Consider the following 139,912-nt stretch of genomic DNA (forward strand, 5'->3'; position numbering starts at 1 on the left):
TTGCATGTAAACCCGGAATTGTATTATTTATAAACGCGCATGTATGCTTTATGGAAAAAGCCGTCAGCCCGGTCTTGTCGCCTTTATTGTGCGTGCTCTCACAAACACTGTCAGATAAACATATGTTCTTCCCAGTTTTCTTCTGCAGAAGTGTGCATCAGATGTATCACTCCAAGGCCTTAATTCTCTCTTAATTTTCCTCTCGTATTGGGCAAACACATTCATCAGACTCCACATATGTGTACAGCATCCACAGACAATGACTGTTGGATGTAAACACTCCACATGTGCACACGCACACAGAAACACCATGTCACACGCGCACAAACCCACACACACATGCGCGAGCACCCTGCGCCACTGGGCAGGGACTAGCCTGAAAGATTGAAAGCAATTAAAACTATCATCTGCAGTGGCTCTGGGCAGGCCTGTGGCTGCGAGGGGGGAGCTGCCACTGTGCATCAGCCTCTCAGTCTCAGCAACGCACAGCGACATGAGAGGAAGAGTCGCAGCCCTCTTCCAAACACACTGCCACAGCTCCTCTGGTAACATACGTGCATGCATGCTCACACGGGGCTTTGTCAAACTGCCACAAAGACCTGATCGAGCTGCTGATCTTCCGCCTGCTCCCTACTCTTGCTGTCCTCTTCTGAAGCCATCCTATATAACGCAGTCAAGTTGGATATCCGAGAGGGATACCTCCACGTTTAGTGGCTGGACCGAGTTGTTTTGTAACACTCTGACATTTTGAGGATTTAGTGCAGGTACACTGTAATGGCCTGGCCTGAAGCAGGAGGAATCGACGTGTCTCTAGAGGTGAAGTCACACACAGTGGAGAGACGAAAAAGTTTAAGCGATATGAAACGATGGTGCAACGTGCCTTTGGTACCCAGATAAATGCTTGGGTTTTTTTTTTTCATGTGCATACCAGCAGGAAAAGTCAGCAGAGCCTTGGGTACACGAGTTAGAAAACAGAGGAAATATCTATTGTTGCAGTAAGTACTCTTGTGCTTTGGGATTGTTGCATACAGGCGCGCACACACCTGCGCACACCTGAACACGGGGCTCATCAGTCTGATCTCATTAAGTGGGAGTACTGTAACTCCCAGCTGTTTAGGTCAAACTTGGAGCGGTTTACCTGCGTTCACACAGGAGCGGTGGCTGTCTGGTTCAGTCTGGACTGACCCTTAACAAGTCTCCTCAGGACAACCAAACCGCCATTATCAACTACCGCTACTGCTTCTCTCCCTCTTCTTCTCTCTCTCCATCCTTTCCCTCCGATCGGCTCGCAACCTGTCACTCTCACTTAGCGTCGACATTAGCACCGGTGCTTTCCTCATCCTTCACCCCTCCCCGCCACCATCTCCCCTTGGTGCGTTTGAATACATATCTCCGATACTCAGCCCCTACTTAATTTGACAGGCCCCTGTTTTGTCAGTCTGACAGGCCCATAGCAAGACACTAATAGGCCACAGAGACCACCAGCAAAGGCACCAGCCAGGGCGGCCCCTGCGGTGCCAGTCCCCATCACCCTCTATGTCTCTCGGGGCGATCCAGGCAGGAGGGAGGAAGGGGACGAGGGGGTCATGGCTGGGATGGTCAAGCAGCGGTGCTGTCACACAAGTCCACAGCAGACTGGTCTAGGCACGAGTACTGACACCCATCACTGCTCCTCTGTAGCCCCCACCACCGTGCACACACATAAGAGGGTAAAAAGAGCAGCCAATGGGGGTATCCAGGGATCTAATGATTGCACCTGCCACTCACAGCCATGGCTGCAGTCGTCACAGAGATGGTTGCTCTGCTTGTTTTAGTGATGGACCCACTGAGGAGCAGCTGCGACAGAGATGTTTGTGTGTGTTTCCCTTTAGGCCACCTGTCTGACTGATTGTAACCCGCTGAACTCTGATCACAGTTAATTGGTGGCCAGTAGTGCTGAGAGGTAGTACCCTAAATTTGAGACCGTGGCTATTGTTTGTCTTTTGTTCTCTTCCCATACAGGTGCCACTGAAGGTATGACTTGATACTGACCTAATTCTCTTTAGTCGTCAGATATGCACGAGGCTTTCTGCTCCCATTAGGCTCAAAATGGATTTTTTTTTAGCCAAACTAATCTCGAAGAGGAATTATGAGAATTCCACAGAGATTTTTGGCCTGTTTTTGTATCAGTCTGCTCTGTTTATGTAACAGCTACGTATACAGCCATACGTTTGTATACAGCAGATATGTTTCCACAAAAAAGAGGAAGAATTTCTTGATGATACTATCACTTGGTAATTCCCTGACTTTTCTCCAGTGAAAATTTTAGATGAACTCAATAATTAATGCCTTTTGGTTTGATAGTGACAGCTTCAAATGTTCACACCTAGTTTTATGGCTCAGTACTTGTTTTGTCCATAGACCGTATACAAAAGATGGACATGTTACCCACAATGCCCTCCGCGACATTGTTTTGTTAAGTCCCATTTTGCCGTCTCAGATTCTTAAAGCCAGAAATGATATGGACGAGAAGGTTGAGCGCTAAGTAATCAGCTAATTATCACCTCGATTGTTAAAGTGGAAACATGAACACTTTTTGACAGTCTATCAGTTCAGCCAACCAGCCGAGCATATTAATTACCAAGTAATATCAACAGAGAAATCCAGTTCTGTGAGCCTACAATTCAAACTGACCATGCCAATTTTAAACTCTTTTGGAGCCAGTGGCATTCAACATTAAAATAACTGCAGTGTTTTGCTTTTCCATGTTGGCTTCATATTTCATCCCTGAAGCTGATGCTTTGTTTAGCCCTCATTAGTAAATATCTCCATGCTAACTCTAAGACATGGATCATTTTCATCGTTGTGCTCGTTTAACATTAGTATGTGAGTGTTGTTATAGTAAATGTGACATCTAAGCACCTACAATTATAGTAAAAAAGAAGTTACAGTGGCTTACCAGGACATAATCAAAATAATTTAGTTCTTAGTAGGTCTCAAAATGAGGTAAGTACAAATACCTCAATCAAATCAACAACAACGTATGACATATCACAGCATGTCACTATTTATCTAACCAAAATTAAGCCAAAATGCAGAAGCAGTGTGTGAAAAAACTAAGTACATCCTTACTGCTTTCATAGGAATTAAAAGAGGAAGTATTAAGAAGGTGTGAGCATCTCTATAAAGGCAGAAGGTTTAGCAGTTTGCAGGTCTGGAGCATTCAGGCGAGGAGGTAAGACATCAGTAATGATCTTACAGAAGTAATCGCTACTGCTCATCAATCTGGGAAGAGTTATTTCACATTTACGCGTTCAAGACAGTTGCCAGTCTTACCAAGAGTGGACATCCCAGCAAATTCTCCCCAAGGTCAGACCTTGCAACGCTCAGATAAACTGCAAAAAAACCCAAAAAACAAAAAACAAAACAAGAGCTACAGGCCTCAGTTAGCAGTGTGGCTCATTTGGAACGAATGCCAGGAAACCATTACAACACAGAAAGGGTGTAGCGTCTATTTCGCACATCTGTATGGACCTCTGTATTCATCTACTTATGAGCGAATGAATTCTTGTAGTATGGCATGTTGATAATATAATCTTTACATATATAACAGAATGATATGGTTGATCATGTGATTTCAGAATCACTTGTGTAGTGTTTAATATTTTAAAGGTTTGTCATTGGTGTCAACATTTTTAAAAAATAAATAAAATGATTTCTTCAGTCACTTCAGTCAGATCTCTTTGAATTCTCCTTGTCCTTGATTTTATCTGGTAACATCCTGTGATAGAGAGAGATCCAGAGGATGTCATGGCTGGGATGAGAGCCAGAGTCATGGGGTCGGTTGGGGGGGGACTCCTGGGGTCTTTCGTTTAGTGAATTATTAAGGTTTACTAATACTTCATAAATCCCCTCTTTGTCCTGTCCATTACCGGCCTGTCACATCCTCTCGCCGCTGCTAGACTGACTCACTTGCTTCATCTAAATGACAGAAGTTAAACTGTGTTCCAGAGGAGATGGGGGTGAGGGTGGTGATGGGGGGGGGGGGGGGGGGGGGGGGGGGGCGGGGGTTGGAGCTGGGGAAGCAAGGAGGGGGCAACAGCACTCTGCAAGGAAGCCCCAGGGCTGGATGGCTTGGTGAGGGTGCGCGTGGGCTCGGATTGTGTGCTTGTGTGTGCTGCTGCTTGTATATTTGGTGTTGCTTTGTGCGTCTCTCCTCTTAAAATATGGGTAAATGTGTGAAAGTGGACCTAAGGACAGCCGAGCGACTGGGTGGATCAATAGAACGAGTCGGTGTGTATCACTTCACAGGACCACGCATCTACACCACCAGTTCATTCCCTCCCCTCCTCCATCTCTTCCTCCTCCTCCTCCTCCTCCTCCTCCTCCCAAAACAGCAAACCTTGCCTCAGTGCGTGCCTGGCGGACTCTCTCCGCAGTCTCGACAGCCGAGCTGGTCGTTGCCCCGAGCACTGAGGAGCTGTCGCCTCTCGTTAGTGTCGCTGTGCCGACCCAGAGTCCTGCCTGCCTGCTCCTTGATTAGAGAGTGAGGTGGATGGAGTGAGTTTGTGTGTGTGTGTGTGTATTCAGTGCTACTCGACCCCCTCCTTCCTACCCACAGAGCTGCTTTTAAAGATCAGTGATTTTGGTCAATTGGCCTGGCAACTCCAATCCCACGTAAGGTCAGTGATGACTCAATGGACCAGTCAGTGAAGCAGGCTGTCATGTCACTAACAGTGTATCCATATTTGTGTGTGTGTGTGTGTGTGTGTGTGTGTGTGTGTGTGTGTGTGTGTGTGTGCGTATACACATGTGTATTTGTGTGTTTACAAGGGTTGTCAAGGCCCTCGACAAAATCAATGGCCAAAAAGAAAAATGGAAATCTATAACGCCGTGATCACAGTGCTGAAAATCCCTCAGGGTTCTTCTAACACAAAATCACACACTTGAAATCCTGCATTAGACCTGTGGGATCAGAGATTATGTGTAACTTCACGTAGAAAGATCACAGCGCTGTGACCAACATTAAACTGTACTCGTTTTTTGCTGCTTTTATTTCTGGTCACTTTTTTCTCCCATCTGTCATCTTTCCCACTCCTGTACACTCGTCTGTTTGAATGTTTTATGACCCTGTAAAGCACTCTGAGCTACATTTGAATGAAATTTTGCTATACGTATATCTCAATAGACATGTTGACCCGAGAGCCTCAAATCTCTTTTTAAAGCAAACTCTCCAAAAATAAAAATAAATAATGAACCTCAACTATTACAGGTATCAACATGAATCAATAGAAAATGAGGAAAGAGAAGTAAAGTTCGGACAAACTCATCCTTTAACCTCACTGAACTAACTGTGATGGATGGTGGCTGACCTTGTGAAAAACTTTGGACTGCCAACTGTCTGCCTGTCTGCTGCTGGATACCCAGGTCAGTGAGTCCCCAGACCCTGAGGGGGCCATAAATACTGTGTGTGATTTCACTTCCTGTATGCCCTGTCCTGGGCACAGCTGTCCATCTCTGGACAATTTCTCTGCCCAAAGGGGCAGCCGACTGGCTCAGTGGACCTTGTATACACATGCTGCCCGTCTGTTTGGGGCTTTCAGAGTCAGACAACTTTGGTTGATTTTGAATTATACATGCTGATTTAGCCTGTGAAGATTTATTGAATGGAGAGAGTAATGATACACTTCTTAAATCAGCAGATTTTTTTTAACTGGAAGTTTAAAAAAGGGGTAATGTAGTATAGCGTCACATGTACAGAGGTTACATTACATTACATTGGTTATATTTATTTGTACATATATTCCAGTGCAGAGAGGATAAGTGCAAATTACTTTAATTAATACGTTAAAGGCGGTGGAGACGAGAACTCGTAGGCATTCACGTGCTGCACCTTCAGACTCAAGATAAAGAAGAACTGTATCAAAGATTTAAAGAGAAAACGTGACCAGTATCTGTATAAAACCTCCCCCTTTCCGTCTTACCTCAACTCTCATATCCTGAACTCAAGTCTAGGACACAAAAAGAACACGAAATGCTTTCTTTTCCCTCATATTGTCATTGTTACCTTTTGTCAACAGATGCCTCTCCAGACAGCTGACAACAGCTGGTTATGAGCTAATGTTATGCTAGCTAATGTTAGGCTCAAGTGTCCTAAAGATCACTTTCCTGATAACTTTTTCGATAAACATTGAATGAGAGTTTATTTACTGATTTTCCAAATCCAACAATGTTAGATCCACTTTAAAGAAAGTTTCACTCACTCTGGCTAACAACAGCTAACAGAGGCTAACAGAAGCTAGCAGCAGCTAACAGCAAAACTTACTGACAGAAACGTTCAGAATATCCTCAACAAGTCACCTCAGTATCACGGTCATCAGAAAGAACTGCGCTTCACTGACTCATCGACATGTATCCTAATCTTTTCACAGAGTTTTACAGCCTCTTCCAGAGTAAACAGATGTGGATGCTTCTCACCTAGCATCGACAGCTGAGATAAACAACAGGGTGGATCTGGTCTAAAGTCACGGAAGGAAATGGCTGCACAGAAACTAACACCATGGTACCTGAGTTTGACAAAAAACCATACATCATATAGCAGGAATACCATTGCCTCTACGTCAGCCATTCTTGTGTTGTGTTTGTGCCGCATACAAATGATGTGCGGGCTGAGATTGGTACTAGTCGGAAAGAGCTAATACTGTCATGATTATTATATTGAACTCAAACTACTGTAAGTGTTGCTCGACTGAATTTTGCAGAACCAACCTTTGGATGATTTTGCACAATTTCAAATGAAGTTCATGCCAATGTTTAGTTTGAATCTGCAGTAATAAACATGCACTTAAGGTGTGAGAAAGATAAGTTAGTTAAAAGTCAGTGTTACTGTTATAACTCAAAATAAACTCAAAACTCAGAACCTCCACCCTTTCCTCAGCACCTTCTTGTTAAATAAAGGGGGTGCTAATTCATTTATCGGCAACAGATGTAAACCCTGAGATGCAGACGTGTGCTGACTACATTAGTGCTTTTATTTTTATACCAAACTCACTCGCATTTTACTTAGGCAAGCATTTAAAAATGAAAAGAAAATAAGAGACTTCATGTATAAAACACTTCATAAAAACACGAGAAGAGTCTATCGTCCATGCACCGTGCATCGCAACTCTGACACCATTGGATGTGAGAGGACTGAGCCTGGAAGCTGCAGTGAGACTATGCAGGAACCAAAGCCAGTGAGAGGGAAACAAGACTTCCCTCTAGCTATGGCTTCCTGACTTGTTTATTTGCTAACTGGGTGGGTGGGGGTTTGGGGGAGAGGGTGAACATATGGTTTGCTAAAACATGGACTTGTAGTCGGGAGGCCAAGGCACCCTAAGGGATGGAGCTGACGGGCTTTGGTCCCTGTCTCCCTCAATTTCTCCCGCTTGGACAGCCAGAGCTGAACAGCCGTCCTCCAGGAGTCAGCAGCACTCTCTCTCTCTCTGCTGCCGCTGCTGCTCACACCCCTACACCCACCCTCAGTCAAACCCAGTCAAAGATGGTGAAGTGGGGGAAGTGAGGGGCCACTGGCTTTGGGGCCCTGGTTGCAGCTGAGAAACTGCCTGACACCATCCTCTTGTCCCTGGTCCCCGAGTGTGGTGCTGATCTGAGGCCTGTTGCTGAGGGACTACAAGTGCTGGTCCTTGCATGAGGACATGCTGGTGGTTTTGGGGTCCTCAGCATATATAATGATGTTCACTGTGCATCAGGTAACGGACGCCCTGGGAATTTGTCTGAAGTCGAAGGAGAGCGAGTCGACTGAGCGTGCTCAGGAGCTTCGGTTTTGGGAGTCTACGGTTGTCAGTGACCTACCAGCTACTGCAGCTTCTTATACAGATCACTGCACTGATATAGACAGTCACACACACTCATACACACACCCTCGAGGTCTATGTGTTTACGGACACACTCACTTGCCGGGATAAAGGCGCTAATATACACACATGGTCTCACACACCCTGCATTGATGATCGAGCATATGCACACACATACACTCCCTGTGGGTCAGTGACTTAATATGCACATTCTTGCACACACTCGAACCCACTGCTGTTTGATAGACACGCACGCACACTCGCGCACACACCCCCGGAGGTCGGCGCAGTGATGGACAGCAGTCCTGATGTGCTCTGACAGAATCGGCTGCTTCCTTTCATTTCCACTTGCTTTTCCCCCGTCAGGTGACACCCACAGGTGCCTTGGCGAGCGAGACCCGGCCTCCTGCGGGCGTGTTCGGTGGGGTGGGGGGGACGACAGAGACGACGAGTGAGGATTGAGGCACCAGCTGCTTCCCGGCGGTGTGAACTCCACCTCTCGTCACACTCAGAGATATATGAATGATAAACAGAGAATATCAGGCGTCAGCTGCATCTCGTTCCAAATGAATGCCCCCCAACACGCCCGTCGCGCTCGCTGATTCTGAGATGTCTCCGTCTGACGTTAAGGCTCAGAGAAGGGCACAGATATCTGCAGAGGAAAAAATCCAGAGAGTCATGACTGAACCTTGACATCTGCACTTTTCAGATATTAACTCAGCTCACATTCAAGGCTCCGTTTGTAATTTGGAAAGTGGCCAGCGTTCGTCTAGCGCCCCTGTGTATAATCAAGCTGAAAATGTCTCATTGTGTGCTCCCAGCACCGATCCCTGACCTACTGTGGGGGCGATTCACCTCTGAAAAGGACACTTGTCTGTCATGTTGTCAACACTTTGGATCTGGACTGTGGTTAATAAACAGCAGCCATCTAAAGGAGAATTAAATAAATAAAAAAAAAAAGATACTGCAATACTTCTATCAGCAATCGCATCATCATTAAACACAAGGCTCTGGTGTTAGCCATACATGCCCACACACAGATGATGTGATATCCTTTGGATCATAAGCTGTCTTCCCATTATTCTGGTTCAAGTTCGTCATCCAAAACATTGTTTTCAGAGCTGTGCAGGCTCTTTTAGATGTTTTCTGCCCTTCTTGTTCTTCAGTAGTTTCCAATGTTTTGCAACCGCCTCTCCATCGATGAAAGCATCTGATGATACAGCTACCACCCAGTAAATGTTTTTGACTTGGTTAGATGTTGTAACCATGCAAACATATCTGTAGTCATCCACTGTGGAAACTGCTTTTGAGCCTATGAAAATTGGGGACTCTATAACTTAATGGCTGAAATTGCTAAATAGTTATTGTAATGCTTTTGTTAAATCACTGGATTAAAGCTGAAAAAGGTCATAGCTCTGATCACATCTTCACTGTTTGACTTTAAATCCGCTGGGATTGTGTAGAGACAAATGGAGCTTTGCCTCGCAGTTATCAGCCCTGTTGTTTTGTTCATGTACTTTTTATTTATAGGTTGCTAAGAAACACTCGTCTTATTAGGCACACTACATTTGAGCCACATGCTCAGGTAGGCGCGTTTTAGTTTTAGATTGACCTTGAAATATTTTAAGGGTTTAATTCATTTGTTACATTTCTCGAAATCTGTCAAAAGCATGTTTAGACTAAAAACTGATATTGCTATATATATGGCAAATAGTAAATAGAGTTCACATACTCAATTTTAAAGCCGGCACACTGAATTTCTCTGAAAAGTCAGGAACGAATCAAGCGTAACATTCGACCACTAATATTTTCAGCTTTTTTGTAAAACAGTAAATTTGAAATTTCATGCTTAGAGACATTAGTTTTATTTTAGCATTACAAATATGATTTGGATTAAACAGAGCGAGCTTAACATTAATTATTAACAATTACAAAAACATAGAAAATTACAAATACTGTTAATTTACAGCAGTTGTGGCACAAACCTTGCATGGATGGTGGTCTAATAAATTTGTTAAGTGTTGTATATGGAATAATAATTTTGTCTAATTTTTCTTCAGACTGTAGAGATCATTTTAATTTGAGGTTTTTAATGAAAAAGTCCTCCTATGATTGGTGATATAACCAGCTGAATGGGTGTGGTCTTTCTCAGTTTGCCAGGTTTCTGGTTTGGTGATGGTGCACATCATCCCACAGTCAGGCTGCAATTCAAATATCCCGATATTTACAACTTCTCCAACTTCTCCCTTTGATAGCTTAAGCTCAGTTTTAAAGAAGTATATTATTGCAACAATGATGTAAGATCATTATTAGCATGTTAAAGAATACTGTTAAAATCATAATGAGGATTTTAAAATCAAAACATCCAGGATAAAGTAAGGCACCAAAGGCAGGGGGTTGTTTTGTCACTGTGGCTGTGTGTCAGTGCAGCTGGAAGTGGCTCTTGGAGCCTTTGAAAATGAGGGGAAAGAGGGGAGGGGTGGTGAATAATTGATAGTGGCTGAGAGCGATATGAGTTTAGTTAATGTGCCCAGCAGCGCAGGCTAAGAGAGGAGCTGTTAGCGATTTCACCTCAGGCCTAAAAACCCAGGCAGTGGAAAAAGCTTCAGCTTTATCCTGGGTAAGCGGTCGCTTTTTCATCTTTCCATCTTTATATATTTCTTTTTAGAGCACACAGTCCATCATGTGGGACAGCGGGCGTATGTGCGTTCTGTGTGTTTCTCTTAATTTGCATGGGTCTAAGTGTGCGTACGTTTGGAGGCATCTGCACAGCTGGATCTGGCTGGTAGCGGTGTTGTTGCAGCCCTCTGGTTCCTTTCTCTGAGTGGTAATAGAGTGCTGCTGTCAGCCTCCCCAGATGCTGCTCCATAAGGACCCTCAACTCGCCAGGAGACTTTCGTGTTCACACTGCGAGTATCGGCTTCTGCACGTTTCTATTTTCTCTGAAGATAAAACGCTGCAGTTTACAGTCAGACTTGAAGGAAGTTTGTAAATGAGCTGTACATATGTCAACTTTTCTGGTAATTTAGGAGCATGTGCAGCAAGTTTAATTAAAAAAAACAGAGTCTAGAATATAAATACTTACACTTAAGAAAACAAAAAGCAAGAACAAAACGACTAAAAGAATTAATTTCAGACGTTACAGCCTCTGAATCATTTGCAATCTTCAGACTAACAATCAAATGCAGTGCCATACTCAGTACTATATTTCTGAGCAGCACAAGACAAGGCCATGAGCCATTTTAAATTCATATCAAACTGTGGCTCAGTAAGTTCAAAATGCAGCACAATAATTTATTATTGGAAGTCTAATACTTGGAAATAACAGACGACAGAGTGCGGTGACAAAATGTTCCCATTGATTGGTGATTCTGCTGCTGCAAGTTTAGATTGCTAACTGAGTTATCCACAGCTTTACGTGAGAACATTTATACTTGTAACATCTCTTCAGATGAGTGATACTTCTCTGTGAACTGTTAACCTGCAGCCAATCTAACACTTTGAAACATGATCTTCTGGGAAAACATGCAAACTCAACCCTGGCGCACTTACTGTGGTGCCAAACAGGATAACAGTGTCTTTGTTTTTGATATTTGGTCTAATGTTAACTGCAGTTTTGTCACTGTAGTCCAAAAAAAGTTGTTTTTTCCATCTGTGATGATTTATATTTAGCTGTGTGGTTCTGTCATGGGGCCTTCACTCTCTTCCACAAGCATGCATGGACATCACAAGAGAACAGAGCAGCAGTGACGACACAGACACTACACTCCCAAAAGTGCTCATCTGTCTGCTTTTACATACATATAAACTTGAGTGATATCTGATTCTTAATCCATTAGGTTTAATATGATGTCCAAAAACTGCTTCAACTCTTCTAGGAAGGATTTTCACAAGTTTAGGAGTGTTTATGACTCTACTGCACAAGTATTGATGAATTTATTAACAATAGAGTATTACAATCGCCTCGATTTAATTATTCTTACTCTTATATCACACTAGTAAAACACTGAAAGTTTAGACCCTTTGGTAAATAAAAAAATCCCCTTTTCTGTCCTGTTACCTTTATTCTGAGTAATTTTGCATGCAACATTTATTATACACTCATGCAAAGGTGAAGCATTTAAACCTCTTTTAAAAAAAGAAAGTCAGTGAGATGCTAATAAGACACTGAGTGAAATGAAGAGGAAGGAGACAATTCTCGTTCTGCACATTTGAACTTAACAGGAGAAACTGACACTTTGTCCGAAGTGTTCCTGCAGTTGGAGTGAAATGCTTCCTTACTCTCTGGGAAAAAACAAGAAAAAACCCTGACATCTGCTCCCACGTGGCCACACTAAGAAGTGAGGGATCTTTGTTTCTCCTGCTTCTCTTCCTTCTCTAGTTCCTCCTCGTGTCACAGTGCACTCCTGTCGTTCCTCCTGATTTACCAGACATCCTCTTTCCCCTGCTGTCACATTTGGTACAGATGGTTAGGCTCTATGGAGTGGCCTGTCAGTCTCCATTTGGCCGTCTCTGTGTGACAGCAGGCCCGATGGCTCGTGAAGGGCCCCCGACTTTCCCGGCACACGGACACTGACATTTCTCAAAGGGGCTTGCGTGCATGCTTCCCACCCAGCCCGAAGAGAGAAATGAAGAACCTGAAGTCGACCCAAAGCCCGCCACAGGCTACGAGAGTCAGGGATGGATGGAGGAGGGAGAATGAAAAAGGGGTGAAGAGAGGAGACTGAGAAACTGGGATTAGATTTAGGAGAGGAGTGAGAATGTCCGCGTTTACATGCACAGACATGAATTCGAAGCTGTAAAAGCTCTTGAAAAGGTTTGAGCCGGCAGTATTTTTGCATATCCAAAAACCTGTTGATAACCAGCTCCTGTAGAAGTGGAGACTTTTGAGGTGAGAATGCAAACTGGTGGACAAACCTGACCCAAAACAGGCAAATCTAAATGTACTGTATACATGCCCAGAGGCTGCTCTGAAAACCCAAATCATGTCAGCATATCTCTCACCTGGAAAATACTGCAAACATCCTACTCTGGAATACATAAAAGGAGTACACTGTGTACACGGCTTTTATTAAACTGGGAATATGTGCACGCAAGCGTCATGTCTAAGTCACTGTTTGTGGATGAGATGCTGTAGCTCACACCACCCGTTCCCCGACACGCTGCACTGATCATCCTCAGCACAGGTTCCTTAAAAGAAGCTGGTGATGGAGGTAAAGACGGGTGATGCGGAAACAGCCACTAACCACTCCACAATACACACCTTTACCTCCACTGTGGACTTTAATGCTTAGTATACACAAGATAAGATGAAAAGAAGGAATATTTTCTGGTAACTTTTGATTATTAAAAATTAAAGGCTTATAATTAAAACCACAGATATTAGAATCAAGGAAGCTTAAACAATGTTTAAGTAAAAAGCCTAAAAATAGTTCATTCATAAGAGCTTTTTCTCATAATCCAACATAATAAAATACTGAATATCCAGAGTCAGCCTTAGAAGTCAGTCTTCTTAGTATTACGTATCAGTTATGGAGGATTTAACCCCCTCTGTCCTCTGTTATGTTGTAACAAGAAGCCATCACTAACCTAACCTTTGCCAGCATTGTGTAAATTGTTATATTGCATTCTGACTGCAAGGTGGAGACCACACTTGACAATCCAGAGAGGTGGAGAGGGGGGAAGCAAACAGGGTAGAGAGGGGGGGGGGAAGCTGCTGTATTGTAGCGCCTCGGGGTAATGCTCCCAGTCAATATATATCTCCACACTCGCTCCTGCGCTCCCATTTGAGCGGGACGCGCTGCCCTGCCGCTGCAGAGGAGTGACAGACAGCCACACCGGGACCTCACTTTAGGTATGAATGAATACGTTTCCTCCTTTCCTTTAAGAAGCAAGGTTTGTTTGTGAAGGCTGAGCGATATTTTAGAGGGAAGTTAAGCAGAGGCCTGTTTAAATGCTGCTTTTGTTTGCAGGGCAGAAATGTTTGATGCTGTTTTATGTCCTGCTGCATGCCTTTGTTTTTTTTAATTTTGAAAAAAAGTGAGCTTTGATGTCATTATTTATAGATTTAATTAAACTACATTACTATTTTGATTTAAAATGAGAATCTTTTATATATATGTATGTATTTTAATATTACTGGATAGATACATTTCTGTGGTGTTATAATGAATTATTGTCAGCTTATTTTAATTCATCATTTTAATTTCTATTAAATTTGGTTAAAAAAATTAAATGCAAATATATCAATATTACTTGATTTGTAAATTTACAGAAATTCATGTTTTTTTAAATCATAGAAGAAAGTCAACATAAAAATTTTCTTGTCTTCTTTTTTTTTTTTTTGAACTTTTTCTCAGAGGGAGTGACAGCTCACCCGGGCTATCATCTTAGGTAAAGTATTAAACTTAATGAATTTATTAAACACGAGAGCTTAAAAATAATTTCCCCTGCAGTCTTTGCGTGCATCGACTTCCTGTGCATTAAAAAAATAACCAAGTCCCTTTCTGCTGTCAGCGGTGTGGTTGCTGTAGCATGTAACTTGTCAAAGCTTTTAGTGTGGTGAGCCTCCTTAATTGCAACAATAGATGTTCAAGCTGTTAAGCTTGTTTGATCATAGTCCCTAAAAGCTTAAAACAAGACCACAGGGTTCAGATATGGGCAGCGGGGGGGCCAAAGAGCGCAGTCAGTGAGAGGAGAGCGGATAGCGGTGACCAGAAGAGGGGGGAAAAAAAAAAAATCTACTGTAAAAATGATTTTTATTGATTGGCTCGCAGCAGCAGCTGTTAGACTCCATTATGAGCCCAAAGCTCAGGTCAGACCCCCGGGGCGGACAAGTGAGCCAGTCAAATGGTCATCCACTAACGGGCCAGTTCTGGGGGTCCAGTTGGGAAAGTGGTGAGCAGCAGCCATCCTTTGTTAGCCTTCGTCTCATGGTCTCACAGATGATGATCCACGCCGTCACCTGTGTTTGCTTGGCTCTCCTTTGTTTCTAGTCTTGGAAGAGATCCGTGCATTAAAGAAAAAAGAGTTTGTGAAGTTTCTTTTTTCCTCAGCATGGACCCTGAACTTTACGTAGACTTTCATCTTTGAGAGTCCCGAGGAAAAAACGGCAAAATAAAAGCCCCCAAAGCAGAGTGTTTTAAACTGAGCACTAGCCTGCTTGCATCTTCTTTTTCACTGCAGGCTTCACCCAATGGCTTCGCTCGCAGTACAAAGAGATCACAAAGTTTCTGCAATTTCACAGATGGGGAAAAAATGTTTTTGAATTTATCTGAAAGGATTGGAATGAAGTGGTGTTAATTAAACTAAATTTTGAACTAATGAAATAACAAAAGATGAAGAGGAGCAAAAAAAGAGAGAGTGGAATAAGGGAAAAAAAAATTCTAAAGGGACTATTTGTTCTTAAATCCAAAAGACAAGCCTGCTTAACACATGCAGAAGAAAATTAAAAATAAAATTAATCAATAAATCTGCCTGTTTATTCATAAAACAAAGCATAATGTTTAAAAGTAGTGTAAAAGCTCAGTAATAATATTTAAAGGTGCTCAGGTTTAAAGGTTTTGTTGGCTTCTTTTGTAAGACATGTCTAACTGTAAATAAATATATGTATATTTTGATATTTTCCAATCAGAAGGAAATTCAATTCAATTAAATGCTACCTATTATAATCCCTGCTAATATTGCCTAACAAGTATGACCCCAGTCTAAATGTAGAGCTGGTAAGTCGAGGCAGTGGAACCTATGCACCGTGTCCTGACCCAGATCCCAGTCCTGGCACTAATGACGCCCTATAGGCATGATGCCAGGCTCTCATTAGGAATCGGGCCTCAAACCCCCAACTTCTCTCCTTCGCGTACCAGCACTGTGCAATCCCAGGCATGGCCGTGCGGTGCCTGTAGCCGGCCTTCGAGGGCCTGGCCCCAGAACTCAAGCAGGGCTGTGAATGCTGTGAGACCCCACTGCACAGGTGCAGAGTCCCCCGTGACAGCCCTCTTTGCCCCCAGCCCTGGGCCCTGCTAGTGCCTGGTACTGCACTGGAACTAATGAGTAGTGGCAGGTACAGTGAGAACAGAGCAGCGTGGGCCTCCCTGCAGTTAGGTTAGTGGCAACCCTCGGCTTGGGCAGAAAACAAATGTTCTCTCATAATACACATATGTGCATAATGGCATAAATCACCCTTCAGTGCACGCAGAACTTTACCTCTCATAGTTTGTTTTCTTACAGAAATGAAAACCGCATCCCTCCTTCTGACTCGCAGAGAACAAAACATCATATATACAGTCTGTGCTTTCATTCACGATCCACTCTCTTGTTTATTTCACAGGTACAGCTGCAATTTGACCAAGATGATGCTCTTCTTCATCGCCACCTACTCGCAAAATTAAGGAAAACCTCACAACAAATGAAATGTACTCTGAAGAAATATCTCAAAGTCTAGCTTGAATTGTCAAAATTTAAATCACACGCTCTTTAGAAATATCAAGACTCAACCATGTCCAAGGATGACACCTGCAAAGTCACGTCAGCCAGCAAACACAAGGAGCGCAAGCCGAAGAAGCCTCACTACATCCCCCGACCGTGGGGCAAACCCTACAACTACAAGTGCTTCCAGTGCCCCTTCACCTGCATGGAGAAGTCTCACCTGTACAACCATATGAAGTACAGCCTGTGCAAGAACTCTCTGTCCCTGCTTATAGAGTCAGATTGGCCGTATAAAAAGGGCAACATCCTGCACCCAGAGCAGCTCCGGCCCTTTCAGCAGGCCCATGGCCTGCACGCTCCCGGAAAGGATGAGCTAGAGCAGGTGATTCGCACTGAGGAAAGGCAGGGTCAGAGGAGGTCTGCAGAGGAGGATGGCGAGGGCAGAGACAGCCAGGGACCAGAAGATGAAGAGGGACGAGGAGAGGGGGTAGAGATCGCTGGGCTGATCAAAGAAAGCTCCGGTGATAGCGACAGAGGTGAAGCAGCAGAAAGCACTAGGAAGAAAACAAAACAGCCAGATTCAGAGCTCGATGACATGCTCTCTCTCGAAGATCAGTTTTTACGAGCCCGCTCTGTGGAGGTAGAGGCCCAACTGAGACATTATAAGCTATCAAAGACATGCCTAACAGCTCCCGGGTTACTGTCGGAGCAGTGGCGGCTGCTGGCATCCAGCCACACTAAAGCCAAAGCTGAAGGTCCTCAGCCTCGAGTAAATAATTCAATCCCCTGTTACCCCCCACCACCAAACCTGGTGGATTACCAGGACCCCACTGGGCTTAACCTTTCAGTGCTTGGGGTAGGTTATCCTATCAGCCCTGGCCTTTTCTCCTACATGAACTCAGCTATTCCCACCGCAGCCTCCGGTGTCACAGCCCAGACCCACGCACAGCTCGCCCAGCTCCCCTTCCTGGCCTCGGCCGCTCAGCTGATACACCCAGCTTCCAGCGCACACGCAGATCGAACTCTCATCCCCCCTCGACTATACTACCCCTTCCTGTGCGAGCACACATTCGGACAGGCATCCAGTCAGACCGACACCAGCAAGCCTCTCAAGACATCAACAAACACTCTAGAAGCAAGTCCTCTGTCCAGTTTCCAGCCCAAAGTCAATCTGTGGAAAGTGCCTGCTGTGAGGCCGGGATCTACCATCACTCCCGCTGGCTGGGTGTCACCTCAGAGAGACTCCCCTGATCAGGGCTACAGGCTGGGGGATAAACTGCAGGCTGCAGCCAAGGAAGGCAGAGCAAGCTGGGGTCTGAAGAGGGCAGGAGCTCCTTTAAGAAACCAAGAGGCCCCTGCGGAGAAGAAGCCAAACTTGGGCTTGACTTTAGACCTTCTGAAAAATATTCAAACTGCATCGACTCTTAATGTGGGGACAGACAAACTTCTCTTCTCTTCGGACAGGTAAACAGCTCAGAACTGTTTTTGTAATAAAATTGGTAGTAGTTGTGGTGTAGACCTCTTAGGAGTATTTATTTAACTCTTTTCTTTCACTCTTTCTTAGTTTGCAGGATGCTCATGTTCAAGGTCGGCCCACTGAGCTGTGGTACAACGATCCTCTCACCAGCCCCACCAGCGAAACATCTTCTCTCTCAACCTGTGGAAGACCCAACAGCCAGGACTCAGCTGCCGCCAGGACAATCGGGGCGTCTGAGTCAGTCGCTGCTCTGCTCGGTGACCTCTCCAAGGCGCTGCAGGAGTACCACGAGGCCGAGCGCAAAATCTCCCACCTAGAGAAGGAAGACCTTCCTGCCCAGAGACATCTCTGGGAGCACCTTAACAAAATCCGCAGCGAGCTTTCTCACATTCACCAGGCTTTGGAGCGAACAGCTCGGCAGAGCGATGGGCCTCTCGACCTGTCAGTAAAGAGGGACTCGACGGAGTCGATTGGCGATCAGAGCAGGAGGGAAGATGGGGGTCTTAAGGAAAACGCAACTGAGACAGAGGAGGAGGACGAGGAGCTCATAGAGAGAAGAGAGGACGAGGAGGACGAGAGCGCGAGGAAGGTGATAAGGGCTTCACTTGAGAGTCGTAAACAGTCGCTGGACATGCTGATCAAGATGAGTCAGGCGTCAGTGGTGAACACAGAGGTCCTGTCTCCTGGTGGCCTTGGCCTGAGGCCCAGTCCTGCTGAGGCTCTGTGGGCAAGCAGAACCACCAAGTGTGAGGCCGACTCCAGCGTCCTGCTCTGCCCCGACGGCCGATCAGTAGTGTTCACCGACATCTCCTCCTCTGCCAAACCCCCAAAGAGACCCCCATCCATACAGCGACTCGAAACCCACTGTCCTCCAAGCCCTTTAACAGCTACCGACAACTGAAACTCTGCTTGTTCCTCTGGCTGTAATATAACAGAACCCATCCAGCGGTTCACGTGTAGTTTTGTTTTTGGTTACTGGCATGCCTCAGACTTTCATCAGCTGGAAAAAAAAAGTCGCTGTGTTTCTCAGTTGTTCACAGAAACATTTTGCACCGTATAAAGTAAACAGAGAATGACTGAAAAATCTGGAGGATTTTTTTTCTGATACACTAAAGGACGTTTAGACATTTTAAAAATGTTACATCAGCATTTTTTTTTTTTTTTTTTTTTTTTTTAACAGGCGAATTTAAACAATTGTGCACATTAATGATCATGACAAGAGATAATCCTCTGAGCTGATTTGTAAATATTGTACTGAAAATAAATGTAATTAATGTAAAATGTTTTAAAGGCTAATGTTTTTATATGGATGATGTCGTGTTGGGCTGAAAATAAAATGGATTACACACACAAACACATCCATTCTTTTCAAAAACAGAGCAAAATAGGGGTTAAGACACATAAAATAATGAAAAATGGGAAGATTTTAATCAATATTTGCAAAGAAAAGGTACTAATTTGAACATTTTGCTGCACGGTGAGCAATCACAAAGCCAAATGCTATCATTGTAGTCTTTATCGATAGAAAGAAAAACAGGGGAGAAAAAAAAAGACAAATAGATCCAAAGAGGCACCGTGACCTGAATTTGCCTACGTTGTCCTAAAGGTGAAGCAGCTCCTAAAGCCAAAGCCCATCGGCTGGGTTACCTGTGCGACTACTAAGGTTGGCTGCGGGGCCGACCTCCACATAAACTAAACTTGAGACCTGTCTCCCCCGAGGACTGACGCAGAGAGCAGGGCTGCCCCACGTCTTTTAGCCCCGTCACCACCATCACACTCCAGACGCAGCAGCAAAGGTCAGCTGCCACGACCAGAAGAGCCACCGCTGGATGTTCGACCTCAAGAGGTCAGGCCAAAAATGACTGTCCGCTCATTTTAACAGCAAATTCAACATTTAGTCCCTGCAATATCACACGTTTTTTTCCTGCTAAAGAAAGAACAATAAGCTTTGAATTTATGTTTTCGTTTTCTGCAACAGACAGCCGACCCGCCCGGCCTTCACCCTATGGCAGCTGGGAAAGGTGGCTGAAGTGGATAAGCAGAAGGCGATGGGTGCATGGAAACTGTATGATTTGTCATTGCACTAACTAACAAGATGAAAAACAACAGTCCTCTTCTTCTATCTATTTTAGGTCTTATTCTTATAATTAGAATAGAATAGTTTTTTATTGTTGTTATACATATAAAGAAATTTAGACTAGATTTATATCTCTCCTATGAACATCAGAAAAAAAACAAATAGTTAAAGAAATCCCCATAAATACATAATAATAATAATAATGATAATAATAATAATAATAATAATAATGAATAGATTATTAAACCAGAGGCAATGATTATATAGGGTCGAATGAAGGTGCTGAAAGTCTTTATCAGTGCAAGGTAGTTTGTATTACTAAGAGTAGTAGAAGGAGAAAATGAAAGAATAATATAAATCTTTGATTTGTAGATTTTCTCCTTGGCTGGAAAAAAAATCCCTTTAATTTACAGAAAATTTCTGCAAAAGCATCCAGAAAAAAATCCACCCCTGTGAAATTAAATAATCTGGATGCTTCTTAGAAAAACATGCGTCTGTAGCCTGTTTGGGTGTTTTTTCTTTCTTGTTTCGGGAACAGTAAGAGCCAAGATGATAGCGCCCTCAAGTGGACAAAGCCAGATGAGCATCCCTGGGGTTAGTGCTGACAATACAAAGGAAAACAACACGAATGAATGAAAAGGCAGAAACTCACCGGGGTGATCTTTTGCACGACGTGGGTTATATTTCCTCAGACATCAGCCACAAGATAAAAGTGCGTTACCATCATCACAGATCAGCCACTGACTACATCACTGACTAGTTTGTACGTGACAACAAGAATGCAAAGAAAAGCTCTCTCATAGTGATGAACATCCGTTCGTGTTTAGCTGTTGGAGCCAATAAAGCTTGCTGCACCTTCAGATTTCTCAGGCCTGACCTCACTGCAGTCTTGAAGCAGCTGTGATGTCAAGATGCTGTGAGCTGTTGTGCTTCTGCTCAGCACCTCAGCCTGCTGTACTCTTGGCTTTAAATGCCCAGACAGAAGTCCTGTGGTGGCCAAACCGTGACTCTGTTAACCTCTGTGATCTTGTTAGCATCCTCCCTGACAACAAACTACAATCAACTTGTAGAAGAACAAGATCAGAGATCCCAGGTGAATCGCTTAGGCTGAAACACCTGGAGCAGAGCTAGAACCAGTTAGTTTCTCTAAAAGGTGGAGAATTCAGAGACCTGGACATCCTGGATGTTCTAAACCAACAACATCTCACACATCCACTACGATGCAAGTGCTCACCTATGAACCCTCCTTCTGATCCTTCCTGTGGTTCAGAAACTTGATTTGTCTCTCAACATGCTCAAGTCATTCAGCTGTGAAGAGGTTGGAGGTTCTTCAACTCTTAGGTATCTCAATCTCTTAGTAAATAACATCCAGAAGTTCTCCTGGGGCTTTTTTCTTTGTTTATGAAGAAATCTCTGTAAAATAATAAGTATATGTATGTGTAGCTCATGCAATGTTGCATTTCTTTGTTTTTGTAGCATCTCTTGCACTTTAAGTTTTGTCTGAATCTAATTTGAAACCGGTTAACTTGAAAAGGATCCAAGTTATCTGAACCCAACTCCAGGTTCGTGGAACGTAATCCCTGGAAGTGGTTATTATTCCGGATGCAAATCTTGGAGATGTGGCTCAGTTGTCACTGGGTAAGGGGAACACACTCAGGCTAAATCCCACCAGTACTATGTTTGAGGGTTCTCAAAACCCTGAATCGAAATAATCTCACCGCTCATCAGGACATAGTCAAAGGCCTGCATAACCTCCCGGTTTTATTTAGCTTTGATAAGAACAAAATCCACAACACTGACCATAAGTGGTTCATCCCTCTGAAGAGACTGGTGCCAGTTTATTTTTCAAGTTGCAGATGAGTCAAAAGCATTCAGTGCCCTCACCCAGCTCCACCCACAGCTCAGCCTGCTGAACCAAGCAACCAAGAGGTCTCTCAGTAAACTGTTGAAGATAACAGAGCTCAGCCTCCGATTAAACATCCTCGACTTTATTGAACAAGGCTCCTTCCAGGACCTAGAAAATCTAAGGTAGTCAATATTCTCTGCTTTTCTGTTCACCTTTGCTCACTACTCATTCAACAAATAAATCAGTTTACCCACTACATACCTAGACTGAAGTGGGTCTGAGTTTAGACATCTGACCAGCTTTGTTCTGTACAGCAGCCGCCTCCAGGCACTGGTAGCACAGAACATCCTGACTGTTGTGATACTGACTCTGGGCATTTAGGGATGTAGACATGGTCAAGAAAACCTCGTGAGCATCAGAGTGGGAAAAAGAAGTGATTTAAGTGACTCTGAATGTGGCATGGCTGTTGGTGGCAGACAGGCTGAGGTTCCCAACAAACATCTCTTCAGAGACTGAAAACGAGAAACTATCAGTGAGCTCTGAGTAAAAATACCTTCTTGATGCCAAATATCAGAATGGTAATACTGAAGACTGGAAAGCAATATTTTCTCAGGAAATGTGGGACTCCTTAGAACCAACTGAGCATCATTTAAGCAACACAGCTTACCCGAGTACCGTTACTGACCATGTCCATCCCTTTATGACCACAGTGTACCTATCTGAGTAACGCACTATGGCACAAAGCTCAGTGTTCTGTACTCAAAAGGCCTCCAGTCAGCAGATGTCAATCTAATAGAGCACCTTTGGGATATCACCATGGAAACTGTGTGAAGCCTTCATGTTAATATGGACCAAAATCTCAGAGGAACATTTCCAGCACATTGTTGAATCTACAAAAGAATTAAAGGCAGCTCTGAAGGCAATCAGTGAGTCCAACCTGGTACTGGAAAGGTGGACTTATTCAAGTGTCCAGTGAGTAGGTCCTTCCACCACAGACTCTGTTTTGAAGGAAGGAAGGTTCAGGGCTGAAGCAATCAGCATCATGGGCTCATCTGGTTAGAATAAGAAAAAGCAGCCATCTGATTCAGAATTATTCACAGGGTTCTCCTTTTATTCTCAACTCAAATCAATAAGGCAAAGAAGGAAGGAAAGAAAGACACACATGGACTGCTCTCTCTAAAAAGGACAAAGTATGATTTAAGTAACTCAAAATGATACATGAACTCAGGAGACTCAAAGAGAAACTCACTTCAGCTGCCGCCCCATGTGGAAGTGAAGAAAGAGTGAGGGGTAGGTGAGTGCAGTCCTTATATACTGTGTGACATATAATGTGTGACAGGTGAGTGCAATTAAGGCCAAGCACCACACCCAATCAAAGGTGAGGAAAAGAAACAAGGTGCATCTGGTGAAGTGAATGTGCTAGAAGGTGAGCCTTTACAACAGACTCACACCTTACAGCTAAATAATAAATTAACGAAGAATTGTGTAAGGAATGGGTGCACAAACTGCTGAATCCCAAGTCTGTAAAAAGAAAAATACAAGCCACAGATTTTTTAAACACTTCATTTATTTGACGTTATACATTCAAATTAAAATAAAAAATATTCATATATATTTCTTATAGAGCTAGAGAGCAAGGTACAAGTTTAAAACAAAACACAGAAGTCTTCCGTGTGGCATATATTTATATACACAAGGCGTGGTTTGAATACTATACAGTGTGTATCCATAGCTGCACAGGTTTCATGGATGTCTATATTCTTCACTCAGTTTGAGGCACGACTAGATTTCAGTAAGAGGTCAGGGACTGGGCCAAGTGCTTCAAGACTGCCGCTTACAGTAAAACATCTCAATCTCAGCATCTCAACAGTAGGACTTGCAAAGCAAAGCTTATAATTGTCTAGAGCGCCACACTAAAGCAAAGAGTAGGAAAAGGAGGCAACGTGATCATGCAAATCCAAAAAACAGGTTCAGGTTTAAGGAGATGATAATTCTCACACTGAAGCAAACACAAAGTCAGAATTTAAGATATTTGAAATAAATTCCTGTATCGCTAACAAATCACGGCTGGTCACCTAATGCGACGCGAGTCAGCATGTTTGGTTGCACTGCAATAAATCGACTGGAAGTCACTACACCGATTCTGAGACGAATAAAAACAAGCCTCCTCAAGTAGTCAAAAGGTAAGTGCAATCTCACCCCCCCCACTTCCACACACAGACACACCGTTTTATAAAACACTCATACATCATACCAAGGTAAGCATCACATTGTTTTCCAATATCAATCAAATAGTACAGCAGATGCCCCAACAATAATAGCAAACCATAGTCTACATGTGTCCAGTAGTTATGTACAGGAGAACTGGTGCAACATTAAGCACGTTAAAAATTATTAGATATAGACACTATTACAATAATAAAATACAGCAGATACTTAATTCAATATTGGGATATATTTATATTTATATATTATTCATATTATGTATTGCTGTCAGTTTTGGCATTTTGGAGGATCAACAGAAAAGCTGTAATCGAATCTCTCTCACAGCGCGTTTGACACGACTCCAACTTGGCCTGATCGTAAGTGTATGTACTTTAAGAATTAAAATAAGAGACAAGATCGAGCTAAAACATGAAAGAGGCTTAGAACAGATAGATTAAAGTCCTTGATCTCAGATGCCACCCCAACATCTTCAGCCCATGATGGCACGGCAAGCGTAAAAAAAAAAAAGAACAATAGAGAAGAAAAAAAAAAAAAAAGCAAAAAACTTTTCAGGTTAAATCTTTCTGGAATCTTTTGCCTCAAAAAGCTTCATGCGCTCCTGCACGGTGAGTCCCTCTTTCAGGCTCTGTTAAAGACAAACAAAGTCATTTACTGTTATGAGGCAATAATGCGCATGTGGGCAGAAAAGAGCGAACACACAAACACACACAGACGCAAAGGAAAAAAAACCCACAAAGTCAGAAACAACAAAACAGTCACAGCTTCTAATCCCAGATGTGTTCTGCTCGACACACTTTAATTTAAAAGGTTAAAACACACGACGTACAGGAAAAATATAAATGGATATGGTCATGCCACATAAATGCAGTACAGAGAAAAAGTCTTGAGCCGGCCCTTATTTATTTATATTCTGCTTGGAAAAATGATATCACCACCTTTACTCTGCAACACAGCTCAAACTTTTAGCCAAGCTTTCCTCTGTTTTCTTTAACTAGTCTTCAGGTAAAGTTCTCAGTTAACAATGGCTTCATGAAAGCAAAGTTCTTATGAACCTTCAAATATATCTCATCTGTGTCAGGTCTCGGCTGGATTTTGTCCTTTTTTTGTTCTCTATCCATTTCAATCACATTTAAGGACTCGCTGCACACCAAGCTGAGACAGTTTCTCTTATTGACGTAAGAATATTTGTTATGCCTGTCCAACTATGTTATCTTGGCATTTGTTGGGCTTTTAACTAAAGAAATAGCAAAAACACATTTTTTTCAAGTTATGTGTAAACCAAACTGGTTAAATCCTTGAGTTAGGTGCCTTCTTTTGTACTTTAATGATTCAAGTCAGTGTTGAGTGGCTTAAAAACAGGAAAACACTCATCTGAAAATAGTCAGGAACTGGGGACAAGGACCCAGAAAGCCTGAAAAATTATTGGTCAAGACCACAATATAATTAAACAACTGAACATCTGGCTCCTCGGAAGCAAAATGAAGACATGAGGAGGTGACTCAAGACTTTTGCACAGTACCGTAAGAGTATGCACAACACCAAAACAGAGGATTCAAACAGCCACAAACAAAAAACTGTTAATGTAAAAAACATTTTTAAATAAAGAAAAACGACACAGAACAAAAACAAAAGACAGTTGGGAGTCCTCACAGTGAGAACCCAGCACAGCTCAGTACTTCATTGATGTGAAAGCGCTACAGTTTCTTTTCATCTTTTAACCGTTTCTGCAGTCGCAGGAGGAGAGGACTCTAACTAAAAATCTTTTGATGAGTAACACCCTCACACCTCTGATATTCAGCTGAAATATCATATTTCGATTGCTCACGGTGGAGCCAAAAGAAAGAGTTTGGGGTCAGAGGGGAGATGAAATCATGCATAGTTAGGTAGGTAGGCATGGAGGGCATGCTGTTTGTCTATCACATTATACCTACAGCATATGTTGGGGCGGGGGTTGGGAGGGGATCACCCCACAATGGGAGTGTCAGCTATCCCATGAGACCTGCTCGGTGACAGACTGACGGATAAAACAGACAGATGAAACACTTGAAGCACTTCCAGTAAAACATGACCTCTGACCGACTCTGAACACGTTTCTACCACAGAAGCAACAAACGACACGGCAAACACTCACCTTTGACCTTAAACCTCGTGAATGCCTGGAGCTCGCCGACTGTTCTTTTTTCATGAAATCTGGGTTACTTTTGGACTTCATGATATCTAAAAACACAATAAAGACCCTATTATTAACAGTGGTGATGCTTCTTCAAAAAATATATAACCGACAGCATCTGTTCGCATTTAAGTGGTAATCTTAAAAATTTTTCCCTAACTTTACCAAGAGGAAGACGCATCTTTCTCAGGAAGGATAAAGATAGCAAAACAATGTTAAAAACATTTCGAGGATTGAAGGCATTTTTTCCCAGTTCAAACCAACAGCAATCCAAAAAGAGACAATCCCCGGGTGGCACTAAAGGTGGCTGGTTGGATAGTTGTAACATATTTATAATAAACACAGCTTTGCTCAGCCTTTGGTTGTTGCCATGTTAGTAGACTTCACGGATATCTGGATATAAATGGGAACTAAAAAGAACAAAGATTAAAGTCAAATTGAGCATTTTCTACTCACCATATCCAGATGTAACTGTTCCATCGACAGTCCTCTCACCTAAAGCTTCTGTGGCAATGAGCAACTTCTCCTTCAGTTTGCTGATGTCGCAGTCTGCTTTTGCTTTTACAATGCTGAGTTCTGTGTAGATGTCCTTATATTTGTCTGTGGCATATTTCTTGTCCTGGTAAAATGATTGGGGATGAATATACGGCCTCAGATTTTTAAATCACTCTCAGGGAGATGTGCTTACCCTTAAAGCAGACTGTAGCTCGTCTTTCAGAGAGTGGATTTCTTGTTTGAGATACTGGATCTCCGACTCCTTTATTCGTAACAATACCTACAAGACAGGGAGAGGCACTTAGGGTGTAGAGCAACATGAGTTGAGCGTCTGTGTGTGTTCGTTTAAACATACCTCCAGTTCATACACATCTTTGCCCTGGGAAAGTGATGAGTGAGCGGTTTCCCCACTAAAACAGGAGCGCATCCGAGAGATCTCTACAGTCAGCCGGTTATTTAATTCCTGTTAGAAAAATAGAGACGTATTCAAACCTGTGGACAAAAACAGGTTTGTATTCACAGTACGTGTGCAGGATTGCGGAGTCTGACCTGGTTGTGTGCATTTAGTTCCTGGTTCTCTCTCTGACACTGCCTGAGGGCCTGCCTCTCGGCCTCCAGCGCCTGAGCCAGGTGAGCGTTCTCTAGACATTTCTGAGAGTACTGCTCTGACAGCACCTCCAGTTCTCTCTGGATGGACTGCAGCTCCTCCCTACACAGTCAGATAATCAGTGTCAACATGCATTTGTGTTTTTCACAGCGCAGAAGCTTCTTTCATCATATAATAAAACTGTTTTTCCCCCAAAAGCAACTGCAAGACATCAGTACAGTTTTTAGGCCCCAGTCAAGATTAAATGTTGACACCCAACTGATATAGTAAATACACTGGATGCAAAGTTTAGGTTTCCCCTTGTAAAACATACTCGTATTGTAAGCGTAGTTCATCAATGTCAGAGTTCAGTCCGCTTATTTGGGAGCGCTGGGTTTTTTCCAGTTCCTCCTTGTGCGCATTCTTCATAGCTTCAATAGCTACATTAAAAAACAGAGCACATATATCAAGTCACTGTATGACAGTCATCAAAGCACAGCAGCTACGAGCGATGAGACCCTTTCTTTACCAGCAATCGTGGCAGCCGTCTCCTCAGCCAATAGCCTCTCTCGCTCTTCCATGAGCTTGGAAATCTCCCTCTGATGCTGCCTCTGGAGGTCTTCGATCACCTTCTGGTGTGTCTCCTCCATTGCGGCAAAGCCACGCTCACATGTGGCCTAGTGGAAGAAAAAGTCAACAATCTGTCGTTGCGAAAAGAATTATGCATTCACTGCAGCTACATTTTTATTTTTGACTACAGATTTAGTAAATTATCTATAACTCACTCGACTACATGCAAAAATCAGTGATAGAGGCCATGCAAGACTTTTAGAAGTAGAAATTGTCTATGTTAGTAACAGAGCGAGTAAAGCAGAGATTCTAGGCCAGCCAAGCTGCAGTTTATACTGATAGACTCTTACTCTGATAGGCTACTTTATTGTGAAAGTGGGAAATGGTGTGATTACTGATGCCCAAATGAGTATTTAAAGTAAACTGAAATACAATTTGTGTCAGAAAGGACTCAAGACAACCTGCTATTGGTTGCTTTGCTTCTTTGTTTGAAACAAAAAAGGATGTCCCCAGCTGATCAGCAGGATTTGAAGAATACCGAAAGATCAGAACCTTCCTGAGACAACAAACCCATAGTTTATATCTATATGTCTGTATAGATTGAGATAGATATAAAACATTTTAGAAACATAATTCTAAAATTTTATCAATTTAACAGTCTTGTATAGGCTATTAGTCTAATTAACAGACTAGTTCTATTAGTCTATTAATTAGCAACACTTTCATTAGCAGAGACTGTATATAAAAGATGGACGACCTACTGATGTCATTCATCGAGCAAGCTTTTGAAGCTCCGACTCAGATGGCCAACAAGATTTTTAACTTACATAAAAAATACAATAAGGTCCTGTTGTATTCAATATGCTGAGGCCATTAACTCATTACGAATGTGTTTCCTGAGGACTTCTATATGTAAACCAAAGTCGTCGCCTCCTGCTGTTCATTGGAAATATTGCACATTTAAGACACTTCATCAGTTTTAAAACCTAAAGCAGCAGCGTCAAACATAAGGCCCAAAGGCCAGAATTGGCCCAGCAATCTGCCTCACTGGATGGCTTTGGAAAATATGAAAGAGTACATAAATTTTGGACTTTTAGCTGCATATTCATAAGTGTCACAGCTCATCAGTGATAAAAGCCTGCCTTTGGCCATTCATACCATACCAAAGTAATTAAGTAATAGCCAAAGAATTAAATGACAGAAAAAATTCTCCCTCCTCCATCTACTATAGACATATGTTTGTTTTTTGTTGTATTTTTTATTTTTTACACTGAAGCAACTATTTTATAAAGACACAATTTTCCGTACCATTAAAAACTTTCTGCTTTACAATTACAGGGGAGTCTGGGTAATGAGCTACCAGAACTTTGTGTCATTTTACACATTTATTTCTTACAACTTCAGCCCAAAGAGTTGTGCTGAAAGATTTCTTTCTTTTAACACAGCAGCTTTTCTATATGATGTAAAAGAACAGACAAATTGTGGAAAATATGCTTATTTTACTTATATAAAGATATCTCAGGGATATTAAATGTGTAGTTAAACTTCTTTACACTGACATAAAGGGAAGTTTCATTGGTCCAGTTCGTTAGAGATCTAAGGGGTTTGGCCTAGAGCCTATTTCCATGCTTTATATACAGTCTACAGTTACCACGGTGGTTATGATTTATCACCTAGGAGTTCAGGACATCCTTTAAAGCTCCAGTTACAATCATGCTACAGCCCACAGATGATGTAACTGTTCAATTTAAACATGTTTCACTCGTCTCAAATCACACCATTTCCCAATTCCTAATCCTCAGTTACTCGAATCACCAGTTACTGAGGATTAGAAATCAAAGAATCAAAGTTAATTCTTCTTTGGCTATAATAACTACTGATCTCTCTCCCTTAAAAAGGGTTTATTCACTAAAATGGTAAAATGAAAGAGCAAAAACCTTGAGGCTTTCAAAGTCTCTCTGGTATTTCTCTCTCAGGCTGGCCACATCTCCTTCAAGGTGTTTGTTCTCCAGTTCGTCCCTCATATTATTCATCTGAGTCTCCAGTTCTTGAATGCGGTCTTTCAGAACCACCATGGAGTCGACCTCTGATATGTGCTGTACATCGTCTCCTTTTCCCTGCTCTTCCTCTTCCATTGGCGTAGCGGCCTCCTCATAAGGAGGTGGCTGTGTGACCTCAGGGTTTTGATCGTAAGATCGGTGATCTTTGAGACTCTGAATGTTCTCCACATACTCTGAACGTAACTTTTCGATGTTGTCCTTGTGGATATGCTGGAGCTCGCAAACCCTCATTTCAAACTGCTCCTCGAGCTTCCTCACATGACTCTCGTGCCTCTCCTCCATTGTGTCCATGTCTGCTAGCAGAACCTCTAACTTTTGTTGACTGTCAGCTGCTGCTTCCATGAGGGCCAGCTCTGTTGAGGCACAGCCTTGTTCTGCTCGGCTCAGCTCCCTTTGATGCTTCTGCTTCAGGTCTTCCGTCTCTTTCTGAAACTCTTTCTCTAAGAAGACCACTTGCTGCTGCTGCTGCGAGAGCTGATTCACACGTTTGCTAATCTCACTCTTAAGTGTCTGATTTTCCTTCTGGAGAGATTCCACCATTTGCTTGAAGTTCCGGCACTCCTCTTGTAAAGACTCTTCATATTTTTCTTGGATTGCTGTGACACTGCGTGCATGCTGCTGCACGAGATCATCCATAGTTTGACTGGTCTGTTTACAATAGCCTAAATCTTGTTCATGCATGGCCCGTAACCTACATGCCACATATGCCACTTGAGCCTGGGTGAGGGCTTCACGCATACAAAGAGAGGTACTTGTGAAAATATGTGAAGTTTGGTGTCCTAGAAGAGATCGGATCATTTTAGACAGTCCAGGATTGCTTTCGCCACTTTCTAGTTCTTGGGCATACTTGTGGAGGATCGCTGCTTGTCTTTGAAGTTCATTAGCCAGGCTTTCATGAGCATTTTGCAGTGATTCAACAGAGTCAATGCCACAGGAGGGCATTTCACCAGCCAAGTGTCTGTCTACGATTTCCTCAGCCAAGTCTCTAGCTCCTTCTATTTCGATCTGCTCCATGTACGGAGCAAGCTCGGGAGGGTGAATGTCCGCCAGCTTTTGTTTGTTGAATCCAAAGTTGTTTTTGACTTCTTTTATGACAGTTTTCAAATCAGGCCTTTTAGAGGCTTCAATAATTGCTTTCAAAGCCATTTCCCTTTCATAGAGGTTTTTATGAGCTACAGCTAGCTCCCTTTTAAGTATTTTGAATTTCTCCTCATAGCAAAGCTTAAGATTTTGAATTGAGTAGGCCAATTCTGCTTTAATGAAGTTGTTGAAGGCAACTTTGGCATCAACATCTACATCATCTAATACACCACCCTCTTTGGATTTAGCAACATCCGTCTCTGCTTTCTCAAGTTCTTTCCAGAACCCACTTTCTAAAATCAGCTTCCTGGTCAAGACATCGGCATAAACTACAGCCAAGCAATCTTTGTCACTCCTTTTAATGTGCTCAATGTCCTCCCAGATCTCAGTAAGAGCCTGCAGGAGGTCAGACTTTGACGTTTGTATTAACAAAGCCATCTTGTTCAAAACCATCGCCTCAAAGGACAAAGTTTTGGCAAAAAGGTGCATTGCCTCTTTATCTACAGTCTCTGGGGTTTGATTTGGATGGAAAGCTGGTGATTGCTCTTCCAACATCTTTTGTCCCCGTTGAAGGTACAGCGATGCATTGAACAAATCCTTCTCTATCTCACACAATGAGTGCAGCTGTGTATCTGTTTCATGTGAGCCACTGAGAATAGCCCTAACTTTTTCTCGACCATTTTCCACACATACAAGGGCATTGGTACAATGCTTAATGCCAGCACTACTCTGTATACCACTTGCATCACTAGTCTCTTTCTCTGGGCAAGAATCCTTTTCGCCGATCTTTAAATCTATATCGGACAAGTCCTCTGCTTGGGTGGATCGTTGCCTATCCAGATTTTGTGTTAGGTTTCTTAGCTTATCTTCTGTGGCGAGCAGTTTTGTTTCAAGAGCATGTATGATAGAGATAAACTTCTCTGGGTCATTAGCATGTGGGGCTGTGAAGTCAGGAGTAGCTGTTCCTTCAGTTAACTCAATGTCTTCAGCTACATCCTGATTCATTTTTTGACTAGTGTCCAGGACCTCGAAATTGACATATTTTTGACACTGAATACTCGAAAAACGTATCCTTGGTCTCTTAGCTTGAGACTCCTTATCGTCTGGGGAGCTCTCTGTTGTGGATGTATTGTCTAAAGAAAGCTCTGCGTTTGATAACGAGGAGGGTGATGTTCTTTCCTCCTCACTCTGTTCTGGGATTTGCTGCCTTTCCATGTGTAGATTAGCATACCCCAGCTGTAGGGCATTGAGGTGCTGCTCCAGCTCTGCAATGCGGTCCTCTGCAACCACAAGCTTGGCTTGCAGATCCTTCTCAGCATTACAAGGCTCAACTTTGTCCAAGAGGCTTTGAGTCATTTGACAGAGAAGCTCCTCCTTGGCTTGCAGCTTCAGCTCAGTTTCCTCTAAGCTGTTGCCAAGTGCAGTCATTTTAATAAGTGCTTCTTTTAGGTCCTCCTCCTTGCGTTCCATCAGTCTCTCGTACATCTCCTTAGTCTGCCGGACCTCCTCCTCTTTTTCTCTAAGGAACTGGCTCATTTTCTGAAACTCTTGGGTAGCCCTCTCATATGAATGCTCCAAGGTGTAGTAATCTGCTTCTTCTGTTTCCAGGCGAGAGCGAAGCTTGTTCACTTCACGGTCTGCTTCAGCAATCTGGTTGATGAGTTCCTGACAACGACACGTAAGATGTCCTTTTTCTTCTTCCAGTCTACGGACACTTTCCTTCAGTGACTCAACCATGTCAGCCTTTTGAGCCAGCTCTTCTTGCAACTTCAGCATTTCCTGCTTGCATTCTGTACCTCCTGAGGCCCGCCTACCCCTTAACAAGGCCTCTACCTGCTGCTCAGCCTCGAACAGCCTGTCCTCTACTTTCTTGTGTGCAGTTTCAGCTTCAGCTAATCTTTTGCACAGATTCTGTCTCTCTCTTTCATGACTCTCTTGCATGCTATGCTGTTCCTGCTTAAGGCGCTCGTCTTTCAGCGCCTGACCCTCTTCTGTAGCAGTTAGTCGAGCAGTCACTTCTTGCAGCTTCTCCTGCAACCTCTGTATCTCCCTCACGTGGTCTCGCTGCAGTGCCTGCTGGCGCTCCAGCTGCCTGAGGGCCTGGTTTCTCTCCAGGAGGTTAGCTTCTACTTCACGGAGTCTGTCTTCACTGTCCTTCAGCTGGGCTCGTAGGGTAGCCTCACTATGACTGTATTCTTCTTCGTGTTCTTTTGAGCGCTCCTGCTCTAGCCTGAGCTCATTCCGCATCCGGGCCACAGCCTGTTCACTTGCTAAAATTTCCGCCATTGCAGATGCAAGTTTAGACTGCAAAGCCTGAATATCGGACTCGTGGCGCTCTACGGCATCCTGGGCTTCGGTGTAGCTTCTCTTCAATGTCCGGATCTGTTGCTGTGCAAGGTCCTGCTTGCGCTTCTGGGACTCCAGTTCACCCTGTAAATCTTGATTAAGCCTGTGCAAGTGTTGCCATGGCACTCTGTGCGGTGAAGACGTAGGAGGTGTTGCGCTCTTGAAAAGATTGATGAGATAGTTTCATTAATATCATCACGTTACTTTCCCCTCTACTAAATACAGAGAGCCACATCTCGGGGATAACCAGGAAGAAAATAACTTCTCTTTTTTTTAGGAAAGTAAATTTTCCCTCAAGCTTCTACTGTGCTTTTTCAGAGGTGACTTGAAAACAGAAAGGTTTAGATGAAGTCACCTTCAAACACCCCCCCCCCCCCCCCAAAAAAAAAACAATTAACCAAAAAATGGGTGATCAATATGGTGATTTAAAAGAATACAACATGACCAAACATAATGTGATTTCATGGTATGACCTAAAAGTGTTTAATGTAAAAAAAAAAAAAAAGAAAGAAAGAAAAAAAGAAAAGAGGCATTAATCACACACTTATTCAGAAACACAAAGCATGCAGAAATCAAGCTGCGAAAGGACACATGCAGAGGGAAAAAGCACAGCGTGAGGCTTATTGATCCTCTTTCTTACCTTGAGCACATCAGATCAAATCAGTTACTTTCCCATGAGATGTGAAACTCCATCAAAAAACAGTTAGTGAAAATCTCATGCTAAGAAAACCACAACCACGCATAGCAATATCAGAGAATAAGCACCCACACACCTGTTAGTACAGTACATACTTTCACTTTGTAATTCTTAACACCGCTCTACCACAACATTTCTTTAAGTTAATTCATGTTGTGGTATCAATTTAAAAGAAAAATAAGGTTGCGGGATATATAAAGAGTGCAGCTACCTGCAGTACATAGCCCTCCCTGGCACTTTGCTCTCTCACTAGCGCATTTTCTAGTTGCTCCTTTAAGAGGTTGTTCTGCTTCTGCAGTTGGTCCAGCTCCTTCTGCTTCTGTCCCAACTGTCAAGAGAGGCAAAGAGGTAATGAACAAATAGCACAGGGTGTTGTTATAAAATAAATATAACCAAAAAATATATATAACTGAAAACATTTGGACAGTTCAGCATTTTTTACCTTTTTAGGTTGACAATTCTTTTTAATAAAAGTATTATAATACTTTTTTAATGGAATAAAGGAGATCATATACAGTATAGCATTTCTCATCACCAGGTGGCTTACCAAGTGCAACACGTAAAACAACATGCAAGGCTGGAATGAATTCCTTCAATTAGCCTGATCACACCAAACAAATTTGCTTAAAAATGAATGATAAAAAACACACAGTAGGAACAGCTTAACAAATGGATGGAGGCAGGAAAAAACTTCTTGTTTTGATGTAGCTGCTCATTTCTGTGACAGCAAACCATAAAATGTTGCACAACAGCAACTGCAGCATGATCCATTTCAAGGCATGACATGCAGAGACTCAGCAAATAACCAAATCCACTCCTAAAAAGTAATTCCTACCCCATGAACAAACAGGCAAGTAGCCAAATATTTAAATATTATTTCCTCTGATTAATCATCTTTGATGGTCTACGAGTGCAAAGATCTCAGAAAAGATAGAAAAATATTAAAAAAGTCATTTCTGAAGCCTTCTAAAACTGTGGATACATTTCAAGTGTAGGGTAAGATAGTACTATATAGTACTGATGTCAAATTAAAGCTGAGACTTTAATGTTGTGTCCAGTATGAAACTTCCTATTGAATCTGAAAATGAAAAAAATCTCAAGAACTAGACATGCCTAATTGTCCAAAAACAAACTATTTAATTTTATTTATATGGCATCAAATCACAACTGTCACCTCAAAGCACTTTAAATTGACCCTGCAATAATACAGAGAAAACCCCAACAATGAGACGACCCCGACATGAGCAAGCAGCTGTTGACAGTGTGAAGGAAAAAACAGGTTCAGGGTGAGGAGAAATCTTAATGATATAACCCACGCTGGTTACGCTCACCTCTTTGTCTAGCAGAGCAGCAAGCTCATGCGCTGGCAGTCTCTCAGAGTTTCCTAAGGCAGTGGTGATCGGTACTTGCTTCTCTTCCCTTAATGGTGTTGTCTCCACTTGATGCCATCGCTGCTCAATCTCATCCTGAACATCTGAGCTTCTGCTGTCTTTGTCTTCACTGGCTGGACTAATGGCAGCAGGGTGATCCACTTCCATCTTTCCTTGCTCTTGGATTCCAGGTGTTGGTTGCTGTACTGGTGATGTAGCATTTAGCGTTGAAATCACCGTTACAGTAACAGTATTTGGTGTGCGAGCTGTACTGCTAGTTCCCCCATTAACGTTCTCCTTTTCTGCTTCTTCTGTAATTGAAGGTGGGTGAGCAGCTGATGCAGATGAGGTTTGGAGGGAGGAAGAAGAGACTGGAGATGACGCCAAGGAGGAGGGAGAAGAGGAGGCAGAACAGTAGGAGGAGGTTGTGGAGAACGATGAGCTGAGGTCAACTGTGTCTGCTTGTTCTTTTACGGGCTTTTCCTTCCGTTCCATTTTGAACTCAGTCCAGTCGAAAGTTTTTGAGCGGCCCTCTCGTCTGCGCTCACGAACTCTGCTTTTGCGTGGCTCAGAGGCAGGGGCAGAGGCATTGTTACCAGATGGCTGCCTCTGCCCATCAGACTTAGGGATTTCTGGATTATGGCTTGGATCAGGGTCCAACATCACCTGAGATTTTATCTTCTCATCAGGGAGTGATCTGAACAAACCAAAGCACAAAAAAACAAAACATATATAAAGTCAATTCAAAGATAACTGGATGAACTTCTGCATTCGAATTTGCTCAAGCTGCTGTTACATAAAGCTTTGCTGGACGAAACAACAACATAAGATTTCAGGTTTTCTAGCTTCGATTAACTGTGCATTCCAGGGTTTCTGCAGGGCCCAATGAGGTAAACCGTGACATTTAACTACCCGATTCACAAACAAACCACCAAAAATATAAAAACATATTTAAAAATTTGATCTAAATCCAAGTCTGAGGGCGTCTTCCCACCTATGGTTCTTTTACTGTGATCTGAATTTGTAAACGTGTAGCTTTTCCACATGAAACACTGGGTTTGTTTTCACGCAGAAAAAAAAATCTAAGTGAACTCTAAGCAAACCAAAATGTGTCACTACAAACGTCGTGAGAATGTTCAGTCTGCTCACTGGCCAAATGTATCTGGGGCAGGAACAACAAAACTAAATACACAAAAGAGGTCCTGTGTCAGAAAACTGAGAATTTACGTTAGCCCGTACAGACCTTCGCACATCTACAGTACCTTCCTGCATTAGCATACGTTGGTACGGGACATTGTTTTGTTAGCTCAACCTTGTAACGTACACCTTGTAGTTGGCTTGGATCGGGGTGGGAACACGTTCACACCATAAATGAACTGATCTGGAGTTTGTTTGGAATCGTACCGAGACCACCTCCTCCAACTGGGTCTTTTTGCAGTTGTTTTGGTCCGCACCCGAGACTACTGTATTCACACCTGAGTTCAATTTAAATGGACACAGCAGGTGTTAAAACACCCTAAACCCAATTACATTGACTGACCCCATTTCTGCTGTAGGTTTCTTCCTGTTAAAAGTGAGTTTTTCCTTCCCACTGTTGCCAAGTGCTTACTCATAGGGGTTTGTCTAGTTGTGGGGTTTTCTCTGTATTATTGTAGTGTCTTTACCCTAAAATATAAAGCACCTTGAGGCAACTGTTGTTGTGTTTTGGTGCTATATAACCACAACTGAAATGAGTCGTGGACTAAAAGCCACAACAATCCAGTTTCTGTTAAACTAACCTCAATTGTAAATTCATTGTGTCATAAATAATTTTAACAGGAAAAAACTAAACCAGAAAGTCAGCGATGTGGTAGCACCAAAGTTTATTGACTACAGTTTGTAAAATGACAAATATAATCCTGACTTTGAGCAAAGTTTGGGTAAATCTCAGCAGGTGATCATGTGCGTGATTTAGACTAAAATCTGACCAATATTTTAAAAGTAGCAGCTATTCTTGTGAATTCTGGATAGAGGGATAACTGACACCTTGTCATGGCATAAGCCAATCAGTCCATCGGCTAGATAAGTGAATAAAATAAAGAGTAACAGAAGAGGGAATGCAGTAAATACTGAGTCTGTTGGTTTGCAACATTTACTGACATCTGATTAGCAAAAATGAAAGCAGAAATGCTAACTAACAATAGTCTGGTTTTCTTTGTGAAAAATTATTAGGTCTTGTTAGTGACAAAGGAAGTTGCTTTAACTTTAAAGACCAGCAGATACCCCATTTTAAACAATAAAATGCATGTCAAAGCATTAAACACCAAAAACATTTATAAAGACACACAGTGGGGCTAAAAGCAACTTGATCTGATGTAAGCCTGATGACGGGTTCCTGCCTTTAGCTCTTTAACAGTGGCTTAATATGAATATGTGCAGTAAACTGCTCACTAATGTGCACTGCTTTAAAGGGCAGGGTGACCTGATGGAACAATCCTTTTTAACCGTGTTGTGTGGCGTCCTCAAGGAGGGAAAGAGCTCAAGAACATATAACATGTCATATGTGCAACTTCAGCATTTGATATGTGAAAGATAATCTCCAGCTTTGCTATGAAAAGTACAAAAATAAATGCTTACGTAGTTACAGAGCTCTTGTTTTGAGGTGGACATTTATACTCAGCCCAAAGCTTAGTTATTTTGAGCTTTTGGTGTTGTTGTGGCACCATTTCCAACAGTTAGTGGACCATCACATTACAGGCATGACTGACACTGGCCTGTGGTGTTGGGCAGATTATTCAAGTATGTAGATGTGATTGCAGTGTGGGTCTCTACAGTAGCACAACTAACTGGGAGACATTACTCAATAATCACATGACACATGGTTGGATGACAAAAACGGTGGGGCTGACATTGCTGAGCAAGAACATCAACATTGGGGGGGTGGGGGAGATATTTTACACACAAGCACTCCAACCTGGGCTTCAGAACCGATAGTTTCAGAGGGATGTTTTTCCTGGAAAGCAGGTTGAAAATACAGGTTGAAGAGGAAGAAAAAGAAGGAAACAGAAGGTGAGGAGGAAATAGGAATTCAGATAAATAAAACAAAAAAAGCAGCTGTTATATCTGCCAGTGGTGAGGGTTAATCCTCAGTGGGTATTACCGGGTGACATCGGGGGCGATAGTGGGTCGCACGTTCTTCATGATCGCCTGAATCCAGTTACGACGGATTCCAGAGGTCATCGCTGACAGGGTGCACGCTCCTTCTTTACACTGAAAACAGAGGCAGAGCATTTAACTGACTCACTCAGAAGCCACACATTTCAAAGAATTATGCTCTAAAAGTACTTTTAATAAAAGTTAACTGCTGTTAACCACTTTTTATTTCATTACTCATTTTTTCAATTTAACAGATGCTTATGTCCACTTCAAAAGTGTCAGAGAAACACTTTTGACAGGAGTAGATTCTCAGCCTCACTTCTGTTTTTCTTGACAGGAAAGTTACTTCAAACAAAACTAACACCTCATGCTGTCAAACTACGACATTGTCCTGGCTTTAGTCATTTAGCCATAGCTTTTAACACCATCTGCACTGATAAAACAAGTAACAGAGGTGCTTTGTGCTGAATGTGCAACACATTCGACTTAACGTATAGTTAGAACTCTACAGTAATGACAGCTGCCCCTTTTTGCCACAAATGCAAAAGCTGTTCTCTGGCTGTTGTTTTGTAATAAATGTGAGTTCATTGTGAGTTACTTTTATGAACTATGGAAACTGGTGGCTGGGGATGTTGGGAGAGGGTGGAGGCAAAGACAAACCTGCTACACTAAATGCAATGCGCATTTTTTCTGAAGTAGCAAAGACAAAACTGCAGATGAACTGAAGGTAGGATACACATAGGACATACAATCCACATAATGAAAACATATTTTAATTGATCATAAAAATGTAACTAATTACTCGTTATATTAAATCTTATACCAAACAAGACATCCATTTAGGTGCTACCTAGATCTAAACCTCTATAATTACACGCTGTGATGAGACTTGCCTCCTTCATCTAACAACAGAAACAGCAGCACTCTATAAGCACTAACCCCATTTACAGAGACCTCTAGTGGAAGCTAAGGAACGTCTACAAAACATTATGAATAAAACTCCTGATGATGTGAAGTAGTGAGATTTGAAATCAAAAACACTACTGACCATAGCTCCATCTACCTTAACCTGCGGTGCACACAACACCAGATCAATGATGTTTTCAGCCAAAGAATGCACAATCCTCTTGAGCAATCTATTTCCGACTTCCTCCAGAAACTTACTGTGGAAGCTACTTCAAGCAAATGCAAACAAAAGAAATGACCTTGTAGCTGCTGTTCAGATACAGCTTTAGAGCGGCGAGCTTAAATCATGTAGCAGGAACAAAAGCCCCACTGGCACCACTCTACCCCAACCAACTATACACCTCCACTAAGCATTTCGCCAACAACAACAAGCACTACAAATGTTTAACGCCCAAAAGATTATATGAATAAAGCACTGCACCATTTAAAGGAGGGTCCACGCTACTGCACATAGACTCGTATTTGAGTCAGTGCTAATGAGACATTATTCACAAGGACGGGGCTTTTAATTGTGCAGATGGAAGCCACATTGGTTCAAGAACACCGGCAGGGCTGGCAACGCCTGTGGCAGATTTAGTCCGCTATGATGTCAGCCTTTCACAGAGAGATGACAAGGCAAGTGACATCCTTCATGACAAACAAAGAATTGTTTCAGGAAGAGAAATGACAAAACCTGATACCCAAAAGTTGCACCGCATGGTGTCTAAAGCTGTTTATAGACTGGCAGGAGACACCGGATCTAAACCGCGTGGACAATAAGCTTCTTCTTTACTGATGATTAATGACGTGGGATAAACACTGACACGAAGATTCGACACTCACCAGGATTTGGAAACCGTAATTCCTTTGAACGGGAAACTCTTTGACATCGTAGCACGTAGAAAGGTCAATCTCACCGTCCATTTCTGAAGCCTGAAGGGGAAGAAAACAAAAACAAAAACCCAACGATAAGTACAAATATGTCATTTTTCATCAAGTTTAAAACTATTTTTTTTTATTAAGTGAATAACAAGCCTTACCTCCTCAGCTATTGAATCCTTATAGTACCTCAAAGTCTGATCTGTCAGGACAAACCAGTGCTTCTTCCACTGAAATGCCAAAAAACCCCATTAACAATGTACATGTACAAGTTATTTATTCAATATTGCAGAGAAGCAGATAATACTGAAAGCAAATTACCACTCCATCTTCATATAGCTTTGTCATCCATCCTTTTTTAAAGTTCAGCAGATCGGGCTGCAATTAAGACAGATCAGAAATGGATCATTAAGTAATGAATATCATTTAATCAATGAAAAGAAATTAAAAAATGAATAAACATGACGACACCTTTAACTGGATATCACATGGCAATAACAATATAATTATGTTTATTTACATTCATATCCACACCTCAGCTCAAAAAAGAATAAGCGGCTCCAGCTACAGAGACTGACTGGCGGGAGCAAGACTTTCCCGTGAAACACAAACTCAAGGCTGTTTATAGACCCTAAAGTAAGTCGTTCCTCCAAAACCTGGCCACCGCTAACTCAACAATACCTTGTTTTTGTTGAGCTTCATCAGGTGTGGTGTCACAGTCTGGCACAGAGTCATTATGATGGCTAACTGCCTTCAGTTCATATGTTGACAATCTCTTTCTCTCCCTCTGTCTCAGGGACACACACGCAACTGCTTCTGTGGAGGCTATTTATAATCGCCAGTAGCAGTGGCGGCAGTGCTGTGTACGTGAGTGTGTGTTTGAGTGAGTGGAGGGGGGTGGGTTTGGGCAGCTGCAGCTTGGCTAGAAAGACAAGTCACACACCGAGTGGATCACCCCTGCTACCCTCCCTGAAGTGACCGCAGATCAGACTGGTAGGAGTCAGAGCTCAAGATGATACCACTGCAAGCTTAAGTAACTTGAACGCTTTAATTTTGTAGCTGAAAACTGAAGAGATCAAGTCTAACAACTGCACGTGTGGCAATTTGTGCAACTTGTGTGCAAAGATATAAAGAAAACAAAAAAAGTCAAGCTTGATGCTCTGCTGAACAGAGACACCTTTAGGAGTGGGAAAATATTTTCTCTGACAAATCTCCTAAAAATATACATTTCTATATTTTTTTTTTTCACATATCATGCTTTACAGTTTGGCAGCACTCTCAACACTCACAGTCATCGAGGACTCAGTTGCTCTGCGGTCCAATGATTTGGCCCTTCTTAAGTTGGCCAAAGTGGAACTGGATACATCAGGAACTGAACGGTCCTTTGCTGAATCTAGTGACATCTCCTACAAATAAAAAATGTATAAAAAATTACAAGAAGTTCATTTTAATTCTAGAGTATGTACACTTGCCCTGAAAGAATAAATGCAATGCAACTTAAGAAAACACCAACAAACAGAAAAAACACAGCAAAAGCACACAAATCCATCCGTGATTCCCAAAGTGTGGGCTGGGGCTCCAGATGAGCCATGACGATACTGCAGATGAGCTGCTGTAGTTACAGAAATTCAGTTTGAAATTACTCAGTTTGAAATTGTAACATATATATAGTTACAACTATATACAACTGCAAAGCTCTCCAGCGAGTAGTGCGGTGCTCTGAACGGATAATTGGAGGTGAGCTTCCCTCCCTCCAAGACATCTACAGGAAGCGCTGCCTGAGGAAAACGGGGAGGATCATCAAGGACTCCAGTCACCCCAGCCATAAACTATTCAGACTGCTTCCATCAGGAAGGAGGTTCTGCAGCATCCGGTCCCGAACCAGCAGACTGAGAGACAGCTTTTTCCATCAGGCCATCAGACTGCTGAACACGTCATAGACACCTCAGCTTCACTACTGGAACTTCAACATTATGCACTCCACACTGTATATAAATGCCACTTGTTTTGCACATATTCAACTCTGTATATTTTTATATATTTTATTTATTTATTTTTACTATTTAATTTGTAAAAATGTGTACACACACACACACACACACACACACACGTAGGATAATATTTAGTATACACATCCAGGAATGCATACACTATTATATATTGTACATATATTTATTAGTTTCAGATTAGCCATTCTTGTATTTTGCTCGTTTGTGTTGTTGTGTTTTGCATATCTCTGTTGCTTGTGGGGCTCGCACACAAGAATTTCACTCGCATGTGCTGTGCCAGTGTGCCTGCACATGTGATGTGACAATAAAAGTGATTTGATTTGTTACATATTTATTTAGTTATATGCACAAGTGACAAAGCTGGTAATAGGAGGTGGTTAGTTTGTGATATTACTCATTTATCAGACCTAAATTTACTGCTCTTACTGTGGTTTGTGTCCCAGTGCCAGGTGGGTCATACATTAGCCTTTGCATATGACTGGGTAACATTAGCAATTTGGGTTATGTTTTTTTTTAATAAAGGTTTTGACGAAATGCATCACTTTTTCTCAAGATTAAGGATTGGGTCAGCTGGAAGGTTAGCTTGTCACTTCCGCAGCTATTCTGTCACGCTATTGTCTCCCAAAACACTTCTGTTATGTTTTTTTTTTAGGGTGTGTGTGTGTGTGTGTGTGTATATGTGTGTGTGTGTGTGTGTGTGTGTGTGTGTGTGTGTGTGTGTGTGTGTGAGAGAGAGCTTTTGTGGTCTTTTTTTATCATTTCTTTTGTTTTGGGTTTTTGGGGGGCTTTTCCAGTGTTTTTCTACTTGCTGGTGTTTTCTAAAGCTGGAGTGTGTTTGACCTCTCAGGGCCGCCGTAAGTATTGCATGACCTTTCTGGTTTGATTTACTCAGGATTAATCAGAGGAGAGCGTACATGTTTATTAGCCAAATAACGTCTCTCGCTGCGTCCCTGTCTCTGGATCAGCACGGAGTTAGCAGAAGGATCAGAGCCGTTTGTCTCCATGCGCTCAACATGCTGACCATCCTCGAACCGCTCAATGATTTGAGATCGCCTAGGAGACACAAAAATCACATTCAAAAATTCAAGTTTGAAAAAAAGAAAAAACAGCAAAAACAATTTTTTGCTTTTTTTTTTTAAACAATACAGAAAAAAATAATGGTATGGCACATCATGGTCGTGTCACAGAGAGCATAAAAAAGACACCAAACATGAACAAATCAAAGTCAAAATCCATGAGTTAAAGGAAAGAAGAGGCTTTGGTTTACAGTAAGCACAAATAAATCATCATTTTAGAAACACACAAAGTCTTCTCCACAGAAAATACAACATAAATATATGCAAAATAACAAATACTACCAAATAGAACCACCCAGAGGCATTTCTAGGAAAAAATAAAAAATAAAAAATGGTGTTATATAATTACCGGTAGATCAAATTTAGGAGAGATGGAAAATGAATGGAATGGAGGATTAAACAAATTGCAAAGAGAAGCAGCAACAGTCAGCATTACCTTAAGGAACTGCACTTGTTAATGTATATGTATTTGAAAAATAAGTAGTGATTGAAGTTGGAGAAAACAAAACCGTATCTATAACCCAACCTGTCAGTATGTTGTATGCATGGTATGTACAGGAAATTAAGTATTTATTATGCATGTGTGTGCTCCGAGGCAGTGCAGGGATGAAATGATAGAAAGCAGGAGTCAGCGGTGACCAGCAGGGAACAGCATTGGGGCAGGGTGGAAGGGTTGGTTGAGCATTAGCTCTGAGAAGCTCTGTTCAGAAGCCCCTGGAAAAGATTGAAACAACAAAAACTAGCAAGGTAGCCGAGAGCAAAAGAGGTAGAGAGCAGTACAAAACCAAAACATCACATGCATTTAAATCCCTGTAATCATTAATGGCAAACCACTGATAAGCTAGGGTAGGCAGCAACAGCAACAGATGCTTGGAGAGAGCAGCCACAGGGTGGTGCTATAATACTGTGTGGGGTATCCTCAGCAATGGATGAACTTCACATAAACACTGAGCATGCTCTATTCTAGCTAACAATCGGTGTCTCATTAATGACTATTAATCATGTTGCCATCATTACTACAAGTTCATCTGCCTTATTTGTTATGGTGTTTGTTCAGCACTGATTGGGTCTATCACGAGGAAGAGCGGGAAACTTAAAACGGCTCTGAACTGTCATCCTCACCTGCGCTCCTCCCCAAACAGCCGAGCCACCTCCTCTCTCCCGGGGCTCCGTGTCCGCGCCCTCAGGTCTTGGCGCTTCTTCTCTGAGCGGAAAGCTTCTCGGTAGCTCAGTCTGCGGGCCCGGGGCACATCTGCCAGTGCTGCGTACTCCCTGCCGGAACAGCCGACTCGGCCGCCCCCGCCACCATTGTGCCCCTCCCAAGTGGATGTAGCTCCACTGGGATCAGAGTCCAGAGAGCTCTGAGAAGAGCTGATGGTGGAGTAGCTTGGGGAGACAAGTGAACCTGGAGAGGGGAGAGGGTCTTGGGAGGATTGATGAGGGGAAGTCTGGGGTTCTGATTCAGAGTTGTACCTGGAACTGGGAGCTCCTAAAGAGGAGGAAGATGCTGAAGAGGAGAGGGGCAGATGCTGGGGTGGCTGTGAGTGATGTGCAGACTGTGGAGAAGGCTCCGACTTGGTCTTCTCCAGGGAGAAGTACCCACTCTCAACTCGTACCTTACGTCCACTGCTCACAGTGCCACCATCTGGGGGAGAAAAAAAAGCCCAGCTCACTGCAGACTTTATGAGACCAAAAAAAAAAAAACAAAAAAAAAAAAACACCCCATTCCTGTCATTTTACTGCTGGGAAAGTTGGGGTTTTTTCCCCAGCTGCACTGCAAATTCAGTTTGTTTATAGAAGAACGTGATTAAAAGCACAAACGTTTATGCTCAATCGTGTCATATTCAATTTAGATTATTTTTCTATCCTTGTAAATACAGTTGCTGTGAGTTTCATAGAGTTTTGTTAAAGTTCTCACCATCTTGAGTAGTGATACTGGAGTCTGGCTGACTGTGGCCCAGCTGGCTGAGACAGGAGGCACTGCGGCTGCAGGGGATGGTGGCCCTGCTCCAGCGGGGCTCTTCCTGCCACAGAGTGGCGCGGCTCATTGGCACCCGCTCGGCGCTGGCAATACTGCTGGGCAGGCATGGGATGCTGCCCCTGCTGCTGCTGCTGGTCACTGTTACCTTAGCTGGGCCGGGCTCCTGTGTAATGGTTGGGGTTGGAAGGAGTGGGTGGGGAGAGGAAAGGATATATTGGCAGGTAAGGTCACAGAAAGACTACAGGACAAAGGAATATGAGGAGGAAAGAGATTAAAGAACATTTATGATGTAAATGTAATGAGAAATCAAATATTGGAATATGTATGTTACTCAAATCCTGATTATTGTACTCCATGTTCTGATCACATTAGTAAGCATTTGTAGAGATAAATCATTGTCCTCTTTAAGATGTTTTGCTTTGTTTTTTTATATGAATCAAACATTAAGGCAATAAAAAAAAAGTTTTATTTCTAGTAAATTACTGGAAGAGTGAAGCTGGAACAGTAAAAGGGAGAAAGGGACTGACAGCTAGACAAACACACGTACTTATGAGGAATAGCGAGAGCAAACTAAAACACCCCACGAGGACAGTGTGCAGAGGTGGATGATGTCGGAACAGATTTCCTTGGCTAAAAGTGCCGAGAACGTCTTGATTTGATTAACAAATGCAAACAAAATTAAAGCTGTTCAAAGATCTGATTTCACCAAATCAGTGATCAGAAGATGCACAAAATCACTGAGATAACAAGAAAGAGGAAGATTTTTAAAGAAAGCGACCCTCAAACAGCCCACTTTCATCCAGCCTATTCAAATCACCACAATCATGCTGATGCTGTGCAAAGAATTGCTCTTTAGGCATCGCAAAGGTAGGCTAAAAGCATGTCCGTTTCATTCCCCCTTCACCTGGAGTGATTGAAAATATGCTGAAATTAATTTAGAGGGACAGAGCGACGCGAGTTTTAAAATTTAGGGGTTTTTTGAAGATGAAGCAGGATAAGAAGTTTGGCCAAGCTGAACTCACTGGGTGCCCATTCATGTCCTCAGTGGAAAAACACTGTCTTGGAGTTACTCCACCCTGCCAATCACAGAATACCCTTGATGTTAATGCTTACTATTTAGTGCTCATTATGATCAATACATAACATTTTCATGGACCGCTCTTTTTATTGCGACTTCTATTTAAAGTCAAAAAACAAAAACAAAACAAAAAAATTAATACAAAACAAAACATGACTACGAGATGTCAAGGGCTTTACTGGAGAAGAACTAAAAATGCAGACAACTTTCAGTTACAATGACACACACGCGTCACATGACATCATTTTTTTGTACTCAATGTACTTGTCTTAAAGGGCGCTACCCACAAGACAAATACGACTGTGCACAGGTATGTCTCCAGTAAAGTATGCACAAGTGGGAGGGGAGCTTTCAGGTGGAAGTATGGAGCTGACACAGTGCGGTGTGGAAAATTCAAGCCTCGACATAACGCTGGGTATTTATCCACTCGAATAACCTAAGAGATACTGATAGGACCTGCCAGCAAACAAGCAGCGAAAGCATGACCATGCTCACATATTACCGAGCCTAATTATGCGGTGGCCTTGACCACTACAGCGGTATTTAAAAGTGAAGCCCACAGGCACACATCAGATATGTTTGGACCCAATGAAATATGACTGCAGATGTTTGTGCTATCTTAAAGGGTTATCACAGCTATTTAAAAACCATAAACATGCGCATTGTGCTTGTAAAATGACCATGAAGCAAACTGCTCCTTGTTAATGGTAAACTGCCAAAAATAAATAAATAAAAGACTGAATCAATAACCATAAGGTCAATGATGTAGAAGCTGATTAGCCCACCAAAATTACTGTACAAAACATCCCCTGTATTGTTACTGAATTAAAATCTAATTAAAACGACAAACATGACCTTGAGCAATAAGACCTTGGATTCAGACCAATTAAATTCTCACCAACATTGTAAGAGGAGTAGAGTCTTGTGAATGGATGGTGAGAGCTCATCAGTCCTTTGGCTGGATGAACTAACCAGATCAGTCACATAGGCTACGTTCACACTGCAGGCGAAAGCGCATCAAATCCGATTCTTCTGACCCTATGCGACCCATATCCGATCATGGTATGACAGTGTGAACGGCACAAATCCGATATTTTCAAATCTGATCTGGGTCACTTTCGTATGTGGTACTGAATGCGATACATATCCGATGTTTTAGAAAGCGACTGCTGTTTGAACGGTCATGTCGCATTAAATCCATCTTTTACGTCACTGACACAAGACAGACGCCAATTATCAGCGCCAGAGAAGCGCCCGAGAAGACATTGTGAACGCTTCCTGGCCATCCAGTGTAGATGTCAGTGAAACTGTTGGGAAGACAACGTTGGAGAAACGTGAACATTTTATTTGTACTGTATAATCTGCAGATTCTGACAGAAATCTGCAACTATCCTTTGAAGCACCACTCCTCTAAAACAGCAATAAAAGGTAATTATTAGGTTATTTACATTATTATGTAAATAGCAAAATAACTTAAAGCAAAAATTGGGAAACGTAAAGTCTGAAGTCTTTATATTAAGGGCCATCAGTCAAACAATACTGTTTGTTCTGGGTCTAAACAGAGCGCGTTGTGTGTGACGTCTTCTTTTGCGCATGCGGGCCGCTTTGAGCGTTCACACTAGAGCACGTTTTCTGTCGCATTTTATCTGTAGTGTGAATAAGCAGACAAAAAAAAAAAAAAAAAAAATCGGAATTGAGCATTAAGACCTGCAGTGTGAACGTAGCCTTAGTAGCTCATCGGCTCCATCAGAATTCACAGTTTATTGTAATGTGTGAAGTACAGAAAGAGAGCGGTAAGTTTGTTTTGCTGTACTACAGTTCACAACAGTCATACGTAAAGACAAATTAATTTTGTTTCGCTAAAAAGTGACCAATAGTCGAGGAGGAGTGATTCCTGGAAACTGTGGAAACTGGACGGATGGACAGATGCATACCTCCCCACCACATTAGCTCATTGGTTGGTTACATACCATTAAACACACCAGAACTATTATAAATTGCTGTAAGAGTGACTGGCTTTAAAATATTACATGAATTGACTTTTCTTGCCTTTTCTTCTTTATTTACCTTTGCATTAATCCCCCAATTTACTTTCTTATTTAATTATATTTATTGGTTTTATTCATTTTCCCACATATATTTAATACAAATATAAAACAAGAAGTTCTTCATGATTCACAATAGAATACAACTGCTGGTCAGGATATGGCATGACAACTGAGGGTCTGCTTTAGGCGACAGTAACGGTTCATTTTTAAAAATTTGAATTCTGCCATTCTCCATATTTCTTATTCTTCCTTGAATGTTTTATAGGCTGATATGCATTTCACCAATGAGTCACTAGAACTGCTGTAGCCCAATTATTTGTCACATTGGCACAATATAAATTTGATCACATTCGCCAGTGAAGTGTTTACAATGTAGATTTAGAGCTGTAGGCCTGACTCCATGCCTCCCTATAGTGTTTAACTCTATAGGTACCATAATATTAAATAACCAATTAATTGTGGATTTTACCAACAAAATGAACAAGTAAAGAACAAAAATGAATAGCAATCCAAGAATAACCTTTCAGAGGAAATTATATGTGAACAGAAGAGGAGCTTCAGGTTTGGTTACCTACACGAACAGTTACTGTACGCAGCAAAGAAAAGAAACAAGACCAATGAAAACAGACGTAACTGGTGGTCACAGCGAGACACAGTCAAGGTCATGTCTGTGTCGCCGCTCTCTCTGTAAATGAGCCAGTCTGCATAAGCCGAGCAAGGTCACAGTCTGATTCGGGGCGCCGTCATTAGAGGAACCAGACAATGAAGTTCAGTTTGTACGTTTGTTTGTATGCACCACAAACTTGGCCAGGCCTCACACAGGAGGGGGGCGGGGGGCACAAACTGGTATGCCATGGTGGGTGGTCTGTGCAATTTTATTATATCATACTCTTATATTTCATCTTCACTCTGGACCATTATTCTTTTATTCCTACCTGCCAGGGAATACAAAACTTGCTCTGACGCAAAAACTGCTTTTTGCTCCCATGGTGGTTCTGAAAGGCGTTGCAAGACAGGCTTGAAAGACACATTAGTGACCTTGACCCTTTTTAGACCGTTAAATGTACTCTGCAAAGATTGTTTAATAGGCAGGACTACTGGAGTTCAAAACCCAAAGTGCACCTTTTCCGGCTCACAGACTTAAACATGCATCTTGTTAAGAGTTCAGGAGCTCAGTGTGAAATGACAAAACCTTTATTGGGTTGCCACAAATATTTAAGGATTTAAATCCTCGATAAGTCCTGAATGGGAATGCTTTGATAAGCACCAAATGCTTAATCACCACACGGACTGAAAAAGCCTGACAGGTGTGATGGCAGCTGCTGGACATGACAATGAAACTGAGCGCACCAGCAAATTCATGTGCAACAGGATCAAAGTTGCTGCTGAATGTTGTTACAGCACACATGCAGTTGTCAACATTTCCCTTCACTGTTTGTTCAGGAATATTTTGATAGCTGACTAATGTTTGCTGCCTGCCAACCTTGTGATACTGTTCCATATCTATGCAATTATGCACTGCTGGAAGCATAAAGCAGGTATTAATTGTGGAAAACAATACCACATGCGATTTACAACACCCAAGAAACAATATGTAACACGATGTGTGCTTCACTGATAGCTGGAGTTAAATTAGACAAGTGTGAGGCGTGTTGTCTATCGAAACTGACATATCATGTGACACAGGAATGTAAATATAGGCGGTTTAAACTGTTGAGCATGTCACTGGCAGAAAAACTACATCTGTCTCCCTCTTAAAGGGGGGAAAAAAGCTGTTGTAGTTGGAGAGGAATGAGAGGCATCCATTCTGCATATTTCCATGGCAGAGGTCATCCTTAAATATATGCTCTCTTTGTTGTTGACAAGGAATGAAGCAATTGCCACATGTGGATAATTTATAATGTTCATAATATCTAAAACATAAGGGTCAAGCTGCAGCTCTATGTCGACACAGACAAACCTCCTGAATACAGCCTGTGATCCCGTCATCATTTAATCCTATTACTGCACATATTTGGGTAAAACTGTGTCATAATCATTGCGCTACAGTCAAAAACCACCTCTGAGCTTTAATTAATCAGCTCATTTGTGAGTTCATATTTCCCCCCAGACATCTAAGAGAAAACCCATTCATGAATGTGGGGTTGACTGGGGCTGTGGACAGCCACATGAACTCAAGCACATAAATCCTGTTGTCAGAGCTGTCATAAGCACAGAAACATAAAGATGCTTCATTGTGAGTTATTAAACATAGTTCTCCCTCATACAAAACACGTTGAAAGAATACAACATAAATGTTCTTTGACATTTATACATGCAAGTCCCAAGCTTTTGATTTGTTTTAAACCACCAATATTAAACTGAAAAAAGAAAACTATACACTTCATGACATATAATATAACAATTTAAATTTGGCTGTTGTTCACTGGGCAAAGAAAGAATAAGTTCATTACCTGGTGAGTGGGTGGATCGACTTTGCGTTTTTTCTTCTGGTTCTGTTTGTTTGTCCTGGGGTACACAGTCAGAGCCTCCTGCCACCTGCAAATAATGAAACAGTGTAAGTGCTCTTCTAGTCTTAAATTCTGACTGCATAAACTCTGCATGCTTAATGGATTCATATACAAAGGGACAAAGTTTTCTGCAGCAAAGAATAAACTACGAAGCATGCCCCGACGAAGCGATACGTTAATAACACATTTACAACACTAAAGGCTAAAGCAGCAAAGTCAGCACAGTTTCATTTCTTAAAAGGTAGCCTATTCCAGCTCCATATTTGTAGTCTTGGACTCTAGTAAAGTAGCTTTTACAAATTCACAGTTCAAAGTACATCTCATTGAATTCTAATATGCATCATACTGAGCGTTTGTTTAGCCTCCTATTTCATCCTCTGCCTGAAACAAGCAGCTTCCCTTTAAGGCCTCCCTCTCTTTGGAACTTCTTTGTTCAGTTTGGCTGCCTCTCACAAACAGAAGGTTTACACAGCAGGTGAGTGGGGCGTCTGAGCTCATAGCCTGAGCTGTGTCCGAGATGACCACATTAGCAAGATCTACTCTGACAGTAAATACAGGTAAAACTAGAAAGAAACCCTGGCTGTGTCAAAGCATTTAGGAGTATCTGAAATCTGAGCTTTTGGGGTGGCACATACATATGCTTACTTCATTTTGTGATTCTGTGTCCATGTTTAATCTGAGAATCCACCAAAAACTAAGAGCATATTTATGACAGAAAATAAGAAAATGGTAGAGAACAAAAATCATAGAACATAACAGATCTTAATTTCTGTTTGCATATTCATTCTTTTGAAGTTATGCTTTAGTTAAAAAGATGGGGATAATGCATTTTGTTGGATATGGTAAACCACGGTGCTTTAACACCAGAAATATTTATACAGGTAACAGCGAATCTAGATCCTTACATCATCTGAATGAAGTGCTGACACGGACAGGGTTAGCAAATCTAGTGATCAACATTTTTAGGACAGAACACCAACACATGGCACTATGTTCAAACTCTAATAAAAGTCAAAAGACATCTTAGAGGAGAATAACATAGTGAAAAATAAATTCCACTGTCAGGAAATGACAAACTTGAAAAGCTAATATGGTTCTGTGATGGCCTAGAACAAACACATGCATGCCAGATGATGATAGGAGAGTGGGAGGTGAATAGCGACAGAGCAGGTAGCATGATGAGGAGTGGGTGCTGTGAGTCACAGTTCCCTAAGAATAGCTATAATGTGCATCAGCCGGCCAGGGAGAGCGCAGTGCAGAAACACGCTTTAAACTGCAGGCTCAAATGAAGCCTGAAGTATGAAGATTACATTTTAGTACTGTAATCTAGGTCCTGCTGTAGAAGACTTTGTTAAGACAGGGAGAGGGTTAGAAAAGCAGGCAGAGCCAACAGTTCAAGAATGTGCACTGTCACTGCAGCGTAAATTACAACTATCTGAAGAGCACAGCACAAAGGAGACAGCAGGGGGCAGAGCAGTTTGGCTGCCACAGCAGCTACACACAGCCATACCACTTTATTTCTGTCACCACTGTCCATGCAACCCAGAAGACAGAGCAACACAAACCACACTGCCCACCTGAAGTCATTTCTTTCTATATATGTATCCAAATAATGGCAGGATGTGCATTTGCGAATCCTAATATAGTAGATGATTATGAGTACTATGATAGCAGGTTTTTACGTCTTACCCATTGATGATTTCTTTACACTCGGCCCGTATGAAGTACTCCTTCTCAGGGGTCAGGATGCACAGCGAGTTCTTCTGACCTGTCCTGGACTCGCCGTCGATGACGTCAGAACACTGGTTCATATTGATTGTACCCTGGGGAAGCGTGCTGGGCTGAAGAGGCACAGGGAGAAAGTGGTAAGTGGGAAAGTTAACAGACGTGCTTGCAAATCCCTCCACATGGTCTGCCTTCTCACACAATCCGCCCCAGCATGAAATTTCATGCCAAGCTTGGCATGCCGCACACTGATATAACAGTCTGTGCAAACGCAAATGTTCTTGTCACGGCTCACTTTCAGTATTTTGTGATTTGAGATATGCGTCGAAGCATTTAAACTGCGTTAATTCCATAATTGCCTTACATATGCAGCACTGCTCTAGGAAAAACATGATTTTACAAGAGGAAAAACTGCAGTTCTTTGCAGCTTTGATGTTATCAGCATGAAACTGTTATGAAGTCAATAATCAAGCCTGTATTACATTTTTAGTGAAGGTGCAATTTTATTTGTAGGATAAGTTAAATAAGCACATGTACCCAAAAATAAGATAAAAATGAATGACAAATTTCTCAAATGAACTCAACTGACTGCACTAAAACCGCATGAATGGCCCTGTGAAAGAAGTGCCTGTTACAGTACAAGTTCATAGGTTCATTACGTGGTTCGCTGTCTGATGCCTCGCCGCGATCTGCAAACACAGCTATGCAGACTGACACGGATGCCATCTGTCAGCAATAAATACCATGACCACAGGACTTTCTGAATAATACCACTTTGTGTACAATGACTTAGGGTTTCAATGGAAGTTTGTGTAAGTACACAACAGCTTTTTAAATGCACCACGGCTTATTTACAATGAATACAGACTAAGATCATATAATCTAGTTATACCAGTCAATGGCACTGCATTACTCATCTACAGTGTTGTAAAAATCATGGCTTTCTAAGAGCACCAAGGAGTAAAAAGACTTGTGCAGTTGCTTTCTTATGAAGACAGTAAAGAAGGCAAACAAACAACTGCACAAAAGCAACCAGAAATATTACAAAGCTCTGACACCTGACTTTAATTCAGTCTGACCTCCAAATGACTTCCACGAGCCCTGAAAAAAAAAAAAAAAAAAAAAAAAAAAGCTAGAATAATCCTATCCTATGTTGACTGAGGGATTTAAATTTGTTCAATCAAGTAAGTGAGCACTGCGTATCTAATCTGTTCTACTAGCTTAGGACAAAAATATCTACAATTTTCTTTTCTGGAAAAAACTGAGATCACGATTATTAAATCGTTTTGCTCGCTGGCTTTAGAAATATCATACATTTATTGAGCTTAAATGGTCTTGGTGGAGCCCCATGAACTTTAATTTCAAGTCAACTGAACAACAAATGCAAAAGTTCTCTCTTCTTTTTTTTTTAAATAAGGGATTAAAAAGGACAGACAAAGCATACTAATGTAAAGGGATTTATAATACAATAAAACAAACAGCATTCTAGCAAAACAAAATACAGCAAACTGACAAAGTTTACACTAAAATTCTATCAACTGCTCTAGCTTCACTAAAACAACCCCACATGCAGGGATCCGCAAGCTTTAACGTAGCAGACCAAAGATGATAAATTACAGCCCTCAGCAAATCTGCACTCATTACGAGAGAGCTGGAAAGGGAGAGAAAATTAAAAGGCCACGTAGTGATCCAATAGATCTGAATCAAGGACCCAAATAGTGCAGCTTAACTGTAACCTATCAGTAAGAGAGCAATTGAGGCCCATTTATGGCCTCTAATGTGGACAGAGAAATCCACAGTTGTGGTAACGCCACCCTGAGGGAAGATGAGAGGCCCCGTTTACTTTGTTGCTATTAATTGTCACTTTTTTACCACTTTCTATTTTGTAAGAGTCAAAATTTTGGCACTGAAAAATAGGAGCAGGAGGACAGTAGGTTAGTCTAACAAGACTAACATCTATGCGGTGTATGCATGCAATAAAAATGGCGATTGGACATTATTTTGGTTCAACAACTTTAAAATGGCCTGTAACCGAAGGGCTTTTGACAGTAGAGAGGCCAGGGCAACAGCCGGACTTGACACAGAGCCATGTAAACAACCCTTGGGACAGCTGGGCAAGGACTGAGTCCTGGTCCATAGTGGCTAGCCAGAGAGGTTGGAGTCAGCTTGACCTGAAAGCCCTGGTCTCACCCTCACAGAGACGTTGAAGATTTAAAAGACAGAGAGGAGGACCAGTAGAGGGTGAGAGGAGGGAGATTAAGGTCTTGAGCTAGTGGTCAAGCAGAACAGCAGTGCAGCAGGAAAAAAAATAAAATAAAAAGGGCTTTTGTGGACTTTGACTTTGGACTGCTCGGCCATCTGTCTGTGTAAACAAATCTAGAGTACACCACACATGTGGGCTTGTCCTTGAGCTGGAGTCAGAAGAGGATAAACGGCAAAAAATGTCTGATTCTGGGAACAGTTGTACAAGCAGCTTAAGGCCCTGGTTTAATAAGCACTGCATTGGATTCTCATGAACACAGAAAATAAATCAGACTGACAGCAGCTTCGATTAGGAACCTATTTTCATAGAGCAGCTCACCTCTGAGAGGGATTTCAGTGCTTTGACTGTAGTAGGAGGCAGCACAGTAGGAGTACAGTAAATGTTTGCTGGAGCTGTGTGGCGACCAGCACGGGGTTCCTCTCACACATGTGCCCCCTCCCAGCTCCAGCACTGTGTCAGCTGAGCACCATACACTCCCCCACTTTGGTCCAGCCATAGTGCCTCTAGCCCCTAGCCCCAGGCCCCTGAACCCACACCTCTGTCACCTAACCTAGACCCATTCCACTCTCCCAGGGCCACCGCTCTTCACAATGAATCCTTTGTGAATCAGCACTAGTTCACATAATGTAGGATTGTCAGTCGCAACAGTCCACAGAGCAACTCCTCCCGTTAACCCTCAATAAGGAAATGACCGGGAGACAAGAGGCCCAAACAAATGTCCTTTTGTGGTCACAGCATGAAAATTATGAAGCCAGCATAAACTTATTCTTGTCTCTGAGGTTTCTTAGACAATAGTGGAAATACTCCATGGGAGTCGTTGAACAGAGTCCCAAAGGGAGGCTGGACAAATCAGGGAGAGATCCAATTTCTCCAGTCTAGCATGTGAATACTGAATCAGCAGCTGCAGGTAAAAATTTTAAGCTGTCATAACAATCTTTACATGAAAACTATGCAGTCGCATCATTTATAAACACTGTAAACTGTGGGATTAGATACATGCAAGGCTACTGTACTGGAAAATGTATGATTCATTTAATTCAGTTAATTTCCCAATTTTAGGATTTTGTTTTACTCACAGGCAATTCAGGTTTGGCTCAATTTTTAAAATTAACAGGTTATGAAAATAGACTCCCTTCTTAAACTGCTCATGTCATGCAAAAGCAAGAGACAGAAGCATTTTTTTTACTTTGGATACTTCAGGTAGTACATTTTCATGTAGTATAATATGTGCATGTGTTAGGTTGGATACTAGAATTTCAAACTCGATACAGATACCCAGGAAAATACCATTGAAGATACCATGGGGGCAAAAAATTACAACTATAATATCAGACAATACTATTTCAAGATTTCGGATGTAGCACAAAAAAAAAAAAAAAGAGGCAAAGAAATACCTACAAAGTGTAACTGTAGGGCGATATACACTTTACATATATGTTTTCAGCTGCTCCCTAATATCCCAAGGGGTGACCACAGCCGGATGACTTTACACAGGATGTAATTCCTTATGCAACCTTCCTATTTATGCAGGCTTTGGACTAGCACTAGCTCACAAGATAGCACATAAGCTTGGGAGCCCCTGAGGCTGGGTTTGTGCCTATTGGATAATCACTAATAGTTAAAAGGCTAACATGTTTGTTGGCCAGGTTATCAAAGCGGTTTAGCACTTTCACAGAATGGTCTACTGAAATCTTGAAATTCCTCAAAATATTCTGTTCAGTTTTCTTATTGTTCAAACACTGCTCGTGTGTTCAGCTGCTAGTGGCTGGAGGGGTTGTGTGAAGACAGCTCTGTTCATATCAGTAGTGATGATAATTAATATTCAACACAACAGTAATGTTGAGTACTGATTAGTATCCAAGGAACAATTTGTTCTGATAACCTAACATTTAAGCTTATTTATGCAGGATGTGAACTTCAAACATGGCAAGTTGTCCACTTATTGGAAATGACTGCACCATTTGTGTGAACATTTGAAACTTGCCAAGCCTCCAAGCAAAGATAATATGAAACTTCTACCGTTATATGCCGGAGCACTAAATAATTCTACAACACAATCAATACCTCAAAATAATCGTCTGTTAGCTGGCACTGAAGAAAGTGCCAATGACACATCCTCCTACTAATGGCTGAAAATTGGTTGGTGGTCCTCCCTTTGTGCCCAGTTAATTTGGGAGTGTGAGATATGTGCAGATTTCCACAACTGACTTTGTGAGCAATACTAGTACAGCATCCAAGTAACTGTAGATAACTTCATCAGCGTGAAAGTGCTTACGCAGTCAAAAACAGCAAGTGAGGTTATTGAGGAAAACAATTAAAGACAACAGCAACTATTTCAAGTTGTACAGTCGGAAAGAACAGGGGGTGCTAATCATTAAAACCACTGACAATATCGCAGCCAGGATGCACTATTCTGCTCAGATGCTGTGTGGCAATATGGTGGTATTCATTAGAAACCACATCTGTTTATATAATGGTAATCAGTGAGTTCCATACATATCTTTGTGCCTGGGCTTCCTTTGCTCACTGCAATTCTGCAGCTAAGCAAAACAGCCCATTCTCCCTTATGACACAGTGGGAGAAATATTTGCTTCTTTTGGCAGCTCACTGATGGTCCGCTTTCTTTTTTTCCATTGCGAAGCAAATTCTCGTCCTCTGCCATCAACATTTTTGGGTTCGATTGACTCGTTTCTGTTCGTGGAAAGCGAGAGGCCGTTTGAAAATGACTCACGAAGATTGTGAGGTAAATTGCATTATACTGTGTGAGTCACAAGTTGCAATACATTTTCCAATACATTCAGTCAAGTTCTCACAATCAGCATAATTGCAACTAAATATGCTGCCAAGGTTAGCTACGAACACCTGTCCGTTAATTAGAAACATCTGTTATTGGTTACTAGGTGCCACTCTGTCTGCCATCCTGTGTGGTGACAAATTCAAATGCTATGACTTCACTTCTTGAGTTACATTACTCGTCTTTAGACATGTACCAGCAGGCTTCTTTATTCTGCATCCAAAGCTATTCTAGTTTGATCATTTCAGACACTGGAGCCAAAAGAAAAGCCGATGAACTGGCGCCGTTTCATCCTGATTCACGTGCAAAAGCTTGAAATCAGGTCTCTTCAGGGTCCATCCTCTGCTTGCTACAAATAACAGCAATTATGCGATAAATTTTTCCATAGCAACTGAGAACAACAGGAGCAAACACACATTTTTTGATACCAGTAATCGAGCCAACAACCAGCTGCAGGGAAATATCCTCAGGTGCTATATGGATGGGAGTCACCTTTAGCTGTGCTGCAGAGGACCATCAAACCACCTCCTTCCCAAGCACATAATCATCATACAACAACAGATATACATTGTGATCAGGCTAGGAAATAGAGTTGAGAGATGTGTCACAGGCAACACTACAATCATCAAGTCCAACAGCCTCTCGGTTAGGTCATTTTACCTCCGTATTAAGACTGCTTTCAGCAGGCACAGTAACAGCCCCCTCTGTAACACTACTATATCCACTATAGGTCTGTACTCCAGCTAAACATATAGATGGATTAAAACAATAACAATAATCAAAATAAACCATGTGTTATAAAGTGCAGTCCTGTCAGGCATTCTCAGATACACCTCATCCCACTGGTATGCATTCTGGACTTTCAGACGGTAACGAAGCAACAGAGCTACAGCGGAGGCTGGAAGAACACAGCGCTAACACACAATATTATGTGAAAAAAAAAATGAACAAGAGCAAAGGAAAAACCACAGCACACATTTCACACATATTTGTAGAAGATATTTCAGAGAGGGTTGTGGGTGGCAGCAGCGCTTCTCTTCTTATGGAGAGTGGTGAGAGAATGTGGGTGGTTTAATGCTGTGTTAGGAGGCCAGTAGCCGACGAATGCAGAGGCGGAGGAAGATGAGGGTGAGTAAGTGATGATGAAGACCTTTCTTTTTTTGCCGCTGCTTAGTACAGCAGGATTCTCTTCAAATGCAGGCTATGATTGCAATCGGTCAATCAAGTGCAGTAAACTACAACTATGTGAACCTGATCTCCGGCTGCCCGTTATGGTGGCAAGCCAACAATAGAATAATAAAAACACATGTAGTCACACAAAAGTCAAACAAGGCATTTACGGTAACGCAGTATCACTCAGCCAGGAGCTGTTGGTGTGACGCCTGTAATAATGACTACATAATAAAAAGCAGCAAAAGGCAGAGTGTGAGAAATCTGTCAGCCTATGTTGAAGTGGTGACAGAGTTGATGGGCTGGCAGCAGAAACAGGTGCTACAGTCGAGTTGTGTCATGTTGCCTTGGCTGTAAGATCTAAAAAGCTGTTGTTAGGGTGTGTGTGTGTGTTTACCCACAGATAACACCTTTTCTTTTTCTCCCAATAATCTTTGTGAAAGCTGCCCCTTTCTTCTCTGAATCATCTCAGTGTCAAAAATCATTATTTAATAATTTCTCATCTGCTCCTTGCCGTCTTCACTCCTTCTCCTGACTTATGAATGGAGCCTGTTATGTCTACTCACTGCTTATCTGTTCAGTTTATACCCTTCACTTGAGGTTGTAGAGACGGTGCCAAATAATTACCCTATGTGTGAAGGGACTGCATTGGTTTCTACGATACCAATCTCTAACCGAGAAGGGCTTTCTCTGCCAAGTCCACTGTCTCATGTCATACCTTCAATGAAAGTGATCCAACTTTATAACAAAATCTCCACCAAATTTTATTAAATTTGACTTTGCACCTTTTGCATACTCCCACTGACATTGAGACAAAATCATCTAAAAGATACCTCTGTTTGTCTGAGTAATAGGATGACAAACAAAGAATGCAAAGACTGTAAAGAAGCTTTTTTTGTTGTGCCACATGCTCCTGTCAGCAAAGTGGATCACAGAGACAGGAAACTGACCTTATGTAAAATCTTGGGTGGCTGGGAGCTGAATGCACAAATGCATGTCACATCAGTGCCGCAGTTAGATCCTAAAACACATTCATCAAGCAGTCCACCAGCCTAAATTCATTCCAACAGCTACTCTCCCAAATGAATGCTGGAAGCCCAGCGCATTAAGACTGTTTTGCAACACTGCTATTATCCATTGTTAGTCTTAAATGTTAATGATCTTAATCACTAACTTCTAGCACAGTAAACCCTAAAGCCACAGTTCTGTGGTCAGCTTTTGGCTCCAATGCAAAAACACAGCACTTGTTATAAGATTACAAGTTGCCTCCAAACACAACTGTCTGAAATGCTGCTGCACGCCATTCAGTGCACTGACACAGCACTTTGGAAAGTAGGCCAAAGTGAAAAGGTACCCGTTCTATGCTTGGTCTTCTGATGCTGTTGCAGTCTATAATAAAAACTTCTATAGTCACAGAAAAGGTTCATAAATACAAATAACTCAATTAAACAGCTAGTTTCTGCACCTTAGTCAGCTCTATGAAGAAATTACAGAAGACATGCAGGGAGATACCAAATAATTCTTCAGTCCAGTCGAGGCAGAATTTGCCCATCAAGCCAAAAGGAATGGAAGGGAAAATGGAGGAGGCACAGGAAAATGTTTCTTCACTTAATTAAGTTAATACATCAACTGAGGAGCTAGCTTTTTTCCCCTACAAGGATGAAAAGCAGCGTAATCAAAACAGCAGTGACAACAATTTCAAGCAACGAAGCGAGGATTCATCAGGTAACAAAACTTTCCAGATTTCTTTATGCGTTCTAGGACCAGACACCATTAAAACTAAAGCACCATCTGGTCATTGTGACAGGCCAAAACAGTCAGCCATAATTTAAAAAAAAACAATAAAAAAAACAAACAAACAAACAAAAAAATTAAAAAAAACTGCTCACTGATGATGAAGGCAACATGTTTTTTCCACAAAGCTATAAGTACTGTATTACAAGAACTTTTTAAAAATTGCATCCATGAGTCATTTTTGATAGCTAAAGTTACAAAGAAGGTGTGTGCTTGTTGCCTTAAAGCTGAGAGAAAGCACAGAAGAGAGAGGACCACACTGAGGGTGCAATCGCTGGAAGCAAGCCAGAACACGGCTGTTGGAAAAGGGAATTTTGGGCCAGCTCCTGCGGAAGCTGGAGCAGGTTATTAAAGAGAGAGTCGCTCACCCAACAACAATTAGCAGCAAGCCAAAATCTTCAACTCCACGTAATGTAGGTTTTATAAGCTTGAGCTACTCATTAAAAGAGGCCCACATAAGTAAAAACTTCTACTGGGAGACATTTTCACCTGTATATCAAACATACTTGAAGCTGAAAGTGTGCACCATCACATATGAATCCTATTCTTATCCTGTAATTGTAAGCAGTGACCAGACGCAGCTCTGAGGCTGCACTTTTTAAAGATACCTTTGCTGCAAAGCCCTGACATTAACAGGTGACAGGATTGCTGGGTCACCATGTTGAGGCAAAAGGTCAAAGGTCACCTAATACAGCTGCACCTGTCATGTCTCTGACATTCAACTGCAGCTGTGGCCACTACAGGCTATCCCAAGGCAATGGCTTCAAATCTAAGGCTAGCCTACAACTGAACTTCCAACTGAGGTGCTAACCAAATCAAAAATTACAGTTACAGGAGGTTTATTTTAAAACGTGTGTCCAAAATGTATCTAGCCCAAAAAAAGTAATCTAAATATATTGGGAAGCATTTTTTGGTTTGGTTTTAAATGTATGTTTTTTACTTTCACTTTGCCTGCCAGTGTCCCTGCGCCACCACCACTGAACATGCAGACCTTCCCACTGTTTTATTAGCACCCGTCTTGGAGCTAGCTAACCTCTCACCCTGATACTTTAAATGAAATCTTTTGTCAGTGTCCTGGTCTGGTGTTTAGAACAAACTGAGCGAGCAGTCTGCCAGGCCCCGTTTGGCTTTATAGAGCAGGGAGGGGTTTAGGGGGGGAAAAGAAGTTACACAATACTGGTGGTTGCTCTCCCCCAGCACAAACAGTTTATTTGCCAGACAGAGCTGGAATGGAAGAGAGAGATACAAGACAGTGGCAGGATAAGTGAGCGGTAAAAGGACGGGAAAGTAAATTGGACTGAGTAATGTATAAGTGAAGTTCTTGTTTAGCCAAATCCTCCAGGAATAAGCCTTTTTCTGGTTAATGAATGGCTGGAAATCATTAAAAAGTACAAGAGAGTGACTGAGGGAGGGTTGAAACGAAGGATGGTAAAAGGATATTCTGAAAACTTTTCACCACGGCACAGTACTCGTCCACAGTCAACCAGAATTCAACTAAACCTCCTTCACATTCGCCAAGAGAAATATGACACAAGAAAGAAAGTGCAAAGTCACAGTCAGCTAAAGTCCCACATAAACACAAAATGGAGACCTGGCACACTTTTAATGATCCTGTCAACAGTCTCTCTCACACACACACACACACACACACACACACACACACACAGAACGCCAATATAATCACTATGGTATGCCCTGAACTCGAAGTTCAGGTCGCTGCCATGGTAAGCGAGGTTCTAAATCAGTATTCGAACACCATCATTGCTGTTGATGCCCAAAATCCCACACAGTCCATGAAATAACAAACAGTAGTCCAACACCCTGCATAACCTTAATTATTATAATCTATTCTCACACAAAGGCATTTAACCGTGAATACCATGCGATGCACTAAGGTTACCAGTACCAATATGGACACAGTGGCACAAAATGTGTTCACAACTACAACAGCAAAGTGTCTTTAAAAAAAAAAACAAAAAAACAAAAAGTGTTTCACTTCAGAATTTGCAAAGATAAAAGTATGTGTTTGCTACTTTACATAATAGCTTACACATAACCTACCCCTCTAGCAATTGTGAAGGGGATGTGAGTGACATATATTTTGGCATAATTGTAAGTCCATCTTTTGTCGCTACAGTAATTTCAGCGCCATTATTTGCAGGCATATTAAACCATCTGGCTGTGGAACACACAATCACTATGAACAAAGGGAAGCTAGTGAGAAGATATGAAAATATAAAACTTTAAATTACATTTTATATTTAAGAGAAAACAACTAATATTAGTCAATGAAACAACTAAACACAAATAAAAGTAACTGATAGCAGCTCACAGATAGGCTAAGCCCACGAGTTTAATATTTAGAGGACAGACTTGGTCCTGAGCCAGTTACAGGATACTGCTGACTGAAGAAAAGGAAATGTCTCAGAGTATTTATATCCGCCATATCCAGAACAATGTGGTCACTAAGACAGAGACAAAAACTAAGGAGCAAAGATAAGAATACAGATGGAGAAATTCAGGCCAAAAGCATAACACAGAGCAAGACTGGTAATATATTAACTGAATATGCAGCCTAGCCCATCTTTCCTAAGACCCTTCACCGTGTTTAGTTTAGTTGAGTCATACTCTCTTGGTAATAGCAAACTTGCATGTCAGCACTCAGTTGGAGAGTGCTCATGCATCTTTTCGTATCTTTACTGAACACACTGAGCAATCACAACACAGGCTGGAATAAGCAAGCGAGTCAGGTGTTCTACGAGGTTGGAAGACTGGGTCATAGATTAAAGCCTCCCTAAAGAAACCAGTGTGGTTACTGACAGTCTTCTGTTGTGAGTCATGCCTTAATCACCACTGTTTTCACTCGATGTTCATAGAAGCATTTCAGAGTTGTGAAGTGAAGAAGTGACAAAAAGATTTTAAACAATAGGACCCATTGTCTTCAAATGACAAAAACATATTTTCACGCACAACACTTCTGCGATTATCTCCCATGGACAGAGAGACAAAGGTGGAGAGAACGAGTGAGCTACAAACATATATCAAAGCCAGCATATTGCTGAATCTATGCTGTGAGGTATGAAGGCATTTCTGAAGGCCCAAAAAAGATGGTTCAGCCTGATCGAGGCAAGGTGGACCTACTGAAGTGGCCAATAGGTACATAGAGATATTCAAGAAAGAAATACTCTATCCACATCAACTAGATGTGGTACTCGAGTGTGTGTGTGTGTTCACTTGGATTAACTGCCTTTAATGAGCTGAAACTAACTGGATCTTAGAGAGCGAGAGCAAGAGAGAGAGGCTGACATGCATCACGCTTGTTTAGTCAATAAGAGACATCAACAGAAAAAAAAAAAAGTTGTGTCTTAGGTCATAAAGCTACAAATGACAAATCACTGTTGTCTTAGGATGATGATGCTTCTACAGAACAATGTTTTCATGGAAAAACAGTACTTTGAACCAGAGCACAGGAGTGGTGTGTTATTTAAAAACCCCATGCTCTCATTAACACACTTATTCACATAGCACTTTGTGCTTGTGAGCTGGCCTGAAGCATGACCTTACTTCATCATGCTGGCTATCGTCAGGCGAAATCATTCACAAAGACAGTGCTGCACTAAAAACTTTGTCTCCCAGCATTTGCATGGAAGTTTGCAAACACTCACCACTTCCCAGGTGTACTGAAACCTAGCATCACTTACAGGACTCCAAACCTGTGTGTCTGGGGCCTTAGGAATCAGTTTCACACACAGCCAACCAGTCGCGAGAACAAAAATTGTACCTTAATGACTGGTGGTTGCTATGCGACCACCAACCAGCCTTCAGACCTGTGTGACTGTTTTTATTGTAAGCTAGCTGTTGAGCCTGTTGTTTGTGTTTTAATGACTTTAGCATATACTCATCCAATTCCATCATCAAGCTATGAAATTTCAAATCAGGCAGGCCTGTGTTGTCATTTTTGGTTGGTTGTGCCAGAGCAACAATGCTTACCGAAGTTGGCCCTCTTACTGTAGTGAAACTTTATCAGCCAACAAGTCAGAGCAATGATAAGATCTTCAGTGCAAAATTGGGAATTTAACTAGGACACAACAGGGACAAAAAAGAAAAAATCCCCACAAAGTCCCCATTTCTGCACACAGAAACAAAAACAAGGGAATTCTTGTTATAAATGTACCACACTGGGTGAAAGCTTTATGACTGGGGGTTGCTATTCAGCTGAATGTCAGTTACAGTGCTGCAGATCCTGATTATTACAAGCTGTATGAATTGCTCTTCCCATGGTTTTGTGGCTTTGTGCACTGGGTATAGTGACCCAACTGTAATCCATTACTGTTTACATTCCAGCAGATCAGTTCCTACTGGAACCATGGGGAAGGAAGGGCAGGGGTTAAATAAGACTCTCACGCACCATATCTCTACAAAACCAACATATGCCTAACCCAGAAACCATATTCAGTGCTCTAATATGGAGAGATTATACCACTTCTATCCACCAGAGCTGCAACGAACGTTTATTCTTGTCCCTTTGTGCTATAACGCAAACAAATGTACTTCATGTGGTTCACACTTCTTTCTCCACTCATTTTCTCATCGCTTGCTGTGAGTGGAAGACTAGAGCACCTCTAAGTATTCCTAATTTGATGGGGTGGGGTGGTAAAACTCTACTTATTCCCCCACATAGAGTGGCCTGGAGGCAAGAAACACAGCTCAAAAGCCGTGCCCACTCATCCATCCCCTAGCTCTCACCCCAAACAGACACTCACTGCGAAACGTTTAGATTCATGTTTCTCAGGTGCAAAAAAAGAGAGAATTTACGCATGTTTCAGCATGTGAAAAGGTTTTACAAGGCTTGAAGGCAAATACAGGCCGGGGCTCTATGGGTTCATGTCAGAGATTAAGCAGAGATGCAGCCGGACCTGTGCGTATCTCAAGTTAAAAGAATGCACAAATGTGTGGGAAATGGAAGGAAGTTTGTCTAAAAGAAAAAAAAAAAACAAAAAAAAAAAAACCTCTCAGTTCTTGGACAAAGCTATGGGGCAGAAGTCCACTATTTGAATTCCAGTAAACACAGCAAATTAATCGAGCCAAGATGAAATGTGAATGACTTAAACAGCTAAAACATCATGAGAACATCATGTTCTCGTTGAATACGGCTGCGATACAGACTGCAGTCAATACAGTCTAAAGGCAAACGCAATCCAAGTGTATCTGAAAGGGTCTTTTGTGTACTGCAACTCAATAGGGAGCCTCACTTCATTCGCAGGTATACTGTGCTTGTTCAGCCTGGGATAAAATACATTAAGCGAACAGCGTGATAACACAACCTGCACTGTGTTCCCGCAAAGGTCTCGAAATACAATGAAGAAATACTGCACACAAACCACCCTCAACGTTAATAAGAGATTAGCAATGCACAAGCCTGATGATTCAGTGTGACCTCAGACACCACAACACAAGAGTGATAAATTCCCAAAGAGGAAAGTTTAGATCACATAATGAAGAGCATGTTTCAGTTAGGATAGGTTATCTATCGGTCAAAGGACGTTCACTGGGTGCGAGGTGATGTGTAGGGCATTTGACTGCACAGTGAAGGTTATTAGAGTATGGGTGTTGATCTTTCTGACTCTCGCTGTCATTAAAGCAGCTTTCCTGACAGTTTTTCTCATCTACATACCTGCCCTCACTCTGACGTGATAATGGATCTGGTGTGAGAGGCTGTTTCTCTCACCACACTTGGACAACTTCAACACACAATTATGTAATTTGTCTTATTTGTTTTTATGTTTAACTCAAACTTATCGTAAAACCCACCTTCTGCATCTGTTCTCTGCAAACAAGGAACACTTTAATAAAGAGCTTACTCAGAACTTGCAACACCTGTTCCAGACGTGTCCTCTGCTCTCTAGTACCCTCTTTCACAGGTGCACACACACACACACACACACACACACACACACACACACACACACACACACACACACTTGTTCTGATGCTGTATCTGATGTTTTTGTCCACAGCCACAGCAGAAAGGCTTGCTCGACAGAGCCTAGAGACAACTTCAGCGCTCAAATCCGTGCTTTGCTTCCAGTCTGTTCTGTCCTATATCAGTCAGGTCAGAGACCTCTAGAGCTCTCAACAAAACTGAGAATCTGCCCCATGCATCAAATACCATGGTAAACTGCCGGTGGACAAAAGGGACAAATCGTGTTGCCTCAGCAACGCTGCCTGGACAAAACTGTGTTAGTCTGCTTTTAGAACAATCCAGCTGGTGCATTCAGCAAATACTGGGGACTGAACTGCAAGTGAGCTTGCTAAATAATTATGTCTTCTCTCCATATTTGCAAATACCAAATAAAACAACACGTATTCTGTGAACTAGTGGCACATTTTCAGCTATTCACACTCAAACAGCAACAGTAAACAGTTCTCTTTATCACAGTTCTCTTTATCGTTTTTACTGCAGCTACATTTTACCCCTCTCTTTACCACTTGTCTTGTGCACATAACAGCTCTCCAGAGCCACTGCTGCTCTTAGCAGAAAATCGTGGCAGTGGTGTGTCATGTTAGCTGTTCACTGTAGGTGGGCAACCCCAAATCAATGACTTCAAGTACTGTGCTCCCTCCCAGGTTTTTGCTAGTCCATTCCTTTCCCACAGAGCCATGCCACATCCTGCAGGTTGGAACCTCAACCCATCTGGGTTTGGTTAAGCCAAGACAGAAGAGCCATAAAAAAAAAAAAACCAGGCTAAGAGCAAAACAGAGGGGAACCTCCTCATTTACAATCATAACGAGTGCTCCCAAAATTGGGTTTTGATGTGGTTTAGAGGAACGTTATACTGGCGAAAGCTGGCAAACTTTAAAAATCAATTTAGTTCATCTGATCTTAATGTTGACCAGTGTTTGCCATACAGACTACAATAAATCAAGAATATTTTGCGACATATTTTACCATTTTTCCCCCTCTTTAACATTTATGGACATCCTCTAGCTCTTACACTCAACAAAAATATAAACGCAACACCTTTGTTACTGCTCCCATTCCCCATGGGATGGACGTAGAGACCTAAAATTCATTCCAGATACACAATATAACCATCCCTCCCAAACAGTGGTCACAAATCAGTCCAAATGTGTGGTAGTGGGCACATCTGCTATATTGAGATAATCCATCCCACCTCACAGGTGTGCCACATCAGGATGCTGATCTGACATCATGAGTAGTGCACAGGTGTACCTCAGACTGCCCACAACAAAAGGCCACCCTGGAATGTGCAGTTTTTTGCACTATTGGGGGTCTGGGGACCCAGAACCGGTCAGTATCTGGTGTGACCACCATTTGCCTCATGCAGTGCAACACATCGTCGCATGGAGTCTATCAGATTGTCAATTGTGGCCTGTGGAATGTTGGTCCACTCCACTTCAATGGCTGTGCGAGGTTGTTGGATATTCGTGGGAACTGGTACACGCTGTCGTATACGCCGGTCAAGCACATCCCGAACATGCTCAATGGGTGACATGTCCGGTGAGTATGCTGGCCATGCAAGAACTGGGACATTCTCAGCTGCCATCTGCCCTGAACAATGTGAACCATGATTCATCCGTGAAGCGCACACCTCTCCAACGTGCCAGACGCCATCGAATGTGAGCATTTGCCCACACAAGTCTGTTACGGCGACGAGCTGGAGTCAGGTCAAGACCCCGATGAGGACGACGGGCATGCAGTTGAGCGTCCCTGAGTCGGTTTCTGACAGTTTGTGCAGAAATTGTTTGGTTGTGCAAACCAATTGTTCCAGCAGCTGTCTGGGTGGCTGGTCTCAGACGATCTTGGAGGTGAACCTGCTGGATGTGGAGGTCCTGGGCTGGTGTGGTTACACGAGGTCTGCGGTTGTGAGGCCGGTTGGATGTGCTGCCATATTCTCTGAAACGCCTGTGGAGACGGCTTATGGTTGAGAAATGAACATTCAATGCACGGGCGACAGATCTGGTTGACATTCCTGCTGTCAGCATGCCAATTGCACGCGTCCTCATTGCTTGTGGCATCTGTGGCATTTTGCTGTGAGACAAAACTGCACATTCCAGGGTGGCCTTTTGTTGTGGGCAGTCTGAGGTACACCTGTGCACTACTCATGATGTCAGATCAGCATCCTGATGTGGCACACCTGTGAGGTGGGATGGATTATCTCAATATAGCAGATGTGCCCACTACCACACATTTGGACTGATTTGTGACCACTGTTTGGGAGGGATGGTTATATTGTGTATCTGGAATGAATTTTAGGTCTCTACGTCCATCCCATGGGGAATGGGAGCAGTAACAAAGGTGTTGCGTTTATATTTTTGTTGAGTGTATTTTGAAAATTCAGTCACTGTTAAACAGCTAGTCCCAACTTACCCTGTGTTTTGTTACCATACTAGCTTTCTGATCTGTTCAAGCAGTCCTGATATCATTCAGCTGCTCTGAGCATGTGAATGAAGACCTGACTGGAAACAAAGCAGAATACCAATTTGTTATCTGTTGTCATAAAGTATGTAAATGATTAATATGTTTAAATGTAGGTTCGCCTCCTATCACACATGCACATTTGCAAATGGATGGATGCAACGCCCTTACTACTGCTATAAATACAATCTAATCTTTGGAAAGTAATGATTATTGTGGCTCCTTGATGTGTTCCATGGCAATATTTAATTTTTTCTAATCTCAATACTAATCGAATTGAAAACAGCCTAATAACAATGTCAGATATGTACACCATTTAGCCAAGTTTGTGCAGCTCTTTATTCAACTGAAAACAATTATTCTAATTAGCCTCGTGTGACAAGCGAGGCTCTATATTTAGTGGCACTTGATATTTCAAGCTCCAGACCCTTATTGTCCCTATACTTTTGATCCTCCACTCAGAAGAGGGATGAAAACACAAAGAGTGACATCCAGAGAGAACACTGAACAGAGGGAGGACATCCGCCACTTCACTTGTCTCTTCCTCATCATCTATGTTTCTTTCCATGTCATCCTCCTCCTCCATTCAGTGCCTCACAAACGAGCCTCAATATGAAGAGCACATTAGGGCCACTGCAGGATTTAAAAGCTATGTTCAGACAGATTTTGTTAGCCAGTGGTTTTATTTTATTCCAGTAAAAACAGTGGAAATAGACATAATTTAAGGTTGCTCACGTGCTGTCGTGTGCATGTATCTCAAGAGTTGTCAACTATATATCGCTGTACCTAGAGGGGGGGGGGGGGGGGGGGGGCGGGCGGAATAGTATAGTAGTTCCTGAGGGTTGGTGGCTGTTGCTGGGTAAAAATGCGTGCACAAATCTTCTAGTGATTCCTTTGGCTGCTAGCAGATTGCCTGCAGTTTTTCACGTTTGTCTGCAAATACTTGCTAACTACTAGCTGAGTGGTAGTTAAACTTGAAAAAGTGTGAGAAGAAGCTTTGCTTTAGCCAAATGTTTTTTTGTTTTTTAAATTGGTGCAACTCTTACTTTCAAGGAAAACCAGTCCGTCAATGCCAGTCAACCTACAACCCAGCATTAAGCTAGCAATTGTCATGTGTCTGCAAGACTTCAACTGTGAGAATGCAATAACTGTAAAAGGACTTAATATGAGGAGAAAAAAAAAAAAAGAATGCCACACTGCACCCCAGCACCTGTTCCCTTTATTACATCAAACCTCACACTAGCTTTTCTACTAAAATACCACAATGTGAAAGGGTCAAAGTCAATAAAACAAATACCGTTTCATCTACTTCTGCTTTCACCTCATTTCAAAACACATCCTACGCTTAAAAAAGGCTGTTGAACACTGCTTGGGTCAATCAATATTCAGCATGCCTACATCTTACAGTGCCAATAAAACCGACAAACTAGATTCCTGAACCAAGTCGACTACAAAACTCAAGCTCAGACAGAAAGTCTACATACTAATTTTATAATTACTACATAGATTTTAGTCTACTGACTAAATATAACTCGGTGATTTAATATGTCAGTCAATAAGTGGTTTTTCCAGTCTTTCCTTTAAGAACAGGAAGTAACCACGGGACACCTGCACATCAAGTGCACAGTGTAGTAACCACCTAAATAAACACACAAAGCTAGGTACATAACTTTGAATGTCAACACCACACGCTCATTCCTTTTCACACTACTGTATAAGCAGGCTTAGTGTTTAGCACGTTCACTAAATACGTGGTTGTATGGAACAAAGGACTAGTGCTAACCATGTGTAGGCTGCCTCATCAATCTCACATTTTCAGCACTTGCATCAAACAACTAATTTTGCACAGAAATCATGTAACTAGCATTTCTTGTCAGATAAACCAAACTTGCAACTAACAATGAAAAAAATGATCACACTTTATTATCATCTTACAATAAATACAACTTTATTACAGTAACAATTGCCACTGTAAATTATTAAATAGTAGCCAAAGCCTCTGGTTTAACTCAAGTGAAAAGAGAGCAGTCCTTTGATGTGAAGCAGGAAAAAGAAAGAAGTGAAAGTTTTAAGGTCTGTTCCCCTTATGCGTCAAACTGCTGATGGAGTTGTTTGTTTTCAGAAGTCAAAGAGAGGGGAAAAAACTTCCCTTTTATTTATATGCTGCAAATTTTCAATGTCATAGTAGCAGCAATGAGGTGAACAAGGCTGTAAATGAGCAGATCATGGTGCATTATAACACAGATACACTGAACAGTATGCTGCTGTTTGTTTGAACCATGCTTTGGTTGTTTAGACTGTGCCACCAGCTATTAACGGTCACAGACAAGCTTCAGAATATGAACAAAACAGGCAACAAAATAATCATCAGCTGACAGGAAGGAAGCTCACCATTTCATCCAGAGCATAGCGAAGTAAGCCGTGCTCGTAGAGGATAAAGAACCTCCTCTGCCATTTCTGTAACAAGACAAAAAAAACAACAACAAACAAATCTGTCATTACGGACATGATCACACAAAAGATATCAAACCATAGTCATTTTATATATATATAATAAAAAAAAATTTAAAAAAAGAAGCCTCACAAGAAGTTGTGCCAGTATTTATCATATCAATCATTACACATTTTATAACTCTGGGCATGAGAGTCAAACACAGACTTGTGGAAGGCCAATAAATTTCTAAAGCCTGAGATTATTTTGCTGGATCTAGAAACTCCAGTGAAAAGCTTGAACACACACCTTAGGGTATAAAGACCGCACACACACACACACACACACACACACACACACACACACACACACACACACACACACACACACACGTACATGGAAGTGCAATCAAGTTTTTGGAAACAGTTGCTATACAGCAGTAAGCAAGTAATGCTGGCACACTTTCCTCTTACGGGACATCACAAGGCTTTCAAGCTGTGACAAGCTGGACAACATTTTTATCAGCATGCATCAGCTGCATTCGGTCATTAAGATTTCAGATAGTTGTAAAGAAAAGGAAAACAATTTGAGGAAAGAAGGCCTTCATATATAAAGTGCAGGTGTTATCACAACAAGAGCTAAGTGGATACAGACGTTCATAAGAGAAGACGAGATTACACTGCTGATTAAACTGTAGGATATATATGGAAAGGCATGCAACTGTGAAGCGCAGTATCATTATGTACCAGGTTAGCTGAGAGGGGGGGGGGGGGTTAAGTCTTGGTTTGAATGGGAATCCTGTCAGTTACAATAATACAATTTCCACTGATATTCATCCTCATTGTCTTGATCAGTTCTCTTCCACTGCCCTCATATCTTAATGTACCGCTTAGTCTCAGTGTTAAATTTCCTGGGCTCCTATTCTAACAGGGCCTGGTGCATGAAATATTGAGAGCTGCTCTCTAACCTAAAAGGCCACTGGAAGGTCTCAATAGGGGGGCCGAGAAGCCTCACAGGCAATGTTAAAGGGACATTGCAGTCCACAGATGCTTTTTAAAATAAACCAAACCAAACCAAACAAAAAACCAAATACGATATATTACAGGCTACAGAGGCTGATTATAGAATTCCAGCCTCACTGTCACAAAACAGAGCCAGACCCCTCCACAACCTGTTAAACTAAAGTGACCCTAAAACGTGACTCACCTGAGACATCAGCGGTTTTCTGTTTCTCTGTTATTTGTTTCAGTGTAAACCTGACAAATGTGCTCACGTCAGCACTACGTACAAGCCAGCAATTATACCCCCGCAGTGAAACGCTGACTGGGAGAATAGGCAGAACGCATCACTGATGATGTCAAAGCAGCGGCAGACTGTTGATAGTAGATCCAGAGGTGCTTTTCCCAAAACTCATATGGAAGCCATCAGCGAGGCTGTGAGAACTGAGACCTTTCTTCTCCTCCCCCACATTCTCCGCAGTCCTCTTTTTGGGATGCACCACCACAGCATATAATCTGGCAGCTGATAAACGACGGCTCCGATTACACGATACTGCAGTGGTAAGAGTTATTAAATGAAGTCAATATTAGGCTCATTATTTCCTAACAATGAGGCTTCACTGACAGAGGACCGAGATTCCCATAAGAATCTGCTGATTTCATGAAGTAGCCACTGAAGCCACAACAACAAGAGCTCTTGTTTATCAAATGAGTGCCAGAATGGATAAAGGAAATTAAAGGGAGGAGTAGCCACGCTACTTACCTAGCACTCTGAGCTGGTAAAACAAACTTAGCTTAGAACTTTGGTGGTAAACAACATAGCTTTGCCTAGCTAAATGGGGTGGGGGGTCTACAACTGTAAGCTTAGAACCAAAACAAAAATCATCACAGACAAGAAAAATGGATAATGGCTATGCTGGGATTTCCGCCAGTGGATGATGGTCGGGGTACACCCTGGTAACTAGACAGCCATCTGCACTCTCAATCCCTCCTTTGGGCAATTTAGAATCACCAATTACCCAACAATCATGTCTGGACTGTGGGAGGAAGGCGGCGTACCTGAACAGAAACCACGCAAGCACATCAAGAAGCTCCAGAAAGGCTCCAATACAGTCTCACAGCAGTTTGTGAAAAAAGGCACAACCTTTAATCCATAGATACGTGTTACTGGACATAGATTTCACACTTTTTTTTCTTGGTCCTCAACAAAACTTTTCATCAGTATCCAAATTTGACTTGACCTTGAGCATAACTTGGGCAAAGACCTGTTAGATGATCACTGTGTGCAAGTGTCACTAAAATCAGTACACTAGGATGACAAGTTTCCCCTAAGCTTCTCACACCTCGGGTGAAAACCTATTAGGTGACCAACACTGTAAGAGGAGCAGCATTTCTTGCCAACAGTGGACAGACGGGCAGACAGCGGATGCCTCGCCATGCCATAACGTCATCTGTCAGCTCAAAACCAAACAGGCTGCTCATTTTTCCTCAAAGCAGTTTAACAAAAAATCAAAACCACTACACCAATCAACCATTCAGACGAGCAGAAGCTAAACACAGGGGGGTTAAATGGACCTCTTCTCTTATAAAGAGCGCCAGTTTCTTGCCATGAATTTCTGCCAAAACTTCCAAAAGAAAGTCAAGAAGAGGTGAAGTCGCAACATAATGCTCTCTTCTAAACACAAGCAATCTCACCACCAGCAAAGCTAAACACTTATGAAACCACTTACCCGAGATCTGTGTAAGGGATTGTCAAAATTTGTTCCCTCCGGTGCCAGAAGCAGCCATCCTGCATATATAGGTTTTGCCTGGTGAGTGGAAAACACAATGACAGTGTTGGAAGCAATCATTAGCATAATAAATAACTGTCTAATTATGGGACACAGAAGTTGATCCTGCAAGTTGAGACCACATACTATGACCTATTTAAAAACACACGCACACACTCACAAACATGTGTTAAACTCCGTGAAAGTGTTATAATAGACATTAGCTGCCTTGACTTTAGGCTACACTCGCCACTTGGCTTTATTCCAGAGCACCATGCTGCCCTGAAAAAAAAGAAAAAGGAAAGGCTAACACACACACACAGTTTTTCTTCTGATCCTCTAAGTGGGTGGACTGGTGGGTGGTGGGGGAAGCAAGAGGCAGAAGTTAGGAGGGAAAAAAACAAAAAAAACAAAAAAAAAAACCAGTGGATGAGAAGCAGAAGAAATTAGTGCCGAGCTTTTGTGGCTACAGATTTGCAATTCAAACATGTACTGAGAGACGCAAGTTGGCCTGGCAGTGTTTCTTAAGTTGTTCTGGTACATGCTTGAACTGTAGCCACGCTAGTAGTCAGCACTTGTCTGCCGAGCCAAGAAGCCCTGCATAACCACTGCATGCATACTGCATGCAGGAGACCTTGCTGAACTTGATGTTTACATTAAGATCTTACCTGTGCCTAAAGAGCTTATCAAATTAAGCGTCTTACATAAATGCACATGTGCTTCGTCCCCCAGCCTATGAAACAGTAGCCAACCAATCTGAGTCAAAAGAGCTTGACATATCCAGCTGTCTGGCACTTCCATGTCTTTCAATCTGAGGTTTTGATTACAGTCATAACTTCACCCTATGTACGGCCGAGCATAATCCACCATAAAATCCTCTTTTGCTTTGATTACATGCAGCACAGCACATTTTCCAGCTGAGTGACTGTGTAAACAAAATGACATAACATTAATTTCCAAGCACAAGTCCAAATTATAACCTTGGACCGTCAAGAGTTTGAACAGACTTGCAAGAGAAACATTCAGACACTAAAAATGGAGGGGGAAAAAAATGCAAGATGAAGGCAACTGAAAGAATAAGAGAGTGGGACACTGTTGTTGTGTATTGTTGTTTTAATGCCCGTAGGGAGGAAAAAAAAAAAAAACAGTTTAGAAAAACATCTCATCTGTCCTTATAAGACTTGACAGCAATGGCAAGTCCCCCCTGAGACTGAGAAATAAGCGTGATGAATCTAGGTCACTTTTTAGCCTCTAATGGTTCAGCGGTTAAATGTACTCATCTGAGCGTGTTCCTGTGTCTTCATTTCGCAATGCCCCCCACCTCACAACCTCTTATTCCATGTCATCATAAAGGATTTTAATATTGCTTCAATAGCCTGGGCCTTTAAGGCAAGTGAAATTGGAGAGATGGGAGGTCAGAATGACAGTTCTGGTTGAAAATAGATGCTCCGCTTTTCCATATTTTTTCTGTGCGTGTGTCTGTGTAAAGACTTAATATATGGACTACAGGACTTCAAACCTCCAGCAACAGACAATCTAATAATCTTTAATAGCCATGTGAGGCCAACAAACGTAAGCCAATTTCTGTACCAACATCGTGGAGGACAATGATAGTGGACAATGTGTCTCACAGACCTGAGAATGAGCCTTGATCTTTCCCATTAAACAAGAATCCCAAGAGGAATGATCACAATGTGGGTCAACAAAGTTCAGCATGACACCATACCACCTTCACAACATAAGACTCCCTGCTGGGGACAATGTAAACAGTGAAATATCTCCACTAAAATAATAATAATGTTAAAAATAATAATAATAATAATAAGTCAGCCTCGCCCAATATTAGTCCATGTTAAAGTAAACTTTACAGTTTCTTAATTTAAGCAATAGTATGGTTCAAACTACAGTTAAATGATCAAAGGAGACAACATAATCTGAAATAATTACAGCTCCTGTAAAAGCAGCTGATAGCGTTGCTCCTGTGCTGCAGGGCATGGAGCTGGGTGGAAGCCTGCGTGTACATGAATTAGGGTCAATATGCGCCCTTGGGCTGGAAACGAATTATGTCCAATTAACCCAACCTTTGCACTTCGTGGTCTATTAGCACACGACAAGTCGTTTGAAATGAGCACATCAAACAGAAAAGACAGCAACAGGATTTGCACTCCCATTAAACGGCACATAGTAAGAGTGAAACGCAATGGAAAGTTGCTGGAGCGTTTGTTTACCTGGTTTAAGTCTTCGTCGTTGAGCAGATGCGACTCTCTGGGCTTAAAGCAGTTCTGGCATTTACTTTTGTTGAAAATGTTGGCTTGAAATTTCCGACAGGGATTGTCTTTGAGTGACATGGTTGATTGAGGGAGCGACACTCGATGAGAAAAAAAAAGAAGACTTATTTTAAAAGTCCGTGTTTGAGGGGGGAAAAAATCAGTTCTCACAGCAAAGACTGACGCGAGTTGCTGATGTACGCTTTCTAGAACAAAGCTATTTAACAGTGCGCAGTTCACCTGTCCCGAGGTTACCTGAGGCAGTGCGTAACCCCTCGTTAAGTGATATCTATATTGGTCATCTTGCGCGCGGGGTCGCCTCCTGCAGCTAAAGCTGAGCTGCTAACTTTAGTTTTAGCGTGCAGGCTTGGGCAGAACTTGTCAAATAAAGTCGTCGAAAGTGCGGACAGATGTTCGCGTGTCTCTCTTAATTACGTCCTCCGGCGAGGTGTCGACGTCTCACAGGTGACGCTCCGGGCCTCGAGCTCGCTGCAGAGGTCCCGTCACAGTCTCCATCGGGCGGAACGGCTCTTCACTGAGGGGGAGGGAGTCCACTTCGGCCCCCCTCTCTGTCTTTCTATCAAACAAGTGATAGCGCGGTCATTGCCGTTAAATCTTTTTCTCGCTTCAGGGCCACCGGAACGTTATCAAACTTCGGAAAAGCCATCGACGTGGTTGTCATGCCGCTGGATGAATAGCGTCGGGTCCTGTTCGTCGTAGAGCTGCTCCCCCTCTGGTACTGATACGCAGTCTGCGGTTGATGTTTTCGTGCAAATCCTCGTTCGGGCCGGACATTCAGTCGGTGGAGAGGTGAACGGGAGAGAGTGGGGCTGAGAGACAACGCCTTCGTCCAATCGGAATAGATGGACACGCCCAAAATCCAGGCCGTTTCTTTCGTGGACCAATAGGAAATCTTCCGAAGTGCTAATATTTTCCCTCATGCTAGGTGGTATTTAAAGGCCCACTTAACTTCCGTACAAAAACTCTGTTGTTGAAATTGCCTGTGCTCATATTTTGCTGTGTAGGGTGAATCCACGTCAATATTATTCCATTATTGTACTAATGAAAAAACATTCATTTTTTTTAATTCAGCTTGTGGAATACGGTTTGGTTTTTACATATGAAAGAAAAGTCTAAAGGTATACACAGAAATGGCTTCCTAATGAATTACTAATAAAATAAATGGCAGCAGGCCAAAAAAGGACACAGCACACATCATGCACTAATAGTTATGGAAACTGCACGTGAAAAGAATCTATAAAAGGTGTACAGGAGCAAAGCCTGAATGTGTATTACAATTTTTTTTTTTTTTTTTATTATATACATTTTTTTAATAAGTGTGGCTTATATAGTGTAGTGGGCTGCACAGCAAGCGGTAATAATGCAACTTTCAGGCTGATGCTAATGCTACTTTATGGTGTTTTAAAACGTACATCATCATCAAGGAAAAAAAATCTAAAATCTACAGCACAAATGCAAGTTAAAGTCTGGCAGGTGTTCTTATTTTAAACATAGACGGCAATCTTAAGACTCCAGAGCACCATCTGTTGGTCTTGAATTTCAAATGGCCTGACTGGGATTTTTAGAAACGTATATATTAAAGGATATGTAGAGAGTGTGGAAAATGATGGACCTGGGTTGCGATTTGCTTGTGTTCCTCCTGGCTGCCATTTATTTAAGATGACTTAGTCCATTCTGAACAGGAGGACAGGCATGGGTTTGTTATTTGCACACAAAAGAAAGAATAGTAACTGTGCAGATATTTCTGCAGAGAAGAGAAAACCAAAGCACGAATGTCTGTCATCACCGTCAGGTTCTTTGAAGTGCACTTGAAAGCGAAGTGCAGCATGTTTTTCAGATTCCAGGCTGATGCTCCAGATTGGGAAAAACTGTGAACTCAGGGCACAAAATATGTGAGTTATTGCATCATGCTGTGTTTTGAGGCACGATTTTATGTTTTTTGTTGTTGTTTGTAACTTGGAGAAAGAAAGAAATTAGTGTTAGTTAATACAAACCAGTGCTTGTAAGAAGTGTTTGATTTCGATTATGCAGCTTGAGGTGGTGGGATTGTAACGCCAAGTGAGCACATATAGTGGGGTAATATAACAGCTAAGTCTGGGAGAAATTTAAAGCAAAAATATGTGTAATTATTCATTTAGGTCATTACAGTAAATGACTGAAATACATTTTTTAAATATGTTCTCCATTTTAAACTGAAACATGCTTCTGAGTAACTAGAAAACAAAAAAAATATGCATCCCATGAGTCATAAAACCATGACATCATTTTATTTTGAAAATGAATCCAGTATTTAGTGAAGAATTTGAAATCCTGGGACTGTTATCCAGAAAGAGTAGTGTTACTGATCCACAAAGGTTGACATGAACATTGCTGACTACTTGACCATTTCATGTGTGTATGTAGCACCAAGTCATAACAACAGTTACTGCATTGCACTTTATATAAGGTAAAGACCCTACAATAATACAGGAAAAAAAATCAGAAACCCCCAACAACCAGATGGCAATCTACAAGCAAGCACTTTGGTGACAGTGGGAAGGAAAAACTCCCTTTTAACAAGAAGAAACCACCGAAACAGGCTTAGGGAGGGGGGGGGAAGCTATCTCTCGCAAGTGGTTGGCGGTCAGTCTCTAAACACTAAATTTATAAGAAGGCAAGCAAAACAACCCACCAATAATGTTACTTTTTATCTTGTGTAGCAAGTACGTGACCCTCACGCACCCAAATTCTGAAGGATGCCCCCCATCTGATTATTTTAGTGATCTGGACACACTTTGCTTGTGTGTCCCATTTTTTTTGCCTGCTTTTGATGTTCCTAACCCTCTAAAGGTACTCAAAGCTACTACTGCAATTAAAGGAAACTTTCTTTAATTATTTCCTCACTTCTTTATTTTCTGTCATATGAACAAAAGTACTGGGCTACCTACCGGTACACATTACACCTACAGAAACTGCTTTGTTGTGATGGTAATGCCAGAGAAGGTTTGGACCTCTGCAGTTACTGAGTCAGCAGTGTTGATGACTTTTACAGATTATGTGGCTCAGCATTCAGCGACCCAGCTGTGTCATTTTATGTGTCTTGCCACTTGGTCATTAAGTGACAAGCCTGACTTAATGACTAACTTGCTGAGGTTCCATTTTGATATAATACCACTTACAGCTGATCACTGAATATATAGGAGGGAAGACTTTTTACAAACTGGCTTTCTGTAACAGTTGCATCCTGTGCAAGGTTCAAATTCAGTGAACTCATTCTTTCACAAATGTTTGAAAACACAGCAGCGGACAAAAACACTGTTTCTGACAGTTTTTTCAACTCTTGGCACTGTATGATGTCACTTGGAGCGCATATTAATATGGTCATCTCAGGCATACAGATCTATTTGTGAGGACATCAGACAATCAGAAAAGAGTTATCTTAAAGGAGAGGGAAAAGAAAATTATTTTAAGGCGTGAATCATGAATAGCTACTCTAGAGGACTCCAAGAATAAAAATATAGAGTTGGAAAGAAGCATAATGGGTTCCTGGTCTTGGGTGAGGAGCCAGTCAAAGAGTGATTCAAAAACCCGTATGAGTGAAAAATCTAGGGAACAATTCACTTTCTCTGGGATAGGGTTACTGAAGCACCGCCCTGGAGCCAGGCCTTGGAAGGGTTCCCAAGGGGGATTGCCTAGTGGCCAGGCCTTAGGTTTTTGGGCACGGCCGGGCACTATTACCGTTAAGTTATTACCATTAGGTCATACCTGGTACCAGGTACTAAAATAGTACCTGTTCGTGTTCCAAAGCGATCTGAGCTGGTACTAAAATGTGACGTCACGCCACCAATTAGCTGGTCAGTGGCATTAGTGAGTCATGAGAGCGTCTCCTTCACGAAAATCAAAACTGCCATTTTTAAAACCTGGCAATAAGCGAAAAAAAACAACACAGTGGTCCCCGAGTCTGACAAAAACCCAGAGAATGAGCAGGAGGTATATCGTCGCCTCAGCGCCCACCTTTGTTGTAGATAGCGTTCGTGTTGCATACTAATTAGGTCAAGGGACGCACAGTTGCATTACTATATTAGGTGGTACTTAATTGTAATGGAAAACCAGTTAATCTGATTTGATTTAATCTGAAGTAAGGTTTTATCAAGATCTTAAGGAGTTGCTAAAAAGTTGTTTGTTTAGCTTAATATAAAGAGATACAAATGCATTCTTTAGATCGACACAACTGAGATTTAAATGCCATTTCCAATGCTTTAAGGATTATTTATATCAAGCTGTAATACTATATATGGCTGTTTATAAATTGGGGCCCTTCTATACATGTTGAAGCTTTCATCTGCTTCAGAAAAGAAAGCAGTGTTAGCAGATACTTCATTTTTAACTACTGCACAGTGGAAACATTAGATTAGTATAAATGTGTGTCTCTGGAAGGTGACTGTCAAGCTATTCCTCTTTTATTCACAGTGTTTAAACAGCTAGTATTAAACGACCTAACACTAGCTTCTTGCTTGAAATGGAAAAAATATCTTCAATTTCAGGTAACATTTCAGAAACAACACTTTGCAAAAAAAATGCAAAAATCATTTTCTACATGCAGTTAAATTCCATGTCGTTGTGAAGTACAAATGATAATAGAGTGTCATTCAAAAGATTTTATGTTTAACAAAGACTTCACAATGTGCACTGTGAAGCAATGTCACGAGTTTGCATGTGCTCACTGTGCTTTCTTTAGTTCTCTCTGGTGCACTTCATCGTTCTCCCCACAGCTATTCTACAGGCCAAATTCAAAGCTCTGCAGGTTTTTGTTAGTTTGTAATCTTCAGCATCAAAAACACAGGCCCATGATGATTGATCAGAGTTTGTCATATCTCATCCGCGCACGATAAACTTCACCCAAAGGCACAACAGTTCTATAAATAACCACAGCAGCACAGGAAGTTGTGTGTGAAGTTGCAAAGAGACCCTGAAATATTTATTTATCTAATCAATCACAGCCATTTTACACAAATGAATTAAAACAGGCAGAATTTCAGTACTAATTTGAATAAGTCTAAAGAATAAAGTGAACCACATCTCAGTGCCAAACTCTCCATGTGTGCTAGTTCCAAAAGGTTCATTGGTCATGATTGTGTATTTCAGCCACTAAATAATATGGGTTAATAAGAAATACAAATTGCAGTGGAGTAGGGAAGCATTAAAAGAAGGTGGCACAGAAGCAAGGGTCTTACCTTTGCTTTGAGGGGGAAAAGTGTGACATATAAGTAGAAATAACTGAAACATATGGGTACATGGCTGCCCAGGCAACCCTGGTGTAGATGTTCTTGCTGGTGGAGTCAAGGGACAGCATGGAGAAAGGCAGTCTGTGCTTATAACAGAACTCTGCTGGGGTCTTCCCCAGCCTGAAGACCTTCAGGAAGGTCCACCTTGGAGGCGACCAGCACACATGAGATGTTGCTTTCCATGTAATGTTGCTAAATAAAAAAATAGAAAAAATTCAAACACTGAAAAGCTGAGTTGAGGGAGAGTAAATTTATATAAAAGGGTGTTCTAATGTAATTCAGATAACACATAACTATGGGGTTGTCAACTAATTACAGCCAGTGGGTCCGAATACAAGAAAATGAAATCACAGTTTATGTTTCAGAATCAGAATCAGAATACTTTATTGATCCCTGGGGGAAATTATTTTTTGTTACAGTGCTCCATTATAAACCAACATTAAGACAAGACAGACAATACACTAACTAAGAATAGTACAATATATACATATATATACATACATACATACATAAGTCACTCATAAATAAATAGCTGAAAAAGAAACATGTGTAGTTGTAGCAGCAAACAGTGTGTTAAGTGGATGCGTTGTACAGGGAGATGGCCACAGGCAGGAAAGATTTCCTGTGTCGTTCAGTGGTGCTTTTCGGTAATCTCAGTCTCTCACTGAACGAGCTCCTGTGACTGACCAGCATGTCATGGAGTGGGTGGGAGGTGTTATCCAACATTGTCTTTATCTTGGACAGCATCCGCCTCTCCGACACCACCTTGAGGGAGTCCAGCTCCATCCCCACAACATTGCTGGCCTTATGGATTAGTTTATTGAGTCTGTTGGCATCTGCGACCCTCAGCCTGCTCCCCCAGCATGCAACAGCATAGAACATGTTTACATGTTGCTTAGTAACTGCAGAGTAATTGTAACTGAATCTTTCTTTAGTCAAACAAATATTAAAAAACTGATAATGATGCTGGAAGGATGTCTGTCTCAAGTCTATTTAATATGTTGGACCGTCTAACCTCTGCAATCTTCAGCTCTCCAAACTTATCTTTCTGTAATTACATATACGAACGGTAAAGACTTGGAGAGGCTGCAAAGTGAGCTGTGCTGGATTATCAGATAGGGTAACTGTGGGTAAACAGCAGCAAAACACACAGTAAAAGTAGAACTGATCTCAAAATTAAAAATGAATAGAAATTGACACTTTATCCTTCAAATGGTCCTGTAACTGACCTTGTATATGCTGGCACAATAATTGAATAAATGGGGGTCACTGATGTCGTACATGAGACAAGCAACATCACAGGAGGCGTCTGACTTCTTCAAGAACTCTGTCTCCACATCTACCTCATTAAACTGCAGAGACGAGAGTGCTGCTCAGGTCATAGTCAGGGTCAGATAGAGAGTCATTGCTTTCCTTCACTTCAGTTTTCTTGCATATTATCAGCATTGGTTTTTGTTTTAATCACCAAAACATCATAACATGCAAAAGACTCGGCTGTAAAAACACTAGAAATGATATGTCCTGACATTCCTTTCTTTAATTATTTGTTGCTCCTCTGTCAAAGTTTTCATCAATAAAATATGAACTTGTCTGCTATATCTTTTTTAAATGAATCTAATTAGCTAAATCTGACATTAAGAACTAAATATAATGTCTTTTAACAAGCCTATTTAATCTGATGAGCATAAGCATTTGACAAGGAAGTTATTGCTGAATGTAAATGTTGAGTAAAATGAAGTTGTTGTCAGTCTCCATACAGGTAAACACTGCATTTGTGTTAGTGAAGTGTAAGAGATTCAGAAATTCAGACATCACCATACTTTGTCAAGTTTGGTTATTAATTATATCATAAACCTTAAAATCTGTGTGGGAAATACTGGTTCTTTATTGTATGACTCCAGAATTTGAATTCTAGACTAATTCGTTTTGTAAATCTGAGTTGCAAACAATGATTTTGAGCTTAATTGACTGAAACTGATGTTTGAATTTGAACTATAAACTTTTAGAAGATTTCATTATTCCTGCTTTAATGGTTAAAATAATGGTTAAATGGATTTCAAGGAAAACAAAACCCTAACAAGATTTTAAATAATCAGGCCCCATCTTATCTTAATGACCTTATAGTACCATATCACCTCATTAGAGCACTTCACTCTCGCACTGCAGGCTTACTTGTTGTGCCCAGAGTATTTAAAAGTAGAATGGAAGGCAGAGCCTTCAGTTTTCAGGCCCTTCTTCTATCGAACAAGCTTCCAGTTTGGATTTGGGAGACAGACACTATCTCTACTTTTAAGATTAGGCTTAAAACTTTCCTTTTTGCTAAAGCATATAGTTAGGGCTGGATCAAGTGACCCTGAATCCTCCTGTTAAAAGGGAGTTTTTCCTTCCCACTGTCGCCAAAGTGCTTGCTCATAGGGGGTCATATGATTGTTGGGTTTTTTCTCTGTATGTATTATTGTAGGGTCTACCTTACAATATAAAGCGCCTTGAGGCGACTGTTGTTGTGATTTGGTGCTATAAAAATTAAATTGAATTGAGTTGAATTGAAAATAGTCGAGTGGTGAAAGAGAAGCAGATCTGAAGGCTGACCGTGTGGAAGACTGCACCAGTGGCGCAGACGAGGCAAGTCTAGCGGTCGGCTGGAACACCAGCAGCGCAGGCGAGGCAGGTCTGGCGGATAACTGCGTGTCCAGTGGCAGTGACGGAGACAAAGCAGGTCCTGAGGCTGGCCATGTGGAAGACCGTGGTAGTGCAGGTGAAGGCAAAGCAGGTCTGGTGGATGGCTGCAGCACCAGCAGCGCGGACAGGCAGGCCTGGCAGACAACTGCGTCCAGCAACGAAGGAAAAGCCGTTCTGGAGGCCGGCTGCACGTCCAACAGCGGCAGCCCAGGCGAAGTTCCTCAGGCAGCTTGGCAGGACCAGCTGGCATGAGGACCTCTAATGGAGCAGGCGGCTTGGAAGGCTCTCCTGAGCCTCCAAGTGGCGGCATGGGAGCCGTCGACGGCTGGACACAGAACTTCAGTGGTTCATAAGCATTACTTGCAAACCTGATTTTTTTTGTGTCTTGGAGCTTCCAGTTTATCTCCTCATTTATTGATTGCATTTCTTGCAGCTGTACATTTCTTGTAACTGAGCATCGTTTTTCTTATTTTCCGTCACCATCAGGAAAGCTAAGGCTGCCTATAGGAGGAGGATTGAAGATCACTTTGCTGACAACGACCCCAGAAAAATGTGGCAGGGGATCAATCACATTACCAACTACAGAAGCAATAACCAGGCGACGTCTAGGACTGATGCCTCGCTGGCTGAGGATCTAAACCGTTTCTTCGCCCGCTTTGAGACGACCAGGCCCTCAGCTGTCACACCACTTCCACCCGCCCCCAGCACTGGCACACTAACACTCAGGGAGCATCAAGTGAGGTGTGTTCTAAGGTCAGTGAATCCCAGGAAGGCGGCAGGTCCTGATGGAATACATGAAAAGGTTCTCAGAGCATGTGCTGACGAACTGACCAGAGTCTTCACTAAAATCTTCAACCTTTCCTTGTCATCAAACACCGTCCCGCCCTGCCTCAAAACCTCCACCATCATCCCCATCGCCAAGAAGTCAGCTGTGGTCAGCCCAAATGACTACAGGCCTGTTGCACTTACGCCTGTAGTGATGAAGTGCTTTGAGAGACTGGTCTGTCAGCACACCAGGGCCGGTCTGCCTCCCACTCTGGACCCCCACCAATTTGCCTACAGGACAAATCGTTCCACCGAGGACGCTATCACCATAGCGCTCCACACTGCGCTGAGTCACCTGGAGCACCGAGGAAGCTATGTGAGAATGCTCTTTCTGGACTTTAGCTCAGCATTCAATCATATCATCCCGGAGATCCTGGTCCAGAAACTGTCTCACCTGGGACTCTCCACCCCCATCTGCCTCTGGATCAAGGACTTCCTGACAAATAGACCACAGTCTGTCAGACTCGGCCCCCACCTGTCCAGCACCATCACACTCAGCACCGGGTCTCCACAAGGATGTGTTTTGAGTCCCCTCCTGTTTACGCTCTACACATCCGACTGCTCCCCTACCCATCTCTCAAACACCACCATAAAGTTCGCGGATGACACCACAGTGGTTGGACTCATCTCAAGGGGGGATGAGTCGGACTACAGAGGATGAGGTCAACAGACTGACTGAGTGGTGTTCAGTTAACAACCTCCAACTGAACACCACGAAAACTAAAGAACTTATCTTGGACTTCAGGAAGGGCAGAGCAGACCCGGCCCCACTTTACATTCACGGGAACTGTGTGAAGAGGGTACACTCCATGAGGTTTCTGGGCGTGCACATCTCTGATGACCTCTCCTGGACTGCAAATACCACGGCGGTGGTAAAAAAGGCCCAGCAGCGTCTCCACTTTCTGAGAGTGCTCAGGAGGAACAACCTGGAGGAGAGGCTGCTGGTGACATTTTACAGAGCCACCATAGAGAGCATCCTAACGTACGGCATAACAACATGGTATGCAGGGTGCTCAGCTGCAGACAGGAAAGTACTGCAGAGGGTCATCAACACAGCCCAGAAGATCACTGGCTGCTCTCTGCCCAGCCTGGAGGTCACTGCAAACTCTCGGTACCTCAGCAGAGCTGGCAATATCATCAAGGACCACTCTCACCCCAGCAACCAACTGTTTGAACTATTACCGTCAGGCCGACGGTACAGGTCACATAAAACCAGGACAAACAGATTCAGGGATAGCTTCTTTCCCAGAGCTATCACCGTAGTAAATAAGCACAAAAACAATTGAACCTGCTTAGCTATACCATACGTCACTGCCATTGTATTATGCTGCTATTCATACTGTCATTATATTAATGCTGCTATCCTGTATATATTGTACTTACTATTGTTTGAATACTTGCGATTGTTTTATTGTACTTTTTATATTTTACATTTATATTTATTATTGAAACTTGCACCAAGTGAGTGGCACTCCAATTTCGTTGTACTCTGTACAATGACAATAAAGGCTATTCTATTCTATTCTATTCTATTCTGTAGTCAAGTTTATAATAACTGCCATGCTTGACTAAAGATCATTCCCTAACTGTCATGTCCTGTTTGTTTGTGTTTATTTTAGGCTTCCATCTCTCTGCATGTGTCCTCTAGTTGAATTCTCTTCTCCTCTGTTTGTTTAATCCATTTCTTCACAACTTGTTCAGATTGATAAAACATGATCTGGGTTATTTGGCTGATCACCCCAGCTAGGAGAGCTGGCGCAAACTTTCTTTCTTTTGTGCTGTTTTCTCTGAGACATGTTGTAGACTTGTGAGTCTATGCTGAACATCTGGGTGATAAACTGAATAAACACTGTTGCCTTGAAACTTCTTGCCTATTTATGGCTATAGACAAAAGTCCATGCTCAGGCATGAATGAAAGAGTCCCATCATCTCCGTTAACTCCGGCAGACTAGCTTCACCAGAGAGATATAGCAGCATAGAAGTTTAAGATGCCTTTCTAATAGGAAACAAGTAAGAAGTATTTTTTTAAATTAGCAAAGCACTAAATATTTGAAGTCTTCATGACCCAAGTGATAACCCCGAATTCGGAAGCCCCGCTGACGGGACTCTGACTTACTAACGGGCTCTAAAAAGGCATAAAGAGTGATGTAAATAGCCTAATAACAAGTCTAACATTACATATGCAAACTGACATTTAAGAATACCACTGACAAAAGAATAATAAAGAATAAGAATTGTTACAATTTCATTCAATCTTAAGTATTTTTTTAAAGAATATGTTCAATTGTTCATTCATTTAATTAGTTTTAATCATTATGCATCCAAATATGTATAAAATCAGTTCTCTTGGCAGAAAAAGGCAAAGATGAAAATGACGGTGGTCTAGAGAGCAATGGGAGAGAAGAATAAAATGCAGTTGGCACTGAAAGTGACTGAAAAGCCACAAGAAAAACAAAAAGCAACTGAAATCACACACCTGCAAGCTGAATTCTGGAGGCAAATACTGAAAAATGCAAATATTGAAACAGAAAATGAGAGGAGAGATTTAATGGAATTCCAGAGAGTATTGGAAGAGGTTGTGGTGGACCACTAGAGGGCTTCTCACACTGTGGCGCGATGTGTTCAGTTGATGTGAAGAGAGGAATAAAGCAGGAGTGAGAACTAAGAGCTCCGTGTCGTCTGTGTTTACCTCCATAAGGTGATATATAGAAGACAAAGACAGAAACTGAAATTACAAAGATGGAAGCTGGAAAAACAAAGATGGGAAATTAAATTGCTAAAACTTATCTTAAAAATGTAAAAGATGGACGCTCAGATTCCAAAGACTAAAAGTGAAAATGACAGCGACAGCGGCAGAGGAAACATTCATTTTTAAATGTAGGGTATTTTTGACTTAGCGATAAAAATGTGACATTTAATTATTATTATTATTATTATTCTAAATGTTAAGTTAAACTCTTAGCATTCGTTAAACTTATGTAACTTACGTAGATGCAGGGTCCCGCTCCTTTTTAAACATAAAAGTTGTATATTAGTTTTCACACAGCTGAATATTAAATGCTGTACAAACATCAACCAGAAAACGTACAGGATGCTTGCTGAGTAACCATGTTGTGTTAGATGGTAGTAAACAAAATTTACTCCAATGGCCTCTTATATATTTTAGGTAACAAGGAGCAGACGGAGGAGTTTATTAAACTCCGCCGAGACAACGAAAACCTTTTCACTGGAGCCCAAAACTCAGCCACTGTGGCGTGGAGGTACAGCAACAGTGTGCAGTTTGTAATCTGTTATGCAGAAGAGTGCCGTGGCACGCCACATAACAAAGACTCACGAAAATGGAAGGAGATAACAGCCGCCATTGCAACTTATATCTGCAAAGATATGATCCCTTTTTACACTGTTGAGAAACGGGTTTCGTGCATTAGTAAAAATACTCGACTCCAAGTACACAATGCCCATCCGAAAACACACGAGTTGCCTCGTTTATATTACGAGTGTTGGGCCAAAGTAGAGGAGGAAGTCCACAACTTTGCATACTACGCTGCAACAATGGATATGTGGACAAGGCACACAATGCACCCCTATATGAGCAGGACGGTGCATTTCATTCGAGACTGGACACTCTTCAGCTGATGTTTACAGACAGGTTATTTTCCTGATGACCACACAGGAGAAATGATAGCCAGAGGCCTTGGGGAAGCTCTCGAGTCATGGGGACTGCATGAGGATCATCTAGTGTGTGTCACAACGGATCATTACAAGTGAATGAGTACTTCAGATTTTTTATTTTCTAATTTAAATGTAAAAAAGTAATAGTGGTGATTATATAAACTATTTGCTGAACATACAAAAAATGTACTATAGTGTATTTGTGTGAAACTGTGCTGTTGCTGTTTTTGTAAACTGCCAATTTTGATTTCCTCTGCCTTTAGAATTGCATGTGTCCGACGTCAGGTGAATGTGGGAAGGCCACTGCTGCTACACTGCCCTGGTTTGCCCCTTATGGATGAGGAGTTAGGACGGCTTTCTACCAGGCCTCCAGTCCTAATTGCCTCCATCCAGGAGGACACTCAAATGCCCAGTTCGGCAGTTCCAAGAGCAGGTTCAAGAAGAGCAGGAAGATGAGGGTGAGGGCCAGCTGGAGCAAAGAAGCCAAAAGAGAAAGGAGGACAGGGGAGATGAATTGTTAGATTTGATTAGGGGGGGATATCAGATTGCAGAGGGAAATGGAGGAAAGAAGAGCAGGGGAAGCAAGAGAGAGAATGGACAGGTTTTCATTAGTGCAATTTTTTTGGATACTAAAAGTCTGATGCAGATGATTCCAGAGATGAGGTCTGTGAAAGATCTCAACCAAGAGAACTCTATAGGTTGAGTGAAACTAATAAACAACCTATTCTAGCTAGTATCGCTTCAGAAAGGTTTGCAGAAACAAGAGCAGTATAATACACCAAGCTGGGAGTACTTGCTCAACCTCGAGCACAACAAGGGAACAAGAACGTATTCACAAATTCAATTTGACAACTGAAAGTCAGCAGGGAACTGAACGGTTCCCCACCAGTGAAACAGCCAAGGTTCCTACAACCAGTGTTTCTGTAAACTGCTTTGAACCTGAACAGTCTCACACCCTAAATGGATCTGAAGAGAGTGAACAAAATGTTGTCCAAGGAGGTCTTCAAAGAAACGAAGAAGAAACTATTGCTACCAGAGTTAACACAAATCTTTCAGCTCTTCATTCCTTTTTGTTATAGCTCCAGTTGTGTATGTGTGTCATGGTTCTGGGTCACTTTGACCCAGCATTTTGAGTTTTGTGCCTTTTTGTATTATGCTCTAAGTTATATAATTTTATAAAAGTAGTTTAGGATTCTGTTAGTTCTGTTTTCACTTATCGGTTTCTCTGTTTAGTTCTTATCGGTTTAGGTTCCTCCCATGTTTGTTTCCCTCACTATGTTGTCTATGTCGTGTCTGCAGTGTGTCGTTTCCCTTGTGTTTAAGTCTCCCTCGTCCTTTTTGTGTCTTAGTCATGTATTGTCTTCTTCCACTTCCCTCGTTACCCTTCTGTGTATTTAAGTCCTGTCTCCTTTTGTTCATTGTCTGTTTTCCGTGTCTTATGTTTCATGAGTTCATGTATCTTAAGTCCAGGTTTCTCGTTCACAATCAAATTCATGTTCGGGGTGTTTTCATATTTAATCTTAGTTTACCCCAGTTTAGGTTTTTGTTTAGTTCAGCCATTGCCCTTTTTTGTATTTTTTCTACCAGCCCTTATTAAACAGCTCGCTTTCTGCTAAAACCAATTTCTGTTCCACGAGTCTACTTTTGAATCCACACCTCACCTCCACAGAGTCTGTGGGCCAAGGAGTAGTTTTTGTCACCAGACACATCCTTAATATCGGTCTTGCACCATTTACCTCATTTATTTCACCCACAAGTGAAGTAACTGAGGTTCCTACAACCAGTGTTTCTGCAAACAGATTTAAAAATGAACAGTCACCGACCTCAGTGGTTCAGCAAATTAAATGTGCAACCTGATCTGCATGTGTCACAGATGAGGTCAGTGGAATACCTCAACCAAGGCATTGGCATTAGCTGAGTGAAACACATTTGTTAGAGATAATTGACAGTCAAATGAACAGCCTTGAAACAACTGAGCTTTAATTAATCTGCACTCCATTATAATAGACACAACTGGGAGTGACAAAATGACAACACTTACCTGAGAGGATGGAATTGGTCTGCCATAAATCCACAGCGTTTCAATATAATTTCCAACCATAAATTCACATTTTTTCAAACGTAAATCGACAGCGTATCAATATATTTTCCCAGTCTATCATAAATCGATACATTTACAACTATAAATTCACGATATTTCAATAAAATTTTAGAGTGAACTAATCCAAAATTTTGAACTACAGCCCCACAGTATTTCAATATAATTTCCTCTAACATTATAAATCCATTGCATTTCAATGTAATTTAAAAATATATAACCACGACTTTCTAACTATAAATCTACAGCATGTTAATGTCTTGGTCAGCTATAAATCGACAGTATTGCAAAAACTTTCCCTATTAAATTATTAATAAAATGCCTTTAAAGCAGAAAAATCAAGGTAGAGAAGAAATGGTAAAAAAGTACAGGAAAGAGCTAAGATTGTGATTAACCTCCTAAGACCTGAACTCTTTCATTGCATGCACTTTTAATTTCTCTTTTCTATTTGGGCTGATTGGGACCTGATAAATGTAAAAACAAAGAATTACCTGAAATTTTTTTTAACCTGATTTTTGGTTCTGAGAAAAATGAGATCCACATAAGAGGATATTAGTTTTAAATTTCGATAGAACAGTGGCAGTATAATGTCCTCGTAAGTGGATATCAGGCCCTTGTAGAGTAAAATTTAGTATTGTGGCCTAGACAACCCAAAATGTGATGTCCACATATGCCAGGTCCCCGGAGATTAACGACAAGTTTGCACCTTAAAGGATGTCACCCAATAACTCTCGAAAAAGCTGTTGATTTCAAATCAGTGCATTTTGCAGAATGTAAAATGCAATATCAAATCAAAGCCATGCTGAATTTAAGGTGAATTTAAAAAAGAAAAATGTTTACAGCAATATACAAGCTAAATTTATTGTGGGGAAAAACAAATTAGAAAGTCCCACTAGATGGAAAGGCTAGGGTTAGAGGCTTGGAAGAGGATGACAGAGTAAGAGAAAGAACTGTGGCATCAGTGAAAAGTGTGACGGCTACCCTGGCAAAAAAAAAAAGTAAAAATTTAAAATTATTTTAAATTAAAAAAACATACAAAGAATAAAATTGCAGGTTTCTATTTTGCTGCCAAAAGGTTAATGGAAAGTCCAAAGTCAACAGACAAAGGGCAATATTTCCTAATATATTTATTAGGGGAAAAACATAATTTCCCAAAGGGTTTGAATGAACACCATCACAGAAAAAGTGGCCAAGATTCCTATGCTTCACGTATGGATGCTGTACAATACTACCACAAAAAGGTAGCCATCACACAAAGCATCGAGCCTTGTCCATCTTCTGTGGATGACCACATCTCCACTGGCATTGCTGGGCAATGGCAGAGAAACAAATTTTCATGAGAGGAAACTGCCGGTGGAGATCTTGCAAGTACAGAAAGGGGTATTCAACAGCAAGTAACCAAAAACTGGATCATGCTCAAGATCAGGGAAGATAAATTTGTAAATAGTCCTTCGCAGCTCAAAATTCAGCCAAATAAGTCTTGACGGATAAAATATGTCCGTAATAAAATATTCAGAGAATGACATTGCTTATTAAAATCACCAAATTTCTGTTCTTAAATATGCTGTAGTATGTAATAGTCTGAAAGGGTTCATGGAGAAACAATTTTTTTTTAATTTAATGTTTAAGCCTATTGCTTAATACAAGTTTAAAAAAAAGTTTTAATCAAATGTTTCAATTATTGTTACACTAGGGTAAGTAAACTACAATACTGTGGAGTACCAAGTTGAAATATCACTTACGTCCCGTCGTCTTAAGAGTGTCATTTGTATATATTCAAGTATTTTCTCACTCTTAATAATTACTTCACTTTTGATCATTTCCAGTTGTTATTTTTTTTTTTCCAGTTGTTATTTTTTTTCTGATCAAAGTTTCTTGCAAAATCTCAACTTTAGCTAAGTGTTTATTTTTAACTTAAATTTATTTATGTCTATGGATTAGCTAACGGACACGGCTTTTCCTGGCAGCTGACTTAGCTAGCTAGCTAAGGATGTTAATTACTAATTAGCTTGCAAACACACATTTAACTTAACCAAAATAAAATGCAATGGTGCCTCAGGTCCAATTTATTCCAGACCTAGATTAAAACAAGTAATCAAATTCAAGAAAAGATGGGTAGAACTGATTACGAAAAAGAAGGAGCCAAGTGCTGAGAACTGAAGAAACATACTATGTTCTACATGCTTAATGATGTGATGCAGGATGTTTGCCATGTTGAAATTCTAATCTCTGAGATGTCTTTTTATAAAATATCTCAAGGATTAAATATTTTACACTGACAGAAATGGAGGTTTCACTGGTCCACTTACAGCACACAACATAAAATTAGTTTTATATCCCTGCTGTATACCTTAAGCACAATTGTGAAAAAAACACGACAGCATCACATTACCTGGGTTACAGCATCTTGAGCATGTAACAAAACCCCTTTTCACAGTGTTGTATGAATGCTGGTCTTTGCAGATAAAGTATGTGGTGGATTATGTTATTTTCTTAGCTAATTTCTAATTGAAAGATAGCTTTATTAAGCTAGTTGGGCCCAGCATTGGTTGCTTTTTTTAATGGAACAGATTAAGAGTTAGCTTTAACGTCTTCGGTTAATGAAAAAGATTTTATGGTGTGATGTTGTGTCGCCAGCTTTTTGTTTCTGGTAGCACGCTTACACCATCATCTGGAGTTGCCGGCTTCAGCCATGTTCTCTTATTTACACTCCATTCTGAGCAACGCTATCAACAACAGTTAAGCTAATTTAAAAAAAGTGCTACTTCCTGTTAGTAGAGAGACAGTAAAAATAATGATCGCACCACAACAGGATTCCGGAACATTACAGAGCCCTCGTGATCTTATTATTCCTATTGTACTTTATTTTCATACGAAGGCAATTCCCATGCGACACATTCATTTCCCTTGATTAAATCCTTGATCCTTGTTAAAAAAAATAAGTCTAGAAGTTTGATTTAAACTCAGATGGCTGTTTCCTGATTTTCTCTGCCTCCATCTTTGTTTTACCAAATTCATCCCAAATACAAATGATCAAATCTGCTAACCCCACCAGAGGAAAAAGCAATGTTTGATTTCTATTTAAATTTCATATAAAACGTTTTAAGGAAAGCCTAGTTTGGTTAGAAAAGCTGGCACCTATCACACTTTGTGTATTGTGCATTTTATATAGAATTTAATTAGATGAGTACTCAGTGTAGCTTGAATTGTAAAAATGTTTAAGGACCCTTTATATAAATAAAGTGTCTAATAATAAAGTGCAAATAAAGCATGGCTTCTTGGTCAGATCTCCTTTGAAAAAGAGATACACAACCCCAGGTGTGCATGTGTGCACAGGTGTTCCAGTTAAGGAATTTTTATAGAAACATAAAGGATTTTGAAGGATCACTTTAAAAGGCTGCAAACCAATTTCAGGTTGCATCGGCAGTCGACTCTGTCCATAAAAAGCAAACAAACAAAAAAAAACAACGACATGCTTTTAGTGCAGCTGCTTTTCAAAGTTGCAGGAAGATGGTAGTAAGAAAATGTTCCCATTTGGCCAAAAACAGCATTTTCAGTGCTCTTTGTGCTTACAGTTACACATTGAGGGCATTTTCACCAAATGTTCTTCTTTAGATTTTAAATCGCTCTTTTGGCTTTGTGGATGTTTCCTAATAAAAAAAAGACAGTTGCATTAAATGGTTAATCATCTGTATTCTTTGCATTTAAAATAGGCGTTTACAGTTTTCTTTTCAGTATTAGACCTGCTAGTTTTGCCCAAGTATAAAGTTCTCAAGAACAGTATGTGCAACTGTATAATTAGTCAAAGGAGCTTGCAAAGAAAAGCGTCTGGACTTCTTTGCAAGCTCCTTTGACTACGATGACCTGGATGACTGAGAACCTTCACAAACTGTATAATTACTTCCTGCAGATAATCAATCTGTCTCTTAGACCCCATTCCTACAAGACTGCTTAAAAACGTCTTACCATTAATTAATGCTTCTGTCTTGAATATGTGTATGCTGTCTTTATTAACGACCTCTGTACCACAGGCTTTTATTATGGCAGTAATTAAACTTTTATGTCAATTTTATGTCAAAAATTCTTAAGTAGTTGTAAAACAGTTAACCAATTATCTGCAGAGGAATGGTATATTTGAAGAGTTCAGTTAGGTTTCAGAACTCGTCACAGTACAGAAACAGAACTAGTGAGGGTTAGTAATATTACTTATGGCCTCTGACAGTGGACTCAACGTTGTCAATGTGTCAAATGTGTATTCCTGTTTTATTTTGCTGTTTTTGGTTTTGTTGTCTCGTTAGTCAGATTCTGTTCAGCTGTGTTCCCTGATGTTTCCCATCTCCCCAATTAGTGTTTAAAAATTGTCTTCCTTTGGTTTTTGTAACATCGTCCATGCCGTATGTTTTCCCTAAAGAACATAAATAGAATTACATTGAAATTCAACTGAGTGGCACTCTGTTCTTTGTTTGCTTACTTGCTGTGGAAAAAAGCAAGCAGACTGTTCAGATTTTGTTTGAAAACTGAACTTATATTCATCGCAGGCTACTTGCTCATGGTGCATCAGTGACTTTATTTTGAGCTTGATTGTAAGAGTTAACAAGTAGCCACAACAAAATCAATGGGATTTACATAAAGGATCCATTCAGGTCTGAGGAATTCCTGCAGCATGCCAGTACTTCTGTTATATCACTGGGTATGAAACAGAGTTAAATTCTATAAACATAATAGGAAAACATATCATCATCATATTCAGTTTCTTTCACCAGCAAACTTATGTTTTACTTATATACTCACCAGCAACTTTGTTAGGTACATTTGTTCTTCTGCTCGGTAACACAATCGTTTAACCAGCCAATCACAGCGCATCAACTCAGTGCATTTAGGCATGGTGTAGATCAGCGGTCCCCAACCCCCAGGCCGTGGACCGATAGTGGTCCATGAGTTGTTTGGTACGGGGCCATGAGACTTGAGGCTCGGGTGTGAAATTTATGGTTTTCGGGGTTTTTATCTTTATTTTTTTATCGTTAACTCTGTTTCCCTGGGTCTTTTCTCGTGTGTTATGAATAAATCTTCTTCTTTTTTGGTACTGGTACTGGTTTTATTTTGTTGTATTTATCCGCGACCACTTAAAGGCCGGTCCGTGAAAATATTGTCCAACATACACCGGTCTGGTTGGGGACCGCTGGTGAACATGACCTGCTGAAGTTCAAACTGAGCGACACTAACAAAGTGCCTGCTGAGTGTAGCATAAAATGTCTCAGAGCTGATCACTCAATATCTGGAAGGGAAGGCTTTTCACAAAATTACTTTCTGCAACAGTGGCATCCAATTACAGTACCACACTTAAATTCAGTGATCCTAGAGGCACGGTCCAATACTATTGTCCATATAGTGTTGCATACAGTTACTATGGTGGAGGCTCATGTTAAACAAGGCCATGGTTTCAAATGATCCAAGCGATAATATCTATGCGTCTGAAGTTCAGGCTTTAAACCGCTAAACACTGACAGTTTATTCTACCCTTGGCTCTGTATGATGTATTAATATTGTCATCTCAGGCACAGATCTGTTGTGAGGACATCTACGAACCAGAAGAAAGTTGTCATAAAGGAGAGGGAAAGGAAAATTATTTAAAACTGTGAATCATGAACAGCTGCTCTAGCAGATTCCAAGAATAAAAATATAGAGTTGTTTAATATAAGCAGGGAATCTAGAGGATACACGGCTGCCCGTGGAAACACAAATAAATAAGGTTAAGTTTTGAATATTATAATATTAATTATGCTATTATTCCTTACTCTAACCTATGAACAACTAAAAAAAAGTGATAAAGGTACAGTGTCCCAGGATAATTGTGAACTGTCCGGTTTTTAGGGAAACATTTCATATTTCTGTGCCAAATAAATTTAGTACAGAAAGTAAGGACATTTGTTTGGTTGATGCTTTGAACAATGCTTCTTGGCAACAAATCTTATGCGGCTGAAAAGCCGGTTTAGTCTCCCTTAAATGGTGCTACATTTGTAAGAAAATGTATTTGTAGGTTGAGCAGTCTGTGGGTTGCGCCCATGAAAAAAATTGCCAAATCTTCTCTACCAGTTATTTTGCTATTGAATCTACAAATGCAATTGTTACAAAAAAATTAAAAAGACAAAAGAAGAAAAATCAACCAACCACAAATGTCCTTACTTTTTGTGCTATTTTTTACATTGGAATAAACATACAGGTTCAAAGGAACTCGTGCATCGCATATTCACAGCATGTATTAGAAAAGATCGGCTTTCTTCTTCATGTCATTACGTTTCCAAAGTGGAAGTCTGTCAAATTCTTGAATATCCATTCCAAAGATCTGGAGGAATGATTCTGGGGACAGGTGACGCTGCAAAAAGAAAGCAGGATGAACTAAATGTTTCTGTGCATAAAGCCGCAGAGTAATTCTGTCTGATTATTTCTTAATATAAAGCTCAAACATTACATTTAAGTGAAACTTATAACTATTTTTTTTAAAGAAAACCATTTAAGCCACACCTCAAGTCTTGTTCTGTCAACATCCCTGGGAAGCTTCACTCGTCCTCTGTTACTAACTGTGAGCATTTCATATGGATAGATCTTGACAAACAAATAAAAACCATTTGAGAACATTTCATTAATTAAATCTACACAACCTCATCAGGTCTTAAAATTTGGTAAATACAACTTAAGATGAAGAAAAATACATAACAAGTTACAGTTTCATTGTTTAACACAAACTAAGCCAAAGTTCAGAAGCAGTGTGTGAAAAATAACAAGTCCACCCTTACTGCTTCCATAGAAATTTAGTGGGTAAGTATTCGCTTGTTAATTGATCATCAGCAAATGTGAGAACTTGTTGCATAAAAGCAGATGTTTTGGCAGCTTGCTGGTCTGAAGCATTCAAGTGTGTTAAATGTTTAAGTTCATGGCTGTACAATTAGAAAACATCTCAGGTTTGCAAAGTTGCATCTGAACAAATCACAAGACACCTGGAACAATGTATTGGGCAGATGAAACCAAAGTGGAGATGTCTGGCAATAATGCACTGGGCCATGTTTGGAGCATTTGTTATGGAGCACTTTATATAAAATCAAATGTGAGGCCATCTGTCCAACAACTAAAGCTTGGGCAAAACTGGGTCCATGCAGCAGGACAGTGATCCCAAGCAAAACCCAAATCACAACAGAAAAAGTCATACTTTATCATTACTTTAAGTTATGTTGCTAAACATGGTGTAATGTGTCGTGTTGCTGTTCAGCTGAGGTTGTATTTACATATTTTCAGGACCTGCTATGGAACCAGACGCTATATCCCTCAGCCGTAAAAGGCCGATGTGGTATTGTCATCACACCACCATGTGGGTGCTGTGGTGACCCAAGTTTGTGATTGCAATAACCCGAGAACAAACCAACTTACTTTTTTGGAATCACACCATAGGTGCATCTACTAAAACTCTCATGTGATATAAGTGTGTTAAAAGACAAATTATATAATAAAATAAAATATAATACTTGCATTTGGTTCCAACAAATTAGGCATAGACACTCCTCTCTCCATTTGTGTTAATGGGTACTGATGGTCATAGATGAGCTACAAAATGAAGCAAACACATGCAATTGGAAAATATCATGACCTGATTGAAGACTTGCTGATTATTTCCAGATAAATGCGAGTAAAGCTGAATATATGCATGATTAAAAAGCGGGTTATGTAGAAATATGAGTTAATAAAGATATATTCACACAATGAGTTAGGCCAGTTCTTCAAAAAAATATGCCACAAACCAAACAGGGAACCAGGACTGACTCGAATACCAACTCCATTCGGTTACTGTCACATACCCTGAAGTCTGAAAGAGAGAGAGTAAATCCCAACAAAGTGTAATTAATTTCATTTTAATGGTAGTTAAAATAGTAATTAACCACATCTGTCTACATGGATACCTCTGCATCTGTCGTCATGGTAGTGGGAGAAATCAGCTGGCCGTGGCTTAGAAAACACATGAAAACAAAATTTTCACAATATTAATATAATAACCTTTTCTAAAGTGTTTATTTAGCGCCTACATATATCAAATAGAAAAGCATTAAAAATAAATAAACTGTATTTATATATATATATATATATATATGTGTGTGTGTGTGTGTGTGTGTGTGTGTGTGTGTGTGTGTGTGTGTGTGTGTGTGTGTACAAGATTAAATGTTTGTTTGTAGATGTGTCTCATTTAATTTGACTTTAAAACAAAGCTTAATCAAAGTGTGTATCTAATTAATTCAGCAATTAGACGAATGTCATGTACCAGGCTTATGCAATCTTTCCAAAGTGAGATTTAAGCATTAGTAACGCATGTCCTACCGGGCTGAGGCTGTTCCGACCGGGCAAAGAGGATGCTGGGGATGTCAAGGAATTTGGATCTGTGTGAAAGCAGACAGATAAGCTCATCACGAGACGATTTACACTTAGACTGGGATCTTTGCCCGAAATAGACCTACTGAGAAAAATTTACCTTCTCCGGTTCTTAGCTCAGCCATTTACTACTAACTATACTGCAAAACTGACTTTAAAATATCTTGTAGTGACTTGAGGTAAAGTTTTATCAAGATCTTAAGGTCTTGATAAAAAGTCGCTTCTTTAGCTTAACTTACAAAGATACAAATGCATACTTTTAAACAACACAACTGAAACTTAAATGTAATTTTGAGTGATTCAAGCATAACTTATACCAGGTTTAAATACTGTACCTTGCTGTTTATAAATCGGGGCCCTCCTGTACACGTTGAAGCTTTCGTCTGCTGTCAGAAAAGAATGCAGTATTAGCAGATGCTTCATTTTTTTCACTACTGCACAGTGGAAACATTAGATTAGTATGAATGTATGTCTCTGGAAGGTGGCTGTCAAACTATTCCACTTTTATTCTCAGTGTTTTAAACAGTTAGTATTAACACTAGCGTCTTGCTTGAAATTGAAAACATCAACCCTCAAAATCAGGAAGCATTTCAAGCAATGAAAAATGCAAAAATGGTTTCCTTAAGGCAGTTAGTTTGTAATCTACCACAACAAAAACACAGACCAGTGATGACTGATCAAAGCTCGGCAGATCTCGTTCGCACACGATAAACTTCACTCAAAGGCACAACGCTGCTATAAATAACCACAGCTGCACAGGAAGTTGTGTGTGAAGTTGTAAAGAGACTGAAATATTTATTTATCGAATCAATCAAAGCCATTTTAAAATAATTAAACCAGGCAGAATTTAAGTTCTGAATTTTGACCACTAGGTGGCACAGTGTTTCAAAGAATAAAGTGAACCATGCGTGCTAGTTCCAAATAGTTTGTTGGTATTATTTTTGTGTTTCAGACTTCATCCAAATGAAATCCAGTGCTGCGTTCACCATTAAATAATTTGGGTTAATAAGGAATACAAAATGCAATTTAACACACTAATAGAGGAGAAGACTTAAAGAGGGTGGCACAGAAGCAGGGGTCTTACCTTTGCTTTGAGAGGGAAAGGTGTGATATAAAAGAGAAGGAGGGGAAGTGCCAGTGTTGCCACAGAATAAAGAGGAAGAAAGCGGGAACCCTTTGGATTTCGGGAAGTGCAGACAGAAGGAGTTGTGGTGGTAAAACAGAGAACAGCTGAACATGGGATGCATTTCATATCTTTAAACAAGAGTGTTGGTATGCTTCTTTTGTGTTATCTCACCTGGTCGGTGGAAGTGTTGTGGTGATCTGGACGAAGTTGGAGTGTAGCTATGGCGATGATACATTGTATGAAGTCCGAAAGGCCCTTGGCTTTTAGATTTGGGTACACGTGTTCTTATTTCAAAACTCTCCTGAGAAGAGGAAAACAAAGCCAGCTGAAACTCCACGTGAAAATAAATCGATTTAAAGGGAAGACTGGCTCACACTGTATGATACCAGATTTCATGGTATTTCTGTGCGTCTGTTGTAAGTAAAGTTAATAAAAGTGTGTTTTACCTCTGTGGGTTCAGTTTTGATTTCTGGTGACTAAATCAGACAAAGAAAAGAAGCAAAATCAGCACATTCACTGAATCGCGTAGTTAATTCGAAGGTAACACAGCATATGGGTGATTCCATCCCAAATTAGAAAGTTTATACGTTTTCTCCATGTGTTTTATCTTCATTTGTCAGTCTTAGAGGCAATGCTTGACAATGAAAATCTAAAAAACTATAAAAAAAATCAAATCCTGAATCCCTTTTAAAACGACTCAGGATCTGTAATTTGGGACAGATACATCTCAAAATATCTGAGTATTGGTTTATTAAAATACGATTTTTTTCATTTTTAGACTAAGAATTTCATGTTAACAAGTAATCTGTGTTTTATTTTTGCATGACTATGAAATCTGAATGTTTAGAAATACTCACTAATTGTCTTTTGCAATGTCAAGGTTGTTTATTTTAACTAGTGCACACTCTCAAATATGGGACTTGACAGGGCTTCTTCAATTGTTTTCATATTTTAATTAGTCCGTATGAAGACATTTTTCGATGTATATGTCCCAACTACAGATTCTGGTTCATTGTGATGGCAAGTGAGACCAGTGAAAATTTGAGGCTTGTATCTTTAATAGCTTTCGAGAGATTCATGTTCAAACATTGACTCAGATTTCAATGTGAGATAAACACATGAAAGTGGATTGATGGACCATTTTAATGTAAAAATTTAAACTTGAAGCACTCTTGCTTCAAAGCACACTCTAAGGGACAATTCACAAAAATATACATGCTTTTTCTTCTGGTCTGTGGCGCTATTTATCCATCTCGACTGTTCTGATGTTAGCTGCCAAGTTTTGGCTTCTTTTGAATACAACTGAACTAAATGGCAAGAACCAAAAAACATGTTGGAAAACCTCAGCATCGGTGCTTCCACTGATCTAATTTTAAGCAGTTTAATGTAGGAACTCTGACTCCACCTACCAAACTAAAGGAAGCATGCAGTTACCTCACATTACAGCTAAGCTCAGAGAGACGTCATTACTGCTGCCACTGTCATGAGCATCCACCTCCCTGCACAGCATGCTTCCTTCAAGACAGTGAAACAGACTAAATAGATAAATAGCTCCACATTCCACAATAATGACATGCATATTTCATTTTAGGGTGATCTGTCCCTCTAAAGAATTGTTTTTACAATAGATGTTTTTATTTTCTTGGCCAAATACAACTAAACACAAGAATGAGGAAAAACAAGTAGTTGGTTAGACTCCTAAATAAAATAAACACACAAACATGTCACTCGACACAAGTTGGAGCGTTGGATGTAATTACCTCTGCAGGACTTTTTTGGACTCTTTGGCTGTGTTGTGTGTTTCCTTTCTCATCCAAAGTGGAGGGGTGGTCATTCACAGACTTATAAGATATCATATCAGGATACTCAATATCATATATAGCCTTGACTCTGGGAATTGCTGCTAAGTCTCTGTAATCAATGATCTCATTATCTACTTTGGCCTGGGAGCAGGACAGGAAGGAAAGGAGAGAAGAGGATGCACAAGGAGCAGACACAACAGATTAGGTCTTATGAAAGGTCAAAGGTGTCTTATTACATCATTTCAGGGAGGAATTAAACTTTAATCCCGCGATTTAGGCACATGAGGTGAGCGGATTCCATTAGTCTAGAATAAAATCCAATGTTTTTGTTTTAACATGCAAAATGATTTCCAGGCTTTTGTGCACAGCAGAGGTAGTTTTCTTATATTCTGAAGTGTTTTGGTGGGAGTAAAGTTTATTTCATTTCTGTGGGTGATAAAAAGCTGGGTGGAGGAAACGAATTACACCGAAAGCACCAGTTTTTGTGATCAAAGTCGGTCTGAATGCATTCGAACCCTGATTTTCTCAGTAAATTTATGGATGCATTGACATTCTTTATCATTCAGCCACAACTAAAATCACATTTTGCCTAACAAGCACCAAGAAACTAGTTCCAATCAGTCAAGGTACCACTTGTTGAATTATGTTACTGATTTTAATGTTCTATTTCCCTAAGTGTTCCTCCACATTTCACATCAATATGAATTTTTTTGCAAGGGGGAAACTCCGTCCGTGCGACTCCCCTGTATAAATAAAGGATAGGTCAAACACAGATCAACCCACGGTGAATCACACACCATAGACGCAAATGCTGGCCTGTGAACTTACACAGATGGTTCGACCTGGGCTGCCAGGAGTGCATGAGCCCGGCCTGGAACAGGAGCTTTCAGATGATGATCTAGTTTGCTGAGAATGGGAGAGAAAAAAATCAAGCAACAGAAAGAGCTACCTTGTGGCCTTTCACATGGCTTTACATCCACGCACACACAAGCGTTATTTTCAGGAATGCAATCCATGGCACACTCAGTGTACAATAGAGACACTTAACTAAGTAATGTGATTATTTAAGAGATTTCCAGCCAATTTCAATGTGGTTGATGGCAAAAAAAAGTGTGAAGGCGAGCATGCAACACTGCCAACAAAGTTCATTCAGAAGCAGTAGCTTATTAAAGGTCCTGCTAATCATTGTGCAATGTAAACAAATCTAATGTAGACTGTGAATCAGATGAAACAAGCTCTGATTTGACCAGCCAGGTGAGCAAAGTGTCTGTCATATTGAATTGTGAAACAAGCACGTGTGGTTAATCTCGAAGCACGAGATCGCAGCCTGCTCACTGCAAACCGCAGACCTGCTCGCAGTATTAACCTTCAGTTCATGTTGAGGGAAAAAGAAATCAAGACAGGGCGTTTTAGGTCTCCCGACCTGGGGAGGAATACATCTCGTAAAGAAATCACCTTTTACAGCTGCAGTAAGTCTTTGCTCTGTGAGTTTGTAAAATCACTTATATTTGTTTTAGAAAATGATAGTAAGAATCCTCAAACTGCCTCTAACATGTTTAACAATGAGTAAAAAAAACCTTACCCTGTAGCTGTCCTCCATTCTGCTGGTTTCTCTGCAATCTGGGTGCCAAATTACTGATCCTGTGAAAGAAGAGACAATTGATTTTTGCAACTTTTACCAAAATGAGAAGACTTTTACCGTTTTTAACCAACAGGACCGTTCTTATGCATTCATCAATGACCAAAAATGCTTCTTGGTCTCGAATAGACAGGCCGTTTATTTAAAGAGAGGCTACGATCTCAAACTGACCTTGCACATACATTTCTTCTCCTTCTGTGAACATCCTGTCGCATTGGCTGCATCTTGCACAGCTGGGGTGATAATGTCTGTCCCCAGCCTAAGTCAGATAATGAGGAAGACAAAAGTGGCTCACAGACTGCGTATGTGCAGGAGCTGCATGAAATGAACAGCTGCAGAAATCACATTGCAGTTCACCAGGTTACGTCTGCCCAGCAGTGTAGTTGGACCGCTGACTAAATGAGGTGTTAACAGCCTAGAGTGTGGTCGTTAGAGTGGGAGGACACTTGTTAGGAGTGGGAAATGATAATAGCCATTAAATAGACAGATAACATTCAAAACAGGTGATTAGACCTTTTTAGGAACAGAAGAAGTGGCGGCACACGCGACGCTCCAGGGAAAGAAGTTGCATGAACACTCAGCAAAATTAAAGACAGGCAGCTACGGACTACAAAGAGGAATTTAACAGATTTAAATCTCTGAAGGGCTTCTGAGACTAATGTTTGTAATAAAATGTACTGCAACAGAAAAAGAAACAAAGACTCTTCGCTGAAAGCCGACCTCTCTTACCTCTAAGAGTTTTCCAGTTATAAACTTCTGACATGCTTCACATTTTACCCCAAACTGAATCTGGTAGTCTCTCTCACAGTAGGGAACTCCATCCCTGAAAGATGCACATGACATACTCTTACCCAGCAGTACATGTGGAACTTTTATATCATCATTTTAGCAGCATTCATCATATCATACTCAATTTAGAAATAAAAGATTAAGGAAGCGGAAGACAAAGCATATTGAATGAGTGAGTACATGAATGAGACATTTATATTTACTTCCTGATATATTCTCCGCTCAACGCTTTCCTGCAGGTTTTACACTTGAAGCAGCCTAGGTGCCACTGGCCTCCGAGGGCTAATAGAGCCTGTCCATTCTTGATGTCTCTCCCACAGCCAGTGCAGTCTGAAAACACAACATATATCGTTAGCTTCATAGCATAAGTGCCTAAGTCATTGACTTAGGCACTTATGCTATGAAGCTAACGATATGTTTATACTCAGTGGTCACTTAGAAGGCAGCTGCTCAACTTATTAGACATGCTCAGCTGCTCATTAATGAAAATATCTAATCAGCCAATCACATGACATTTAGCCATGTAGACCTTGGTGAAGACACCCTGCTGAGGTTCAAACCAAGCATCACAGTGAGGAAAGGGTATTTCAGAAACTGTTGATCTGCTAGGATTTTACCACACAACCATCTCTGGGGTTTACAGAGAATGATCTGAATAAGAGAAAACATCCAGAGAGCAGCAGTTCTCTGGATGAAAAATGGCCTTGTTGATGCCAGAGGTCAAAGGGGAATGGCTGGACTGCTTGGCGCTTATAGGAAGGCAACTGTACCTAAAATAATAACTCATTCATTTATATTTGGTATGCTAAAAATAAATACAATGACAATGATGAAAAGTAAGAACAATACCAAAAAAACCAATGTTGGGTCAAAATCCAGAAACTATAAATGTGTGTTAAGATGAGCTTTAAAGAAATGTATGTAAACTAGGGGAGGCAACAGAGAATGCCCTGTCCCCTCTGAGCTTCCATTTTTGGGCACCTTAGTGCTGAGTAATGTTTAAACACCACAGGTTACATGAGTGTTGTTGCTGACCATGGCCATCCCTTCAAGACCTGACTCTACCCATCTTCTGACGGCTGCTTCCAGCAGGAAACACATCAGAGCTCTTATCATTTCCCCTGGTTTCTTGAACATGGACAGTAAGTTCACTGTAGTAAAATGACCACAGTCGCTGGCTCTCAATCCAATAGAGCACCTTTGGGATGGAACTGGAAATTCAGATCATGGCTGTGCAGTCTATAAATCTGCAGCAACTGTGTGATGCTCTCATGTCAATATGGACCAACATCTCTGAGGAAAGTTTCCAGCAGCTTGATGAATCTCTGCCATGAGAAAAGCACCTTTCCGCACACTCCTGCGGAGAGATCCTCTTAGTCCAGAGGCTTTGTGAGTCCAAATCCCCGATTTATCCCCCATTTATCTATAATCAGTACACAGATGAGGTCAAGCAGAGGTAAAGAGTTACGTTTTACTGTATCTCTTGCTTCATACTGGCAGGTTCACAATAGGATGACTGGATTCATGAAGGAAAGTCAACTTAAAGGGTTGTAAAGAAATCCACAACAGCTGCAGGCGGGTATTAGACTGGATTTAGTGACACTGTGTAGCCGTCATAGTGATAAGAAAGGTGACATTACCCAGACACAGAAAAGGCTTACAATTGATGATTGATTTCTTTCCCCCTCTTACATGCAGATTTCATGAATGATCCCAAATACTTTTGTTATCCAATTCGTTCTACACAAGCACAGGAGAGTCTGATGTGCTACCTGCAAAAAAGTGAAGACTTAAACTTCCTGTTTGCTAACAGATGTTGACCTTGAATGACTCTTGAAGACAGGATAGACTAAATACACAAGCAGCTGGCAGAAGACCCACAGCTGGCCAGTGTTCAATGTATAATCCACTGTCTTATTAAAACTACAAGGGATCAAAACCTTTGATATATTTTTTAAATATTTTGATATGAACACTGCTTAGAGAGTATGCAGGAATGCTCTTACTGCTGGAATAGCTGGTGGCGTTTGGAGACGGCGACACAGGTTCCATACAGCGCTGGCAGAGGCAGTCTCTTCCAATGAAGGTGACACAATTCCCAGCAGGAAAAGGCTGTCTGAGAATCAAAGTAAGAGACACACTTATACCACAGATTTGTAAGACATGTATGTAGAACTAAAACCTCCCAAACATATTTTTTAAGATTACTTGCAAATGGCGCAAACAAAGCAGGCTGGGTGGTAGGTCTTCCCCAACACCGTAACCACCTCTCCCTCCACAAATTCTCCACAGCTGTTGCAAGCTGTGCCATGACGTCGCTGGAAGTCCAGCGGGCAGAGGTAGTCCCCATTCCTCATGAAGAAGCCACTCTGAGCTAAATCACAGCCACACACTGCACAGAGACACATTCAGAGAAAGATCTGATCAATATTACAATGTTTTATATCAAGACTGTTACAAGTTAGTGATGTAAAAGCTAGTGATAACACCAAAGAGGATTATTACCAGCTCTATTTAGAGACTTTGCCTGACCCATTTATCTTTAAGTCATTGCAGACATCTTTTTCATCAAAACCCATCAAACCTTTGACCCCAAAGTGGCCACTTTAAGTTGGTCTAAAAAGTAATATTTCTTACTTTTCCCTTTGTCTTTGTGCATTTGTTTACTCTGTTGCCCTTTAGTTTAGTTTTCAGACCATAGCTAACGTAAAGTGTCACCTTCACTCTTGATGTTGTCACAGTAGGAAGTTAATAAAGCATCGGCTATTTCTGCTCCCTGACCCTCTGATTTTTAAGGCTTCCTGAAACATTTCTGTGGTTTTGTGCATTACACACAATGTAAACATTGTGCGTGTGTACTGATCAGCTTCGTGCCAGTTTACAGGCGATATATAGAGTTGTCTGTCTGCTTGTTATTAGTTATTTGATACTGCAGCATCCAACCTGTCCTGCTGCGCCTGCCACAACAGAATGCACACAATGCCAAGGACAGATTTGTGCTGCTCTATTCCTGTCCGCCTGCTACTCTCTAACAATGTAAACAAGTTCCAAATTATGCTATTTTGAATTCAACCATCTTTGAACATGTCCCTGCTTCCATGTTCAAAGCAGGAGATTTTTTTTAATCAATAGAAACTTTGTGCAAATTTCTTTAAATTTGCACAAAAATAATGACAGTCCTCCACAAAATATCAACAGCCCTAATTCACTGCATTTTAACAAGGATATTATATTTTACTGGCACCAAGTTGGCGAAAGCTTAACACTGTCCTTGGCCACATAAACAGCTGAAAAATAAATCACACATCTTATACAATCAAACGCTAAACACAACACATCTGATATGACACAAGATTTACTTTAACATAAATATTAACATTCATGTGAAACTACTGGGATAGCTGCTGACCAGAGTTACTACCTCTTTGGCTCACTGCAATATTTTTTCCTGACATTTGAATTTTTGTATGAGATATGTTTACGAAATGAGGTAGTGGTATGATTTTGCAAGCAACAGACTCAAAAAAGACTGACTGAAGAACAATAACAGTAACAGTGTGTGGTTACTTTACTTTAAAATGTCCTGTATTTTAACAGCAATGTGTTGCAGTGTAACACTGATAGACACATTTCTGACAGTCAGACATTGATTCATTCGCCCTGCTCTCTCCGTACTGCAAGCTTCTCTTCTCTGAAAGTCTCTTTGTTTCCCCTGCGCTGTAAACATCGTCACAATGACATGAAAGGACAACAACACTAGAAGCTTGTCAGAGCTTATTAGTGGGGACAATTGCTTGCAGAGGAAGCACTGCATGTTTTCCACGAAGCAGAGTAACACCACTGATTGGCCATTTGACAACCCAGGTGGTTCTCACAATAGACTGCTGAATTACTGGCCTGTTGTCCTCAGGAAAATTGCATCACTGTCTGGTTAGACAAAGCCAGACTGAAATGGAAATGACAATCAGGAACATTGTTATAAACAGATTCCTCTTTCAGCCTAAAACTCGAGTGCTGCGTTACCAGGACAGTAATACCAGTGCAGTGGTGTCCTTCCATCAACACTCACCTTTGCATGTAAAGCAGTTTATGTGGAAGTAGCTGCTCTGAACACGCAGCACCTCTCCTCTGCATGACTCCCCACACCTGAAGCAGCAGATGACCTTCTTCCCTGCTGGAGGGCAGGGGTGGCAGCTATCCTGGGTGTGTAGTACTACATGAACACAAGATATAAATAAATTAGTTAAGTATTGATCAGTTGATTAACTGCTATAGTTTTGCTGCTTTACACTGCTCTTTTTTGTCTATTGTATGCAACAGAGTTGTGCATTGCAGAGTCTTCCATAATTATTTGCAAACTAATATTCGCAACATCATGTTGGTAGAGGAAACTTCCACAGACACAAAAGTCTGTGAACATGTTTAGCAACATAGCATGTTCACATTTGCTAATAAGTGCTTAAGACGAGATGAGGACTGGCCATTTTTTTTGCAGGTGTTTTAAAAAGTAATTGGACGAACTAAAATTTTGACCTGTTGATCCAGAATTCATCCTGTGGGAACCATGAATGTCCTCAGATAATTTAAGGCAACTTGCCCAGTACTTGTTAGGACGGTGTACACCAGTGGTTCTCAGAACACTAGTTTAAATGCTCCCATTTATGATCATGTCTTTTTTTTTTTTATCAACCATTAGCAACATAACAAAACTGAGTTCAATTTTAGGGAAATAAAGAGTATCATTAAAGGACTTACTTATTTTCTCACAGGTTTCACTCTATTTTCCCACTCTATTTGTCTAGAACCAGTTGGTTAAACCTAATTCCCTGGAGCCATGCAAACCAGTGAGGTTAAAACACAAAATGTGTCGCTGTGCCCCTCATATGTACACAAATGTACACGCCCACAGTGCCATTACATGACAATCAACATTACTTCATTTTCTAATACAAGTCACTGTAAAGCAATCATCTCTGTCATCATCGTTTTTCATCCATAGGAGGAATTTATCCTGCTCTGCCTGAACAGCTCATAACGTTAATCCTGTCAGCCAGTCAGTTCAGCTTTTACATAACTGAGATAAACATACAACCCAAATCTGAAAGGTTCGGACTCTGTGTAGTATGTAAAACCTGTATTTTATTCACATTAGAACAAAGAAAAATATCAGATGTTTGAACTAAAATATTGCACGATTTCATGAAAGGTATAATATGCATTTTGAATACAATGGTAGCAACATTTTAAAAAGTTGGTACTAAAAAGAAAAGGCTGTAAGAACATTTCTCGACAAAGTATTTAACATGACTGGGTTAAAAGAGCTTCTTAGAGTGGCAGAGCTAATATTCCTCACATAAAATTGTGCACATTTTAAATATTTCATCATATACGTTACACAGCATCATCAAAGACTTTCAAAAATTTGGAGAAATCTCTGTGCGCACGGGACAAAGCTGGAAAGTATTTGTTTGCTCATGATCTTCAGACACTCAGGCAGCACTGCACTAAAAACAGTCATGATTTTGTTGTGGAAATCACTGCATGGGCTCAGGAACACTTCCAGAAATCACTGTCTGTAAACACAGTCCACTGTGCCATCCACAAATGTAGGCTAAAGGGTGTATTATCCAAAAGCCATTTATGAATATGATCCAAAAAGCTGCCTTCTGAGGGAAATCTAATGTAAAATGAACTGAGGCAAAGCAGAAAACTGTTTTGTGGTCTGATAGATCAAAATTTGTTCTTGGAAAAGTTCTTCTTGGAAGAACACCAAGCAGGGGACCATCCAGACGACGTCTTTTTTAGGGACGGCTTTGCATATTTCAGCAAGACAAAGTTAAACATCTATTACAACAACATGGCTTCATACCACCCTATGTGCAGTCTAGGACTGCGTGGTCTGGACTGCATTTGGCACCACATGAAACAAAAAATACAATAAAGAAGACCCGGCACTGTTGAGCATCTAGAATCCTGTATCGGACAAGAATGGGGCAACGTTACTCCCCCACCCCCTGCCACAACTTTTGGTGTAGATATTTTGCTGCCATCAAATTCAACATGAGCTAATATTTTTCTTAAATCAGTACATTTTTTCAGTTTAAACATTTAATATGTTTCTAGGTCCTATTGTGGATAAAATATGGATTTAAGAGACTTGCAGAATCATTGCATTCTCTTTTTATTTACAAGAGAATATTTACTTTTTACACAGCATCCCAGCTTTTTCAGAACTGGGTACATGTGCACTATGTTTTGGCTTAATTACACATCCACAGACTTTGAATACAGGCTGGCCAGGTGGATATTACCCCACAAAAGTCAGACAACATCACAAAACTTTTTTTCCACCATGGAAACATAAAAATTTTAATGTTACAACACTTTTAGTAGGTATAATGTACAAGAGCAGTGGCCCTTGTGCAAAGTTTTGTCTTATATCTTACTAAAACTCTTAAGATAATTTCTCTTTCTGTATCTTTCTGAATGGCAGCACCAGCGTGCCTGTACAATCTAATCACAGCCTCTTGAAACGTCCTTAATGTGATTATCTAAGGAGAGGGAGGAAAGAATGTGTTGTGTCGAGAGCAGTCTGTCATCCAGTAATCGGACACTCTGCATACAAAGAGATAGACACATGAATTTCATTTTTCATATACTGCTGGCAACCAAAAAGTCAACAGTGCTCCATAATACACACACATACACACTCTTATTAAATTCACTAACTGGAAATCTGTCTCAGATACTATTAGTCACACTAATTTCAATGAGCTGGGTCTAAACTTATTTGATTCAAACAGAAAGATTTGTGCAGACTTGAAGGTGAAATGTTTTTTGCACGGGCTTGTGAATGTTACTGAAGTGAGTCAAGCACCGCTGGTATGTGGCTCCGATCTGCCCCGCACCAGGAGAGATTTCTTACTATGGCAACAAGCGACATTTAGGGACCATATCTCAAAGGCTCATTGTACAGACACTATGGTTAAATGTACATTATTTAGCACAACAGTTATGAAAAAGCCCATCAATCAAAAATCTATCCCAATGTTATGGAACAAAACTGAACATAAAAATCTGGAGTGTTAGAGCAGATGGGATGATCCTAGTTGGAATGTAGCCCATCAATTAGGGCATAGGACAGTAACAACTATTGAAACAGGTCTTTGTCCTAGAGCGCCTCAGACATTTGTTAATGACAGAGATGTTCTGCCAGCACGAATTCATGCAATTCACTTGTCTTAAAGTCAGAAATACTTTAAGTTTTGTTCTTGCTGGAAACTAGATGATGGATATATTCAGGTCTAGCTGTACTATTCTGCACTGTGTGGTGTCATCCTGCACTGAAGTATATGCACCCTTTGTGTGCTTTTAATTGTCTTTTTTTAAATGGTAAAACTAAAAAATGATTGAAGCCCTCAGATGGAAAGCTTTTTAATGCCCTCCCACACTTTCTTGATCTCTTCCGGAATCTGAAGCTGATATGTGATATGTGACAAGTATTAGCAAACGGTAGATTTAGAAAGACAGCAAATGGAGAGAAACCCGAGCCGAACAGCTAATCGCACACAACCCAGCTATGAAAATCTGTATCTGTGTGTGTGTGTGTGTGTGAGAGAGAGGAGTATGGGAGCATCTATTTTTGGTATGCTTAGTTTTTATGTACGTAGGGGGAAGTAAAATGGCATCAGAAGATTTAAACTTCAGTGGTTCTTAGAACTCTATTGTCAAACAAATACATTTCCAAATCAGCTTCGGGACTTCATCCGAGTAACCTTAATGCCTGACTTTGAATTTGTTTTTTAATAACATATAATTTGCACAATAATAAATAATGTGCAAAGGTCTCATTGCCTATCATTTCATCACCGCTCATCACTTTACAAGGAGTCAAACTTTCTTATCATATTTTAAGGTGGTCTTGAATGAGATAGCTCTCCAGGCTTTTTGAAGCTCTTTCAAAGTTTTCCTTTGGACATTGGTTCATTTGTCATTTAAAACTGACCTATGTAACATTGAAAATTCTTTAGCCGAATCTGTGAAAAATGCCAAAGGTAACACAGTTTGACAGGCATAAAGTAGTATTTTTGTATCAGTAAGGTGTCTTGATGCTCAATCATCCAGGTAAGAAATTCCCCAAAAGTTGATCCTTGAATAATGATCAAGGAAATGACCTCCCAGCCCACTGTTCCTTCAGTGGTGCTAGTTTCAGTCATTAATGTACTGTTTATAAGATTGAGGAAACTTGCAGTCAGCTGAGACTGAAGAAGTCACTTGGATGAGTTACGAAACGTTTCTCCCACTGAAAACACAACGTCCACATGGACAGAATTAACTTTTGGCGATATCAGGAAGGTGGTTCCCAAAGAGCTGTTAGCTGGAAATTTGGCATATCAATGTGACCTTAAAAAACATGAGGAAACTGGATAAGTGGAGGACAAAAGAAGATGTTGCAGGCCTAAAACATTATCTAAAAAGTATCTGACAACAGCTCTGATGAAGTGATGAGTCCAAATTAGAGAATTCTGATAATAAAACAGTGTACAACAGCGAGTGTCTCCAGACAGCTGTAAAACCAGTGGTGGTGGAGATCTTGTGAAAATTAATGGAATTATGAATACTGATAAGTAACATCAGATTTTGATCTACCTTCTAATACCATTTGGAAAGCCTCTGAGTGGCAACTGCCTCATTTTTAAGCGTGGAAACGATCCCAAACACACTGCCAACAGTAAAAGCATACAGTACTCGGATAGAAAAACACACGGTGGCCTCCCCAGAGCCCAGACCTCAACATTATTGAAGCAGTGTGGGATCATCTTTAAAGAGCAGTAAAATAGGAAAGCCTACAAAGAGCCAAAAAAGAGCTTTGAAAGTCCTTCAAGAAGCCTGGAGAAACTTTCCTGAAGACTACTTAGATAAATTACGAGAAAACTTGCTTAACAGAGTTCAGGCTGTGTTAAATAATAAAGGTGATTATACCAGGCAATGACTTTCAAGTTCATTAGAATTGTACAAAATCTGTTTTTGCCTTAGCTCAGAGATCTACTTAAGTGACACGTTACTAAACCTAAATAAAACTGTGATGCAGGGAATATTTACATTTCTAATCTGGATTTTTAAGGCTGTTTTTTCATATTCACAGATATTGTAATGTACTACAAATCAAAGTCTTGCAGTGTATTGTGATGCCATCATTATCTTGGGCAGACAGATTTAAAAGCACCCTACCTGCGCTCTACAGAGGCTGTATTAAAGCACTCAGGCTGTGATTCCAACACTACAAAGATGTAAAATCAGTGTAACCCTTCAAATTACTTCAGGTTCAGTAGGAGCAAAGTAGCAATGGGAATTTCTAGAGTAGAGAGCACCATGTGTGAGAATATTATACAAATAACCGCTCATTTAGTTGAATGTCTTTAAATTATTTATAGATGTTTCTTGTTGCTGCTGTGGAAGACAGAATACCCTCACTCTGATAAGAGTCACCTCCACATTTTAGTCACATCTGAGTGCTCCTTGTTGCTGCACAGTGGGCTAATCGCTGCTTAATTCAGAGGTATTTCTGAAATCACATGCTGTTCTTTCCCAACTATGTTCTACTTTTATTGTAACAGTTGTACTTGCACTTTTCACCGTACACTTTTACACATGCACAGTGTCAATCTAGCATAGATGTAGGTGTTCAGTGATAAATTTATCTGAAATGAAAACGTCACATTTCTCATTTTTACTACCAGAACCAAAAGTGTCATCCGGATCCAACTTTGACTCAACACAAATAACATCTCATAAATATAAAAAGACAACCAAAAATATACACAAGGAGACATTTTTCCTTTCTTTGTTACCTATACACAAACACAAACACACGTGAAAATGTCTACCTTTCTGTTTCATGGTTTCTGTTCTTCTGCGCTGAAGTTCACGGCGTGAGTGAGGAGAGGCACTAACTGGACTGCTGGTCCAAGAGAAAGGGGTGGTTCCACAACACAAAGGCCAGGGGTGTGTGTTTGTGTGTGTGTGGTGTGTGTGTGTCAATGACAGAGGACAGCAGGACTGCCATTAAATTCTCTTGTGCTTCTAATCTATGACCTCATCCATTCCGAGGGGGAGAGTATGTGAATGTGAGCTCACTGCAACGATGTAATTGTTTCTCTGAAATATAACGCTGCTGCACTTGTGTGTTATTCTGAAGTATTAGTGTTGGGGTTTTCTTTTAGAGGGAAAAACATACAAACTTTTCTATGTCGGCATTACATAAATGATGATCATATATCAGGATTACTTGATTGTTTTCGAAAAACAATCACACTGGTGCAGCAGCTGGGACTGTCAGATCATTCTGGGACTGAACGTTCCTGGGGGATCTCTGCATGCCTGTTTGGCTAATAGTTTATTTTAAATTGGCTCTTGTGTTCAGAAAAGTGCATTTTTGACACCAAACTCTTATTTTGCTTTTGCGCTTCGCTGCAAAAGCCATGCCTCATTGTCCATTTGCACTGTGAAGCAATGTCCAAATAATTTTGCAGCATTTGTCTGAAACCGAGCAGAGAGCATCGTCCTGTGTACTTCAAAAGTTATCCTGCTTCTTCTGTCAGCAGATACATCATCAATAAACACTGATCACCTCGTTCCACTGCCCAGATTTTGTTTCCAGAACTGTTCAAAGTCTGTTTGATGTTTTCTGGCAAAGGCTTCAGATGTTTAACCTTTTCTAAAACCAACTAATAATTCTGTCATTATACACTTTAGCTGTCTTCTGTGATGTTTCAGGACTTTCTTGTGTTGCTCAATAAACTTCAGCTTCAAGATGTGCACAGCAAGGGTTGTGCAGACTTATGATGACTGAAACTGTGATGCATGCAGTCATCATGAGTGCATGTAGACCTCAACCCTATGGACAATTTGTGAACTACGCTTAAAAGCCGTGTCTGTGCCAAGAAACCAATTGATTTAACTCTACCTATTCTATCAGTCAAATATTCAGCCAGAATTGTGTCAGAAGTTTGTTGATGGATACCAAAAGCATCTGATCCAAGGTACAACTTGCTAAGGGACATTTAACTAAATATTAGTTAGGGGTTTATGTCTGTATCTATAATTTTGACCCAGTATGGATTAGAGAAAACGTTATACCACTTTATAAACTTGAGGGAAATATCAAGCAGCAGCTCATTTTTCAAAAGATACGACCAATAGCTAACACCTAATGAAGTAACGAGTCATTACCTGACAGCTCTGCAGGTATACCTGCCAGCTTTTCACACAGAATGTAGTCGTTAGGGTTGAGGAACGGTAGCTGCTCCATTATGGACTGCTTTGGAATCAAGTAGAGAACCTCTGCGAGTTGACCGTCTTCAATTATTGACATGCGCCTGACGGAGTTCTTCCTCTTCACCCGGTCCAGAACTATCATGTCGTTGCTGTGGCTGGAGCCGCAGATCTTGCCCAGGTTGCTGAGGTTGAGAAGGCTTGACACGCTCATGTTGTCGAGACTTTCAGCCAAACAGTTCAGGCTGAAGACCGACTGCTGGTTAGAAACCATAAAGCAAACTTGAAGAGGTCAAGCCCTTGTGTGGAATGTCAGGTATTAAATCGACTTTGTGAGTCAGTGTTAGTGTGTGTTGTCCATCAGGCAGTCGCAGACTAACTCCCACCGCACACCCCTTAAGAAGCTTAGGTGAGGTGTATTTTTAGGGTTGATCCTCACAGTAATAGAGGATCTCAGCTCTTGGAAGTCTCTTTCAAGTAACCTCCGTTACTAAAACCTCAGTTTTAGTAACACTGACTTCACACAAGTATGTCAGCATTCGAATCTTACTTTTCTACTCAATTGGGGCAGTTTTTTAAGAAGATTATGAGCTGTATGCCCGTATTTGAAGCTTTGAAAAAAAGGGCCATCCATATCTGTACAAGTCAGTCTGTTTGATGATATTCACTAACCTTATAACACCGTTTAACCCACCTTACTCATGCTGTCTCAGCTTTGCTATAATCTAACCAGCAGATGAATGAAGCACAACACAAGTGACTGAACAGTAAATGTGACACAGCAGATCCAGAACAGTACGATTGTTACATCATCTGCAGGATTGTTTTTCTTATCAAAAGAGAAGAAAATGCAGCTTATTTTATTTATTGTTATTATAACTGGTTACAGCTGCACAGAGGAATGAATTGAAAATCTTCAAATGTTGTCAGATTCACCAACTTTACTTCTTCCTCCTGTCATACTCCTTGATACTGTAAGTTATGACTCAAGAATCAAAAGGCATTTTGCACAAGTATTTGCATTTAGATTTTATTTAGTAGCATTGATGTTTTGTCTTTTAGAAATGGAAAAAACTTGTACAAGACCGAGTATCACTGGACCAATACAAATGGAAAACGGAATTAAATACACCGATGTCACTAACAATATAAAAAGTAGTAGCATGTCCAGAATTAGGCGGCATGGGGAAAATCAGTGAACGCCTTAAAGACTCTGTGGTATTCACTGAAGAGGGTGTGCTGCTATTTATCTGCAGCTATTTTAACCAAGGCCACATTCTTACAGGTGTTGACAGTTTGATGGGTGTGATATGAAGTACTGTTATTCTGCCTACCTCCCCCAAAATTCCCACAATCACTTATTAAAAAAAAAAAAAAGGGCCCATTGCATATTTGGGGATTGACAATAAAATTCAAAAGGTTAAAATACGGGAAACATCCAACTGAGGTGAAAATCCTGCAAAGAGAAAAGTGGACTCTTCACAATCCCATGATCTTGATACAAACTGTACATGTGTGAGGAGCGCCACCTAATGGCTGTTGTGTGTTTAACATGCACTCATAAAAGAGACTACAACCGAACGCTCCACCTGCAGGTCAAGTTGATGTGCTGAAATCGCAACTTTGCAAGAACATCTTTAACATGTTTGTGTGAAGAAAAACATTTTGTGAACACTACTTACATGATCACCATTTATGTTGCATATTTCAATAAACGCAAGTTCTGATGACTCTTTTCTAAATCTGTTTTCATGAAACCAAATGTGTGAGAGAAATAACTCTTTCTAGCAGTTATAAGCACCACCGTGTGTAGCAGCTAGGTGCTGATCGTGTCTGTCATGTGCTGTGTTTGTGGTCACTGTGAGGGAAAACAAATTAAGTTTCAAGTTGCACAGATAAAATACTAAACTGAAATGATAGAAGTTTGGAAAGCAGCAGAATTACAAGAATCTCACTGTTGTTACAAATAAAATTTAGTAACTGCAGGAATTTCCACACAATTATTTATAGCAGTAAAGTCATAGTCACAACAAGACTGACAAAATGTGTTTCAGTGTTTGTAATCAATTTTTAACACAAAGTTAAAACTCGAACAGAAATCTGTAACTTACAAAAGTATTCAGACTGTTTGCTTTTGTGTTACCATCATCAGATACATCCCTTTTTCTTTAACAATCCTGGAAATGTTTCTAGAACCTGAGTGAAATCCACCAGAGGGAATTTAAAACATGGTTTATAACTGTAGATTTTTTAAAGAAATTTTTTATTTTTAAAACAACTTCTGAAGCAATCAGGAACGATTTGACTTAAAAAAAAAAAATGATATAAAGGACCTGATTTGGCAGGACTCGTCGTATGCTTTTCTTGCAAGAAGGATCTCGGTCAAAGAGGCGACCAAGGACCTGAGACTCTTTTAACGGTAGTTTGGTTATCTGTGAGATGAGAGAAGCCCAGGATATCCATCTCAACAGCACCTTACTAATCGCCTTCACGGCTGTGCAGCCACATGGAAGTTACTCTAACTAAAAGGCATAACAGATTCATTGAGCTTCCAAACAGCAAACTTTCTCAAAGGAAAGGAAAAGATAATCTAGCCAACACCAGACATGACTCATAACCTGCTCAAAACTTCACTGTAATCCCTACAGTGCAGCATGATGGTTGTATGACAGGGATACTCGTCAGAGCTGCTGAAAACTTAATGAATGGCATGAAAAAGGAAAAGGAAAGGTCTTGAATACCTTCTGAGTTGACTGCATCACTCAAAAACAGCAAGAATAATGCTCAAATAACAAAAAACTGTGCAAATGAAAACCTTAAGAGTTAATAGAACGAGATTGAACAGCATCACCATCTTGCTCATTTGGCTCTTCCTCTGCCTGGGTGAGCGGCTCTCGGTCCGGGTCTCTCTGCTCCTGCCCTGACTTCTTGGTTGTCTTGTTCAGGGTCCCACCCTGTAGGGACAAAAAAATAATAATTAACTTCCTGCTGAGTGTGTGTATAGAGTATAAACTCATGAGATAACTTCTACAGATGTCTGACCTGTCTGTGATCAACAACATTAAGCAGCACTGAGGTCACAATGCAGCTGATGGTGTTGGCCAACATGAAGATCATCATCCTCTGCCAACGCCACAGCGGGATCTTAGTTTCACTGCAACACAAATAGAGAAACTGCAAAGCTAAACAAGACTGGAAGGACATTAGTGCACGGCAATGAGATTCTAATGTCAGGTTCTCCCCACCTGGACTTGGTGCCTAGTATTTGTCCAACAACGAGATTGGAGATCCCGATCCCAATCATCTGTACGGAGGTGGCCAGGCCCATGGCAGTTCCCAGGGTCGCCTGAGGTACGACAAGGGGAATAGACGGCCACATGCTGGCCTGGAATGCCACACAGGCAGCAACAAGTTTAACATACTAGGAAATACATTAATTCATAGTAATAATTTACCATTTTACTGATGTCTATTTACTCACAGCCGCAAAGGAGTAGGTGACTCCCAGCCATATGGTTGAAACCAGAGGAGGGACAAAAGTGAAAGCCAGGAGTCCAAACACGGGCAGCGTGAGGACAGCGCACGCCACTGCGAAGACTCCCCGCAGACCCACATAATCCTGAAACACATGGCAGCGAGAGTGTTTCATGATAAACCAACTCAACTCAATGCAGGAATACAATTTGGTGTAGACTAAAGATACATACGATGAGAATGCCCACGCTGGCTGAGAGGACCAGTGAGCTGTCATAGACTGCTCCTGCAATATAAGCCGCCTCCTTCTGGCTGTAGTAGCTGTACTTATCCTGGATGAACTTGCTGGCAAATGAAAAGAATAAATGGCAGATGTGAATGCTTATGACACCAGTATCACTTTGGTGCTGGTCTATTCAAAGGAATGCTGGGTTATAATTCACTGGTTGCTCTGAAAGTGGTGTGTAAAGGTGGTTTTTTTTTTGTATCTTTGTCGCATTTAAATGTTTCAGATCAAACAAATGTAAATATTACATTACAATCCAAACCTACATGGCCCTGTGTGAAAAAGTAATTGCCCCTAAATCTAATAAGTGGCGGGGCCACCGTTAGCAGTAACAAATTCACTTAAGCGTTTGCGTTAACTGGCAATGAGTCTTCACAGCGCTGTGGAGGAATTTTGGCCCATTCATCTTTGCAGAAATGTTGTAATTCAGCCACATCTGAGGGCTTTCAAGCATGAACTGCCTTTTTAAGGTTATGCCACAGCATCTCAATCAGACTCAGGTCAGGACTTTGACTAGGCCACTCCAGAGTCTTCATTTTGTTTTGTTTTTTTCCAACCATTCAGAGGTGGATTTGCTGGTGTGGTTTGGGTCACCCAGGTGCCCTTCAACTTGAGGTCATGAACAGATGGCCTGACATTCTCCGTCAGGATGTTTTGATAGACGTGCCACACAGTTCCATTTACCACAGCGTGTCTTCCAGGTTCAGAGGCAGCAAAACAGCCCCAGACCATCACACTACCACCTAGGGCTGGGCCATATTATACCGTTCACGGTAATACCGGTATAATGTTAGGCAACGATAGGAAAATGAAATATCGCGATAGAATGGGAGTAAAACGCGCACGCGCAGTGCCTTTGTTTTCATACGCACATGGTCGATTGTTGAGTGAAACAGATGAACCAGAATTGGTTTGTAAAAATGGTGCAACTTCCGTGATGTGGAACTGGTTTGGTGTTTGTCCGTCAGATACACAACAAAGCACATTTTTTTTGCAGAACATGCAAGCGGCCGTCATTATTGTCGTATTTGTCGGACTAAGATGCTCTTAAATCTGGGAGTAATCTGGGTCCTAAACTCTGTATGCTTCAGGTCAAACAACACTGCAGCATCACTGAGAGTTAAAAACTGTCTAAATTCTTTCATCTTTAATAAAACGATCAGCATTGCTGCTTTACCAGGTGTAACTATAAAGTTTAACTTCCAGACATCCATGAAAACAAAAGTTATTACATTTAACGGAGTTAGAAGTTAGCAGGAAGCTAGCGGAAGTTAGCTCGCTAGTTTCGCTAGTTACCTAAGCATGATATAGCACGTTCTGACTGAGAGATTTCTGAAAAAATTCAAACGTACAGCTCTGCTATCACTTCAAACATAAATGAAGACAGGAAACTTAACAGCAGTGACGTTTGTAGGGTTACTGAAGTTGGGCTAGCTGGTATATAATGATGTGCTACGTGATCGCTAGTGACACAGCTATGTTAGCATAACATAAACAGTGAAGCTGGAGGACGAACACTAACACTTTTCCACTTATAAAAGTTAACGTTAAGGTTCCTGATAGTTAGAGACAAATGCAATCGCATGGCAGGATGCTGTAAACGGACCAAACTTCAGTCAGGAGAACAACTGAGATAATCCATCCACAATACGAGGTTAGTCATTAATATACTGCAACAACATGGGAATAGAGCAGCTGCCAGAGAATTCAACATTAATGAATCAATGGTACAGAAGTGGAGGAAGCAAGAAGAATGAGTTTAATAAAGTTTGATTTATCTGACTGCTTTGTTTCGCTTAATGTGCGCTATAATCCCGTGCACCTTATGGTCCGAAAAATGCGTACTGCACACTGCAGTTTAATGTTGCAAAGCAACTCTTTTTAACTTCAGTGGATATTATATATGGTTATGCTCAGGATATGTCAGCCCATTTCTACTGGAAATGCCTTTTGGTTAAACTTTCAGCAAGGAATTTGCATTTGCACTGTTACATTTTTATAAAGCTTTAATGTACATAAAAACCAGCTTCTTGTTTAAGTGAAAATAAATGGAAGGTTGTCTTTTTGCGCTAGTAATGTTGTGGAGTTGTATTTTGTCTCGCATCAATTATATCGTCAGTTATATCGTTATCGCAAATTTTCAAATATATATCGTGATAAATATTTTTGGCCATATCGCCCTGCTCTACTACCACCACCATATTTTAATGTTCCTTTTCTAAAATGCTGTGTTACTTTTATAAAAACGTCTGGAAGTAATCAGGCCTGGGTGTGGCTAGAGAAACTAAACTCAGCTTTCCAAAGATTTGACACACCACAGTTAATTCATCTTATCTAATAAAAACGTTGGCGTGGTCTAGTCAAAGACCTGACCTGAATTCGATTGAGATGCTGTGGCATGATCTTAAAAAGCTGGTTCATGCTGAAAAACTCTCCAGAGTGGCTGAATGACAACAATTCTGCAAATGGGCCAAAATTCTTCCACAGCGTTGTGAAGACGCATTGCCAGTTATCGCAAATGCTTGAAAACAAACAAACAAGCAAAAAAACAAAAACAAAAACAGGAAATCAGGCAGGAGGAAAACATTTTTTTCACATCACTGTATTTCATCAGTATGCACACACTTTATGTCAAGAACTCTACCTTGCATCAGCAATGAAGGGGAAGATGCCGTTGTAGAAGAACATGATGGTGAGAACCAGCAGCCAGTATGTTACTGACAGGAGCTTCACATCCTGAATCCTCTACAAAACACACAACAATAAATGATGCTCCACACACAGATCACTAGTGTGTCCATAATACTGAAAAAACAAGGTTTAAATCATCAATGTTACGTATGCATAGGGATGGGTACCGGTATCCGGTGCCATGATGTCACCGGTTCTGACATAAACGGTAGTAACCAGACCGAAAAGCAGCGCAGATTTCGGTGCTTCATTTCGGTGCTTGTTTTTCCTGAGCTGTGATACACTTTAGATTCTAGCCAATCATTTTACGTTTCCGAGGATAGTAGGTGGGCCCAGGTACGTACGTTCTTTTAGAGCAGAGCTACAGATTAAAAATGCCCAAGGCGAAGCGGTCAAAAGTCTGGCTGTACTTCACAGCAAAAGATGCAAACTCAGCAGCCTGCAACAAGTGCTTTAAGGTCATACTGTGCAAAAGAGGTAACACCTCAAATCCGATGAAACACCTGGCGACGCATAGCGGTGTTTTTAAAAGCCGAGAAATGCGCCGTATTTGATCGCTTCCTGCGAGACCTCACACCGAGCACATCTACTGCGGGTGTGGTGCCTGTTATCGACCCGGAGTTAGCAACATCCCCCAAAAACCCGAAGAGGAGAGTCCTGGCCCCTAGCCCTGCCAGTGTAGCAGAAATGATGACGGATGATGATGGCAGCAGCAGCAGCCGTTCTTCTCTGCGTGAGTAGCTTAATGTTGTTTATGCGTAATTTACGTTGAGTAGGCTAACCACGTTATTACATTAATGCATGTAAGGTGAACTAGCAAACAAAGTCGTAGTTACATGCGGCTGTCTTCTTGTTTGATGGCAGATACTCCCTTCACCCTGGCCAAAAAGGCTAAAATGACCAAAGAAAAAGTGGAAAACAGTTAAACATGAGAGGTTTTTGGACAAAGTTTGTGTTTTCTCCATTATTTAAGCACTGCTTCCAGCCAAGAGTGATACCATATATGCCCTATAGCTGCAGAAAAGGCTAACATTGTTATCTTTTTACAAAATAACAGCTGAACATGAGGTTTTTGGACCAATTTTGTGTTCTTTATTCTTTAAGCACTGGTTTGAGTACCGTTTAAGCACCGGCACTGTTTCAAAAGTACCGGTTTGGTACTGGTATCGGATGAAACCTAAACGATACCCATCCCTATGTATGCATGTTGTTATTATTAAAGGATATTGATCGTACCACTTTGCGAGACTCTTCTTGGATGGCTCCATCGAGACCCAGCTGTCTCATTCCAATCTTGTCCAAGGTGCTGACAATGACAGCGGAAGTGAAGCCCAGCACACACAACAGTGCGCCTAAGAAACAATAACATGAGAAACCCAGGTCACATGGCACCACACCATAATCCTTGAGATTTCTTCGCATTCGTCACCTACCACCCCAGAGTGTCCACTGCATGCCATATTTTTCTTCAAACTTCTGCGTGAGGAAGAAGTTCAACACCGAGCCCAGCCGCGAGAAGGCCAGGGTCAGGCCGAAAGCCAAAGCCAACTCCTTCCCTTTGAACCAGAAGGCTGTGATGCGATTCTGAACAACTAATGAAGAAGGAGAAAGGTAACTGAGTGGTTAAGAAATGCTCCTCAAAGGCGATGCTGCAGAGAATATTTGTTCATATCCATGAAGAGAACTTACTAGTCAGAGATCCATTGCCTGATCCAAACAGCAGACGGCCGGTGAGCATTAGCGGCAGCAAGTAGGGAGATCCCTTGAAGTGGGAGCCGAGAGCAAACAGCGATGAGCCCAAAACACAGAGAAAAGAGAAGAGAAACACACCGACTGCAAAGAGGAGCAAAAGAAATGGTTGTACCATCATTTTACTGTCAGTAGATTAAAAATAACTGCAGACCATGCAGAGAGAAAACATAAAACAAAACTTACAGCGATTTCCTAATTTGTCAATCAGGAATCCAGCCAGGATCACCACTACTGCATTCCTGTTGATAACAGAGAGAAGCTTCTCATTGATAAGCCACTTTTCTGCATTTTCACAGTGAAATCAATGCATTAACGTGCTTACGTCCAAGCATAGATGGCATAGAGAAGATTGTACTGCTGAGGGGTCATCCCCAGTCCCTCCACACAGTCCACTGTCCCATTGATCACCGTCGCATTGGGACACGTCAGGTTCTGTCAAACATTAAAAACAACATCAGTCTTTCCCTGCTGATAATCAAGTCGTGCAATATTGATGCGATCTGTAAGCAGCGCTGCCTCTTGCTCACCCCTTGGAACTGATCCTGTAACACACTGGGAATGTCGAAGCAAAAGTAGGACCCAAAGGTCAGCAGACAGTTAAAGAAGAGCACCACAAAGCGATAGTATGCTGCAAGACAGTGAAGCACAATAAAGAAAGGGCAACATCAGGTGATTTAAAAGTGCAGCAGCCAATATAACAGATATTTTATTATGTCTGAGGATATTTTTGGTTTTTAACAAAGTGCTACTGTGCGACCTGACACTGTTTTTTGTTTTTAAAGGAGGAAAAAATATATGTAATTATTCTTGTTCTGTTCAGTTAAGCTTATGAATTACGAAGAACAGAGTGGAGAATTATGTGTGCTAATTACGCACAGAGCGAACTGAGTTTCGTGTTCAGCCAACTTCTCCTACAGTCACGAGCTCTTTTTGTGACACTGGAAGTATAAAATGCTGACTTGGTCACTAAGAGGCTTTTTTTTAGGGAAGCGTCTGCAGGGTTACAAGCAGAGGTCTTGGTCAGCTCAGTAAAATATGCTGGCTTGCTGTGTTTTTAATAAATAACTTTGTAGTGACACATACCTTTCTCCGCCGGCTGCGCCATCGTGTTAGCTGTAAAACAAAGCGTCAAAAACCATATCCTTCACTGTTGTTTACATGAACATAGTTAGCGACTGCTACGCTTCTTCAGCAGCTGACGTTGAGAAACCGCAGATCTTAAAACCACATGGATGGAGCTGCTGCCGTAAATATGAACACGTAATGACGTACGGCACGTTTACGAAGCAGCGGAGACCGGAAGTACCCCGCTTTTTTTCTTTCTGGAAGCTTTATTGACAAGTAAACGTTTACATCCAAAAACATTTTCAGCAAAATTACTATAACAATTACAAAAAATAGTTTATTCAATCTATTTAGTTTTTTTTTTTTTTTAAGGAATAACACTATTTTTAACCGTTTGTTGCAAAGATTTTAGCCAAGATTGTGGCTATGCGACAGCTCTCCTGGACAAGCACTTCATAAATTACAATCAGGCTTCTGTGCTGTTTATTGGACTGATGACAGTTTGATGCTGGGTGATGCAGGAGAATGTTCTGCTTTGCTGATCTTGGGCCTGACCTCTTCTCTTGATACTGTTGACCATCACATTATGCTCAATAAGAGAGGTCGGCAAATATCCGTAGTATCAATACCAATGCTGGTATTGGTAGCGAATATATACCAGTTCAGTATCTAGTGTTCGATAAATAGTTGTTTTTTTTAAAATAAATAATTTCATAATTTCATCATTAAATAATAATCATTTTAATTTATCTATATAGTGCAAAATCACAACAGTCAACTCAGGGTGCTTTATATAGTAATGAAAAGAAAAGAAGAAAAGAAATTAAAACAATACCTCAAATATGCACTATGAAACATGCACTTTTGTGTTGACTTACATGGCTATTGTTTGTAAGTACATTTAAACAATAGAGGTTGACCCAAAGTGCTTTAAAGACGGGAACAATTAGATTCCAGGTCTCAAAATAAATAAATAAACAAAAACCTAGAAAGTATCCATATCGGTCCTGTATTTACTTGGTATCAAATAAGTTCGTAAATTTAAAGTATGTTGCTATAGAGTAGTTCTCTTCACACGTGTCTGAGCGATCCTTTTTTGTAGCTGCTTTGAAGTTCAGGTCCACTTCTCTTACCCGTCGTGTGAATTTTGGGGGCTTTTACCTTTTTTCTGCACTTTCAAAGAAAATTTCCTATCACTGGGGTGCAGATAATATTCAGTTACATATATCTATTAAGCCCCAAGATGTTTCTAAGTTACAGACCTTTCATAGGCGGTGAGAATTTATTAAAAGTTGGACTGCATGCAATTTTCTTACCAAAACATCTAAGTACTCAAATATGACCATGTTAAAAATTCAGTTACACTGGCTTACCGATAATTTCAGTCCAATTTAAGATTCAGGTTTTGAATTTTAGAGCTCTGTGTGGATAACCATTACTGCACACCAGAGAACTTTTACATCCATTAATCCCCAGCTGAGTTCATGTGCAGCATACAAAACCGAGACAGAGTGAGCCCCTAGACCACAGGTGTCAAACTCCAGGCCTCGAGGGCCGGTGTCCTGCACACAGCAAATCCAGCATGTTCAAATTAACACTGTCAGATTTGATTTCAACACTATGAAAGTGTCTATATGGGTGCTGTGAAGATACAGAAATTCTTTTATTGCTGCCATATAATCTGCATCATTGTAATTGCATTAATAACATTCTTTACAGCATTATTTCATCTAATAATATTTCTCACAGTATTGATACTGCATTACAGTTGTTTATTGAAGATGTCCATTTGAGGATCCTTCCATTATGTTAACTTTTATTACAAGTACGTTTAGAAGTATTTTATACACATTGCATATCTGTGCTTATTTTGAGTTGATGTTCGGTTCATTAAGGGTCTTAAGCTTCACTGGCGTGACTGTCCAGGTGATACATGCTGAGGGAAACTAGAACATAGAAGGATAACTGCAATGCATGCTTACAGTGCATATAATACATATAATCTAGGAATAGGCCTGAGCAGAGGCCCAAATGTTTCCAGCTTCTTGTTGCAAACCTGTTGCATCTTATTCTACTTGGTAACAGATGACTGGAGGCGATAACCAGCCCTCAGTCACTCTGAGGGCTTAAGATTATTACCTTGTATGGAAGGTGTTATCAAAATGAGAAGTTCTATGTCTGTTTATAGCTATTAGAAGACATATGTTGATGTTTTCTCCGGGCTGTTAATAAACTCAACGTTTGATTGCACTTTCCTGGGGCCTCCGTGGTTTGTGACACTGCTCTACATTGATCGATTTCGCGACAGTCCACACCAGAGAGTGTTAATTTAACTCTTTTTGGAGAGTTGGAACGTTGACTCTGATTTAGTGTTAAACACCAAATCTGTCTGGAGTTGATAATTTAACACTTACTAATGCTAACTAGGTGTTAAGAGTTTATATATTAACTCTCAAAGAGTATTTTAGTTTAACTACATAAGAGTTATCTTCTAATTAATTCTAAAAAGCGTGAATTTTCTTGTTTTGAACTTTTAGAAATTTCTTTTGGAAATAAACATTTACTAAAAAGACGCAATGGTTTTTGAAAAACATTTATTCTGAACTGTGCACTACAATTTCAAAACATTTTCTGAAAGATGTAACAGTGTACATGTTCTTGTCATGAACTGGCTGTGTGGCAGGCAGGAAATAGGACCCAAACGCAAACTCACGGGAAAACAGGACTGAACTCAAAATACAGCTTTATTGCTGACAAAAGATGACAAAAGATAACAGCGATACAAAATAACATGAAACTAAACTGGAAAGTACTAAGGAACTGACTTACGAGGAAACACACGGAGGGGCACACAGTCATGAGGGAGAACACGACACCGAACTGAGGGAGACGCAGACATAAATACACAGAGGGTTAACGAGGGAAGTGGGAACACATGGGGAACACAGCTGACACAGATAACGAGACAGGGCAGGAGTGAACACAACATGACGCATACTGACGAGAGACTGTCAAAGTAAAACAGGAAGTACACGGAGGTTCAGACAGGAGGAGAGAGAGCACGGGGAGAGCACAGACATAACGGGCTGGGGAAAACATGGAATAAAACACAAGGAGAGACGAGGGCTCACAGATACACAGAGGGGCACACAGGGGGTAAGAGTCACAAGGGGAAAACACATAAGGAACAACGTAACAGGGCAACCGAGGAAGCATGGCCTAAATAAGGAACAAAATACAAAAATACATGAAAACTAAGAATACTGGGCCAACATGGCCCAGGATCATGACAGTTCTCACTTTCATTAGAATTTTGTTTATCAAAAAGTCTGACATAGGTGAGCTGGTAAATGCAAATAACAACATTCTCATCACTTATTTCTTCAATACAATATGCATGTCCTTCATTCATCACTTTGTGGAACTTTAACGCACTTCTGCTCTCCCCCATATTCCATCTTCACAAGCATATCCTATGTGGATAGGATATGCTTGCGACGAGGTAAAAGCCCCTCTCGTCGCTTACGAAACAGGGCTCCGGTTCGCGGTGGGGGCAGATGGGGATCAGGCGGACTTCCGGCTATAGCGGGTCTCGTCACAGCGTCGGACAAAGGCACCTAATTGGTTGTAACCCTCCATCGATCGCGTAAGTTACGATGGCAAACCTTGGGGTCTGGAGGGACGCTGGAGAGGCGCTTAGCCCCGGGTTACGCATAAACCGGCCTAAGTGAGGACCGCGGGCGCTCCGTGCTCCGTGGGTACTCTGTGACCCCTTAGTGATCATGATGGGGTATTTCGCCACCCCACCCCACATACGTAAGTTACGATGGCAAATACTGGGGTGTCGAGGGACCCCGAATCACCAGAGCAAACATCTCTCAACTTCAAATCATCATCATCATCGTCTCCTTCCTCCTTCTCCTTGGTCCTTCTACCCTGCGCTTGCAAACCCTCAGCTTTACAGAGGGTAGTCTTCACGTAAACTAGCCCTCTCCTCAGTTCTCCTGGGCCTCGCTGTTGGACGCTTGGCTTTACAGAGGCCAGAGTTCGCGTAAACCGCCCTCCTTGAGGGCCTCAGACTCTCCCTGCCGCCTTCCTACCTCCTTCTGCTCCATTCTCCTGCTCCTCGCAGGCAAGCGCTTAGCCGGGTGGGCCCCAAATAACGCGTAAACAGGGCTAACTCGGGACCTCGGGCACTCTGTGTTCCGTGGGTACTGTGTGACCCCTTAGGAATCGCGATGGGGTATTTCGCAACCCCAATGCACATTCGTAAGTTACGATGGCAAACACTGGGGTCTGGAGGGACCCCGAAACGTCGGAGGAAACAACTCTCAACTTCACATCATCATCATCATCTTCTCCTTCTCGGTAGTGTTCGCGTAAACCGGCCTAAGCGAGGACCTCGGACTCCCCCTGCATCCTTGTCCTCCTACCTCCTTCTGCTCTGTTCTCCTGCTCCTCGAAGGCGAGTGCTTAGCAGGATGGGCCCCGGGTTACCCGTAAACCGGCCTAAGCGGGGACCTCAAACTCTCCCTGCCTCCTAGTCCTCCTACCTCCTTCTGTTCCGTTCTCCTGCTCCTCGCAGGCTAGCGCTTAGCTGCTGGGCCCCGGGTTACGCGTAAACTGGCCTTCGCGAGGAATGGGGGTGCTTTCTACTACGTGGATACACTGTGACCCCTTAGTAATCGCGATGGGGTATTTCGCAACCCCAATGCACATTCGTAAGTTAGGATGGGAAACACTGGGGTATGGAGGGACCCCGCATCGCCGGAGGAAACAACTCTCAACTTCACATCATCATCATCATCATCGTCTCCTTTTCGGCAGTGTTTGCGTAAACGGGCCTCAGTGAGGACCTCGGACTCTCCCTGCCTCAGCGTCCTCCTTCTTCGTTCTGCTCCGTTCTCCTGCTCCTCGCAGGCGAGCGCTTAGCCAGAGGGGCCAAAGGTTACGCGATAAAAGGCCTCCGTGAGGACCGGGGGTGCTCTCGACTTCACGATTACTTGGGTTACGCGTAAATGGGCCTAAGTGAGGACCTCGGGCTCTCCATTGCTTCTCGTCTTCCTTGCTCCTTCTCCATCGTTCTCCTGCGCCTCGCTAGTGAAAGAGCAGCTACTTAGCCTGCCTATTACGCGAACACCGCCCTCCAGTTGGACCTCAGGCTCTCCGTGCCTCCTCGTCCTCCTTGCTCCCTCTACATCCTTGTCACGCTCCTCGCTAGAGTACGCTTAGGTTTGCAGAGGGTGGGTTTCGCGAACACCCCCTTCGGTGAAGACCTTGGGATCTCCGTTGCTCCCCATCTTCCTTGCCCCTCTACATTTTTCTCAAGTGTCTCGCTAGTGAAAGAGCAGCTGCTTGGCGTGCCTATTACGCAAACACCGCCCTCCGTTTGGACTTCAGAAACTCCTTGCCTCCTCCTCATCCTTGCTCCCTCTACATCGTTCTCATGCTCCTCACTAGTGTACACTTAGGTCTCCGGAGGGCCGGTTTCGCGAACACCCCCGTCGGTGAGGACCTCGGGCTTTCCGTGCCTCCGTGTCCTCCTTGCTCTCTCTCCATCATTCTCAAGTGCCTCGCTAGTGAAAGCGCAGCTGTTTGGCCTGCCTAGTACGCGAACACCGGGAGGGAGGGCGGGTTTTGCGAACACCACCGTCTGTGAGGAACCCAGTACCCCCCCCCCCCCCCCCCCACAAACACACACACACACAGGAGGCAGTGAGGAGTAGAAGGAGGTCGTTGCTACGCCTGCGTCGCGAAACCAGGGCTCATTGTGTGTGCGCCCGGAGCAGCTACGGGGGAAACACATGGGACAACCAACCAGTTTGGGGCCATGGTTTATTCAACGTGTATTTTCAGTGTGGTTTAACTTGCTAATCTGATCTGAAATACTTTCCTTGAATGTGCCTTAATTTCACCTCTTTTTTCTTTCTTCTTTTCTTAGTGTTACGGATTGAAATATTGGGGATGGATACAAGAGGAAAAACCACAATAACAACACTGGTCCGGCCGGGTTGAGTCAAACGATGATTTTAATGATCACACGCGTGGGAGATGGACACCGTACGCAGACAGCATCAGATCTCAAAATGGTGGAGCATTGATCAAACTCTTATAGCCTCTAGTGGCCCCCACCTAATCATAAAAGCCTAAACATTCACATTCTTTCTCTCACACAGCGCCTAAGCTATGACCTTGGCTCCCTGTTTATCTGTTCCTGCTGAGATGGGGCAGAAAACCTCTCCAGTATGTTCTGTTCTCTTCTAATCAGACAAATAAGGCGATGACTTTCTGCGAACAGTATTTCTTTTAACTCAGCAGTATAATGCATCATTAAACAATATCATTCATTCACAATAAATCAGCAGTCTAATGTAATGCAAATCAGTTTAACAAATGCAATAGTTATCACCTTCTTCTAATTCAGGAGAATAATGCAAACTAAAACTACATAATAATTCACAATCTTTAATTAGGGGTCTAACATGGCATAAAATAATATTATAATCCAAATCAAATCACTTTTATTGTCACATCACATGTGCAGGTACACTGGTACAGTACACGTGAGTGAAATTCTTGTGTGCTTCACAAGCAGCAGAGTTGTGCAAAATACAATAACGTAAAACAAGCAAAATATAAGAATGGCTAAATCTGAAACTAATAAATATATGTACAATATATATATATATGCATACAGTATATGCATTTCTGGATGTGTATACTAACATTAGCTTACTGAAAATGTTGGCGACCAAAGGCCGGATCCAGGGATGTGTGCTGCTTGTGCTCGTTATGTGGGCAAACTGCTCGCTGTCAACATCGATACAAAGGTAAAGTGCAATCCCAGGGTTGTGTGCTGCTTGTGGTACTCGCTTTATGTGGACAAACTGCTTGCTGTCAACATCAATACAAAGATAACAAAAGAAAAGCCTAGTGTAACGTAGTGTTTTATGGGGTTTTTTTTCTGGAATGATTCAAATGTTACCATCATTTCCCCAACCCCGCAGGCTCTGCGACCCGTGAAGAACTGAGACTCCTTCTGGTCGGTAAAACAGGATCGGGAAAGAGTGCGTCCGGAAACACCATCCTGGGGGATGTGAACGCTTTCAAAGAAGACGTTTCGCCCGAGTCTGTCACCGACGCCTGTCTCAGAAAAGAGGCAGAGGGCGAAGACGGAAGAAATATCGCTGTGATCGACACTCCGGGGCTGTCTTCTGGATGAAATAGATGAAATGGTGGATTTCAGTGGAGGAAACCACTACACCGACGAGATGTATAAGGCAGCCCAGAAGAAACTCGAAGGAGAAAAGCTGAAGGGGAGAAAGGAGGAAGAACAAAGAAAAAGGGAAGAAGAGGAGAGGATCGAATTGAAGGAGCGGTGTAGATTTACTTGTACTTACTTACTTTCCTATGCTGTAGCTGTTCTATGAAGTCGCTATAAAACAACAAAAAAAATAGAAAAAGATGGACTCTGCACCCCTAAGTCGCGACGAGGAGGACCGTTCCTCGGACGGCTCAACTGACAGTTCCTCGGAAGAGGGGGAGATACTGTCCGACGCGAAGTGTGATGCGGCGGTGGGCGAGCGGCAAGACGCCGAGCTTGACGGTTGGGCGTCTTCTTTACTCGTCGATACAGTGAAAACTGCGGTTTATCACCTACTCGACCTAGTGATCAACGAGTACCGCACCGAAGCGTGCAACGGGTGCAAGACCAATCACCCCAGCCAGAGACAACACGAGTGTCTGCGAGTCTTGGACGATGACTTTTACGCTGAACATTATTACAGCATCAGGAAAAGACTCCTCACGCCTCGTTTCATTCCTTCCATTCATCGTCTCCTGATCGCCCGCAACATGGAAGCGGGCGACGTCAAGGTCGGCACCGTGGCGGAGACGCTGTTGCATGAGCTGAAATCGGCGAGGAAAATCTTCGACGCCATCACCGAGGCCTACGACAAACTGGTGGGAGAGGATGTGGTGAAAATCGGCCAGCTGCGGCTGGCCACAGAGTGTTACAAAGGAGATTGCTGAGATTCGTTTGTCACGAAAGGCTGATTCTTTCAATGCACGCATCCTACGGTGACATTTTTATCATGTATTCACAGCCACCGGAGGAGCTGTACAGCACCGAGCGCCTGAAACACGGACAGTTTGTTGATATTGTAATCAAAAATACAGCCCCGGGGGGGCGCATGTCACTAAATGGTATGGCCCTGGATAGGTCATCATTTCCCTCTGTGGCTGCCACTCCCGTTTCAATTTTTCTCCTAGTTTCGGGCAGGCTCTATGACGTTCATCCACAGGAGGCGCTGTACAGCACCGAGCGCCTGAAACACAGACCAAATAGAGCACATTTCATTCATAATGTTGTAAATCCAAGCCCATTATGTATTCATGATTTGAATCCTGGGTTCAAAGCCATCAGGTCTTCAGTTTAGAAAAAAGAGAAAAGAAGAGGAGGAGAAATGAGCAAAAGATACAGGTAAGCAGATGTGTCATTGGATAATGGCAGGTCATCCTGTAACAATCAGAATCAGAATACTTCATTAATCCCTAAGGAAATAATGTGGATTACAGTTGCTCCAAAAAGAAATGGTAAAAATGGTAACAGTAACAGACTAAACTCCAAACGATACAAATTTTAGTATTTTCAAAAGGACTATATGTGAAAACATCAACAAAATAAGGCACAACAATTCTAATTTCCAGATTTCAGTTTTTCACAACATAAAGCTTTTTTCACCAATATCTACAGTAAATAATATAAATATCTAAACAGCAGCAGCCTCAGAGAAAACATTAGAACGAGGCATCTTCAACATATGTACATACAAGGCAGCTCGGTTTACCACAAATTGTATGGGTGTGCATTTATTTCTGCATATTTAGCAAAAATGTGCCATTTCTTCACTCAGTAAGGTGATGGTTAAGCTTCAGCAGCAGTTTGCTGTCAAGGTTCTTTCTGTGAAGCTGTAACCGTTTAGCAGTGAACAGGAGTCCTGCATGACTAAGAAGTCCTTCACAAGCTCCAGATGCAGGAAGAGCTGTACTGACTTTGATCGACAGCTTCTTGATGTGAGGAACGCCATGCAATAGATCCACACCTCCAGTGAATGGACAAGAAAGGTACCTCTCCAGCTCCCCTGCTTCTGGCTTTCCTGACCCCATGGATCCATCATCTTCGTCGAATAGGCCGCTGTTTGTGCTGGCCTCATCCAGCTCTGAGTCTAGGTGATGTCTGATGAAGTGGAGACCTGTGGAAAGATGTATGGTTTTCAAAAGAATTAGGTCTGGTCATTATAGTGCTGTATACACTGCCAAGCTGCAGATGTTTGTTTGGAGCTAGCCTCCAAAAGCTGAGCATATACTGTGCGATTTTTGGCCCATTTTCAGCCGATTTTTCAGTTGCGCAACCGTTTTGGGGATCGGCCCAAGTTTTGCCTTAATAGTGTGTGCATCGTGTAGTATACATGGGGTAACGAAAAGCAGTTAACACCTCACGACCAGCTCCCAATCATCAATCGTATGGTCGCAAGACAATCAAACCTGTTTGAAATCCTGTCGCGCCTCAACGCAGCCTCTCACACAAACACAGAAATGAAAGAGAAAAGGTGGAGCAGCACGGCAGTGCAGCGTGTGATCGGGACACAGGAGATGGAGGCACAACTTGTAGGACTTTGGCAAGCTCATCCGAATACGTAAGCGTAGCGCTGCCACCCAGGCAAAAGAAAAATAGAGCTATATTACTTTATAACGTGAAAAGTTTATTGTCATAACGATATACTTTTCATGTTCGTGCAATATACCTTTCACGTTTGAACAATATAATATCACATTCGTACAATATAATATTTATATTGTACGAACGTGATAATTATGTATATTGTAATTAGAGCAGGGCGATATGGCCAAAAATATTTATCACGATATATATTTGAAATTTGCGATAACGATATAACTGACAATATAATTGATGCGAGACAAAATACAACTCCACAACATTACTAGCGCAAAAAGACAACCTTCCATTTATTTTCACTTAAACAAGAAGCTGGTTTTTATGTACATTAAAGCTTTATAAAAATGTAACAGTGCAAATGCAAATTCCTTGCTGAAAGTTTAACCAAAAGTCATTTCCAGTAGAAATGGGCTGACATATCCTGAGCATAACCATGTATAATATCCACTGAAGTTAAAAAGAGGTGCTTTGCAACATTAAACTGCAGTGTGCAGTACGTATTTTTCGGACCATAAGGTGCAAGGGATTATAAGGCACATTAAGCGAAACAAAGCAGTCAGATAAATCAAACTTTATTAAACTCATTCTTCTTGCTTCCTCCACTTCTGTACCATTGATTCATTAATGTTGAATTCTCTGGCAGCTGCTCTATTCCCATGTTGTTGCAGTATATTAATGACTAACCTCGTATTGTGGATGGATTATCTCAGTTGTTCTCCTGACTGAAGTTTGGTCTGTTTACAGCATCCTGCCATGCGATTGCATTTGTCTCTAACTATCAGGAACCTTAACGTTAACTTTTATAAGTGGAAAAGTGTTAGTGTTTGTCCTCCAGCTTCACTGTTTATGTTATGCTAACATAGCTGTGTCACTAGCGATCACGTAGCACATCATTATATACCAGCTAGCCCAACTTCAGTAACCCTACAAACGTCACTGCTGTTTAGTTTCCTGTCTTCATTTATGTTGGAAGTGATAGCAGAGCTGTACGTTTGAATTTTTTCAGAAATCTCTCAGTCAGAACATGCAATATCATGCTTACGTAACTAGCGAAACTAGCGAGCTAACTTCCGCTAGCTTCCTGCTAACTTCTAACTCCGTTAAATGTAATAAATTTTGTTTTCATGGATGCCTGGAAGTTAAACTTCATAGTTACACCTGTTAAAGCAGCAATGCTGATCGTTTTATTAAAGATGAAAGAATTTAGACAGTTTTTAACTCTCAGTGGTGCTGCAGTGTTGTTTGACCTGAAAATTACAGAGTTTTGGACCCAGATTACTCCCAGATTTAAGAGCATCTTAGTCCGACAAATACGACAATAATGACGGCCGCTTGCATGTTCTGCAAAAAAATGTGCTTTGTCGTGTATCTGACGGACAAACACCAAACCAGTTCCACATCACGGAAGTTGCACCATTTTTACAAACCAATTCTGGTTCATCTGTTTCACTCAACAATCGGCCATGTGCGTATGAAAACAAAGGCACTGCGCATGCGCGTTTTACTCATATTCTATCGCGATATTTCATTTTCCTATCGTTGCCTAACATTATACCGGTATTACCGTGAACGGTATAATATGGCCCAGCCCTAATTGTAATAACGTGATATTATATTGTTCAAACATGAAAGGTATATTGTACTAACATGGTAGTATATTGTTAGAACAATAATAATATACTTTTCATGTTATAACGTGATATAGCTCTATTTTTCTTTTGCCTGGGTGGCAGCTCTACGCTTCCGTATCCGAGGCTTTTCAATGTGGCCTCACAAAATTATCACGACTACAACAACCACAAAAAGAGTTGGATGGACATTGCTGCTCAATCACAGCTGCCTGGTCAATGTTTTTCATTCACTCGCAGCTCGAACTCGACACAGCTGCTGTAACATAAGACTGACATCCAGCTAACCACAGCTAAAAAGATATTTAGAGAAAACTTACCGTTTCCTCAGGTTACACGAGTTTGTTTGTTTTGGCTCTCACTAAAGACACCGACACTGAAGACATAGCTGTTCTTTTGTACTGCTTTTAAGAGAAACATTCTTTGTATGTGAGGAAAATGCTGTTCATCCTCTTCAGCTCTAGCGTAGACTCTGCCATGTTTTCGTGTTTCTTCTTTCCGTGTGTCCGCTACTTTGAAACGCTTGGGCCGCTCTGACCGCCACAGTTTCAAACTGGTCATGTGACTGCATGGCCACATCTTACTGGTAAAAAAGTTACCGGAAACTCCACTGCCGGCATGTTATCTAATGTGTTAAACGAATTATTTTTTAAAAAGTAACGAGTCGAATTTTGCAAATGTAGCGGAGTAAAAGTACCGTTTCTTCTTCATAAATGTACTCAAGTAAAAGTAAAAAGTATCGTGCAAAAAAGGTACTTTAAAAGTACGTTTTTTTCAAAAACTTACTCAAGTAAATGTAACGGAGTAAATGTAACTCGTTACTAGCCACCTCTGCTTGCAGGAATGGGGTCTAAAAGACACGTTGATGGTTTGGAGGAAGCAATTACTGAAGTTAACTCAGAAAGATCAATTGGAGAAAAAATACCTTAAAGAAATAATGTTATTTGTATAACACCTTTCAAGATCAAAATCAAAGTCCTTCACAGAAAAGCTAAAACAAAAAACAAAAACAAGAATTAACCAAAAGCAAGTTTAAAAAGATGAGTTTTTAGCCTTTTTTTTTTTTTTTTAAAGAGACCACTGAGTCCACAGATCTCAAGCTCAAAGGGAGAGAGTTCCAGAGTCTGACAAAAGATGGTTTTCAGGAAATATTATTAAGTTTTCAGTTTCTATGCCATATGTCAGAAAAAGATCTAGAGTTCGACATGGTCGTGAAAATCACCCACGACAATCATTTTATCTGAGCTGAGCACTAAATCAGATAAAAAGTCTGAGAAATATGGCACAAACTCTTAAGTAGGTCCCAGGTGGATGATAGATAACAAAAAATAAAAAAAGGTTTTTGTGTGTTCCAGCTGGGGTGGAAAAGGCTAAGCATCAGGCTTTCGAATGAATTAAGACTCTGTCTGGGTCTTTGGTTGATTAACAAGGTGGACTTAAGATTGCAGATTTTATGTGTAAATTTAACAGGGGGAAAGAAGCTGCAGAGAGGCAGGTAAGTCTGCAACACTTATTCCTAGTCCCAACTCTGGATAGGCACGTTTACGCAACAGTATAATATACACTCAACAAAAATGTAAACGCAACACCTTTGTTACTGCTCCCATTCCCCATGGGATGGACGTAGAGACCTAAAATTCATTCCAGATACACAATATAACCATCCCTCCCAAACAGTGGTCACAAATCAGTCCAAATGTGTGGTAGTGGGCACATCTGCTATATTGAGATAATCCATCCCACCTCACAGGTGTGCCACATCAGGATGCTGATCTGACATCATGAGTAGTGCACAGGTGTACCTCAGACTGCCCACAACAAAAGGCCACCCTGGAATGTGCAGTTTTGTCTCACAGCAAAATGCCACAGATGCCACAAGCAATGAGGGAGCGTGCAATTGGCATGCTGACAGCAGGAATGTCAACCAGATCTGTCGCCCGTGCATTGAATGTTCATTTCTCAACCATAAGCCGTCTCCACAGGCGTTTCAGAGAATATGGCAGCACATCCAACCGGCCTCACAACCGCAGACCTCGTGTATCCTCAACTCCACACTTGCTCTCGCAAAGAGACGACTCACCGATTCATCGCTCAGAACCTTTCTCTATGAAGCAGCTGCAATAGTAAACAGCCGCCCGTTGACGACAGACAAGCTCAATGATCCAAACAGTTTGAAACCAATAACTCCAAATCATCTCCTAACTATGAAAACCACAACAGCTTTGCCTCCTCCAGGACAGTTTGTTAAAGAGGATCTGTACGCTTGGAAGCAATGGCGTCAGGTACAATACCTAACGGAGCAATTTTGGAGAATATCTTCACAACATCAGGGTTCGGCAGAGATGGCATGCTGCTAAAAGGAATATGCAAGTAGGTGACATAGTGATGGACAAGGAAGAAATACTGCCACGATCCCAATGGAGACTTGGTAGGGTTGTGGACACCATAACAGACGAAGATGGACTTGTGAGAAAGGTCAAAGTAACCTTTGCAGACAGAAACCTTAGTAAAAGGGGTGAACGTTTGCATAAGATGTCTACAGTGGAACGCCCAGTTCATAAGTTGGTTCTACTGTTAGAAAGTTGTCAAAAGCAAGATGCACTAAGCAGTTAAAATGCAATGAGAATTAGTTGTTGCATATACAAAGGTATTATCATTGTTAAGTTACCTGTTTAGAAATTATTTGTGTTTTATTTTGTTTGTAACAGCAAATAATTTGGTGGGAGTGTAAAGGCGGATATGTAAAGCTAGCGCATATTCACGTAATATAAAATTTGTACTTTTATTGTGGTAACTTCCTGTGTGACCGGAAGTGAATGATGTAACGGTAAACAACTTGATGTGCAAAAGAGATGGAAGAAAACGGAAAACTAATGCTAACGGAGAAAAGGGAGAGAAGAATATAGTTAAATTGTACAAAAACGAATGGTTCTAGCTACAGTCGACAGGGGAACAAGGTTTGTAATGTATGTGATTTAATTTGAGCAATCTGAAATGCATAATATGTTTTATATATGTGACACACTGTAATGTGTGGTCACATTATGTGATTTAAGCTTTTAGGTGTAGTTTTGTTAAGGAAGGGCCTTAATCTTGTGATTTTTG

The 139,912-nt window shown here is 41.3% G+C and overlaps 4 protein-coding genes across 13 annotated transcripts; 1 reads left to right on the top strand and 3 right to left on the bottom strand.

Moving 5' to 3' along the window:
• Positions 1 to 12,995: 12,995 nt before the first annotated feature.
• Positions 12,996 to 19,929, top strand: prr35 (proline rich 35). Of its 2 annotated transcripts, XM_082543177.1 has the most exons (4): positions 12,996 to 13,689; positions 14,195 to 14,228; positions 16,162 to 17,723; positions 17,824 to 19,929. In XM_082543177.1, the coding sequence occupies exons 3-4, from the start codon at positions 16,330 to 16,332 to the stop codon at positions 18,635 to 18,637; spliced, it is 2,208 nt and encodes a 735-aa protein (XP_082399303.1). In that variant the 5' UTR covers positions 12,996 to 13,689; positions 14,195 to 14,228; positions 16,162 to 16,329; the 3' UTR covers positions 18,638 to 19,929. The 2 variants fall into 2 exon arrangements, with proteins under 2 accessions (XP_082399303.1, XP_082399302.1); XM_082543176.1 differs by lacking the exon at positions 12,996 to 13,689 and having other exon boundaries at positions 13,928 to 14,228.
• Positions 19,930 to 23,214: 3,285 nt separating this feature from the next.
• On the bottom strand, positions 23,215 to 77,531 carry LOC309712957 (myosin phosphatase Rho interacting protein). Of its 6 annotated transcripts, XM_082544191.1 has the most exons (26): positions 76,533 to 77,531; positions 74,266 to 74,343; positions 71,498 to 71,563; positions 52,610 to 52,761; positions 50,864 to 50,948; positions 46,307 to 46,360; positions 45,222 to 45,447; positions 44,426 to 44,948; positions 43,142 to 43,280; positions 41,508 to 41,624; positions 40,540 to 40,596; positions 40,380 to 40,448; positions 40,183 to 40,272; positions 38,399 to 38,508; positions 38,213 to 38,251; positions 35,221 to 35,956; positions 34,101 to 34,217; positions 29,644 to 33,351; positions 27,666 to 27,813; positions 27,471 to 27,576; positions 27,100 to 27,259; positions 26,906 to 27,013; positions 26,744 to 26,830; positions 26,512 to 26,674; positions 26,017 to 26,102; positions 23,215 to 24,510 (listed from the first exon to the last, which is right to left on the bottom strand). In XM_082544191.1, exons 1-26 carry the CDS (start codon positions 76,650 to 76,652, stop codon positions 24,439 to 24,441), a joined length of 7,416 nt encoding a protein of 2,471 aa, XP_082400317.1. In that variant the 5' UTR covers positions 76,653 to 77,531; the 3' UTR covers positions 23,215 to 24,438. The 6 variants fall into 6 exon arrangements, with proteins under 6 accessions (XP_082400317.1, XP_082400316.1, XP_082400320.1 ...); XM_082544190.1 differs by lacking the exon at positions 46,307 to 46,360 and having other exon boundaries at positions 45,222 to 45,522; XM_082544194.1 differs by lacking the exon at positions 46,307 to 46,360 and having other exon boundaries at positions 76,533 to 77,530.
• An 18,146-nt stretch (positions 77,532 to 95,677) lies between these two features.
• Positions 95,678 to 116,530, bottom strand: LOC309712420 (actin-binding LIM protein 1-like). Of its 3 annotated transcripts, XM_082543178.1 has the most exons (21): positions 116,131 to 116,530; positions 108,968 to 109,111; positions 107,107 to 107,290; positions 106,905 to 107,014; positions 105,102 to 105,228; positions 104,839 to 104,932; positions 104,281 to 104,368; positions 104,053 to 104,111; positions 103,837 to 103,893; positions 103,299 to 103,376; positions 102,429 to 102,611; positions 101,115 to 101,144; positions 100,840 to 100,969; positions 100,627 to 100,716; positions 99,878 to 99,928; positions 99,492 to 99,550; positions 99,080 to 99,125; positions 98,921 to 98,985; positions 98,652 to 98,726; positions 97,653 to 97,733; positions 95,678 to 97,503 (listed from the first exon to the last, which is right to left on the bottom strand). In XM_082543178.1, exons 1-21 carry the CDS (start codon positions 116,444 to 116,446, stop codon positions 97,390 to 97,392), a joined length of 2,181 nt encoding a protein of 726 aa, XP_082399304.1. In that variant the 5' UTR covers positions 116,447 to 116,530; the 3' UTR covers positions 95,678 to 97,389. The 3 variants fall into 3 exon arrangements, with proteins under 3 accessions (XP_082399304.1, XP_082399305.1, XP_082399306.1); XM_082543179.1 differs by lacking the exon at positions 103,837 to 103,893; XM_082543180.1 differs by lacking the exon at positions 98,921 to 98,985 and having other exon boundaries at positions 99,072 to 99,125.
• A 656-nt stretch (positions 116,531 to 117,186) lies between these two features.
• On the bottom strand, positions 117,187 to 125,684 carry LOC309713139 (lysosomal dipeptide transporter MFSD1-like). 2 transcript variants are annotated; one of them, XR_014278511.1, is made up of 14 exons: positions 125,459 to 125,684; positions 124,903 to 125,003; positions 124,698 to 124,807; positions 124,559 to 124,614; positions 124,313 to 124,456; positions 124,057 to 124,215; positions 123,860 to 123,975; positions 122,577 to 122,677; positions 119,880 to 119,991; positions 119,654 to 119,791; positions 119,418 to 119,557; positions 119,215 to 119,326; positions 118,730 to 119,126; positions 117,187 to 118,694 (listed from the first exon to the last, which is right to left on the bottom strand). XR_014278511.1 is itself a non-coding variant. In XM_082544533.1 (13 exons), exons 1-13 carry the CDS (start codon positions 125,478 to 125,480, stop codon positions 118,989 to 118,991), a joined length of 1,449 nt encoding a protein of 482 aa, XP_082400659.1. In that variant the 5' UTR covers positions 125,481 to 125,684; the 3' UTR covers positions 117,187 to 118,988. The 2 variants fall into 2 exon arrangements, 1 of the variants encoding a protein (XP_082400659.1); XM_082544533.1 differs by having other exon boundaries at positions 117,187 to 119,126.
• Between the last annotated feature and the right edge of the window lie 14,228 nt (positions 125,685 to 139,912).

This window comes from Aulonocara stuartgranti (genome assembly GCF_965226115.1).
Source record: "Aulonocara stuartgranti genome assembly, chromosome: 8".
Taxonomy (NCBI): Eukaryota; Metazoa; Chordata; class Actinopteri; order Cichliformes; family Cichlidae; genus Aulonocara; species Aulonocara stuartgranti.

Coding starts and splice junctions, on each gene's coding strand:
- LOC309712420 (XM_082543178.1), bottom strand. CDS start 116,446: ATGGTTTCTAACCAGCAGTCGGTCTTCAGCCTGAACTGTTTGGCTGAA. Junction 109,112..116,130: donor TATACCTGCAGAGCTGTCAG/GTAATGACTCGT, acceptor GTGTTCATGTAG/TACTACACACCCAGGATAGC. Junction 104,933..105,101: donor AGCGGAGAATATATCAGGAA/GTAAATATAAAT, acceptor TGCATCTTTCAG/GGATGGAGTTCCCTACTGTG.
- prr35 (XM_082543177.1), top strand. CDS start 16,330: ATGTCCAAGGATGACACCTGCAAAGTCACGTCAGCCAGCAAACACAAG. Junction 17,724..17,823: donor CTTCTCTTCTCTTCGGACAG/GTAAACAGCTCA, acceptor ACTCTTTCTTAG/TTTGCAGGATGCTCATGTTC.
- LOC309713139 (XM_082544533.1), bottom strand. CDS start 125,480: ATGGCGCAGCCGGCGGAGAAAG. Junction 124,457..124,558: donor TGACAAATTAGGAAATCGCT/GTAAGTTTTGTT, acceptor TCCTCTTTGCAG/TCGGTGTGTTTCTCTTCTCT. Junction 122,678..123,859: donor AAGAAGAGTCTCGCAAAGTG/GTACGATCAATA, acceptor TGTGTTTTGTAG/AGGATTCAGGATGTGAAGCT.
- LOC309712957 (XM_082544190.1), bottom strand. CDS start 76,652: ATGTCACTCAAAGACAATCCCTGTCGGAAATTTCAAGCCAACATTTTC. Junction 45,523..50,863: donor TCGATCCACCCACTCACCAG/GTAATGAACTTA, acceptor TTTGTCCTGTAG/TCTTTCTGTGACCTTACCTG. Junction 33,352..34,100: donor GGGAGGGCTATGTACTGCAG/GTAGCTGCACTC, acceptor AATCTTTTCAAG/AGCGCAACACCTCCTACGTC.